Source organism: Urocitellus parryii, chromosome 7 (assembly GCF_045843805.1).
Source record: "Urocitellus parryii isolate mUroPar1 chromosome 7, mUroPar1.hap1, whole genome shotgun sequence".
NCBI classification, from domain to species: Eukaryota; Metazoa; Chordata; class Mammalia; order Rodentia; family Sciuridae; genus Urocitellus; species Urocitellus parryii.
Genome location: NC_135537.1, coordinates 161,169,673 through 161,305,424, shown reverse-complemented (window position 1 = coordinate 161,305,424; position 135,752 = coordinate 161,169,673). Strand labels below are relative to the sequence as shown.

At 46.1% G+C, this 135,752-nt stretch overlaps 5 protein-coding genes and 4 non-coding genes across 10 annotated transcripts; 7 read left to right on the top strand and 2 right to left on the bottom strand.

The window, feature by feature from the left end:
* Nucleotides 1-5,360: 5,360 nt before the first annotated feature.
* On the bottom strand, nucleotides 5,361-44,964 carry Lasp1 (LIM and SH3 protein 1). 2 transcript variants are annotated; one of them, XM_026387062.2, is made up of 7 exons: nucleotides 44,681-44,963; nucleotides 37,051-37,145; nucleotides 28,236-28,320; nucleotides 21,570-21,677; nucleotides 11,778-11,931; nucleotides 11,357-11,460; nucleotides 8,177-8,438 (listed from the first exon to the last, which is right to left on the bottom strand). In XM_026387062.2, the coding sequence occupies exons 1-7, from the start codon at nucleotides 44,747-44,749 to the stop codon at nucleotides 8,265-8,267; spliced, it is 789 nt and encodes a 262-aa protein (XP_026242847.1). In that variant the 5' UTR covers nucleotides 44,750-44,963; the 3' UTR covers nucleotides 8,177-8,264. The 2 variants fall into 2 exon arrangements, with proteins under 2 accessions (XP_026242848.2, XP_026242847.1); XM_026387063.2 differs by lacking the exon at nucleotides 11,778-11,931 and having other exon boundaries at nucleotides 5,361-8,438; nucleotides 44,681-44,964.
* Nucleotides 44,965-45,596: 632 nt separating this feature from the next.
* Nucleotides 45,597-45,668, top strand: Trnac-gca (transfer RNA cysteine (anticodon GCA)). Its single transcript has one exon. It is a non-coding gene; the product is annotated as a tRNA-Cys (tRNA).
* A 1,686-nt stretch (nucleotides 45,669-47,354) lies between these two features.
* Trnac-gca (transfer RNA cysteine (anticodon GCA)) lies at nucleotides 47,355-47,426 on the bottom strand. The gene has a single exon. It is a non-coding gene; the product is annotated as a tRNA-Cys (tRNA).
* A 7,536-nt stretch (nucleotides 47,427-54,962) lies between these two features.
* On the top strand, nucleotides 54,963-55,034 carry Trnac-gca (transfer RNA cysteine (anticodon GCA)). The gene has a single exon. It is a non-coding gene; the product is annotated as a tRNA-Cys (tRNA).
* A 4,457-nt stretch (nucleotides 55,035-59,491) lies between these two features.
* Nucleotides 59,492-64,215, top strand: Rpl23 (ribosomal protein L23). Its single transcript, XM_026387017.2, has 5 exons — nucleotides 59,492-59,566; nucleotides 60,116-60,199; nucleotides 60,504-60,632; nucleotides 63,836-63,949; nucleotides 64,079-64,215. The coding sequence occupies exons 1-5, from the start codon at nucleotides 59,554-59,556 to the stop codon at nucleotides 64,159-64,161; spliced, it is 423 nt and encodes a 140-aa protein (XP_026242802.1). The 5' UTR covers nucleotides 59,492-59,553; the 3' UTR covers nucleotides 64,162-64,215.
* On the top strand, nucleotides 60,232-60,366 carry LOC113181564 (small nucleolar RNA SNORA21). Its single transcript, XR_003300604.1, has one exon. It is a non-coding gene; the product is annotated as a small nucleolar RNA SNORA21 (small nucleolar RNA).
* Nucleotides 64,216-66,368: 2,153 nt separating the features above from the next.
* Nucleotides 66,369-68,961, top strand: Spmap1 (sperm microtubule associated protein 1). Its single transcript, XM_026386733.1, has 3 exons — nucleotides 66,369-66,575; nucleotides 67,894-67,993; nucleotides 68,804-68,961. The coding sequence occupies exons 1-3, from the start codon at nucleotides 66,369-66,371 to the stop codon at nucleotides 68,959-68,961; spliced, it is 465 nt and encodes a 154-aa protein (XP_026242518.1).
* A 7,578-nt stretch (nucleotides 68,962-76,539) lies between these two features.
* Nucleotides 76,540-100,632, top strand: Cwc25 (CWC25 spliceosome associated protein). Its single transcript, XM_026387032.2, has 10 exons — nucleotides 76,540-76,700; nucleotides 80,985-81,157; nucleotides 89,665-89,901; nucleotides 92,272-92,341; nucleotides 93,176-93,303; nucleotides 93,986-94,049; nucleotides 95,039-95,250; nucleotides 95,556-95,654; nucleotides 98,265-98,426; nucleotides 99,058-100,632. Exons 1-10 carry the CDS (start codon nucleotides 76,683-76,685, stop codon nucleotides 99,170-99,172), a joined length of 1,278 nt encoding a protein of 425 aa, XP_026242817.2. The 5' UTR covers nucleotides 76,540-76,682; the 3' UTR covers nucleotides 99,173-100,632.
* A 948-nt stretch (nucleotides 100,633-101,580) lies between these two features.
* On the top strand, nucleotides 101,581-133,636 carry Pip4k2b (phosphatidylinositol-5-phosphate 4-kinase type 2 beta). The gene is made up of 10 exons (XM_026386744.2): nucleotides 101,581-101,838; nucleotides 113,737-113,834; nucleotides 115,565-115,661; nucleotides 118,303-118,455; nucleotides 119,519-119,665; nucleotides 120,630-120,668; nucleotides 121,189-121,302; nucleotides 128,049-128,307; nucleotides 128,856-128,959; nucleotides 129,603-133,636. The coding sequence occupies exons 1-10, from the start codon at nucleotides 101,680-101,682 to the stop codon at nucleotides 129,681-129,683; spliced, it is 1,251 nt and encodes a 416-aa protein (XP_026242529.1). The 5' UTR covers nucleotides 101,581-101,679; the 3' UTR covers nucleotides 129,684-133,636.
* Nucleotides 133,637-135,752: the final 2,116 nt, after the last annotated feature.

Here is a 135,752-nt window from a genome sequence, read left to right as displayed (position 1 = left end):
AGAACTGCTCTACAGCTGAGCCACAATCCCAGCCCCTAGAACCACACTTCTTGTATTAGTGTATCTATAAATTGCTCATCTTTTTGTTACATACTGCCATATAGAATTTTACTTTTTAATATTTTTTTAAAAAAGCTTAGGCAAATTATTAAATATATGTATAATTGGAGTAAATAAATACTGCCGGGCTGGGGATGTGGCTCAAGCAGTAGCGCGCTCGCCTGTCATGCATGCAGCCCGGGTTCGATCCTCAGCACCACATACAAACAAAGATGTTGTATCCGCCGATAACTAAAAAAATAAATATTAAAATTCTGTCTCTCTCAAAAAATAAAAAATAAAAATAAATACTGCCATTTCCTCTAAAAAATGTGCCTGTTGGTGCAAAAAAAAATTACTTTTCCAATTGAATTGCCATTATAAAATGTCATATTGGGCAAGATGCAATGGCATATGTCTGTAATCCCAGCAATTTGGGATTGAACTTGCAGGAGGATTGCAAGTTCAAGGTCAGCCTGGGCAATTTAGCAAGACTTTAAGCAACTTAGCAAGACCCTGTCTCAAATAAAAAAGACCTTTGGGATGTAGCTCAATGGTAAAGCACCCCTGGGTTCAATACCCAGTACTAAAAAAATGTCATATTAGAGAGAGTGAGTAGAAAGGGATTGCTGATAAATTACTGTTTTTCTATGAAAATTCTGTTCTCAGTAAGGTAGTTTCCAATAACAATACCTCTTAGAAGAATTCTACAATTTTAAAATGGGAAGGCATATTATCAATTCTCTAGTCTAACTCTTTCATCTGACAGAATAAACTAAAGCCCTAGAGTTTAAATGAAATATTGAAGGTCAGATAATTTGTTTGCAAGATAACAATGTTTTCTTCTTGTTCAGAACTTTATTTTGTTTTACTCTGATTATTTATTATTTATTTAAAAAAATTTATAGTACTGAGGATTGAACCCAGAGATACTCTACCACATACTACTTCCCCAGCCCCTTTTTATTTTGAGACGGAGTCTTGCTAAATTGCTGAGGCTGGCCTTGAATTTATAATCCTCATGCCTTAGCCTCCCAAGGCCCTGAGATTATAGGTGTGCGTCACCATACTTGGCATTATTATTTTTTAAGAGGTGGGAGTCTTACTTTGTTGCTCAGGCTGGCCCTGAACTCTTGGGCTCAAGCAATTCTCTTGCCTCAGCCTCCAGAACAGCTGAGATTATTGGAGTCACACACAACTTTGTCCAGGATTTAAAATGCAAGTTTTCCATTTTAATTGTAACATACAGTGTTTCAATTTTATTTCTTTTAAAAACACAGCAATTGAACACAATATTATTACAAAAACTATTAATATTTCTCCTTTATTTTTAAGATAGAAAGGAAAATCAAATGTAGAACAATTATGTTGGACTTTTCAAAGAATAGACACTACAGATTGGGGAACCAATTCTATCTTAATGCCAAAATGAGTAAATGAGCTTACTCAATCCTAATTGAACAGGGAAATATGTTGACAGTTTCCTTTTTTTATTTTCCCTCAAAAAAGGAACATTCAACAATCAAAAACAAAACCACTCACTTTGGGGTAAGAGACTTTTCCTAAATAAGGTAAGTACAGCCATTTTGTTTCAATAATTTATAATCAGGAATAAAGAATAAAAACTTTCTATCCATTTCAATTTTTAATTAAAAAACTAGGGGCTCAGATGGCATGAGATAGGGAAGAAATAATAAATCTTAAAAACTCAAATGACAAATTTCTTCTGGCCAGAGAGTGAAGACAAGGGAAACCACACAACCCCAGATTGTGAAATCTGTAAAAACACTGATTAGACAGGCAACTTGAACTTGCTCTTGAACTTAAAAGGGAACGCCTGTTTGTGGTGAAAGGAAAGAAGGTATTTCAGCTTCATGTGCAGTAGCATTTAGACCTAAGGAAAGGCTACCCAGATGGATTTTTGAGCAGTTTTCCACTTTAATGAGTCTACATTTCAACTTTCTGTATTCTCACCACGCTCTCTCTACAGCTCAAACGCATACAGCATCTGCCAGCCATGCCCATGAATTCCTGATGTCCCAGTGAGTGCCTCTGCCTCTGCCTCTGCCTTTGCCTCACAAAGCCCCTTGTTTGCCAGGGGTTAACCATGTCCGGAAGGCTCTGGAAGAAGTCTGCTGGGCAGCAGGGCTGCTGTTGTTGATAAGAGGCCTCTTGTTGGACTGGAGACAGGAGCTGTGGGAAACCAGAAACAAAAAGGCTCAGATGGGAACAGCAGCAAAGGTCTCAACCACTGGTCAGACCAGGAAAAGGATTTGGAGTTCCTCCCTCCTCCCTGCCAGATTCCACAGCTGGGAAAAATGGACACCCCCCCCACAAACCCCACCCCAAGTAAATCCATTTGTTACCTTATCATCAAGTAAGAACGAGTCATCAATGAATTAATTAATACAATTATGCCAGTATGGTTGTAAACTACTCTGCTGGCACATAGAATCGTTTTACCTTTAATTGCCTGGATAAAACGTACAACTTGGCTGCGCACCTAACTTGAAGAGGAAATTAGGAAAGGATAGTTCCTCCCTGCCATTCACGTCACTCCAGCCCATCCTATTTTAAAATCCTGTGCATTCTGGGTTTATTTTTAATTTCAAAAAACACATTTTAAATTAGGCTCTAAAGAAAGAAGCTTGTGTTTCTTATTCTTTTCAGAGCAGTCCAAGAAATGCTATATCCGTGCATCTGAGAAATAAATAGGAAAACAAGCTCTCTTTTCATTTCATTTTTGAATCAATACCCAAAATAATGACCAGAAGCAAAAATCCACCGGTGCGTCAGCAAGAAGGATGCTCGGCCCTTCAGCTCCATTCTTCCCCTCTGAGCTGTTCTCCCGCAGGCTCTCGGCAGCAAATCCGGCCACTAGAGCAGATAGATAATGTAGGACAGAATGACCAAGCCTATGATGGCAAAGAACATCAGGATGAAAATATCCAGCATTGTGCAGTCCTAGGCCAAAAAGGCCTCTAGGTTCTGTGAAACGTGAGCTGGGAGCGCCAAGGTTGCGATCCGTGCAGAGAAATGGCTCCTCTTCCCTTGTTCCTGTCCCTTCCCCCCTCCTGGGAACCTGAGACTAAGGGATGCTGTGGCTCCATCAGCAGTTTACACCCCCCCCCCACACACACACACACCACAGTCAACCAATCACAAAGCCCGGGGGGGGGGTGTGACCAGGGAACTGCTAGAATTAGACCAGGCAGAACCGAAGAGGCTCACTTTCTTCCCAGGAACCCAGACCCACTTTGTACAGAAATGCTAACTGCATTTAGATACATGGTATCTCTATGGAGTTTACCTGCTGGGGAGCCTGGAGGGGATAGGAACTTTCTCCAGATCACCTGAGAATGGATTCTCCTGCTTCATTTTTTCCTCTCATATTTCTGGCAAATTATCTCAGAAAAATAATGGCTAGCAATGGGTGGTCCACTGATAAGTTCAGAAGGTCACCACAATGTGGATGGGACATGGACAATGGTCTCATGTGAGTCTCAGATGGCATCCCTAGGGATGGAGCTAGCTTCTGAGTCCTACACTGTGGCAGATACTGCACTGCAAGGTGTAATTTCAACCTGCTTCAAGTCTTTTATGCACGGCTGGGAGCTTCCCTGATGTTGAATAGTCTAATAGCAGCAGGAGTGAGACTCACACCAGGCTCACAGACTACAGAGTCCACACTCTCCTCTCCAGACTGGTTGCTACTGGTTTGGGCAGTCCTTGGACCCTGACTGCTCATCCCCATTTGTGGTGCATTTTATTCACATGGCTCCATTTACAGGATGAACACGGGTCTCTCCATCTATCCCTTCACTCCTGTGCCATTGTCACCGCTTTGTTTTCTCTTCAAAGCTCAACATGGTGTTATCCACAGAGAGGACACTGAAAAATTCTCAGGCTTATCCCTACGTAATAAGTGTCTAGAAAAGCAAATTCAAGTCATTTCTTCTGAAGGAAAAAGGATTAATGTATTATTATTGTTGTTGTTATTGTTTATTTTGGTACTGGAGATTGATCTCAGGAGTATTCGACCACTGAACCACATCCCCATCCCTAGTTTGTGTTTTATTTAGAAACAGGGTCTCATTGAGTTGCTCAGCACCTTGCTTTTGCTGAGGCTGGCTTTAAACTCACGATCTTCCTGTCTCAGACAGTTATGACTTTTGTTGCTTTATGCCTTTTTATAACTTGATTTTCTATTAAAGTGTCCCTGGGATATCTCTGAGGCCTACTCTCCAATTTTTCAAAAGTTTGGGGGTTAAGACATTGGTAACCCCCCTCAGGAACTTAGGCTGCTTCCAAAAGGGGGTCTATTCCCATCTGGGGATGGATCTAGAAACTCCTCCTTGGAGGAGTTTGGCCCATTCCCAGGAGGCAGAGCACAGAGCCTCTGTGAGGATGAAAACAGCACTGATGCCCTCCAAAGCCTACAGCCTCCTTCATTCACTCTGAAGGTAAAACCTCCGGGGGAAGAACCAGGGGAGGGGCACTGCAGCTCTGCAGAGGGATCCAGCCAACAAACTAGACTTCCCAACTCATTTCCTCCTACTGGGAACGTATTAGGCAGCTACTTCATTTAGGGATGAGTATCAGTATTGCCTTTAATTGTAGCTCATGGGGCAGGGGCACAGTGTTCACCACCAGAGGCTGTGTGAGACCCAGCATCCCATCAAAGTAGCTACTTCCTTTACAGGCTCTAAGGAAGATCAAAGGAGAACATGCTAAAAATCACCTTCCTATGGCTCTGAGAAGAGGGCCTTGAGATGCTAGGCCACCTTAGTTTTATCCTAAGTCTTGTACCACCATGGGACAACCTCTGTCATTTTACTCTTCAAACCATGCTGAGGTCTCACCACCTCGTAGAACTAGAACTGCTCCAGGGCTCATTTGTTAGTTCAGTATTTGTTGAGCAGCTCCATGCAGGACCCTGGACTGGTACCAGGGATTGAAAGATGAATTTGACCCATTATCTGCCCGGAGGGGCACTGGCTGGTGGGGAGACAGTCATCACTAAGGAAGCTGGACAGTATAAGGAGGAAACCAAGAGCTCAGGCAGTGTCACCACCACCTCGTCAGGTAGAGAGGGATGAGTGGAAAAGCCAGGAGTAGGCTGGGAAGAAGGAAATGCTCCACAGCAGGAAGCAGATGCCAGAGCCTGGGTGCCCAGAGCAAACTGCCCCTTGGCTTCCAGATAGTCCTTCTCTCCCTACGGGCCAGCAGGAATCCCAGAGGGCACAGGGGCCAATGGCCCCAAGCTCATAGGACACACACACCAGCACCTCAGAGCCAAAGACGAAACCAAATCCGCAGGTAAAAATTATACTTTTATTTGAGTCACCAGGAGAAAGTTTCACTTGTGGTTCAAGTCAAATGTTCAGAATCACAACAGGCCAGAAAGATTTGATCCCAAGCACAAGCCCATGAGGGAGGGGACCAAATAGACCCAAAAGACAACAACCCCATATAAAAAGATGAGTGAGTGGTTTCACACACACGCACGCATACACACACATACAAACAGATGAAATGCTTGGACAGGCGAATTTCACAGGGTCACTTGTTTCTTTTTAAATACGGGTTTGTGGGGTGGTGTTTTGTTTTTTTCCAGCTATTAAAAAAAGGCCCAAAAGTGCATGTGTGAAGGGAAAAAGGCAGAAATGAAGCAATAAAGGAGTTTTCCCTGGAGGGATGGGGCGGGGGAGGCAGGAAGCACTGTTGGAAGAATCCACACTTCCCATGGTGGGCTTTTGGGCACGGTAGGATTGGTCCACAAAACTGATGTTCCCAGGTATTATCTTTCCTGGGTTAGACTGGCTACAAGACCTCTGTGAAGGTCAAAGATCAGGGGCTCAGCTCAGCCCTTGGGGTTCTGTGCTCTTCTGAGGGTGGAAGGTTCTGGGAAGGAACATAGGCTCTAGCTACTCTGGGTCCCCTCAGCACCAGTGTGAGAGTGCCTCCTCTCTCTGGGGGTGTGTGAGAAAGCATCCCCTATTTTTAGGACTTCAGATGGGAAGAATAGGAGCTGGCTTGCCTTGTTTTGGAAGTCCAGCTATGTGAAATAGGCTGCTGGCTCCTCTTGAGGGAGGTGGCACCCCCTCCCAACCACAGTCCCTGCAACAGGATGTGTCCCTGACCTCTGGTCCCCAGATCCACATTGTGCTTTGAAATCAAGAGAAAACAGAGTGGATCAGCACCATCCCCAAGGCTATTCCCCAATATTCTTCCTCTGTCCAGCTTGTCCCCAAATCGTCCAAGAGGACACTCCACCTGCCCTTACTTAAATGAGACAGAAAGGAAAAGGAACGGGTCAGGCAGGTGCTCCTTCCAGCTGCTTGTCAACCTCTGATCTGGACTACATGTTCCCAAATCAAATGTGAGCCACTGACAGGACACTCATGCAGACCTGATTGCTTAATAGGCTACCATCCTGGGGTCCTCGCCCTCACCTGCAGGGCTCAAGTGTGCAATGGGGCAAGATGCCACCTGAGGGGCTGGGGGTGTGGCTCAGTGGTAGAGCACTTGCCTAGCATTTAAGAAGCCCTGGGTTCCATCCCAGCCCTGGGGGAAAAAAAAAAGTCAGCTGCAGGGCCTGATCAGACTAAGGTTGACAATGTGGGGAGGGGGAGACACACAGGGAGGTGACAAGAAAACCCAGAGATGAATAAAGCCAGGGGAGAGGTATCCCGGCCCTCACCCAGAGAAGGAACTTTGATGTAGCACCGTCTTGCCCTTCCTCCTCCCAGAGCCTGTGCTTCCAGTTTTGGAGCCCTGGGACCCTCTGTTGCTTCCAGTAGACACAGGGGGAGGCTTGAGGGGAGACTGAGGCACCACAGTGAGTGACCAAGAACCTTCTGGTGCCCTACTCAGCAGTTCCAGGAACAGGGAGAGAAGAGGCCCACACCAAGTCTTCCCCTTTCTCAACCCAGCGGACAACAGGCCCAGCAACAGTCCCCAACTCCACAACCACCCCCACCGTTGCTCTTCACCCTGAAAAGGGGGCATGGAGTCTCCTCATTCAGATAGGAGGAAGGAGGGCTTCCACCCCAGAGAGAACCCAAAGAGCTTCTCTCCACCAGGGTCCTCCCTCTCACTGTCGGTTTAAGGAAAACATCAGGGGCAGAGGGCTCTGCCCCCTTTCTCTCTCTCTCACTCACACATACACACACGCACGCACGCACACACACACATACCTTGCACACAAGCCCAGACAACCAGCAGTCATACACCTGGTTCCTCCTGTCACCCTTACATTTTCCTGTTACAGTCATCTGCACACATGCTCGCTTGGGTCCCAGCAAGCCAAGCTGTGGAGACAGAGCTGGCTTTGCACAGCTCCAGGCCCACTTGGCACAGAGCAGGACAGGGGAGGCTATGGGGGCCCCAGACCTCTACCCACGAGGAGGGAAGAGCATGGCTAACCCAGAGCCCAGGGGAGGTCTCCACGCCCTCAGCACAGCTTCCAGCCTGGGAGGCAAAGGAGTCCCTGGAGAATGGGGGTGGAAGTGGGGTAAAAGGGAATGCCCTGCTCCCCTCCTTCCTGCGGCTGCCCCTAAAGCTAAGAAAGGCAAGAGCTTCACCCAAGCTGTGCTTCCTGGGGGCTCTTGGTCTGCCTGCCCCCCCAGGTGTGGGGGTCACAGTGCAGGGAGTACATGGGGAGGCAGAGGGGAGAGAGGGAGATCCCTTGGTGAGTTAGCAGCCCCCACATTGAGAGAGGGGTAAAGCCCCCATCCTGGTCCCACACACAGCGGAGCCCCACCCCACCCCACCCCAGGGATGTATAGAGTCCTGCCTGGGGGTCCTGGGCATGTGGGGCTCACCTGGCACTGGAATGTTTGGGTGTGTGAGAAGCTGGGCAGGGGGCATCCGAGGGGTCAGAGAGAGGGGAGGCTAAGCCGGGGGCCACAGAGGTCTCTGGTTCCAGCCCGCCCAGCCCGTGGGCCTTGCCCTCCCCCAGAGTGGCCATGCCTATTCCATCCAGAGAGAAACCAGGAAGTCAGACAAGGGGAAACCTGCCAGAGGAAGGAGCCCGCGAAAGTAGCAGAACAAGGCTTCAGTTGGCAAAAAAAAAAAAAAAAAAGCTGGAGGAGGGATGGGAATAAACAAGCCATTGCAGATCTTAAGAAACAGAGACACTGAAGGGTGGATGGGTCACGACCGGGGACGGATGCGATGTCATGGAATGCACTGAAGACTGGGTGGGGAGGGCACCGCGGGGCTCAGATGGCCTCCACGTAGTTGGCCGGCAGCATCCCCGTGTCGCCGGTGCGCTCCACGGTCCCATACATCCAGCCGTCGTCGATCTGCTGCACGTTGACGATGGTGTCCCCATCCTGGAAGGAGACCTCGTCCTCGTCGGCGGCGCTGTAGTCGTACACCGCACGGTACCGCTTCTGGGGGTGGGGGTGCACAGTCAGCGGGGCCCGGCCGGCCGGCGGGCTCTCGCCCGGTTTCTTTCTTTTTTGCTGGGACTAGAACCCAGGGCCTCGCAAATGCCCGGGAGCGCTCCACCCTGAGCTTGCTCCTGACAGCTGTACCTCCAAGTGACTCTCCAGGACTCCTGAGCACACCCAAGAAAGCAGTCACCCAAGAGATGGAGGACCTGGGCTGTGATCTGCCATCATTTTTCTTGTGTCCTACTTTCTGAAAGTTCCCCCCCACCCGCCTTTTTTTAAAAATTTTTTTAGGGGCTGGGGTTGTGGCTCAGCGACAGAGCGCTCATCTCCCACATGCGAGATCCTGGGTTCGATCCTCAGCACCACATAAAAAAAATAAATAAGTAAAATAAAGGTATTGTGTCCAACTACAACTAAAAAATAAATATTAAAAAAAAATTTTTTTTAACGTGGTGCTGAGGATCGAATCCGAGCCCCAGGCCAGTGCTCTAATGCTAAGCCACGACCCCAGCCCGAGTTCCTGTCCTTTATGGATGTACTTGGCACTGACTAAAGGCCAGGCACAGGGCAGGCTGGGGATACATTCACCCACCTCGCCTCCCCCACCAGGGATGCAGGAAGATCTCAAAGGCAAGATGTGGAGATTGTGTTTAAAATTTTGATCAAAAATAAAATAAAATGTGACGATGGCTATTCACTACTATTTGGATTATTATAAGCACCAATGGTTTCCTTTTGACGCCATGACTAGACTGGTTTTACTCCCAAGTTGGGGACAAAAACCTTTCCTTGAGGGAAAAATCTTGAGTGGTCATGAAATGTGTATCACGCTCCACCTTCCAAACCTCAGTCACAACCTGTGTAAACCCCATCATAGATGATCCCTGACGTGACATCTATTGGTGGTAGATGGCCATCTAAATTCCTTGGTTCTCACTGTACCCTGTCCAGGGGCTTCAAAAAACAAAGTTTGAAATCTATAACCCCGCAGGATTAGAGGCCACACCCCTCACAAAGTGAGGTGGACTCTTATCACTAACTCTACCTCTATCTCAGGCCAAAGTTGCTGCCATCTAAGATCATGTCTTGCAACTGCCTCCCAACTTGCCTCTCTGCTTCACCCTCAGTGCTCAACTGCTAACTTCCCATACAGGCGCCACCACGATCTTTTAAGACCATTATGTCAGGCCAGGCCTGGTGGCAGGTGCCTATAGTCCCAGATCCTTGGGAGGCTGAGGCAGGAGGACTGCTTGAGTCCAGGAGTTTGTGGCCAGCAAGACCTTGTCTCAAAAAGTAAAAAAGGGTAGCTGGGGGTGGTGATGCACCTCTATAATCCCAGTGGCTTGGGAGGCTGAGGCAGGAGGATCGCAAGTTCAAAGTCAGCCTCAGCAATTTAGAAGACCCTATCTCAAAATAAAGGACTGGAGATGTGGCTCATAGGTTAAGTTCCCCTGGGTTCAACTCCTAGAACTAAAAGTAAAAAGGACAAGCAAACCCCGTCAGTCTGCACAGACTGCCAGTCACCAAGGCCCTCCTGTGGCCTACGAGTACCTCTAGGTCTGACCTCACCTACCCTCCTCCGTCTCTAGTCGCCTCAGCCCTCCTGATGGCCCTTGAAATGTGGTTGTGAAATGTGTATCAGGCTCCACCTTCCAAACGTCCTTGAACTTGGGAATTTTGCACTTGCTGTTCTCCCTGTGCCATTCACCCCTCCACTTTATTGAGGACTTTGCTCAAATGTCACTTTTTTATTTTTAGTTGTAGATGGACACAGTACCTTTATTTTGTTTATTTAGTTTTTTTATGTGGTGCTGGGGATCAAACCCAGTACCTCATGCATGCTAGGCAAGTGCTCAACCACTGAGCCACAACCCCAGCCCTCAAATGTCACATCTTGACCCTGCTGCTCCCTGTCCCTTACCCAGCTGTCTATCTTCATAGCATATGCCAGACAGTGATCTGGCCTGACATTATTTACCTACTGAGTGATTGCTTTCTTGCTGGAATATAAGCTCCTAGAGGGTGGGAAGGTGGTGGAATCACTCATGTCCTGTATCTGAAGGACTGGTTGGTCATCTGAAACCTTATCCTTCAGATGACCTCTAACCCAATCCCCATGGCAATAACACATCCTTGCGTATGTCCAGGACAAGAGGCTCCTGGAAGTCACTTGTCTCAGGCTATTTTATTTCTCGGCGTATCTGTCTTTCTCACTTATAATCTGCTTTGAATTCCCAGGCACTCAGAGCACGGGGTCACTCAGAGGTGGACCACAGGTGTGCTATGCAGCAGGACTTACAGGTGAGCCTCGTCCTCTCTAAGGACTGGTTAGCGGGGCCTGCCCACCTTTCTACCTGTGCTTATTTGTTTATTCAGCAAAAAGGATGAGCTCTGCTCTGGGCCTGACTCAGAATAAGTGGACCAAAGGACACTCCCTGCCTACATGGGAACACAGAGAACTTACTAAACAGAGAACTCTTAAATTTGGAAAAAGTGCTCTGAAGGAAACCAGTGGGGCATACAATGTCATGGAGACCCACCTGTCATGGGATGGTGTGACAGAGCCCTTAGAGCCCGGGATCAGCTGAGCAGAAGGACATGGAGGGATCAACCCATGAGAAGCAGGGCCCAGGTCTGGAAGGCCCCAAGCAGAAAGGTGCTTTGTGTGCACCCACAGAGCCGGAGCAGGGAAATGGCCAGGACAAGAGGAGTGACTTGGCTGACACACTAGGGCCAGGACCCAGGGCCCCAATCAGTCAGACCTGGCCCCATCCACCGCACTTCCTCTCAGTAAGGCTGAGACCCCTGCTTCCTACACAGGGTCAGGTCAGGAGAAGCCATGGCCTATGTCCAGGAGGCCTTCCCAGGGGCGCCAGTCCCTCTGGGGGTCTGTCCACCTAGTCAGGGCTACTCACCCCGCCCCCGCCTGGGGCGCTGCGCTGTATGGAGACTGGGGCTGCAGGCTCCTTGTAGCCACCGTAGGCTGGGGTGGCCTGCTGCTGCTGGGGCTGCTGGTAGACTGGAAGGTGGGAGAGAGGACTCAGAAAGTGATCTGCGAGACCCAGCCCTTCCCAGGTCCCCTCGTGGGGCCAATGTCACCGCCCCATCCCCAACCCCACTCGCCCCCACCCCTCAGCTGCTCTGCCTGTGGAGGGATTCCCCAGCAGGGTCTGTGTGTCCTCTCAAGCTGGGGGCTGCCCTCCTGATCCCCGGCCCAGCTCAGGCCTGACCCCAGCGCCATGGGTGGGACCTGGGGTTTGTGCCTGTGTGTGCGCAAATGGCTCTCCTTCAGCCCCCTCCTGGCTCTTGGGCCTGGCTGCACAGGCCCCCACCCACCAGGGGCGCTGGTCGGGACGTGGTGAGGTGGCTGCTGCTGCTCCTGAGGCCGCCGGTAGCTGCTGCTGTCCTGGGCGTCCCTGCGCTCTGGCTCCAGGCCCTCACCCCCACTGGGGCCCATGCGGCTCTTCTCAAACTCCTCATGGTACTTTATCTGCAAGGGGCAGAGGCACCAGGTGAGCGCTCCTGCAGCAGGGAGCTAGCCAGGATCCTGCTGCCACAGACCCTGAGAGGAGAGTGGAGCGCAGGCATGAGCCAGTGGTCCCAGTTGTTTGGGAGACTAAAGCAGCAGGATCACCTGAGCCCAGGAGTTCAAGGCCAGCCTGGGCAACATAGTGAGATCCCATCTCAACAAAGATCCTGGGCTGGGAGGCTCCCTGAGGACTCCAGGCAGGCAGAGCACATCTCCATGCATTTGGACACACCTGTAAAATGGGTCACTGGTGTCTAGCTTAGAAGCTGGAGATGTAAGAACAGGGCCGTGGAAGTGACAGCATCAGATGAATGTGAACGGTTATTTGTATGTGCCTGGGGCAGGGACTAGGCCTTCCCTGCTTCCATCCTGGTCAACAATAGCAGCCAACTCTGTTTATTGAGCTCTTACTATGTGCCAGGCACTGTGCTAGGTATTCTGTGTCACAGGCTACTCTTCATCTGATCAACACCTCACAGGAGTCTGTTGATCCCTTCCCGCCAAAAGGCTTCAATAGGAGACTGCTGCTGTTCACGTGGTTTTATTTCACTCCTTTATTTAGTTGTACTGGGGATCAAACCCAGGGCCTCCACACTCTAGGTAATTGCTCAGCCATGATCTCCAGCTTCACACAGACTTTTTTTTTTAAACACAATCCTCTCAAACTATGTGCATTTTATCAATGACACAAAAATAATTTTTCAATATGGAAAGTGCAGTGTAAAACACACCCAAAACACGAACGGCAAAAGCAGGAGATGTAGAAGCAGCAGACCCAGGAGCGCTCGGGTTTTCTGGCCCCTCATGAGACACTCACCCACTCTGGAGACCCCGAGGGGAGAAGCTCGACCAAGGGGAGGTGCCGAGACCCAGACTTTGAGTGCTCTGTGAGAGCTGGGCTGGCCTCAGGGTGGGGAGAAAGTGGGACAGAGAGTGACAGGTCGAACAGCCCACCCCCACTCCCCAGGGGAAACTCAGAAAGCAGGGAAAGCAGGACAGAGGGACAGCCAGAGAGAGGCACAAGCCCTGTCCCAGGGAGTCCTGGGCCCCAAATTCCCTGCAGGCCTTGGGCACCTGACTGGAGGCTGGCCCTCACTTCCTGCTCACCAGGACCCTGTCCTGCCTCTTCCTGTTCCTGGGAATGGTGGGAGTGGGGGAACAGGGCAAAGAGTCAGGCAAAGCCTGTTTCCTGGAGCAGAAGGGAAGGGCCCGAGGTCCTGGGCCCTGAGTGTCCTGTCCAGGCCTGCCCCATGCTGACGCAGTCCAGGGCCCCCTTTGGCCAGGCTTTCTCTGCTGGCTCCTCTCGCCTTTGGCATTAGTTGAGTCTAGGGCAAGAGCTGACACTTGGAAGGGCAGACCCCAGAGCCAGGGCCCGCTGGAGACCCCTGGGCCACTTCTACTGGCTAAAGAAGTGTCACCTACTGCAAGCTGCGCCAGGAATGCGTGCGGGAGGCAGAAAGCAGCTCATTTAGGAGTTTGGGTCAGAACCAGCCCTTCCTTTCCCTGTCCCCTCCCTTCATGGCAAAGGAGGGAGCCACACCCAATCGGCAAAGCAAGCCAAGCCCTGCCCAATGCAGACGCCACCTGTTCCCATCCATACCAACAACCTGCACGTCTGCAAGCTCTTCAGAGTTCACAAAAGCTCTTTGTACATTACCTTCCCTGACCCTGACAATGATCACCCTAAAAAATAAGCTGGACACAGATACTTAAGTTTCCATTTTACAGGAGAGGAAAATGAGGCTCAGAGATACATGACTTCCAGAGATGGTGACACGGGGACAAAATCCTAGGCAGGCAGACTCTTCCCTGGTAACAGGCACAGGAGCAGGGTAACCACATACTGCCTGCCTCTAGTTCCAGCTCCTGTCTATTTAGCAAGATCCTGTTTCAAAATAAAAAAGGCTGAGGACATAGTTCCATGTCACAGCACCCTGGGTTCATCCCCCATTTAAAAAAAAAAAAAGAAAGAAAGAAAAGAAAACAGAATACCCCTTTTCATTTTCAAAAGGGGTGATAATCATAGGGCCACTCTAACTTGGAGGGGACTCCAGGCGTGCAGATCAGGAGAGATAGTGCAGAGGAAGCCTCTTCCTCCACCTCCCTCCACAGCAAATGAGGAACCTGTGTCCTTGCTTTGCTGGCCACCGGATGGGTGTTAAGCGCATCCAAGCACCACAAGGTGAGAGCACATTCCCGAGGCGTGGACCCTCCAGAGTCGTCCAGGGGGCTGGCAGATCGCTGCTCCCAGCTCAGCACATTCCTGATTTTCTTAGAGACCTGACTGAGGGTCGCCAGAGCCCAGGACCACCAGCAGAGCCCCGGGGCAAGCTGTCCTGGGCCCCCCTGGAGGAGGCCAGCTCCAACTGTGCTGGGAGGCCCAAGTGCACATGGTGCTGAGCCCTGGGCCCCTGCTGGCCAGGACTTCAGGGAGACTAGGTAGGGTCCCCTCCAAAGCCCTGCCAGCTGATGTTCCGTTTTCTGAAGCCCCTGCTTCCTGACTGTGGTGGAAAGACCGAGAGCGTGACTCCCTACACGTTCCTCCCCACATGATTCTTCACCACAGCTGAGGAGGGAGCACAGCGGCTCTGAGCGGAATAACCAACTCACCAGCCAAGGTCTCTCTTTAAAAATAACAATGCCTCTCACCAGCTGAGGTCCTGTTTTGTGCCCTTATAGGCACCACTCCCTTCCCTTCCTCAGCCAGACCAAGAAGAATATATCATTATCACCCCCATTTACAGATGGGGAAACCAAGGCTGAAGAGGACGGTGAAGTCAGCCTCCAGCTCGGACTTGAGAGTCTTAGTTCTCAAGCACCACCCCGTTACAGACACAGCATTTTACTTTTAAAACACATAAACCTGGGGTTGGGGATGTGGCTCAAGCGGTAGCGCGCTTGCCTGGCTTGCGTGCGGCCCGGGTTCGATCCTCAGCACCACATACCAAAGATGTTGTGTCCGCCGAGAACTAAAAAATAAATATTAAAAATTCTCTCTCTCTCTCTCTCTTTGAAAGAAAAAAAAAACACATAAACCTGGACTCAACTTCATCAGTAGTCAGGGAAATGCAAGTTCAAATATTGCAAGACACACTCAAAACGACTAAAATGGAAAAGCCTGAGGATATGGGACAGGAAAACTCAACACTGCTTGGGGGAAAAAGGTAACTCAGCACAACCACCTGGAAAATAGCTCAGCATCACATGGAAAGCTGAAGGGACATACACTCTGAGACCTAGCAATCTCACTCCACAGAAGCACCAGAAGAGAGGATGTCCAGTATGATCACCCAATGGAATACTATGCAGCAACAAAAAAGCGATGAACTAGGACTACATGCAAACATGTAGATGAAACTTCAAACCCAGTGTTGTGCAAAAGAACCAAGATATACCCATAGCACACACATACCATACTGTATGTTCAAAATTAGAAAAGCCAGGGCTGGGGATGTGGCTCAAGCGGTAGCGCGCTCGCCTGGCATGTGTGCGACCCGGGTTCGATCCTCAGCACCACATGCCAACAAAGATGTTGTGTCCGCCGAGAACTAAAAAATAAATATTAAAAATTCTTTCTCTCTCTCTCTCTCTCTCCTCTCTCACTCTCTCTTTAAAAAAAAAAAAAATCCTTCTCTGTTAACATACTTAACAGAGAAGCTTGTTTTAAAAAAAAAAAAAAAAATTAGAAAAGCCAGGGCTGGGGTTGTAGCTCAGTGGTAGAGTGCTTGCCTCTCAGGTGTGAGGCACTGGGTTTGATCCTCAGCACCACATAAAAAATAAACAAAATAAAGATATAAAAAAAAAATAGGAAAAGCCAAATAACAGTATGTAAACATATGCATATACTATAGTTATACATCAAAAACTATAGAGAAAAAGAAAGTATATTAAAATCAAATTAACAGGCTGGGGAACTAGCTCAGTTGGTAGAGTGTTTGCCTCATATGCACAAAGCCCTGGGTTCAATCCTCAGCAACACACACACACACAATCAAATTAGCAAGGCATGGTGATGCATGTCTGTAATCCCAGCAGCTCAGGAGGCTGAGGCAGGAGGATCTCAGCAATAGAGAGACACTATGCAATTCAGTGAGACCCTGTCTCTAAATAATAATACAAAATAGTGCTGAAGATGTGACTCAGTGGGCAAATGCCCCTGAGTCCAATCCCTGGTACCCACCCCCCACCAAAAATTCAAATTAGAGGATTACCCAGCAAGCCTGCTCTGAACCATTTGACTCTGGGAATGAAACTTGACTACTGATTAGCCAAACTCTGAAGACTGACACTAACTTACTGAACACAAAATGCTAATTCTTTTTTGGCTAACAGAAATGCAGAGAAATCTGCCTGTAGCCAAGATAACTTCAAAGTTGATGGTTTTATTGTCCTGTCGGACATTGACCAGGTGCAGCTCGAGATACACTCTCCAGCCCCTTGCCATCTGCCACCTGTGTTGTCCACCCAGAATCTCCAGCTAGTTAATATTTAACTAGGCTGAGGCAGATGCTAGCTACACTCTGGTCCTTAACACTCTAAAATTATTTGGGCAGAGGCCTGGAAATGGAATGTTCTGTTTCTTGGTTTGCATCAGAAGAAAGCAGGTGTTTGGGGGCTGGAGTTATAGCTCAGGGGTAGGAGGCCTGCCTAGCAGGCATGAGGCCCTGGGTTCAATTCTCAGCATGTGTGTATGTGTGCGTGCACGTGAACACGCACACATTTACTTACATACACATTTTTTATATGTATTTACTTACATACACAGTAAGTATTGTGTTGCTATGCTGTTATAGTTTTAAAAAAGAGAAACTGAAAGTAACCAAAGTATATACAGAGAATCAATATGCAAGTAAACATGTCAGTGAATAAAAGCAGAGGCTTCCATAAGGGGCTCCAGTAACAAGTTTCTGGGGGTTTTAGGTGCAGTAAGCCCATGGAGCTCAGGCCACTGCAATGCTCAGCCCACACCGACAGCACTGGGCCGGCCTTCTTAGCCCTCTAGATTCCTTTAATGAGGACAGAATTACCGCAGATGCATCACTTACTGGCATCTCTCCTGGTAACAGGGCTGAGGTTACAGCTCAATGGTAGAGCTCTCACTTTGCATGCACAAGGCCCTGGGTTCCATCCCCAGCACCCACCAAAAAAAAAAAAAACAACAAAAACCCTCATACCTTCTTAGCATTAGATAATGGCCAATTTCAGCCAAACTCTGCTCTACTTTCCTTCTTTAGTATAAAAAGCAGACAAGTTGGCCTTTGAAGTATTATTATCAACATTTGTCCTTGTCCTCACAATCAGCTTTCAAGGTAGGGCCAATTATTCCAGCATTAACAGATGAGGAAACTGAGCAACCCGCCCAGTGGTGGAATGGCAAAAGCAGGATTCCAGCCCTTGGGTTCTCCCTCCCCAGTACCTTGCCTTTTTTTTTTTTTTGTGTGTGTGTGTGTGTGTGTGTGTGTGTGTGTGTGTGTGTTTTTGTACCAGGGATTGAACTCAGGGGCACTCAACCACTGAGCCACATCCCCAGCCCTGTTTTGTATATTTTATTTAGAGACAGGGTCTCACTGAGTTGCTTAGCATCTCACCATTGCTGAGGCTAGCTTTGAACTCATGATCCTCCTGTCTCAGCCTCCCTGAGCTGCTGGGATGACAGGCAGGAGCCACCAAGCCTGGCGCCTCTTTGTGGTTCTAAGGACAAATGCACACAGCCAAAGCAATAATTCCCCAGACCAGATGCTTGTTTCCACAATGCTCTGGCTTGGGACTGGGATGTAGCTCAGTGGTGGAGCACGTGCCTAGCAAGAGCAAGGGCCTGGGTTCCATTCCCAGCACTAAAAAAATCAAAACAAAACAAAACCTCATGCTGGTAAAACCCGTAGCTGGAGAACATGACTCTAGTAGGACAAGTCTTCATCTCTTTGCAAGATGGCCTGACCTTCAGAAACAATAAGGTCATCTGAAGCTAATCTGGGAAGGGACAGGTCACAGACAGGAAAGCTATTTTGGAAAAAAAGGTGTGGCTCTGAACACCATCTTTCCCAAAATTCCTCTGGGGGTTGGCACAAGATAGCAGTGGTTCTGAGTGAGGTTTAAATTTCGCTTGAGGTTTTAGGCCAAGTCAGTTCTGGCATCCTCTGATTAGGGGGTGGCGAAGCTTACTTTTATCATTTTAAATGACAGCTCTCAATTTTAGCAGGCCATGTGCGGTGGCGCACACCTGTTATCCCAGCAACTCAGGAGGCTGAGGCTGGAGGATCACAAGTTCAAAGCCAGCCTGAGTAATTTAGTGAGACCCTGACTCTAAACAAAAAATACAAAGGGATGGGATGTGGCTCAGAGGTAAAGCACGTGTGGGTTCAATCCCCAGTACCAAAACATAAAAATGAAACTTCAGAGAGCACCACTATAACCCAAGGAAATGTGTCTAAAAATTGATTCCTGGGATCCAGAGAGGAGGAGGCCGGGCAAGGAGGCCAAGAGTTTGCATTTTCACTAAATGCCCGGATGCTCATAGTTGAGACACACACTTGACAGTCTTTAATTGCATTCACTAAAACCAAGAATCTTCACAGCCTTGTGGTTACACTTCAGAGATTCCAGCTAAAACTGCAAAAGCAACCACCAGGTCAGGTCACCTCCCCCACCTCAGAGCAGAGGACAATGAGCTAATTGCAGCCCGTGGTTGCTGATAAGATGGTTATCTCCTAGTGTGGATGTCTGGGCCACAGTGAGTTTTTGTTACTAGGACACCTCAGACATTAACACCTACAGTAATGGGGGCAGGCCGGCAGGTAGAATAGGCTGGGTGTGGAATATTCTGGAAGCCTTCCAGATAGGGTGGCAGGGACAAATGGGCCTGTTTGTCTCCTCTCCTCCGAAACGCACAGTGAAGCGATGAATGAAAGGTGCTGTGGGGCTAGGATTACAGGCTGGGAGCAGGCAACAGAGGTCTGGGGAGGAAGCTCAGCAGCAGAGTGTTTGCGGAGGCCTTGGTGTGATCCCCAGAACCGTAAATACATAGATAAATAAATACACAAAATTGAACACAGGGCCCCCCACAATGAAAAGCCCCAGGAGACCAGCTCTGTGAACTGTCCAGGTCGTCCCACTACCCAAGGCCATGTCCACCTTCCCCACTTTGCACACTGAGGGCTCTGAGCTCTAAGACACAGAACCTTGTCACCCTTTGGGGGACCTAGGCCAGAAGGGAGGCTCCAGGGAAGGTGCCAGCACTAGCATAGAAAGGGGTACATAATGGCCCACCTGTCCCCAACATGGCCATGTTCAGAGAGAGGCCCCCGGGAAGTACTGGATCATGAATGCTCCACCTCATGGATGGATCAATCCATGGATGGAGTCATAGCTAAATGGACTCCTGGGAGGTGACCCTGCAGGAGGTGGGGCCTAACGGAAGGGAACAGGTCTTTGGGGGCATCCTCTTGGGGACCACATCTTATTCTGGCCCCATTCTTCTCCTCTCTCTGCTTCACCACAAGCCAAGCAGTTCTGCTTCACCACACAGTCCCCACCGTGATGTTCTGGCCCACTACAAGCCCACATCGAGGGGCCAGGATCTCATGGGAAACCGAGAGTCAAAATAAATCCTTCTTCCTTTAAGTTGATTTTCTCAGGTATTTTGTCACAGTACCGGAAAGCTGACCTCAATACAGGGCAACTGTGGGAGCAAAGAAGGATGAGAGCCCTCTAAGCCGTGCCCTCTCTAGCCAAAGGGAAACACCCCATTTCCTCAGAACACCAATTTCAAACTGCAGGTCAATGATTTTGTTGTGAGACTCATTTAGTAAGTCTCCACTCAGCATCTTTACAAAATAAAGGAACAGAAAATATCTGAATGAGCCCTCCACATAGTAAAATACTCATTCATGAAAGTTTTTTTCTCTTTTGTTTTTTTCCTTTGCAGTACTAAGGATCGAACACAGGGTGTTCCATCACTGAGCTGTATCTCCAGCTTTTCTTATTTTGAGACAGAGTCTTGCTAAGTTGCTCAGGCTGGCCCCAAACTTGTGATCCTTCTGCCTTCATGACATGAAGAACTACAAAGTCTTTTCTATGTTGCAGTGCTGGGGACCTAACCCAGGGCTTTGTGTGTGCCAGGCAGGTGTTCTACCACTGCACCCCAACCCTGTTCATGGAAGTTTTGTTTTGTTTTGGTTTTGGTACTAGGGATTCAACCCAGGGGCACCCAACCACTGAGCCACATCCCCAGCCCTTTTTTAAAATTTTTATTTAGAGACAGGGCCTCGGTAAATTGCTGAGGCTGGCTCTGAACTCATGATCCTCCTGCCTCAGCCTCCCAAGCTGCTGGGATTACAGGCGTGCACCACCACGCCAGGCTTCATGGAAGTTTTGATTATGTTTCCTTGCTAAAAAAAAAAAAAAAAAAAAAAAAATGCATGCCTGGTTAGTGGATCCAGATGTAAAATATATTTCTTATCATACGTGGAACTCAAAGTTTGAAAGCCACTGTCTTGGGCGTGGCTGGCTTTGTTAGCTGCTCTGTGCTGGAAATCCGCTTGACCCACGGCTGTAGCCCTCTCCAAGTACTGCCCAGCCAACTTCCAGAAGGAGTGCCCTGCCAAGGAGGCGAGGATGGGGAGGGCTGTGGAGCCCAGAGAGTGGGTGCTGGGTGGGCCATCTGAAACTGGGGCCCTTCCCCAGTCCCTCAGCCCACAGTCACACAGACAACTGGTCGACAGAAGACAACGGCCAGCCTAATCCTTCATTTACAGAACCTTGGAGCCCGGGCTGGCTGGGCACGCCCTTCGGCTTGGGGTACCGCAGGGCCCTGTGCACGGGCTTCTGCTTCTGCAGTTGTGGTTTAGAGCAGCACCCGATTCTCCACAAGCCCCAAATAAGGTCCCCCACGAGCCCAGAGCTGCTGCTGGTCTGTGGCTCTGTCAGGAAGGAAACTGAGGTCTATTCTCTGGCCCCAGGTGCTAGAAGGGCACATGATGTGGGGACCGTAGATCCACTGCCTGCTCTCCACAGCCACCTGTGCTGCAGCCAGGCCCCAGTGACCAGCCCAAGCCCAGGAGGGCCCAGGCTGGGGCTGCGGGACCAGTGGGCGAAGCTGGCTGGGGTTTTTACACAGGAAGGAAGAACAAGCCGAGGTGGGAGGAGGCGAGGGAGGGCGGAAATGACTGCAATGTCAGCACCCAGAGGCAGACAGGAGGAGGCCAGGCCTCCCTGCCCCCACCCCGTTTTTGACCTTTGTGCTAAGACAAAGCCTCAGGTCTTCACCCTGACACCCACCATACCCAGAAAAGAGAAGACAGCTCAGGGTGGGAGAGGATGCGTCCCCCATCATCGTTCCTACAAAAGGGCACCTCTTCGAGGAGGAAACACTGTGTGGGCCCAGTGTGGCAACAGGGGGTCTGGGGCACATAGAGCAAAGGCACCTGGGAAGCCCACCCCTGCCCTGCCCTCTGCGCGGGCAGCCACCAGCCAGACCTGCTGGGGAGGAGCCACACAGGGAGCTGGTCCCATTCATGTCACCAGGCTGGGCGGGAGGGGACAAGGAAGGGCAACAGGCAGTGTGGGCCCGGGGGGGGGGGGGGGGGGGGCGCCAGGCTCACGTTGCTGATCTGGTCCTGGGTCTTCTTGATTCTCTGAAGTTCCGGTGTGTCTGCCACCACGCTGAAGCCTTTGCCCTTGTTCTTCTCAAACTCCTCCTTGTAGCGCACCTGGGGACCAGCGAGACAAAGAGGGACTAGGGTCAGGCAGGGGAGCAGAGAGCGCCCAGCTGGAGGCCCCTGTGAAACAGCACCATCAGGAGATAGAGACGGGGCCCAGAGAAGGATCCCAGCCAGAAACGCCTGGTGCTGAGCAGGCGCCTTGGCTAGCAAGTGACAATAACCCACTAACATTTCCCCAGCACGTTCTGAGAGGGGCACCGTGCTAAGTGCCTCACAGAAACTCTCTCATTTAAGTCCTAACCACATATATACTATTAGCCCCATTTTACAGATAAGGAAACTAAGCCATCAAAAGGCACCTCAGCAGCCATCTGTTCCCCTGCCTGAGGTCATACAGCTTAGCAGCAAAGATCTAGTCACCAGGCCTCACCTGTCTGCCTTCTAACCCTCTCTAGCAGCCCCTCCTACCCGAAGCTATAGAAAGCTTTTCGTTTTTCATATTGGGATTAAACCCAGGGACACTTTACCACTGAGTTACATCCCCAGCTTTTTTTTTTCAATTTTGAAACCGGGTCACACTAAGTTGTTCGGAGCTTAGCTAAACTGCTGAGGTTGGCCTCGAACTTACGATCCTCCTGCTTCAGCCTCCTGAGTCACTGGGCTGACAGGTGTTGCCACTGCGCCCAGCAGAAAGAAGGTTCTCGCATGCGCTCCTAGGACTGCCCGCCCTAACCTAGCCAGGAGGTAGCCCTACCCACCAAGAGCCAGGGGTAGTTTTGAAGTGACTGAGTGAGTGAGGGCCGTGCCAAAGGACAAAGCTGGTGCCTAGAAGGGAGGGTAATGAGACAGCTAGAGGGGAGGCCTCATGGATCAAACTTTCTGGGGAAGAATCCAACCACCCTCTGTTGCCTTCCTTCTGTGAGAATTCTACGGAAAAGTCAAGTACTACAGGAACTCAAGACAGACATTACAAAGGACTCCCAAGCTAGGCATGGTGCTATGTGCCTTTAGTCCCAGTTACTCAGGAGGCTGAGGCAGGAGGATCACTTGAGTCCAGGAGACCAAGACCTACCTGGGTTGTTACCCTGTATCAAAAAAAGAAAAAGAAAAAAACAAGAAAGCAAGCAGAACTTCTCTGAAACTAAAGAAATTGAAATATGAGGAACAGCTTGTCCTCCCTGGGGGCTTTGAAGAGCAAAACTGAGGCTGGGAAATACTTGTGGGACAGGGAATGTTCTCCTTGGCTTCCAGAGACTCCCTGTCCACCTCAGCAGCCATCTGTTCCAGACCCCGCCAGCTGCCTGGATTCCCTCCATGGGGGCCGCACTGTCCTGAGACAGGTCAGCCCAGGACATGAGGCCCAGGACTTTGGGAGTTTCCAGAATGACAAGCCCAAGCAGCTCCCAGGCTTGGAGTCACCGACTGCCATAGCAGTGAGCTGCTACTCGTGACATGTGACCAGTCCCCACCCTCCTCTTCGTAGCCCCAGCAGCCAGAGGTCCTGGTTTGGGGTTCTTCTTCCTCCTTTGTTCTGAGGCAGATCAAAATGAAAGGCATAGCCAGGCACAGTGGCTCCACCTAGGAGGCTGAAGCAGGAGGATCCCAACTTCAAGGCCAGCCTCAGCAATTTAGTGGGGATGTGGCTCAGTGCCCCTGGGCTCAATCCCAGTACCAAGGAAAAAAAAAAGAAAGAAAGGCCAAGGGGTGGGACTCGGTTCCCATCAGACCAGAACTTATTGCAAGGAGCTATGGCCTTCCCACCCAGAACCTGCCCAACATCAGCTCTTCTGGGAGAAACTGGGTCTGCACAGTGGGGGACCCCTGAAGGAGGAGGACATCAGAGAACGGAAGGAACCTGAAGACAGAAAAATGTAGCTCTAGACGGAGAAGCCCTGAATCTAAGGCCTCTGAGCTCATTCCCCGCCTCATGTGTAAAAGAGCCATTAGAGGAATGGGTTAAAACTGGGGTAGGGCCTTCCCATCAGATTGCGCTGGTACTGACAGGCTCAGAATTCCTTCTGCTAAGTGATCTCGGGACAATGACTTAACTTCCCAAGCCTCGGTTTCCACATCTGTATAATGGTGACAATCGTTCCAGTCACCCAGACAGCGGCTCCACCGACCAGTGAGGGCGACTGTGAAAGTGCTTTGTCCACCCTGTCCTTCCTGTTTCCTGCCTTTGCAAGGGTCAGGCCCCTAATCCAGGGGAATAATCACCATGGTGACACTGCAATGACATCAGCTGGTTCCCAGGCTCAGAAACTGCTCCGCTCCTTACTGGGGAAGGATAATTCATGACTCTCCTAACACAGGAGGCCAGGCGGGGGGGGGGGGGGGGGGGGGGGGGGGGGCTGGGGGAGCAGGGCTGAGAAGGAGGGGTCTGGGCTCAGAGCCGCTTTGCTGCAGGTCCCTACACAGGCTGATTCCCTTCTCTAGGCTTCCTGGATGGCTGGTCTCTAAAAGCCTCCCTCTCTGAAGTCTGTGACCATTTTTAAGCACCTTCAGGCCCCAACTAGAGAAACGATGCGGGCAAGATTCTCTTGAGGGGCCTTTTGGTGATGGAGGGAGTGGCAGAGGTGGGGCCAGGAGCATGAGGAGGCCCAGGCTCCCTCCTGGCCCACTCAGGAGGCTTGCCCTGGGTCTGGAGTGACTCACCAGGATGTTAAGAGGTCCCTGGAGGGCAGAAAAGGGACCTGCCCAGGGTCACTGAACCCAGCTGTCATGGGGTCAGAGTGCAACTCAACACTTTGGGCCAGATGACTCCATCCTGGTTGATGACTGCGCCCTGACCTGGAAACTCCCATGGACGAGCTGGGACTGGTGCCCAAGGCTCCTGGTGCCCACACACCAGCACCTATGAAATCCTACCCTTTGGATGTAGGTTCTTAGTTATTCTCCTTGGATCTACCTTACGATCACTCAACCCAGACAACAGCAGTACAAATCAGTGTTTGCTGAATGAAAGATGAATGGATCGAACAGAGGCTTCATCTCTAAATAAACCAGCAACATATTTGGCAAAACAAAAAAACCAAAACTGCTTGATGATCCAAAATAAGAAGATCGTGGCTTTAAAAAGTGGGAACCCTGCCCCAGAGTACAGTGTGGGACTCTCACTGCACACTCCGCCCTCCTTGGTGGCATTCCCCATAACACCATGAAGGTGACAATGACAGGGAAAATGAAGAAACACTCTCTCCTCACCTTTCTCAGACCACAGGGATGCCTCCAGCCCAGCCCCACCCAACACCGCTGCCTCCCTCAGCTCAGGGGGGCGAGCAGTGGATGAGGAAGGTGGGGTCGGGGACCACTGCCAGCTCCACAGGACCACTCAGAGGGTCACTTCTGGACAGTTCTGTGGTTACCTCCCCCGCCGGGGAGACTATAGGTGTCCCAGACACCCAAAGTGCCACTTTCAGGACCAATATAGACAAAAACAAGTTGAAATAGCATGGGCAGCTTCCCAGAGACAGGGCTGAGGCCCAGGGAGGCCGGCCCTGGAAGGGACCCTGGGAAGACACTGGCTGACACCCTGATGGGGTGGGGCAGAGCAGGCAGAGGAGGCTCCCACTTCCCTTCCTGCCAGCCACAGGCAGCTGTAGCCAGCCCTGCCCCCACGGACGGAGGGATGGACTCCACAGGACTGTCACCAACCCCGATCTGGCTGGCTCAGCCCATCCAAGCCTCAGAGCAGCCTCAGAGCGTCAGGCCCAGCCCCTAGCTTCTAGGAAAACGGGTTTCTGTCCCCATTTTACTGGTGAAGGGGAAGAAAACACTTTTAGACCACAGAGTTTGTGGGTGGTGGGAGGAGAAAAGGTCCCTACCTCTCACACTGCCTACCCTACCCCTCAAGACCCCAACAAGCCCTCAGTGCAAAGTCCCAGTTCCCCTGCCTCACACCTGGGGCATAAATGGAGGGGGAGGGGGAGGCTCCGCTCAAGCCTGTTTCCCTCCTGCCCACCTGCCCCACTCCGAGCCTCCCTGAGTACCTCTGTGAGACCACCAGGGGGCCAAAGCTGCTTGGGCAGAGCCCAGGAATCTGCATTCCATAAAGCCCCCTACTACCCTTGTGGGCTGGCAACCTGGGGCTACATGTCACAGCAGTCAGTCCTGCAGAACTGATAAGAACAGAGCATGCCTGGGCCAGACCAGCTTGGCTCAAAATCTGCCTGACACTGGACTCTGGGCAAGTGATATGGCCTCTCTACAGCTCGGGGTCCCCGCCTGGACAATGGGGCGAAGCGCCCCTCCTTTGTCCCATGAAATGAGGTCAAGTGCACAGCCTGGCCCTCAGTGGACACCGAAGGGAAGAGTGACCATTCTCCAGATTTCCCCAGCCTGCTGGGGACTCAGGAGGGGAGCTGCAGGGCAGGCCCCTGGAGCAGAGGGCATGCATGGAGCAGGAGGACTCCAACCCCTGTGCACGGTGCTGGCCTCCCCTGTAAGGTGCAGAACAGCCCTGACCACAGCAAGCCCTGCCCAGCTCCTCACCCCTCCTGGAGGATACCCTGTCCTAGACCTGCCCCTCAGGGATCAACTTCCAGGGGCAAGAAGAGCGGCAACCCAGCCCTGGTGGGACTGAGGCTGAAGAGTTTGAATTTCCCCTCCTGAGAGTGGGGGATGTGTGGAGTGTGTCCCCTTTACCTGTGCCCCTATGCAAAGGCTCCCCCACCCCTGAACCTGCCTCTCCTCCCAGCACTGCTCCCTCTAGGCCCCTGTGATGCCCCTCTGCCTCTGGTCCAAGTGGCTTTCCAAGGGCTGGGGCGTCTGGGTAGGCGTCAGGGCCTGGTGAGGGTCTGGCCCAGGCAGCAGTGTTTCTGCCCCTGGCCCTCCTCAGCTGGCAGGGTACATCAGTCCCTGGCATTTATAGCTCTCCTGCCACAGCTGGGGTGGGATGGCAGATGTGAACTGCTGCTGAGGAACAAACCAGCTGTCCCACTTGTTCCCCTCCACTGTGAGTCTCAAGACTGACCAGGGCTGCACATGGTCAAGGGACTAAACAAGAAGTAAAAAGACCAGAGGCCAAATCCTGGAATTCCACTACTGTGTGTCAACAGGCAAAGCCCTGTGGCACTCAGCCTCCATTCCTATCTGCAACATGGAGGTAACAGTACCCTTCCTAAGACAGGTGAGGTAACTCAAAGCACCTGCTAAGCTACCAAAGCTCTCAGCAGTGTCAGGGACTAAGATGGAGACGGCTCTCACAGAGTGCAGAGAAAACTGGAAAGACCAAACTGTGCTCAAAGCCACAGCCTCTATTTCCTCTTCCACACAGTGAGGTGCCCCTTTGACTGTGCAGGGCTGTTGTGAGCATTAAATGAGCTAATATGCTTTGGGCACTGAGCACTCAAGACTTTAGTGCTAATGCTGTTAGCACCCACTACCTGCTTGAGCTTAGCAAGTCCCTGAATGTCTCAAAGCCTCAGTCTCCTCATCTGTAGGATGGGAAAAACAGCATTCTCCTCGCAGGGTTGCAGGGAGGAACTGGAGAACAGGTAAGGAAAGCCCTATCAGGTGTGGTCCTCCCTGATGGAAGCTAAGGAGGTCACATGAAGATCTGGCAGCAGGCCAAGCACGGTGGGCAAGGGGAACAGTTTCCCAGAGGGGGCGGGCTCCAGGGTGGTGGCAGGAGGCAGAGTGGCCCAGAGTCCAGCCTACGGAACCTCCTGGACAACACCCGCTCCCCAGCTCCTCGGGAGGCTAGGACAGAAGGATCCTAAGTTTGATGCGAGCCTGGATTGTGTCTTAAAATAAAAACTGGACACTAGAAAGAGCAGTGGGGGTGGGTATCTCAGTGGTCAAGTGCTTGTCTAGCATGCACAAGGTCCTGGGTTCAACCCTGGCTACAGTCCACTCCTGAGGAGCCAGCTACCAGCCTCCTCTGTGACCCAGGTGGGACTTCCCTGGGCACTGTGCACACTTGGTAAATCCCCTTACTTCTCCCTCCGTGTATTCTCTCATTTAATCCTTTAATCCTCACTGAAGCCCTGCCCTGCCTACCACAGGCCACCCTTGTTCTAGGCAGGGTCTCAGGACTCCAATTCCCTTGCTTTTAGCTCTGTGTCCCCTGAAGAGGCCGTTCTCCCAGGGCCAGGAAGCGGCTACTTCCCTACAGGAGGGCGGGGCCTCCCCACACAGCTCAGACAAGTTAGGCCTAAGGGGACAAAGGAGGACAGGCCCCTTCACACCTGCCCTCCAAGGGGACAAAGAAGGGATGTGGACGTCACTGCAGGACAGACCATGTAACCTCAGACTAGCACAGGCCTGGAGAGGCCAGTGCCCCTGTCTCCCCCAACCCTTCCTCTGTGGTGGGCACAAATGGAGAGGGGGCAAGGGGAACAGTTTCCCAGAGGGGGCGGGCTCCAGGGGCCCTGAAGCACAGTGGGGGACGCCCACACCTCTCCAGCCACTCAGGTAGGAAGGCGGCTCCCCACCCTCTGATGAAACCAGGAAGCACCAGTAGCTGGCGGCCTGGGGGCAGGGAGTCTCAAGAGCTAGGATTTCAGCACCTTGTCTCTGCTGAGTAACCACAGGGGGAAGGAACCCTTGCCAAACCAGGCTTACCACAACTTTCCCCACCAGCTGCCCCGCAGGCCGGCCCCTCACCTGACTCTGGAGCTCGCTCTGTTGCTTGAGGCGGAGGTTTTCCGGAGTGTCGGCCACCATGGTGAAGGACTGCTTGGGGTAGTGTCTGCAGACAGAAAAAGCAGAGTCGGCATCACTCAGGGAAGGATAGGAACCCGGAATGGAGGCTCCATCTGATTCCTGGGCAGTCCCTGCCCCAGCCCCAGCAGCAGTTCAACAGTGTCCCCTGCCATCACTGAGAGGCTGACTGCACTGAGAAGAAAGGGATCTCCAAAGAGGTGTCCGAAGGGCACTGTTGGGCAACTGAACTGGAGGAGAGGTGAGAAGACCAGGAGGAGGCCAGAAAGGAGGTCACAGCCACCCTGGGTGGCGAGTGCTGTCACTGCCCCCCTTTGACAGACTGGACAGCTCAGTCCAGAGAGGTTACACAATGTGGCCAAGGCTCATAGGAAGTGGTCAGATCCCTCAACGTGCTAAACTCCATTGTCCCATTTCCATACATGGGACAGATCATGGTCCTGGCCCCCAGAAAGAGCTGGTTTGGAGTTGGTGGCAGGAGGCAGGGTGGCCCAGACACCCCCATCCCACAGAGGAGGAAATAGCAAGCTGGCTCCAGACCCTTGCCACTCAGTGACCCCCATGGCCTGCATAAGGTCCTGGGTTATCAATCCTGGGTCCTGCCACTGGCGCACTAGGTGACCTTATTAATCAGTATTAACTTATTAATCACATGGCTAAATGGTCTTTCTCTGCTACTTCACAAGGGGAGGGAAATTGGGGTCTTTTATTCGTTGATTTATTCCAAGCTCCCAGAATCATAGTCGGAGCTCAATAAATGCTTGTGGAATAAACAAGTATCCTACCAGGCGCTAAAGCTCAGCCAGCACCAGAACTTGTTCTCCTGTATCCTCCTGGGTCACTGCAAGGTCCCCCAAGGTCATTGTGGTGAGTGTGTTGTATATGCGCTGGTATGTGAAACGACTGGAGGTCCCAACCATTTCAGAAGCTAGTGAGTGGTTTCTCCAAGCAGGAACACAAGATCTAGCCATTTTTAGCTGTGGATGACCACATTCACCAGAACTGTGACCACCGCAGATTCCCTGACTCACAGGCTGTCCCAAGGTAAGAAAAAGATGGCTTTGCCGGGCAGGGTGGCACACTCCTATAATCCCAGTGACTTGGGAGGCCGAGGCAGGAGAACCTCAAGTTCAAGGCTAGCCCCAACAACTTTGCAATACCCAACAACTTAGTAAGACCTCATCTCAAAATTTAAAAAAAGAAATAAAAAGGTCTAGGAATATAGCTCAGTAGTAAAGTACACCTGGGTTCAATCTCTAGGACCAAAAAATAAAAAGGGGGGGGGGGAAGGAGAGAGATGGATGGCCTCCAAGAATCTCCTCCCAGGCACGTCCTTCCTGAACTAGCCGACATGCCCAAGAGCTAGCTATGAGCTGCCACCCGCCCACGCTCTCACCAAACCTGGCTTGTTCTCCAGCCACTCACACCACCCTGAGCCACCCAAGAGCTACTAAGCACACGACCTCCCTCCCTCTTGTCCACCACCTGTGAAAGGCAGGACTCGGGGTAGAAAACTCAGTGAAGAAAGGAGCAACTAGAAAAGGCACAGCTCTGGGCTCTGGTCCTGCCACTGGTGCACTGGGTGACCATGGCAAGCCCTTTTCCCCCCTAGGCTACTCAGTGTCACAGGCCAAGGTGATACTATCTGTGCTCTGCCCAGGTCCACCCAGCTTGAAGCTCCAGCACAGGGAGGAAGCAGGAGGAGAAAAGCAAACACAGGTGCCTGCAGCTGCCAACAGAGACGGCCTGTGGGCGAACACAGGTCTGAGGCAGGCCCAACCCCCGGCTTGGCCCAGCTCCAGGCAGCCAGGCCACCCACAGCTCAGGAGCCCATTCAGAATTCCTGAGCAGTTCCAAGGCAGGGAGGATCAAGTGGGAGTCTATTCCTAGAGACTAGAGGGAAAGGAACAGAAGGGATGGAAGTAGTATCTCTGGGGGGCCTCAGAGATGACCCTCCCCCCACATGGGGGGTGGGGGACATTCTGAAGGTATCATGGGCTGGGGGCCGTGGTGAGGAGAGCACTTTTGTCTCTGAATAGAGGAGCCAGGAGATGAGGGGGATACCTCTAGGCAGCTCTGGCCCAGATGTGAAGGGTGGATTCTGAGAACAAGTAGCATTAATGGGGGCAGGAAGGAAGCAGGCTGGGGGTCTGTGGGAACCAATCTGAAAACCCTGGGTTTTCCCATTTGCCTGAACATATAGGGTGAAAGCAGAGGGCCAGCTCCAGTGGCACAAAGACAGCCAGACACATGCATCTGGCATGTCCCACACTCTCCCCAATTCTGCAGCTCCGACACCCACTGCGTCCGCCTACCATGCAGTGAACACACAGATGTGCCCTCTGCAGCAATGGTGTTTCCTGGACACCAAGGACACTAATCCACAGTGGCAGCTGCCACCTCCTCTACCCACGCTGCATCCCTCCTCACCCTACACCCCACCAAAAGGTCTCAGGAGCCCCTCTCATATATAGCAAGGGCCTCAGATGGGTTGGTGGGTACCAGAGCTCAGGCCTCAGAGTCGGAATACTAATCCCATCAAAGATGCCTGGGAGGAGGGGGTCCGCCTGGGTTGACTTAATTTGGCAGAGATGGGGAAGGATTTTAATCCTGCATCAGATTACCTAGACTCAAGAGGAGCTCCAGAGCCTTCAACCTCCTGCCCCAGCCCCAGGAGCCCAACCCCAGGCAGAGGAAGGGACAGGCACTGGGAGGGCTGAGTCCGGCCCCCATCGTACCCGGACCTGCCTGGGTCACCCCGCTCCTCCCCGCCCTGGTTAGACAACCCTGCCTTCCGCTTCCCCTGCTCACTGCGCTTCAGGTTCCCATGGCAACCTCATCCTCAGCTCCAGGCAGGAGGGGAGTGGAGAGAGGTCTACAAGCATGGGGGCAGGGGAAGAGACAGACTGCAGGGTGTCCTCAACCCAGGAGAATTCCTGAGGGCTAAACCTGGAGACCGTGTGTACAGGGGATCCTTGCAGATAATTCAGGTGAGGAAGGGGGTGGCCCTGGTTTGTCTCTAGAGGGAGGGCTTAAAAACCACCAGCGCCATGCCCCTCCCCCACAGGACCGGCTCTGACTAGGGCTCAACTGCTTTGACCTCTTTCCATAAACAATTGCTGGGAATGCTACCTTCTCCCTCCCTGGCATCCTCAGGTAGAACTCCACCTCCCACTGCCCTCAGATCCCACTGGGAAGGGAGGTGTGTGGGTACTCGGGCAGTTCAGGTGCCAACGTGGGTTCTAAGACAGAACCGGGCCGCCCATCCCAGCTGGAACCCAGCCCCACAACAGAATGGGCCATGGTGAGGAACGGAGGGGCAGGGTGAGGGGGGCCTTGGCACAGAGCTGAGGCCAGAGCACAGCTGTTCATTGTCCCTTTCTGAGCCAGCCTGGGCAGGTCCCTTTTTTTCTTTTTTTTTCTTTATTGGTATTGGGGATTGAATCCAGGGACACTCAACCACAATCTACCCCCCTATCCTTTGTTATGCTTTGAGACAGGGTCTCACTAAATTGCTCAGGCCCGCCTCATATCGGTGATCCTCCTGCCTCAGCCTCCTGAGTCACTGCGACCACAGACTTAAAGCCACCATGTCCACTTGGGGGGGGCCTCTTCATCATTCCCAGCAGGGCCCTCTGCTGATGCTTCTCCACACTCCTCTTGCTCTCAGCAGCTCTTGAGAAGGCAGCCTGATAGGACAAAAGGCTGAGGAACCCAGGAAGGAACTTGGCATCCATGAGGGCAAAACTGGGAAAAGCCTCTATTGGCAAAGAAGAGCTATGGGCAGCTATGGACTTCAAAGAATCCACAGGCACATGAAGCCGCTTTTCTATATGCTGTGCCTGTGCATTCTCTCCTGAAGCTCACCACCAAGCTTTAGGCTAGAAAAGGTAGTTGTCATATGCCCATTTTATGGATGGAAAAACAGAGATTCACTGTCAAGAACCAGAGACTTGTCCATGCCTCTCCCACGCATTCTCCCAGTCCCACAGCGGCCCAGCCAACTAACGGCAGGTCTGAAGCATCCTCTGTCCCAGAACCCTGAGGACCTGAGTCACCTTCCTGCTCCCAAGGAAGTGAGGGCAGGGAGAGTGCTGAGAAGCTGCAAGATTTACAGGCTTCCAGGGGACAGGAAGGTGGCAGCCTCTCTCACCAGCCCCACCATTAGCCATACTCCAGAGGTAGAACAAGGACAGACCAGAGATCCCAAGAGCCTAGCTCCCTCTTTCTTGTGAAACCTCCCTTCCAGGCTTGGACCCCTTCAAAACCCACAGCTTTGTGTTCAAGGAGGAACAAAGATACATCAACAAAGCAACAAGGAGCTTTTGGTTTTACCAAAAGAAGAAGGAAAAAAAAAAAAAAAAAAACCAGCCCAACATCCTGCCTCTGGTTAGAGCTGCTGATTCCAAAAACCCCTGCTGGGAACACTGCCCACAGACAGGCAGGGAGGGCTCTCACTAACCCAGTTTCTCCCCAGCCCCCCAAGCCGAAGTAGCCCAACTGGTGGGGATAGGAAGCAACAAGGAGTCATTGTTTTGACCAGTGGGAAAAAATGAGCAGTCAAAAAGATCAAGGGTAGACTAGAAGAAGAACTTACCAGCCCTCCGGGATTACAGGCAAAATGAATAAGAAGAAAGCAAAGCCTGCACCTGCCACTGTTGGCTAAACTTAAAGAGAAATGATTGAGGTGAAAAAGACATGGAAATGGTGAAGCTCAGTTTCTTCATCTGTAAAAATGGGGGTGTTGAAAGCAAAGTGACCCCCAAGCTTCCTTAAGGTCTGATATCAGAGTTCAGGGATTTGGGCATAGAGGTGAGGGAGCTGCCTGAGGGCTGTATCTGGCCACCTTGGTTGCCCATTTGGACTCACCTCCTCCACCCCAACACATGCCCCTCCCACGCCAGTGCTGCCTTTGGCTCCCTGAGACACCTGACCCAATTTTCCCAGCAAAGCAGGGAATTCTGGGGAGGCAGGAAAGCCTCAGGCCCCAGGCCTGGGTTTACCCAACACTGCTCACCCCTTAAAAGCTGCTGGGATTAGAGAGAATTTGCTAGAATTTAAACACTGACCTTGCCCTACTCCTGCCCAAGGGCAGCAGCATAGTCCCTGGTTTCCCAGAATCAGGGACATCTCCACCCCCCCAGCTCCTCACAACACAGATAAAATAAACTAAAGGATAAACCCCAGGAGTCTGCAGCCCATGAAGGGACAGGTGCAACTGAGTGCCCCTTGCCCTCCCCGGGCCGTGCACAGCCCTTACTGGACACCCCAAATGCTGGTTCTCCAGACCTAAAGCCCAGCCTCTGCTTTGCAGGTCCCCAAGGAAGAGGGAACAGGCAGTTTTTCTGCATCCACACCCCCCAGCCTGGTTTCAAAATCATTTGCATGGAGACAAAGAAGCAGGTTTGAATGGAGCCAGGGTATTGGAAAATCCAGTTTGCAAAACAAATAATCAAGGGTATAAATATTTCCCTAACCAAAAGAGCAGACTCGCCCCACCCACCTAGAAGACTCAAAAAAGGGTTCGATGAACAGTTCCTGGGCTACCTTGCAAAAGCAGGAGTGTAGCCTCGACCTTGCCACAGAGATGCCAGTGTGGCTGCTGCCCAGATGTGAGAAGCAGATGCAGCCTGCTCACTCAGCGCCCAGTGTGTGTGTGTCTGGGGGTGCCCCAAGCACCCAAGTTACCAGGCACCTGGGTAACTGCACATACATGGGAGCCACGGTACCAGGCAGCTGCCCAAGAGCTCTGGCCTGTGTCCGTGCCCTTGCCTCTCCCCCAAACCAGCCTAACGCAAGGAGGGAAAGAGAAGCAGCCTCTGTGCTGCTTACAGTCACTGTCCAGAACTTCAATCTTGGTCTTGAGAGTCCTCACAGAAGGACAGACAAATGAGACAGCTCGCTTCTGTCTTGATGCCCTGCCCCTGCCCCCACGTGTAGGGGGCGGTCAGGGACAGACCCAATATTGAGACCTCCCTGACAACCACACTCACACCCTCGCTCACTCGGTGGGCCCAGTTACCTGGCAAAATGCCAAGAGACACCACCTGCCCTGTTGGGTCCTACATGGGGCTTAGCCCAGCAGGGCGTGGGGTGCTTCACAGAAGGAAGCTGAGCCAAGCTAAGCTGTGGTCCACAAAGTCCAGCCAGCACAGGAATGGGGAAGCTACCCTCAGAAACCCCAGGATGCAGAAATCTGAATGTCACTGAAGGATGGGGCCAAAGGCAGACAGGTTTAGGGTCCAGCATCCCTGGGTAGGAATTTTAACTATGGAGAAACCTAGGCTCCCGGGTGCAGAGGATGGACTCCCACATAGGGCTTGCTGGCCCAGATGTGGCTGAGGCTGAGGAACAGAGGGAGCATCTGAGTTTTGGGCAAGGTGCTACTTCAGCAGGAGCAAGCACAGCTGGGTTACACATCTGCCACGCCTTTCCTCTCATCCAGGGTCCTTCCCAGCCAACACCTAACTGGTCCAGGGGTCAAAGGTTAATTGCATGCAAAGCTAGGACTGTAAAGGCTAGAAAGGGGAGGGGAGGGGAACAACCCCTCTTTGGCTGGTTGCCAGGAGAGAGAGAGGAGAACTTCTACCATTTAGGGAGGAAGGCTACATCTTCTGCCTCTCCCAACACCCCCAACCCCTGCAGGAACCCCCAAACTCACTTGCTGCTAGCCTCCCCAGAAGACTGGGAGAAAAGTAAACCAGACCTTTGACACTAAGCTAAGAAAATGCAGAGAAAATAAGGTCAAGCTTTTGATTTCTTTCTCCAACTTCCAAAGATCACTGAGTTTTAAGCTGCTGGAATCTAGAAGAGATGTAAAGCATTGGCACCTGCTACTGAACTTCTGCCCAGGAGTGGAGGCCTCGAAGCTGCCCCCAAAAAAGGCTCCTGAGTCCAGCCGGAAGTGAGCCAGCAGCCAAGGAGTTAAGTGCCCTGGCTTTTCTGAACCCCACCCCACTCCCCAAAGGAGGGAGGAAGTGGCAGAGAATCAGGGCTTGTGTGAGCCCTTAAGAATTTGAAGAATGTCCCATTTCCCTTGGGGCTGGGAGGGGATGGTGGGGGTTAGAGGAACAGAAGTCAGAAGAGAGGGGCAGCTGCAGGAGGAGCCAGCATGGAGCTGTGGCCCTTCCTCTGCACCAGGGAAGCTGCCCAAGGCTCCTGCCCTTCAGGGAGAGCTGATGCTTAGATGCCCCTTGGGCTTGACGTTTTTTCAGAAATTGGTTTCCTAGCATCTGGCCCAGGTTGACACAGAGAATCAGGTAAGAAATAAATGTCCAATGAATGTGCAAAACCCCAAAGAGACAGACAGTGGTATTAGGAGGGGACTGGGAATGTGCTAGAAGGGAGACAGTCCCTCCAAGGGATTTAAGCTCCCAATCAACCCTTTTTAGACAAGTCCCAAATTTCCCTTCCTGGGTGAACTTCAGCTGCAAAGAGCCTCCTGACTGAGAATTTAAAACCAGAAGTCTAAAACGCCCATGTATTTAGACATGTAATGAAGTATGTGTGATTTTTTTTTTCCTGCTTAAAAAAATTTAAAAACCAAAACTGGACTAAAATGAGATCTTACATTTATAGAATACTGATCTTTCCACCCACTTGCAGGCAATATGACCTTCTGAAGCTCCCATGTGCCATGAACCTGACACTGAGTTTGCACTTGCTACTTAAGAGGTCACCTTGACAATGGAGGGTTGGGGCACTGTGCAGCTGCTTGAGATGGACCAGGCAGTGTTCCTCCCACGTGAGAGACAACTGCCTCTCAACTTCCACCTCTGCCTCCAGCAGGCAAATTAATTACATTCAGAAAAGCAGTGTCCAAGGGTCTACCAGGCTAGGCTGGGAAGAGATCTGCCTAGGCCAGGCCATACCCTGCTTCTCGTCCCCACTTCTCAGAAACAAACTAGGGCTGGGAGCCAGGGTCAACAGAGTATAAAAGGGACACCAGGGCTGGGGATATAGCTCAGTTGGTAGGGTGCTTGCCTCCAATGCACAAGGCCCTGGGTTCAATCTCCAGCACCATAAAAAAAAAAGGAGGGGGGACACTGATGAAAGGAGCCCCAAAAGCCTATTAAGTGCTCAGATGAGAGAAGAAGTCTGTCAATTACTGGGCAGGTCACTTAATCGCTGGATCCCTTGTTTTAAAAATAAAATTTTTATTTATTAATTTACTTATTTGTTAAAAGATAAGAGCTCACTATGTTGCTCAGGCGACCTCAAACTCCTGGGTTCAAGTAATCTCCTGCCTTATCCACCAAGTGACTGGAAACCCAGGTGCTTGCCACCATGCCCAACTGGATCCCTATCTTGCAGCAGGGTACAATGGGAAAAGCATGTTTGTTTTACTGCCCAGAACTGGGTACGAACTAACCTCTAAGTAGCCTCTAAGGAACCTCTAAGTAGCACACTTGTCATCCTAGCTATTCAGGAGACTGAGGCAGGAGGATTGCCAAGTTCAAGGTTAGCCTCAGCAACTTAGCAAGACCTCGTCTTATAATCTAAAAATAAAGGGCTAGGGGTGTAAATCAGTGGTAGAGCACCCCTGTGTTAAAACCCCAGTACCACCAAAAAAAAAAATAAAATAAAATAAGAGGAGGAACCCTTGCCTCACCATCTGTTGCGAGGATACAATGTGATCACAATGTATCGTGCCAGGTATGAAAGGGCTGGCAATGTCACCTGGTAGTTGTCAGAAGGGAAGGAAGAACCCAAGGGGGAGTGAAGCGCCCACCCAGTCCCTGCCCCCTGCAAGACTCACGCGTTGCAGTAGGGCTTCTTCTCATAACCCTTGTAGTTCTTCATGTTCAGTGTCATCTTGCAGGTCTCGCAATGGAAGCATGCTTTATGCCAGAACTGGGGGGAGACAGAGGGAGGACACCCATCAGATACCAGGACTGTGGGCAGGGGGCTTGGAAGGCAGGGATACTCAGGGACTCTCCATCCCAGGGAATGTCCTAAGCCCACAGCTGTGGAGAACTTGGAATCACCCCTGGTGGGCTGGGGGCATCTCAGGTCACAGGTTCTGGTGGCTGATGACACTCCCTTCTCCACCCCACCCTCTACCAGGCAGCCACTGGAGTTCTGCAGGAGGGCAAGCCTGAAGGTGAGGGTGGCAGCAGCCCCCAGAAGCATCAGAAGGTCAGTTCTACCTCCCAGACCACTCCTCCTGCTCTAGAGCTAGAAAGGCCTCATTGCTTATGCAAAGTGGCACTTGGGTTGCTAAGCAGCAGCTCTGAACAGGAAGGGGCAGCTCCTCTAGCTTCACAAGGCCTGGAGATGGGCCCACCCCCCCCCCCCCACGAGCCCATGCACACAGGCCGAGAGCCCTGATACTCTTAGCTCCCATACACATGTGCACCCCCCCGCCCCCCACAGACACCCTCCCTGTGATGCTCAGCTCTGGTGTATCCCACTTCTGTGGGTCTCCTCCCCATGAGAAGAGCCCCAGGCTCTAGGGAGTACACCCACACCCTGTCTACCCTCCCTCATCCCTCTCCCACCCAGCTGGAGAACAGGTAGGGGAGCACCCAGCAGCTAGTCTCCCACTGAAGCACTCAAGTTTTGGAGGTGAACTCCCCAAAGCAGATATCAAGGCTCCACCTGCAAGCTATATGACCTTGGGCAGCGCCCTGCACCTCAGAGTCATTTCTGTGTCTGTAGAATGCATATAAAAACACCTATCCGGGGCTGGGGATGTGGCTCAAGGGGTAGCGTGCTCGCCTAGCATGCGTGCGGCCCGGGTTCGATCCTCAGCACCACATACAAAGATGTTGTGTCCGCCAAAAACTAAAAAATAAAATAAATAAATGAATAAATATTAAAAAAAAAAAAAAAAAAAAAACACCTATCCATCCTGGTACTGTTAAGGTTTAATGAGAAATTACCTGCAAAACCCTTAGCACAGCATTGAGTCCCCTCAGGACTCAATGTTGGATGCTGGGCACAGCAGGGATGAACCTCTTTGGAGGTTTGGGGACGAAGGCAGGCTACTACTGTGCCCAAACACAGCTCCAATGCATGTGTGTGCAAATGAGCGGAAAAAAAAAACCCAGAGGCCTGGAACTGAGCCACCAGGACTAATTCAGGGTGGCTGATGGAGGAGACCGAGTAGAAAGCAATAAAGGAAGTGACCGCATCCCTGAGAAGTGGTACTATACTGGCAAACCCATGCAAACGAGATGCACCTTAACCCTGGCAGCCCAGGATGTGGCCCCAGGATCAGCACTAACCAGGGCTTCAGCTATTAAGACCCCAGAATCCAGGCTGTCTGGATGACCTGGCTGGCCTGTCCCTGCCCCAATTCCTAGCAGTCAAAGGAGACATTCCTGACCCTCAAAGGAGGAGTCCAGAAGCCAAGGAGGGGCCAGGGGACTTCAAAAGTACCCTGTGCCCAGCCATAGAGCTGACAGAGCTCCCTGGCTGTCCATCAAGGGATTCCCCTGCAAGGCAAGCTTTTCAAAAGATGCTTTTAAGACACCTGGAGGAGGGGACAGAAGAAAGGAAAGCTGAGAAGCTGGGATTCAATCTCCCCTACCATGGCGCACTTAACCAGAGATAATTTCAGGGGGTAACCACCCTCTAATGGGGTACTTTCCCTATCAAGAAGATCCAAAGGAAAAGTCTAATGATGGAATATTAAGCAAATGATAGGAGAACTTCTCTTTGGGAAGAAGGCCAGTTGCATTCTGGAAGTAAAGGGATTACTGGCCTGAGCCCACCCCCAACCCCAACCTAAGCTTATCTCAGAACCCCTCTCCCATGCCAACCTCCCGCTTCCACCAACAGCATCTTCCATTCTCTCCAAAGTGCATACCCCAACACACACAGACCTCCAGAAAACTAAAACTGGGTGGTCTCTGCCTCCATAAGCCCCCAAAGTGAGAGCCCCACTGTCTTTCCCAATAACTGCAAGGCATTGGCAGAGTGCCCCAGCACTGTCACCACCCAGTCTGCTGGCCTCTGCCTGCTCGGCAGCACATGCCCCTGCCTGGGCCCCGGCCTCCCCCACCCCCACAGGGGCCTGCCAGGAAAAACATTCTCTGGAATCCAGACCATGACCCACTTTCACACACACATACACGCAGGAATACACACTGTCCTGAGGCTGGGGACCTCCAAGGCTGTCTCCTGAATGACGCTGGGGAGACAAGGGAAAAGAGACAGACACCCCTACTCTAGCAGATGGCGAAGCCCCCACCCTGAAGCCAAGCCCTGTTGGGAAGCAGGAGAGAGTAGAGCACCAGGCTGGAGGTACAGGACCAATAACCCCCAATCCAGAGTTCCCCCAAATCCCTCCAGGCCATGACGGGGAGGAAGAGGGCTCCTGTACAAGAGACAGCTCATTCCCACCAGCAGTCCTGCCCACCCCATGCCCCTACTCCCACAAAGACCTCTTGCTCTAAGCTAGATAATCAGAGGCTGGGGCAGGCCATCACCTGTCCCCTTATAGAGGGCTTAGAAGCAGTAATGGAAACCAGAATGGACTGCATACCTGCAGGACAGTTACTGAGCTTGGTCTCCATATCTGTAAAGTGGAGCTGAAAATATTCTCCCTGAGGCACCGTGGCAGGGAATGCGGTTTGCCAGGGTCCACTTCACGGGATGCCCAGTACCCTCGCTGCTGCATGTCACTCCTCTCCCTCTTCTTGGAAGAGGGCCATAAGATTCAAGAAAATCCAGCAGCTCCTGCCACTGTGTCCTCTTTGGAGGACAGGAAATGGCCACTCAACTCCTGGGAGCCAGGCCTGGGCTGAGCACGAAAATCCAAAGAGGAAAGAAACCCCATCCTGTCTCAATGGGGGTCAGTGGCCCTATCTGCCTCCTGACTCTGCCCCAGAAGCCCTGTCCCAAAGCAAGACCCCCTTGCTAGCAAAGACTTCAGGGAAGCAATCCCGCCACTCGGGGGAGCAAAGTGCACCTCAAGGCAGCTACTCTCATGCAACCAACTGTGGCAAAGTCCACGGTGTCCCTGTTCACAGAAACCAGGCAGCCCTTGACCAAACTCTGGCACCAAGAAGCCACTCTGCCAGATCCCAGGCCACAGAGGAGGGCCACCTCTGCAACCTCCTCTACAGAAACCCACTCTACTGAAAGGCAAACAGAGACTGGTGGGCACAGAAGCCCTGCAAGGATCCCTCTCAGTTGGGCTACCTGGGCCAGCCCAGTCCTTCCAAGGCTCTGGAAGTGGGTGTGGAGAGCTCCAGGTCACTGTGCCTATACCTGGCACCTTGCCTTTTGAACTCCAGGCTGCCTGGGGTGGAATGACTCAGGGTTGGAGTATGAGATCTTCTCCTCCTTTCCTGTTGCCCAGGGTTATAGTTTTTCCTCTCCACCAGGGGCAGCATCAGCTCTACCCTGTCCAGGTTACCAACCCAGGCTAATGGCTTAAAGGTGTGGATCTTTCCTGAATCTCCACCAATATTATTATTATTCCTTATACCCCAGTTGCACCACCCCCATCCCACAAGATCCCAGATCTGTAGGTGGAAGTGGGGGATTAGGGAGGGCTATGACTCATCTTTGGCACTAATAAGAGTGCGTAAATAAAAAATACTTTTTGCATGGGCTGGGGTTGTGGCTAGGTGGTAGAGTGCTTGCCTAGCATGTATGAGGCACTGTGTTCAATTCTCAGTATGACAGATAAATAAATGAATAAAATAAAGGTCTATCAACATCTAAAAAAATTCTTTTAAATAAATACTTTTTGCAAATACACCAGCAGAAAGAACTTTGGATGTGAATTCCAACTTTGGCTAAAAGCAAAAGGGCAAGCCACATCAACTATCTGAGCCTCTGTTTATAGATTCATTATTCCCAGGAACAATCACTGATGTCTGGCGAGGCAGCTACATATTCTGAGCCCAGAACACTACAGTAAGCAGGAGCTATTATGAATGAATGATTGCAAGGTGATCATGGGGTATTCTAAGCTTTGGCTAGGAAACTGAAACAAGGACTTTTGCCTCTTCGAGGGTAGAGGGAGAGCTCTGATAACCAGCGGCAGGGAGCCCACCCTAAAGGGGGATTCCAGAGGAAGTGGCAGCAAATCAATTCTCTAACCTTCCTAAATGTCTCCACCTGTTTTCAGAAGCCAGGGGAAGTGAGCCAGTCATGGGAGAGGGACATAACAAGATACTTGACAATACAGGTACCCAGATATAAAGTAGGTATACAAAGTAGGTGTTCAATAAATATTTGTTGAATGAATGAGCAAATGAGGTCAACCTGTTTCTCCCCCAGTTCTAATCCCAGAAATCCTCTGGGGAAACAAATCCCGACCTCCTTCCTCAAACACTGTCATCAGCAATACATGTTTATCCAGCATGCAGAGCACCCTGGGTAATGCAGGTTGGGGGCAGGTTGGCCTTCTCCTTGAGCCTTACCCACCTATGCCTTTGGGAGATAAGGCTCAAGGAGAAAAGACTTAACACCAAGGACACAGCTTGTGCTTTAGCCATTTGGTGTGCTACATGTCACCAGAGACTGTAGTGAACCAGGCCAATCTAAGTTGACTGACCATTATTGGGAATGGGAAGCGTTGGGTAGTTGGTTAGTAACAATGCCTGTGGGACTGAACATTTCTTACTCCCAAGTCTCAGCCCAGCATTATCCAGGTGCTTGAAGGAAGCTGGTTCTCCAGGTACATTTTCTTACTGGAGGGGGTAGGGAAGAATAAGCCTGAATATTTCAGGCCTCTGACTCAGTGCAGGAGGAAAGGAGGACAAGGTCTTTCCAGAGCTACTTCCTTTAGGGACAGTTCTCAAAACAGGGAGGAATCACCCCATCCTACTTTCCACAGCAACCCCCTCCAGAACATCCTCTTCCAGCAGGGACTAAAGAACTACTAGGGAGGGTCCCTTGCAGTATCCCTGCCTCCTCCCCTGACACACAGCACTAAAGGACTTTTTATATTTCTGGTACTGGGGATTGAGCTCAGGAGTACTCTAACACTCTAACACTAAGCAATATCCCCAATCATTTTTATTTTTTATTTCGAGGCAGGGTCTTCCTAAGATGTCCAGACTGACCTTGAATTTGCAATCTCCTGCCTTAGTCTCCTGAATACTTGGGATTATAGGCATGTGTCACTGCAAGGGGCACTGATAGTCTTTATAAGGCAAGTGAGTGTAGGGATAGACCGAAAAGGTAGGGAGGGGACTGTTATGGTGGCCAGCACTTGTAATCAGCCTATAATCCTAGCTATTTGCAAGGCTGAGACAGGAGGATCACAAATTCAAGGCCAGCCTTAGCAACTTAAGGAAACCCTGTCTCAAAATACAAAATAAAGGGGTTGGGGTTGTGGCTCAGTGGTAGAGCACTTGCCTTAGCATGTGTGAGGCACTGGGTTAGATTCTCAGCACCACATATAAATAAATAAAGGTCCACCAACAACTAATAAAGTATTTTTTTAAAAAATACAAAATAAAAAGGGCTGAGGATGTAGCTTCTACTTACTGCAGTGTTCTGGGCTCACTGGCAAAGCATCTCTATGTTCAATTCCAGTATCATGTGGGGGGAAAATGCTCCTTCCAGAAACTAGTGAACTGCCCACCTCCAAGGTTACAACATAGTCATACTCACACACCCTATAAGGCCCAGAGCCATTCATTAAGCTGGTGGGAGCAGACCTAGAACCAGGACCAAGTCTTCCAACTTCCAGGCTAGCAATCCTTTCATCCTATATTGCCTCTGAAGGTGAGCACTGTCTCCTCCCAATTCATCACTGTGGACAGGAAGAGGAGCCCAGAAAACTGCAGATGCAGGGGCCAAAATCCTTGCCATCAGGGAGGTCAAAATCCATGTGCAAGGTCAGATAAGTTGTCAAGGGAATGTTTCCCCATCTAGAAGCTCCAGGCTCATGTCCTGCCCTCCAGAGACTGACCCAATCATCCAGCAGATCTGCACTTTCTCTCTTGCCCACAATATCCTCTCCTCCTGCCAGTCAAGCACTGAAGGGGTAAGGAAACAGCAGCAGTCCTCTAAGTCCCTTCCCTACAAGAGCAAGTTCAAATGTGTTTCAGAATCTCTAACCCCACCTCTTCATCCTGACTCAGGGGCCAAAGGTCACTGAGGAATGGCAACCCCAAGGGGGCTGGGAGAGACAAACTATCCAATGAACTAACCTTTCCCAAACAAAACCTGCACCTTTCTTGTATGTAGTTCCCCCCACCCCACTCCTGCCAGTTACGATAGAAAAGAGGAACTATTTAGACTTGGAGCCACCTTGGGATGGTGGGTGCAAAGCGCAAAGAGGAGGGGACCAAAACTGAGACCTTTCTTCCAGACCACGGAGGGGACTCAAGGAAGGGCAGGCTTACCTTAGGATCTTAAGAGCTTAACAAGAGGGCAGGATCCTACCCCAAACTGTGGTGGAAACACCCAGTTCTGCTCTCCACCCCCCTCTAAAAGTATAATGGCAACCAGATGAACGAGTCCAGCTTGGGCGGGGGGGGGGGGAGAGGGGGACGCCTAAGGGCCCCAGGGACAGCGAATTTCCAGAAGGCCACCCTCCCCTCCCCCCCAAACACCTCCCCCTTTTCTCGGCTTCCCCAGAACTCAACCAACCCCACCCTCCATTGGAGAAACCTGCTTTGAAAAGTTAGCTCTTTGTTCTACAAGCCGATCTTCAGACAGAGCACAATTTCAGGAGATCTCTAGGAAGAAGAGTCCCCCACCCACCCTACCCTAGCACCGACCCCGCCCGGTTCGGGCTGCACTGCCCAGCATCAGGAGTTGGCTTGTAATTCGAGGTGGGGGCTGGGAAGATGTGAAGGAGGACTGGCTGGTCCCTTAACCACAGAACCACCAAGGGGGGGCTCCAGGTCGTTCCAAAAAGGGGTTCTCGAGGCAGGGCTCGGGTCCTCACCCGAAGCCCCCTTCCCAGAGGCGACCTTCGCCAGGCGATCGTCCTCGCTGGGGGCCTCCAGGCCAGGAAGCCGGGTGGCCAGAGCAGCAGGTTTCGCCTGCCCCCGGCCGCCGCCCCGCCCCCGCCGCCCCCTCCCCCCCAGCGCCCCGCGCTTCCGCGTACTTGGCGCTCGGCGCGGCGGGGAGAGGGAGCGGCCGTCTGCGCTCACTCTCCTGGCCCTGGGGGGCGGGACTGCACCTCTAACCTTCCCTGCACACACACACCCCGGGCCTGGCTTCCTTGTGTTGTCCCAGCCCCTGGTCACAGAGACCACCCTTCTCCAGCAGTGGCTGCCCGCCTCGTCCTGGATCCCCAGCTCCCAGACCCCAAGGGGTCCGTCCCCACACCCAATGACACCGCCCACCCTCCTTCCCTTCCCCAGGGATCGCGGGGATGAGGCGGCAAGACCCAGCCCCTCTCTCCTCCCCCTCCTCCGATCGTAGCTCGGGGTTGCCTAGACGCGTCTCCGAGTCCCGGAACTCACCTTATCCAGACAGTTCACCTTCTCCGTGGGGTACACGATCTTGCCGCACCGGGCACAGTTGGGGTTCATGGCTCCGGAAAAGACTGGAGCGGGGATGCCCGAGCTCAAGCACGTTCTCTCCCCCGGCGGGCTGGCGGGCTGGCGGGCTGGCGGGAGGCGGCCGCGGCTGCACTATACTGGCGGCGGCGACGGCGGCTGGAGCTGGGGAACTGGCCTCCGCCTCCGCCCTCCTTCCCCTAATAAACACAGCGGGGAGGAGGGGCTGCACCGGGGCGGGGACGCGCCTCGGGCGCGGACAGGGGCGCGCGCGACGAGGCGCGCTCCCCGGGCGACGTGGGGCTGCGCGGGGGCGGGTTCCGGGGCGGGCTGTGGGACCCGGGTGCCAGAGCCCCCGCTCTCCCAGGCAGACGGTGCGCTTTGCCCAGGGCCTTTCCCGCGCTGGAGGCGGTGTCGAGCCAGGCTGGCAGCAAATCTGGAGTGCCCAGGCTCCGAGGGACTGGCGAACCCCTTTCACCCGTCGAGGGCGGGGTGGGAACACTCCTGAACGCCCAAGCAGATTCTCCAGATTCAGGGACTTTCCTTCCTACCAGTGGGTGAACCTGCAGCCTGAACCGGAACCCCGCTTCCCCGCCCCCGCAGTTAGCTCCCTTCCCGCCCACGTCCTTTCCCACATTTGTGGGGCGGAACCTGTCCTTCGCCACTAGACTCGCAGCCTCGGGATCCAGGCTAGATCTTCGTCTCCGCGCTTCTGCGGTGCAGCTTTCCCCAGGGTTCCTTGGATTCAGGCACCTTCTGCTTTCAACTTGGTCCCTTTCCTCCTTAATCCGTTTCTCCTTACTCTTAGTTCGTACCTGCGTAGCAGCTGCAACACTGTTTTAGCACCCAAAAGAGCCACCTCCAACCGCAGGAGCGGCACGGGGGTATAGCTCAGTGGTAGAGCATTTGACTGCAGATCAAGAGGTCCCTGGTTCAAATCCGGGTGCCCCCTTGGTGTGTTTTTCTCCTCTGTGTAATGAGCATAATTCCTTTTTTCATCCTCAATTCACATTTTAACGTTGTATCCTAGGTTATAAGAAAACAAAAACGGGGGCGGGGTGAGTCCCTTCCTCGTTTTCCAACCTTAGCAGAAAGCTTTCTGTTTTGCTTTGTGTCCACCGGAAGGTGGTGGTGTGGGTTGAGTGCACTATCAGATACAAAAGATGCACGTCCCCATACTAGCGACAGAGGTGGGATTTCTGCCGCCACCACCACAGGTCTATCAGGCACTTCAGGACGCTGGGTTCGGGGTACAGGATGACTACCCCAAGTTGTCGTTCGTATCCGATGGGGGTAGGGGTGGGTCAAAGAGGGAAACCCACAGGCACAACCCTTTCCAACTTCAACTTTTTCCTTTTTTCTTCTTTATTTTATACTTTTATTTTTATTGTTTGTTTTGTTCGACTTCATTACCATTGGACATGGACATGTTGTGTTCACCCTTCCCTATTGCTCATGACAGAGAGAGACTGAAGACATTTCAGGAACAGTAAAATAACCAATACATGCCTATCAGTTTACTTTAATGTACAAAAATTAAGTTACCCCGTTGCAAACCATAGAAATGAATGCACGCAGCAAAATTATCCTGAGGACTTCTTTCTGATTCTTAGAACTGGAATGGGATCCAGAGAATTAGCTTTTCCAGTAATTTCCCAGGTGATGCTGGTGATACTGGTTCCCCGAACACACTTTGAGGAACAGTGGACTGATACTACCGGTTATCTAGTTTCAAATTCTAAAGACGTAAACAGATATCTGCTGGCTGTGTGCCCATGTCATTGTGAAGTTGGAGAAAAATGATAAGTTTGAGAGAGAATCAAGGGCGTCCCTTCCACTAGGTTTTACCCCAAAAAAGGAAAAAATAAGGGAGACAAGCTTGCCTGGCATGTTGCTTGAGTCAGGGGGAAACTGTGATATTTTAAACCCGGAATCTGATTGTGTCATCCCTAGGGACCTAGGGAAATACTTGGGCACATTTTTCCCCCAGTTCCCATTACAGCGATCTGCTGGGCTGGACAAGGAGATAAGAGCCATGGTGCAAAACCCAGGCTGCAGAAATAGCTAACCAGCATTTTTCCCCTTTCCCAGACACCAACCCCTGAACATGGCACCTGTAGATTATCAAGCCAAGGCCCTGCCTTTGTGCTAATATAAAGAAGGGAAGTTACTCACTTTTAACCTGTCATCTCTGTACTATGACCCCTTAAACTTGGCCAGAATATAAGCTTTCTGAACCTGGATTCATCCTTAGTCTTTTCAACCAGGTTATGAACTAGGCAAAATAATACTGCTGTGACCCTAACATGCCTTTTTTTTATTTTTTAAAACCCCAAATCAAATTATAATTAACAATAATCAGTGGGTTAGTGAATAATTTCTAAGATGATAATAACTCAGAGCCTTGCCTCTACCTATTGAGGGTGCAGGTGGGCTTTTTATCACATAGTCAGGGTGGAAGACTCAAACCTACTAAAGCTACCTCTGTGTTGCTGCTAGTTCTTGGACGATAGGAACCAGGGGGGGGGAAATTATGCTAGTGGAAGAGTCAAAGGACATTTTTCAGAAGTTTTGGATCCAGAAATACCCTAGTGACTGGTTATCTGAATCACCTGTGAAAAATATTAAAGTACTGGCAAGGGGGCACCCGGATTTGAACCGGGGACCTCTTGATCTGCAGTCAAATGCTCTACCACTGAGCTATACCCCCTCTGCTGGAAAGTGCTGTGAATTCTTTTTACTTGGACTATCAAGTTTTCATGCTGAAAGTCACTTAACTATTCAAAATTAAGACATTTTTGCTAAATGACATTGAATTTACTAATAAGAGAGGCACAAATGAAAAAAAAAACCATGTTTGAAAATATGTAAATGTAGGTTTTTTTCTGGGCTCAGTTCTTTGTTCATAACACCACTCATTTCTTTCCCCTCACAAGTCAGAGAATAACCTCTTGCAAAACTGGAGAGGGAAACTTTTCCCATGGTCTCTCTAAAAGGAATACAAATAATAACTAAAAAGACACCTCCACTGAGGCCTTCTGGGTGTACAAGCTGTTGGTTCCCCCCCTTTTTTTTTTTTTTTTTTTTTGTTAATGGAGCACTCACTGTACAGAACAAACTTTCAACAGAAAGATACGGAGTTTCTTAACTCACTGAGTTTACAATCTACTGGGGACAGACTGGAAATAAATGCACAAGTGAATAAACAAGGAAATAGAGCAGTGATAAAGGAAATTATTGAAATAAAGACCAAAATGTAATTAAGGAGGTACTGGTGGTTATTTCAAGTTGGATAGCCATGGAAGGCTTTTTTCTCCCCTTTTCTTGAGGAGTGAACCCAGTGCCTTAGGCACACATGCTAGGGAAGGACTTTTACCAATAAACTATATTCCTAGCCCCATGGAATCCCTTTTTTTTTTAAATATATATATTTTTAGTTATACATGAATGCAATATCTTTATTTTGTTTATTTATTTTTAGATGGTGCTGAGGATCAAACCTAGTGCCTCACACATGTGAGCACTCTACCACTGAGCCACAAACCCAGCCCCACAGAAGGCCTTTTTGAGCAGATAAATTGGCAGTTCAAACCTGAATGACATGTAGAAAGCAGCCATTTGGCAATCTATGGGGGAAAGGTAGTGAAGGTGGAGGAAATGGCTACTACAACATCCCTGAGGCTTGAGGAAGTTGGACCTCGGGAGAGCAACTCCCGAGAGAGCTCGAGAAATAGCCAGGGGTGAGTGACCCAGGTTTGTAATTCCAGCAACTCAGAAGACTGAGGCAAGAGGATCACAAGATCCTGGGCCAGCCCCAGAAATTTATCAAGATCCTGTCTCAAAATAAGCACATCACGGAGGAACTGAGTGGTAGAGCAAATCTGATCACCTCAACGTCAGAAGCACTGCTGAGGGCCATTGCCAAGTAGGAATGACGCATCAAAATCTCCTTGCCAGCGTACCCCATGCTGCTTAGAGGACATTCGATGGGACATTGCATGTATGCTTTAGTAAGGTGACCTTGCTCAAAGACCAAGGCGGATCTGGGTTTAGAGCTGATCAGGTTTGAGGAAGTTTTCCACTCCTTGAGTTTAAGGCGTTCCCCGTTTAAGATAATAGGGGTTTTAGGGAAGTTGGAGGTTGAAGATTATTGCTGCTGGGATTAGGGTGTTCCTGCTGCTTGTTCCCGTTGAGTTCTCGTGAGATTCAAATGGGATTTGGAAATAGCCTCATGGAGTAGGTGAATTGTGCGGGCAGAACTTGGATTTCGCCAGAACGTGTTTGTAGACGGCAGTGTGAGTTCGGGAATAAAGAATTGCTGTTTGAACCTACAAAACTGTGTGGTAGCTTGTGATTCAGTGCCAAGCCGAGACCTTGGCAAAGCACAAGAGAGAGGAACAAGCTCGGGTCTCACTATCCCCGTTATGGGCACATCCCCAGTGACCCAAAAACATCACAGTAGGTCTCACTACCTCTTGATAGTACCACTCTGGGAAGAAACTGTTAACATATGGGCCTTTGGGGGGACTTTTAAGATCCATATTATAGCAATATCAATTATTTGGAAGCTAATTTTTAAATGTTGTCTTTTTTTCTGTTTTCACTGTTGGAGATCCACCAAACCTCTTGTTTCAGGTCCATGTGACTGTGAGGTTAAGAAACCCAACATCTACAGAGTAGACTGACAGGATGGAGACCCAGAGAAGAGCTGCTGGGGATATACCTCTGTAATAAAGCATCCCTGGGTTCAATTCCTAGTACCAACAACAACAAAGAGAGACAGAGAGACAGAGACAGAAACACCAAGTTTGTGTAAGCCTTGTTGGTCAAATAAGTTTGGATTTTTTATGAAATGACAGTGTAGCTCAGTGGTGGAATGCTTGCTTAGCATGCACTGGAGACCCTGGATTCACTCCTTAGCATTGGGAGAAAAAAAAGAGTAGATCTCATGTTAGGTGTTCTTACCACATTAAAATAGAGATAGTGGGTAGACATTGAGACACCAGTTAGGAATCTATTGCAATAATGCAGGTGAAAGATGGTGACAAGGTCTTAGACTTTGGTGTATGAGTTTCCTGTTGCTGTAACAAATCACCACAATTTATTTGCTTAGCACAGCACAGATTTATTATCTTATAGTTCTGGAGGTCAAAATTTAAAAATTAGGGTTGGGGATATAGTTCAGTGGTACAGCATGTGGCTAGTATGCACAAGTCCCTGGCTTTGATTCCCACTACCACCAAAAAATTATATTCCAAAATCAATTTCACTGGGCTAAAAATCAGAACATTATCATGTCTCCATTACTTCTGGAAGCTCTAATTCCCTTGACACTTCCAGCTTCTAGAGGCTGCTACATTTGTTGGTTCATTGCCCATTCCTCAATGGCATCAACCAGCAGCATGGCATCCTCTCCCCCTGTGCCATCCTTACACCTCTCTGACTGACCTTCTTGCTTCCTCCTTATAAGGACCACTGTAATTATTTTGAGCTCACCTGGATAATCCAGGGTAATCTCCTCATCTCAAGATCTTTGATTTAGGGCTGGGGATGTGGCTCAAGCGGTAGCTTGCTCGCCTGGCATATGTGCGGCCAGGGTTCAGTCCTCAGCACCACAGACAAACAAAGATGTTGTGTCCGCCGAGAACTAAAAAATAAATATTAAAATTCTCTCTCTCTCTTTAAAAAAAAATATTTAAAAAAAATCTTTGATTTAATCACATCTGCAAGTCACACATTCACAAGTGGGTTCATAAGGTATTTGAGATAGGGACATATTTGGAGGGCTGTTATTTATTCTACCATAATTTGGAACAGCAGAGGTGGAAAAATATACAGGCATGCAGATTGCTCCTGGCAAGACAGCCTTATCATTTACTGTAGTTGGATGGCTCATGAAGAATGAGAGAAAGAATCAAGAATGATCGGTATTTTTTTATCTTTTACTATCTAGGGTAGTCATGTGTTTTCCTCAAATTAAAATTTTTTTAAAGGGGGAAAAGTAGCCAGATGAATGAGAAGTTGTGCTCCATTTGTGTGCAATGTGTCAAAATGCATTCTACTGTTATTTATAACCAATTAGAACAAATTTTGAAATTTTTTAAAAAGAGGGAGAAGGATAAATGTAGGGAAAAAAATCAAGAGTTTTTTTTTTTTTTTTTTTTTTAAAGGAGAGGATGTAGCTCAGTGGTAGTGTCATCAGAGGAGGCCTCAGGAATTTCCAAAGAGGGGGAATCTCAACTCAGGACTAGTGGGGTTCTTGACATACATTATAGAACTAATTTTAGTACTCTGTTGTGCTGGGCATGGTGGTACATGCCTGTAATCCCAGTGGCTGGGGAGGCTGAGGCAGGAGGATCGCGAGTTCAAAGGCCAGCCTCAGCAATTTAGCGAAGCCCTAAGCAACTCAGTGAGACCCTGTCTCTAATTAAAAATAAATAAATTTTAAAAAAGGGTTGGGGGTATGGCACAGTGGTTAGGTGCCCCTGAATTCAATCCCCAGTACCAAAGAAAAACAAACAAACAAAAAAGAATGTGTTGGGTCAGTCAGAGATGGACAGAGATTTATTTAGCAAAGCAGAGACACATTCAAGGAAGAATGCAGTCTATCACAAGAGTGAGATACAATTTGGGGGCTGGGATACAATTTGGGGGTTTCTTTTAAAGGAAACTTGATGCCAGGTATGGTGGCTGTAATTTCAGTTGCTCAGGATGCTGAGGCAAGAGTATTACAAGTTTGAGGTCAGCCTGGGACAACTTAGTAAGGACCTAAGTAACTTAGTGAGAACCTGTCTCAAAATAAAAAATAGCCTAGTGATAGAAAATCCTTGGGTTTGGGCTGGGGATGTGGCTCAGCAGTAGAACGCTCACTCACCTAGCACATGTGAGGCCCTGGGTTCCATCCTCAGCACCACATAAAAATAAATAAATGAAGATATTGTATCCAACCAAAAAATAAATATTAAAAAAAGAAAGAAAAAAAAAAAAAAGAGAAAATCCCTAGTTCAAGCCCCAGTACTGCAAATAAATGAAAAAAGAAAACTTGGTTGGGTATGAGAAGGCATGTGGGAATATCAGTCTGGTGGTCTGTTCTCAGGATCTTTAGGCTGATATGGTCTCCATTATCTGCTGTAGATAATGTTGGAAATATTTTTAAATATATTATGTCTGCTTTGCTTGATCTTTTTTATTTTGTGGGCTAATTATCAGTACAGAAAGGTAATTTTCGTGAGTGAATTGATGGGAACTCTAAGATTAACTTATTTCCCAGAAATTTGGGCATGACAGGCCTGGGAGAAGAATGAACTTGAGGAATGACAGGCATGGAAAGGTATGCACAATTTCAAGTCAAAATTGTATTTCCTGCAGGGCATGGTTACGCACAGCCTGTAATCTCAGCAACTCAGAAGGCTGAGGCAGGAGGATCACAAATTCCAGGCTGGCCTCAGCAACTCTGCAAGGCCCTAAGCAATTTAGCAAGAACCTGTCTCAAAATAAAAATATATATATATATTTTTTTTAATTTATTTTTCAGTTTTCGGGGAACACAACATCTTTGTTTGTATGTGGTGCTGAGGATCAAACCCTGGCCGCGCTTGGCAAGCGAGCTACTACCGCTTGAGCCACATCCCCAGCCCTAAAAATACTTTTTTTAAAGGGTTTGGGGATGGGCTGGGGATGTGGCTCAAGCATTCACCTGGCATGCGTGCGGCCTGGGTTTGATCCCCAGCACCACATCCAAACAAAGATGTTGTGTCTGCCAAAAACTAAAAAATAAATATTAAAATTCTCTCTCTCTCTTAAAAAAAAAAAAAAAAAAAAAAGAGTCTCGGGATGTAGCTCAGTGGCCAAGCACCCCTGAGTTAAATACCTAGTACTAAAAAATACAAATAAAAAATAGATAAAATCGCATTTTTTTGTTTTTCCTTTTGCCTCTTTTCTATTCTCCACCCCCCTGCCCCCGCATCTTACCCCAGTAGTATGTGATGTCCTGGATTAAATCACCAGCACCAGAAAAACAGTTTGTTTTTAAAGTTCTTGTACAGAAAGTAATAAAGCACAGCCCCTGATCTTTATAGATTCCACACGCTAGTATCACAGTTACCTTTATTTTCTTGCAGTGCTAGGACTAAGCGGAGGACTCCCACAAAGTGAGGCAAATACACTACCATTGAGCTACACCTTTGGCCAAGGTACCTAGTAGACATTTAAGAGAAGAGGAATATGCATGCAGCTGGAGCTCCAGATAACCAGTGTTTATGGGAAAGATTCAGGTTGGAAGTAAAAATTGGGGGGTTGTCAGTGGATTGATGATACTTGCGGAAAGAGGTAGTTATCTCAGATGTGTTGGAATTGGTTCAAACTAGCATGGGAAAAACCAGTGGCTAAAATTTCAGGAAATTTTAAAAGTTTGATTTCAATTTGGTAACTTGAAATCAGCAGGGGTGTATATGCACCACTGGAATTGGCAAACACTAAGACTCAGGTCCCCCAGAGTCAGTTGGTAGGCATTTATCAGCACACTACTGTTTCCTCCAAAAAGAGGCAAGCTGTTCAGTTGAATGAGAGAGGAGGAGAGAGAAATGTGGGGAGTTTGTGACAGGAGAACGTTCATGAGATGATCATTTAGGAGCGTGAAAAAGTGAACATATTTGAGCAGTGGGTCAGGAATGCTAAGCAGAGTCTGTTTGAGATTGGTGGAGTGACATAAACTTGTGTGCTTTTCTTCTACAAATGTCATCTGCTCCGGTAGGTGCGATATTGATGCAATCCATTGGTTGAATTTAATTAGGTTGTGGGTTGGTAGGGGAGTACAACCTGAGGCTTACAGTGAACCAGTCACAATGCCCAGTACTTTGGGGAATGCAAAAAAGAATGCAAAAAGATGCCTTCCTCAAGAGACACACTGTGTACCCAGCAACTCAGGAGGCTGAGGCAGGAGGATTGCAAGTTCAAAGCCAGTCTCAGCAATGTAGCGAGACCCTGTCTCAAAATAAAAAAATAAAAAGGGCTAAAAGGGCTGAGGAAATATATGGCTCAGTGATTTAGTGCCCCTAGGTTCAATCTCTGGAATAATAATAATAATAATAATAAAAAGAAAAGAAAAGAAATACACCGTTTGGTTGGAGAAATAAAGATACATATGCCAAGCAAACAAGCACTCAAGCCCATCATGGTGGCACATGCCTATAATCTTGGCAATTTTGGAGGCTGAGGCAGGGGGATGAAGGGTTCAAAGTCAGCTTCAGCAATTTATTGATGTCCTAAGTAGCTTAAAGGGCCAGGGATCTGACTCCAAGGTTAAACACTCCTGGATTCAATCCTTTGTACCAAAAGAAAAGAAAATAAAACACCCAAAAGTAAAAAAAAAAAAAAACAAATGCAGAAAGCAGAACTTCTTAGACAAGTAGTTGATAATGAGAGAAATGAGAGTAGCTCAGTGGTAGAGTGCCTGCCTCCCTAGCCTGCTGGAGAAACTAAGTTGTAGACTTTCTTTTGCAGTACTAGGAATTGAAATCAGGAGTGCTGTACCACTGAGTTAAATCCCCAGTCCTCTTTTTATTTTATTTTGAGACAGTGTCTCTTTAAGCTGCTAGAGCTACCCTTGAACTTGAAATCCTCCTGCCTCAGCCTCCTAAGTAGCTTGGGATCACAGGTGTGTACCACCATCAGGCCAAAGTCACAGACTTCTTAAAAACTGAAGTGAGAAAGAAGAAATGGGCAATCACCATTGCAAAGAATTAAGAAATTTCCTATCTTGAATAAAATTTGATGTTTGAAGGAGCCAGCGGAGGGGGATTGATGAAAAATGCTGTAGAGAATGGAGAAAATGGGGACAAGTCTGCCTGGGAGCAGAGAGGGTCTAGGAAGGACAGGGAAACACTCCCTCTTGTGAGCACAGCATTGGGCTGGGTATTCAATACAGTTGAGGCTGCAGGCAGGGAGGAGAGAAATTAGACTTGAAGAATCCTCAGAAGTCGGAGGTAGAAAAAGCAGTAGTGATGGAAGAGAGGCATCCTATCGCATGTACCCATGGGACTTTCAAACCTTCAAGCCTGAATAGGATTCAACTTTCTCCTCTTTGGCTTGGGTAAGGCTTGCCTTTGCAATCTTCTCTTGGTTCTTTGGTATCACCCCAGAAAACCTAACAGAGTGTATCATAGATACTAAAATATCTTAATCACTGGAGGCAACAGCTGGTTAGTAAACACTGCATTTAAGATATAAGCTCTTCCTTTGCAGCAAAGGGGGTATAGCTCAGGGGTAGAGCATTTGACTGCAGATCAAGAGGTCCCTGGTTCAAATCCAGGTGCCCCCTAGTACCTTCACTTTTAAAATTGAAGGCGAGACCAACAATATACTTCATATTCTAGTAGTCAGAAAAACATTGGGACATTAATTACATATGTGATAGCACCTTCCTCTGATTCAGTGGTTTGTGGATTATGCCATGAAGACCCTCAGATGTCTGTGAGATCCTTTCAGTGCAGAAAAAGTGGGTTATTCTCACATTAAGAGTAACATGACTTACCTGTTATACTCTTTAGTCCATGAGAAAACAAAGTAACTTCCCAGAGGCTACATGGTATACATCACAATACATTAGATGTTGAAATAAGGAAAAATAAAAACAACAACAAAAACCCTGTTTTTCATTAAGCCAGATGTTACAGGGATTTTAAAAATAAATAAATAAGACAAAGCCACTCTTGTTACTGTATCATTTGTCTTTGGGAAAATACAATTACTTTTCATTGTTAAAGTGTTTAAAGTGTTATTTAAAAGCAGGACAAGGTGATACACAACTGTAATTCCAGCAATTTAGGAGGCTGAGGCAGGAGATTTGCAAAATCCTTTTCTCTGCACTGAAATCCACTTTTTTCTTCACTAAAAGGGTCTCACAGTCATCCGATGGTCTCTATACGGGAATTCACCAGCCATTGGTTTAGAGGATACTCTTCACAATATTATCACATTGTAGCTAATTTTCTTGCCCCTTCTAGGTAATTTAGCAAGACCTTGTCTCAAAATAAAGTAAGAAGGGCTTGGGATATAGCTCAGTGGTGGAGCACTTGCCTAGCCTTCACTGACTTGGTTTTAATCCCCAGTACTGCAAACAAACAAACAAAAAAACTTTTTCCTGAAAAAAAAAAAAAAAAAAAAAAACTAAGTAGAATAGTTTGGGGGTATGGCTCAGTGGTAGAGTGCTTACTTAGCATGTACAAGGCTCTGAGCCTAACTCATAGATTTAACATCCAATAACAGGGCTGGAGTAGTGGCTCACTGGTAGAGTGCTTGCCTAGCATGTGTGAGGTACTGGGTTCAAACCTCAGCACCACATAAAAATAAACAAACAAAATAAAGGCATTGTGTCCATGTTCAACAATAATGAAAAAAGTAAAAAAAAAAAATGTCTAGTAACAGACACATGTATAAAGAGATTTCTTTTTTTTTTTTTTTTTTTTTTGGTAATGGGTATTGAACCCAGGGGCACTCAACCACTGAGCCACATGCCACATCCCCAGCCCTCTTTGTTTTTTTTATTTTGAGATAGGATCTTGCCAAAATGCTTAGGGCCTTGCTAAATTTCCAAGGCTGACCTCAAACTCGCAATTCTCCTGCCTCAGCCTCCCGAATTGCTGGGATTACAGGCATGTGCCACCACACCTGGCTACAAATAAAAATTTTTTAAAAAGGAAAAAAAAAAAGTTCCTCCATAGTCTTCCTCATCTTGGTTGAGTGTCATCTTCCAAATGCTCAAAACTGAGGTCTTGAAAAGATTTCATTTGGAGAGGAGTGCATCCTGGAGATTTAACCCAGAGGGGCTACATCCCCACCTTTTTTTTTAGTTGTCAATGGACCTTTATTTCACTTATTTATATGTGGTACTAAGAATCAAACCCAGTACCTCACACATACTAGGCAAATACTCTACCACTGAGCCATAACACCAACTCTGTTTTTTTTTTTTCTTTTAATTTTGAGACCTCAAAATTTTTTAAATTTTGCCTCCCCACCTCCTGATCACTCACTCTGCTCTTTTTTCAGGTCTCACTAAGTTTCTTAGGACCTCACTAAATTGCTGAAGCTGGCCTTGATTTCACAATCCTCCTGTGCTGCTGGGAGTGCAGGCGTGCACCATTATGCCCAACTCTTGAAAACATCTTGATTCTTTAACAGTCCATATTTTGTTGCCTCTGCATCCAAAACACATCCACAGTTGGACTACATTACATTGCCTCTACTCATACTACTGTAATCCAAGCCAACATCCTTTCTCTCCGGGGCCATAGCTCCCTTAGAGGTCTCCTATGTTCTGAGGTATAGTTAGATCCTGTCCCTCTTCTGCTTAAAATCAGGCAATAGTTTCCCATTTCACTCAGGAAGTGCCACAATTTGACACTGGTGTACAAAGCGGCACATGATTCGTTTCTAGATTATTTATTTATTTATTTATTTATTTATTTATTTATTTATTTATTTATTTATATTAGAGATTGAATTCAGGGGTGCTTAACCACTGAGTTACATCCCCAGCCCTTTTTTGTATTTTATTTAGAGACAGGGTCTTACTGAGTTGCTTAAAGCCTCACTAAATTGCTGAGGTTGGCTTTGAACTCATGATCCTCCTGCCTTAGGCTACTGAGCCCTGCTCTAGGATTTTTTTTTTCAAAAATGCTTTATTATTTTTTATTTATTTCATTACTACTGACCTTTTCTTCTACTATTCTTCTGTCACTCACCTCCCCAGTCACACCAGGCTTCCCCATTGGTTCTCATAAGATTCTCATAAGATTCACTCCTGCCTTCTGGCTTTTCATTGGCCTTTGGTTCTGTCTGAACCTCCCTTCAGATAGGTAACTCTCCTCACCTTCAAGTCTGCTCTAATGTCAACTTCAATGAAACCTGCCCTGACCTATATTTGATTTTTGTACTTTGCCTCCCTACCTCCTGATCACTCAGTCTGCTCTTTTTTCATAATACTTGTCTCCATCTAAGACATATTACATACAGAAATTTTAAAATGATTATTTATTGGGCTAGAGTTAGGGTTTTGCGTCTAATATCTATTTGACTAGGGTTAGGATTTTCTGCCTCCACCCCCACCCTGTCAGAATGAAATCTCCGTAAAGGCAAGAATGTTGGTCTAGAGAACATTGAATTTTTTAGAATTCCACATGAATCATGTGAAATAGGTCTTGACTTCCTCATTTCTAGATAAATCATTGCATTTAAGATTTTTAAAAAGCCCTTCAATAGTCAATAGATGAATTGATAAAAAAGAAAACATGGCATATATACACAATGGAATATTACTCATCAATAAAAGAGAATAAAATCATGGCATTTGCAGGTAAATGGATGGAGTTAAAGAAGATAATGCTAAGAGAAGTTAGCCAATCTCTTTTTTTTTTTTTTTAAGAGAGAGTGAGAATTTTTTAATATTTATTTTTTAGTTTTCGGCAGACATAACATCTTTGTTGGTATGTGGTGCTGAGGATCGAACCCGGGCCGCACGCATGCCAGGCAGCGCGCTACCGCTTGAGCCACAGCCACAGCCCCAGCCCCATGTTAGCCAATCTCAAAAAGCCAAACGCTGAATGTTTTCTTTGCTATAAGGATGCTGATTCATAGGGCACAGGGAGAGGGAGCATGGGAGGAATAGAGGAACTCTAAATAGGACAGAGGGGTGGGAGGGAAAGCGAGAGGGCATGGGGTTAGAAATGATGGTGGAATGTGATGATCATTATTATCCAATGTACATATATGAAGACACAAATTGGTGTGAATATACTTTGTGTACAACCAGATATATGAAAAATTGTCCTCTATATGTGTAATAAGAAGTGTAATGCATCCCGCTGTCATATATAAATTTTAAAAAGCAAGAAAAAAGAAAAAAAGATTAAAAAAAAAGGAAGAAGAAAAATTTTGGTCTACTATGTTCCCTAATGTAATCTGATGTATGCCCTGGCCTGAATCTGGCATAAATTAAGTGTTCAATAAACATCTGAATGAATGAATGTATCCATGGAAGAAAACAAAGTCAAAGAAAACTGGAGGTTGAAGTTGTGAAAAGATATAGTTAATAAAGCAATACATGTAAAAATAGTATGATACCAAATACACTGAGACCCAATGATCTGTAGTGTGTTAGTAGCACATCTCAATTGTACTACATCCCAGTGAAACCTTTTGGAGCTTGCTCTTGCCCCACCCTCAGCCCTCTCCGTTCCTGGGTTATCCCTACATGACACAAACTGCTTTAATTTCTTCTTCTTCTTCTTTTTTGGGGTTACCGGGGATTGAACCCAGGGGTGCTTAACCACTGAGCCACATCGCCAGCCCTTTTTAATATTTTATTTAGAGATAGGGTCTCGCTGAGTTGCTTTAAGGCCTAGGTTAAATTGCTGAGGCTGACTTTTGAACTTGGCGATCCTCCAGCTTCAGCCTCCCGGAGCTGCTGGGATTACATGAGTGCACCACCGCGCCCAGCGCTTTAATTACTTTTGAATCCTTACTGTCTAGAAAAGTTCTCGGTATACACTAAGTGCTCAAAAGCTGAGTAAGCTAACAAATCTACGTGGCCGTGTCCCCAGCTACTTTCGAACTCCTAGACCGGATATCGGATTTCACTGGCTCCAGCACACCTCAACCTCACCACTGTCCATTTGTCAGCTAAAGTTGCGGAACTGATTACGTAATCAGACAGCGCCAGAGGGAAGAAGCTGGTTTAACTAGCCCTCACTTCCCACGGCGGGGATGGGCGGGGCTTCGAGTTCATATCCCAGTGTCCTTTGTGTCTACTTCCTTTCGGTCCTTTTCCGGCGTCCAAGATGTCGAAGCGAGGTGAGTTTTGGACTTTAAGACATCCTATTCCATCCGTCTCGAGGTGGCTGCTGGCCTTCCCGGGAGCGGCGGACTTGGACAGCGAGGGCACTTTGCTCTCTTCCCGGCCAGGGAGAAAGAGGCGGTGCGCCGCGAGAGCGCTGGAAGGGTCCTCTAAGTGGCCGGAGGCGGGGGGAGCTGGATCGTTCAGCTGGCAGGATCCGGACATGATTCTAAACCGAACCCGGTGGACTCGCTCCGTGAACTGAGCTGAAGTAGTGGGGTGACAGTTGACTCGGGTTAGACCCGGGCTTAGGCGACTTGTGCAGTTCCCCGCCTTGCCGGAGGAACGGCGTATTGAGAAAGGTGGAGTGAGGATTGGGTCGTCCAGGCCCCTTGGTCTCGACCTAAAGATGGTAATGGTGAGGAATCGGGCATGTTCCGTGAGAACCAGGTAGCACGTGGGGAGGGCGTAAGTGGAAGGAATCCCAGGTGAGAAAAAGCGTCAAGGGAACTCCGAAACACGTCTAGACGGGGACCACTTTGTCCTGTTTCCCTTTTTATCCATAGGACGTGGTGGATCCTCCGGTGCGAAATTCCGGATTTCCTTGGGTCTTCCGGTAGGAGCCGTGATCAATTGTGCTGACAACACAGGTGAGGCCTTTGGCTGCGTCCCCGCTACACTCCCCCCTTTAAAAGCACTCACTGGGCCTTTTGATAATGACCCATTGAGCCGTCAAGAAGGGGCAGAATAAAACACCGCTTTTGGGTGAAGTGGCAGCGTGTTGTGTTGTTTTGCTTCAATCGGTGGTGTGACAAGGTATTCTCCGTTCCACTTTGGGGACTGACTGTTTTGGGAGCGTGCAGGGAAAATCTTTGGAAATACTTGAATTTTATATGGGTGGTTGTGCCCTATGGGCCCTCAAAAATTTGGCTTTTTGTTTATATCCTTTTGTAGGAGCCAAAAATTTGTATATCATCTCTGTAAAGGGAATCAAGGGACGGCTCAACAGACTTCCTGCTGCTGGCGTGGGTGACATGGTGATGGCCACAGTCAAGAAGGGCAAACCAGAGCTCAGAAAGAAGGGTGAGTAGATGTGGAGACTTACCTCTTTGTGGATAGTTGAGGTTATTTACTTAACTGGAAAGTGGAACATTATTTTTATATTTTATATTCCGAAGGCCTCTAAATGCGTACTTTCCTTTCAGATACAGTTCTCATTACTTTCCTACTTAAGATGTTTTTTTATTTTTTTTTTAGTTGTAGACAAACACAATAAATATCTTTATTATGTCGTGCTGAGGCTTGAACCCAGGGCCTCACACATGCTAGGCGAGCACTCTACCACTGAGCCACAACCCCAGCCCCTAATGGGAATAATGGGACTAACATTTTTCCAGGTGGTTGTGAGTTGCTGAGCATCTGTTACTATTACCAGCACTAGGTGAAAACGAAATTTCAGCTATGCTTTACAGCCTGCTGCTTGAGTTGATTACGTGATCATGGCCTGCTCTCCAAAATCTTTCCGCAAGGTGTAGGAATTAAAAGGACAGACCTCAGAGCGCTTTCCACTTGTGCTGTCTTGCTGTAGAACTTCTGATGGTCAGTGCACTTTCTTTCAGTTGTGAACTTTCTTTCTGTGTCACCTTAAGTCTGTCTGTATTCTGGATATCTTGCTCTTCCGGAGAAGTCCTAGCCATCCCTTGGTATCTGGTACAAATGTGCTGTGGTGGGTAATGGTAACATTTTATAGTTATTTCTTGTGCACCTGCATCCATTCCACCATAACCTCCAGTAGATCTGGGGGAGGATACTGGGGATTGAACCCAGGGGCTCTTTACCACTGAGTTATATTCCCTGGCCCTTTTTATTTTGAGTCAGGCTCTCACTGAGTTGCTGAGGCTGACCTTGAAGTTGGCAATCCTTGTGCCTTGGCCTACAAAGTTGCCTGGATTACAGGTGTGCACTGCCATGCCCAGCTAGATTTTGTGTGTTTGTGTGTTGCTGAGGATTGAACCCAGGACCTTATACATGCAAGGCAAGCACTTTACCAACTGAGCTATATCCCCCATTTTTTTTTTTTTTTTAAGAACTGTGAATACCGCTTGGGCATGGTAGCACTCAGGTTGTGATTAAGTGTTGATTAATTTTGGGGGACAAAGATGCATCTGCTAGGGCATTTTACTCTCCTCAGAACACTTCCTGGGTCTGACTGGTGGCCTGGGGAGCTGTCAGAGAAGAGCAGAGCATACAGCCCTTACTGGTTGGGTGAGAAGGCATCTATTCCTATTACTAGGTGAACACAAAATTTCAGCTATGCTCTAAAGCTTGCTGCTTGAGTTGATTCCTTGATCATGGCCTGCAGTAGGATATAATGTTGGTCTCAAATCAGTGAGGGGACAAACCAGAGATGAGCACATAATGGTTTTTAACAATAATTGTGAATTTATAATTCTGTCAATGTTTTCTTTGATTATACACAATAGGTACAAAAATATAGAAATGGAGGGCTGGACTGGAAATCCAACTTCTTCAGTTTCTGGTCTTATTAAATGGTTTATAAGCAAAAGAGGCTCTTTTTTTTTTTTTTTAAGAGAGAGTGAGAGAGGAGAGAGAGAATTTTTAATATTTATTTTTTAGTTCTCGGCGGACACAACATCTTTGTTGGTATGTGGTGCTGAGGATTGAACCTGGGTCGCACGCATGCCAGGCGAGCGTGCTACCGCTTGAGCCACATCCCCAGCCCTCAAAAGAGGCTCTTAATAAATAAATATTAATTTATCTTTGTCTGGTATTTGGCCTCAAAATACAGAATCTGTGTCTCATTTTCAGTGTTTGTTTCTGATTGATTGTGGTACTAGAGATTGAATTCAGAGCCTAATGCCTGCTAGGCAAGTGCTGTACCACTGATCTTCATCTCTAGTCCTAATTGTTCCTATTTAAAAAAAGAACTCTGGAATATTAAGTAATTTTAGGGACTGAACCCAGGACCTGATATATGCTAGGCCTTAGTGTGTGTAGGTAGGTTTTGTTTTTGTACTGGGGATTGAATCCGTGGTGCTTAACCACTGTGTAACATACCCCTTTTCTCTTTTTTTCTTTTTTTTTTTTATCATTCTTTTTGAGATCGTTTCCCTACATTGTTGAGGCCTAGAACTTGAGAGTCTCCTGAGTCACAGTTTATAGGCATGTGGCAGCCTAAGTGCTGGGGATAGAGCTCAATGGTAGTGCACTTCCCTGGCATGTAGGCCCTGGGTTACATCCCTAGTACTGGGGGAAAAAAACCACAGAAACATACATATATATAAAATCTCCCATATATCACCTACAGTTGAATAGATAGAAGTCATAGGGTAGAGTTTAGTCAGGATTCTGGATATACTTAGTATGTTTAAGGAGTGTGAGAACATGCACCCTGGCAGTTGTAGGTTTTCTTTGGGATTATTGGGACTTAAATGAGTTTATATTTGTAAAAGCTGACACATGGTTAAGTATATCTTTATTGCTGGGCACATTAGTAAATGACTAATACCAGCAATTCAGGGGGGCTGAAAATAAGCCAGGCAGGGTGATACATGCCTGTAATCCCAATAACTCACAAATCTAAGACAGGAGGATGGCGAAATTGAGGCCCTGTCTCAAATGAAAAGAATTGGAGGGGCTGGGGATGTGGCTCAAGCGGTAGCGCGCTCGCCTGGTATGCTTGCGACCCGGGTTCGATCCTCAGCACCACATACCAACAAAGATGTTGTGTCCGCCGAGAACTGAAAAATAAATATTAAAAATTCTCTCTCTCCTCTCTCACTCTCTCTTTAAAAAAAAAGAATTGGGGATGTAGCTGAGTAGTCAAGTACTCCTGGGTTCTGTCCTTGAGTTCTTGGAAGCAATTTTTAGATCAAGGTATATATACATTTAAATTTATTTTGGGGAGACACACACACTGGAGTAGAATATTGTTTGATAAGGGTCCAATTGCTTGGACTTAGACTATATGTGTGTTGTCCCTGATACTTTTGATTGGGATCTAAATAGTAAACACAGGTTAGGTGAAGTATAGATAGTGCTTAACAAGTTTGTTACTATTTGTCCCCCAAAAGAGTACAAATTTAATGTTTCAAGAAAATGCTGGCAGTTTAAAAGGGTGATTGTGTATGTACTGTCTCTTGCCCTTGCTTTTAGGAATTGGAAAGCTGATGATGGGTGATACCTTCTGCCTTGAGACATACATGGCTTCTGTGCTGGCACTGGGATTTGACAGGTTAATGACTGCTGTTCTTTCTCTCCCTTAGTGCATCCAGCAGTGGTAATTCGACAACGAAAGTCATACCGGAGAAAAGACGGTGTATTTCTTTATTTTGAAGATAATGCAGGGGTCATAGTAAACAATAAAGGCGAGATGAAAGGTAGGAAAACACTCCATGACATTCCGTAGATACCTGAGGGTGGGATGCTGGGGGATTTAACACTGGTCTAGGCATACAGGCTAGGGACCCTCTGTCTCACCTGTTTTGTCTTTTTTTTTTCCAATGCAGGTTCTGCCATCACGGGACCAGTTGCAAAGGAGTGTGCAGACTTGTGGCCCAGGATTGCTTCCAATGCGGGCAGCATTGCGTGATTCTCCAGTGTGTTTGTAAAAATAATAATACCCATTAAACAGTGCTTTCTCCCACTGCTTGCTTGCCTGTTTATTTCTTTGCTTTTCTTGTCACCTTGTAAAAAGAAATTGTTAAGTTCAAACTCCTGGCATGTGTGAAGATACAGTCCTTGTTCTCTGTGTCCTTGTTGAACTTCTGGCACTTTTCCAGTTGCTTTATTTCCTATTTTGTTTTTGAACCCAGGGACACGACTATCACTGAGCTACATATCCAGCTCTTTTCAGTTTCTACTTTGAGACCAGATACCACGTTGCCTAGGCTGTCCTTGAACTTGCTATCTTCTTGCTTCCCAAGTCATTTTAGATTATAGGCTGTTGGCATCACACTTGGCTTAATGTCTTTATGGACTACTTGATTGTAGTTCTCCCATGTATGGTTTTATTCAGTTTTTGAGATGCTGGGGGTTCAAACCCAAGGCTTTAGCACACTAGGAGCCTGATTTACTTCTTAGCTTCAGTACTCCTGACCCACCATATATTCTGCCACCACTAGGGATTGAACCCTGTGATGTTTGTTCTGCAGAGCTAATTACCTGTCCTTGAGCCAGTCTGGTACATTCCTGTAATCCCAGTGGTTATGTAGGCTAAGGCAAGAGGATATCAAATTTAAAGCCAGTCTCAGCAATTTAGTGAAGCCTAAAGCAACTTAGCAAGAGGACCCTCTCAAGAGTGGGGATGGTGGCTTTAATTTTTTGAGGCAGGATCTCCCTAAGTTCCTAAGGCTGGCTTTGAGTTTCACAATCCTCCTGCCTCAGCCTCCTGTGTTTCTGGATTGCAGGCAACACCTTGCCTGTACCACTCTTTCAAAGTGACCTTTTTCTAATGTGAAAAGGGTACAGTGACGCATGCCTGTAATCCCAGCAGTTCAAGAGGCTAAGGTAGTAGGATTGTAGGTTCAATGCTAGCCTCAGAAATGTAGCAGAGCCTTAAGCAATTACTAAGACCATGTCTTGACAATTTAAAAAAGGCTGGGAATGTGGCTCTGGTTAAGCTCCCTGGGTTCAACCCTTGGTACCAGAAACAAAACCCAGTAAATCCATTCTTGTCTGTTTCATCCACCAAATGAGGTTAGTTAGCACCCTATGGGGCTGGTGTAAGGAGCAAAGAAGTTTGTAGAAGATGCTTTGATGCATGAGGGTTGGTTTGATTGGGGGGGAATTGGGGTTATTAAAAAAAAGTATTATCACCTGTAGTCATAACAACCAAATTTTTTTTATATCCTATAAGGTGAAAAAATATGTCAATGTGTCCATATTGTTTTTTCTTTTTGTACTCGGGATTGAACCCAGAGGGGTGCTTTACTACTGAGCTATACCCCCAAGCCTTTTATTTTTTGAGACTCTTCACTAAGTTTCTCAGGGCCTCACTGAATTGCTGAGACTGGCTCAGAACTTGAGATCTCTTGCCTCAGCCTCTGAAATCAATCCTTGGGATTACAGGTATGAACCACAGGCCTATTGCCATTTTAAGAGAATGAATAAGAATAATTGGGGCGGATTGGGTGGCCCATGCCTATAATCAGCAATTCTGAAGGATGAGGCAGGAGGATTGCAAATTTGAGGCCTCCCTTTGCTATTTGGCAAGACCTTGTCTCAAAACAACTGGGGATAGAGCCTAGCCGGAAAAGCAACTCTATTCAATTCTCCCTACCAAAAAAAGTAATTGGGGTGCCAAGTGGATTAGCCAGAGGTCAGGAAACAGGAATTGTGGTCTGGCTATGGATTTGGAAAAGCTTTCTAAGCTTCAATTTGTTCCTCTGTAAAAATGAGAGTTGTAAGTAGATGGATAGCTTTCTGAACACTTCTGGTCTGTTATGGGTACAAGCTTTGCAAGAGACCTCAGCTGGGGAAATAGTATGTTAATAAAGTTTGGGAGTAGAGAACCTACTTACACTTAAAGCTTAGGGAGTTAGTACTTTTAAACCTCCCAAATCCAAGCAATATTCTCCCCACGTCGGTGTCCATCTCCTCTCGAATAATCCATCCTAGGGCTATGCAAGCAACTCTCCCCACTGCTCAAGGACCTACACTGTCAACGCAGGGTGAGGGGGACAATAGGGTTTGTGTCGCAGGGGTAGTCCTTGACACCACGTAACAATGCGCAGGGCAACCCCCATCAAGGGTCCTCATCTCCACCAGAAAGACCCTCAAGAATCCACGGAGGTTGGCATGGCTCACTTTTGCGAGTGTCCTCTGCGATTGGAGAAGGGCTTTATTTTGGATGGGGTAGCCGTGAGCACCGTGGCCCGTGCCTATGGCTACACTAGGCCCAAACTCTGGTCGGCTATTCCGCCCTACAATGCACAGCAGGACTACCACACCCGCCGGTACTTTCAGAGCCACGTGGTTCCGCCCATTTTGCGGAAAACTCAACAGGTACTTCTTGGAGGAGCCCTTGATTTCAGCTCACGGGGCGCACTGACTTTCCAGATTAGCACCTCGGCAAATCAGGGAGTCTTACTGCAGCGCGCTCAGCCCAGAGGCGGCCTCCGCTTCCACCCCTGGGCCTGTGCTAGCTAAGTAGTCCGAGAAGTGGACGAGGGGAAGGCAGGTACTGAGTTGCGAGCTCGCTGAGCTCACAGGACCTTCTCCTACCCCTGAGCCGCAGGATGGTCTCATTTCAGGTGTCTGACTAGGGGCTAGGCCTTTCAAGTCTTCCTCTCCTCAGTGAGTCCATTTCACTATAAAGGCCCATCTCTTAGAGTGACCTCAGGTTGCAAATCCTCCCAAACCGCAAAAAACCCTTGTGACCTGTGAGCAAGACAAAGGGAACAGTCTTGACTGGTGGGCGAGGAGGCTGTAGTCCTGGGGTCACAGTTGCAGGGATGGGACTCACTCTCCTGACCTTTGCGCAGAAGGAGAGGAACACCTCACCCCCACCCCGTGCATTCTGAGGACTTGGTGCCTCCCCAAGTCTACTGAATCAGCAGTGATTTCCAGGGACAAAAGATTCTTAGGCAGGGGGCTGATAGTTCCATTTTTTTTCCCCAACACTGTAATTTTGAGGTGGGTGGGGCGGGGCTCCTCACTCACTATGTTGCCTGCTGAGCATGTTTAATGTGTAAGGTATTCTTTAATCATCAAAACCACCATTTGTATGCCGGGTGTGATGACACACACCTGTAATCCTAGTGGCTCTGGAGGCTGAAGCTGGAGAAGGATCACAAGTTCAAAACAGCTTCAGCAACTGAGAGAGGTCCTAAGTAACTTAGTGAAATCCTGTCTCAAAGACTGAAAGGACTGGGGATGTACCTCAGTGGTAAATTGCCCCTGGCTTAAATCCCCAATACCCCCAAATAAGCTAAAAACCCCCACCATTTGTGGTTGGCATTATTTTTATTTAAAAGATAATATGTATCAAGTCTTTGTTATGCCAGGCTATTTACTTTAACTAAATAACTTAAATTTCATAGCAGCCCTCCTTTTAGTGATAAGAAAACTAAGGGTCCTAATGAAAAAGCTGCATAATTGACCCAGGGTCACAGCTTGCTAGTGGCCAAGCTAGAGTTGGAATCCAGTGTATGGCAGCACACACTGAGCCCTGCAAGCTGTTGCACGGCTTATTAACTATATTTAATCTATCTCCAGTTACCTCCGGCTCTAACCTCTTCCCCAACAAGTCCCAGGGAGTTTGCACTGTGTACTTCTAGACATGGTTTCTGACAGTCTTCTATATTTTCTTCCTCATTTTCAGGATCATGGCGGTACAGGAAGGGATGGCTGGATAGTAGATTATTTCCACATTTTCGGGCAAGGACAGAGATATCTCAACAGAAGAAACTGGGCAGGGGCAGGCAAGTGCCATCTCGCTGTCCAGTCTCACATGATCCCACTAAGGAAGAATAGTATGCATCTCACAATTTAGAGAAAGAAATCAGGCTGCAGGGAACCCCAGGAACTGCATCCTCCCAGGTTTTCTTCTCCTATGTGAGCACTTCCTCTATACCAGGTGCTTTTTTCCCTCATACTATCCCCAGGTTACTGCTGGGGAAACAGGTATGTTGCATGAAAATGATTTGCTGAGAAGGGCTGAGCTGGATTTGAACTTCCTGTCTGTCCACCCAAATGCCCAAGTCCCCCAGATAACTCCCTGAGCAGACTGTGTCTCATTGTCCAGGCTTAATTTAGCAGCAATGGGAAGACCTAAGAGATTTTTCTGGCAGTGTGCATCCTACCTCCACCCCTACTCCACCATCCTTTGGCCTCATGCTGCTCACGTGATCCTTTGCAACATTTGGCTAAATTGACCTCATTCATTTTTCTCCATATGGGTCAGAGGCAAGGATTAAAAATTCTCGAATCTCTGGGGAGCAAGGCAAGTTCAGCTAAGCTGAGAAGTTTCTGGCACTTCCTGTCCCAATACATATAGTCATGATCTCTTCCTGTCAGTATTCCTGATGTAGGGCTTGATTTCTAGAAAGCTGCTGTCACCTGGACTTCACTAGTCCTTGTCTTTTCAATCAAGAGGATCAGGACCCTTGAGAAGTGAGCATTTAGCTCCAGGCATGGGGAGTGTAGTGACTATGGGCACCCCTTTCAGCCTGTGGGAATGGGGAAAATGAGAGGGTGTTGCATGCTGGCTCAGCCTCTATCTCTGCCCGAAGGGCATTCCATCCAACAGGTGACCGGGCATGACCACTACAATGTCGATTTGAAGCCAACCACGGGGTTCAACGGTAGGTTTGGCTACCGCCGTAACACCCCATCCCTCCGTCATCACACATCCGTGTTTGGGGAGATCACTCAATTCCCTCTCTTCTGACAACATTGCTTCCTTATTACAGCCATTGGCCTGAATTTCTAAGAAAGGTGTTTATATGAATTCTCAATGATATTTTATATTAAAATTTATTTGTGTCTCCAAGTGTGTAGTTTCTCCCCTATTGTCAGGGACAAGTGAGCTTTTCTACCCTCAGTTTCTCTACCTCTGGAGAGAAGAGGAGCCAGGGCTTCTCAGGTCTACACCCTAGCACTCCATGCCAGTGAGGGGCCTCAGTTCTCATTTGTTTGCATGATCCGAAGGAACTACATTAGGTTTGTTTTGGAATAACCCAGGTGTCCTGCACATGCTAGATCAGTACTCTGCTACTGAGCTACCCACCCCCATCCTGGGAACTTCACTCTTAACCTTCAATGAAACACTTCCCCGGTATCAGTAGCACTCTGAAGTCAGAAACTGGGTACTATTTCTATGAAAAACAGAGTTGGCAATGAGTCTAAAGGGATTGGTCTTTGGTTGCCCTGAGAAGGATTTTCTGATATGTCAAATCATTACATTCCAGAAAACTGAGATTTTGCCAGGCATGGTGGTATATGCTAGTAATTCTAGCAACTTGGGGGGCTGAGGAAAGAGAATTGAAAATTCAGCAGCTTAGTAAAGCCCTAAACAACTTAGCCAGACCCTATCTCAAAGAATAAAAAGGGCTGGGGATATAGCTCAGAGGTTAGTGCCCCTGGGTTCAATCCCCAGTTACCAAAACAAAACAAAACAAAAGCAAAACAAAGCCAGATCTCCTTTCTACTCTCAATTCATCTAAAGGCAGGGCAAACAAGGGGAGAATACAGAGCTTTTTATTTATTTAGTACTGGGGATTGGACTCAGGTGCGTTTACCACTAAGCTACACCCCCCAGTCCTGTTTATTTTTATTTCGAGATGGGGTCTCACTGTTTGTTTGAGGCTGACCTACAAACTTGAGATCCTCCTGCCTCAGCCTCCTGCTCAGCTTCTCGAATCACTGGGATTACAAGTGTGGGCCACAGGGCCTGGCTGTAGTTCTTGGTTGATTTTTAACCCAAGGATTCTGACAGAGAGTATCCAGAATGCTTTGCTTATGCTCTGTCACTTTCCTTTTCAGCTAGTTTGTAGGATGTCAGTTTTAAAGGTCTCCACCCAGTTTACTGGCATTCAGAAGTCAAAGCAGATGATGGATTCTAAGAAGGTGAGGCTTCAGAACACAAAGCTTGCCAGAGTTCTAGCATGGTGGAACCCAATTGTACTGAGTCACCATAAGTGGATAAGGAAAGAGAATTATGGGGGCTGGGGATGTGGCTCAAGCCATACCGCACTCTCCTGGCATGCACGGGACACTGGGTTTGATCCTCAGCACCACATACAAATAAAATAAAGATGTTGTGTCCACTGAAAAAAACTAAAAAAAAAAAAAAAATTATGGTAGGGTGTGGGGATATAGCTGAGGGGTAGAGCACTTGAGTGGAGATGAAGAGGTCCCTGATTCAAGTCCGGGTGCCTCTTCCTTCTCTAGTATTTTATATCTATAAGTGAGACTAAGAGCCAATTCTTGTCCTGAGATATTTGTTTTTTCCATTTTCCAAGGGACTGCTAAGAGGAAGTCCTCAGAAACTCCCACCTTGGGCTTCAATTAAGACAAAGACTCCTAAATCTCAGATTAGGGCTGACACTGCATGCAGGGGTGAATGCCTATAATCCTGACAGCTGTGGAGGCTGGAAGCAGGAAGAGTGAGTTCAAAGCCAGACTCAGCAGTTTAGTGAGCCCCTCTCACAAAACATAAAAAAGCTGGGGATGTGGCTCAGTTGTTGAGCACCCCTGGGTTCAATCCCAGGGCTGACAGCTGTGAACACAATTTGTCAATATGAGTGACAGATAAAAGGCAAAGATGTACGAGTAACATATTTTTGAAAGCTTAGTGCATGCAAAGCTGCTGCAAATTAAAAGATGAAAGAAGGTTCCTGTTCTCAGGGAGCCTTCAGTCTGGCAGAAGCTGACTCATTCATATCAGTCAGAGGATGAGTACTTGTTTATTGCTATATAAAAAAATATAAAATTGTTCTATTTTCCCTTCTTTGGGACTAGGGATTGAACCCAAGGGATGCTTGACCACTGAGCTACATCTCCAATTCCTTTTATTTTTTATTTAAAGACAAGGTATCTGTAATTTGTCCAGGCTGGTCTCGAACTTGTGATCTTCCTGTCTTAGCCTCCCAAGTAGCTGGGGTCACAAGTGTGTGCCACTGCTTCTGGTTTATGCTAGAAAATTCAAAGAAAAAAATATATGGGAGGTAAAAAGTTTTGAGTCCTTGCATGTCTGAAAATACTCTATGTTGCCTTTGAGCACATAAGAGACAGTTTATCTTAGAACTGATTTATCATTGAAAAATGTTTAAGGGGGGCTGGGGATGTGGCTCAAGCGGTAGCGTGCTCGCCTGGCATGCATGCGGCCCAGGTTCGATCCTCAGCACCACATACAAACAAAGATGTTGTATCTGCCGAAAACTAAAAAAACAAATAATAAATATTAAAAAAAATATTTAAGGACTTTACGAATTTCCATTGTCTTCTGGTTTCTGTTAATTAGACTTAATGTCATTCATATTCCCATGTGTGATCCATTTCTGTCTTAGGATTTTTGTTCTTTTTTTTTTTTTTTGATATTTTTTCAGTTGTTGGCAGACCTTTATTTATTTATATGCGGTGCTGAGAATTGAACCCAGGGCTTCATACACGCCAGGCAAGCACTCTACCACTGAGCCACAACCCCACCCTGCAGGATTTTTGTTCCTGATGTTCTGAAAATTTTCAGAAATGTTCATGGTGATCCGTTCCAATATACACATTAAAATTCTATTTTGAAAAGTTTTGGACTGAAGGTATAGCTCAGTGGTAATGTGCTTGTCTAGCATGCATGAGGCCTTGAGTTTAATCCCTAGTACCCTTTATGCAGAAAAGAAGTTTTCTTGTGTCTTTGATAATTATTTTTCCATTATTTGCTCATTTGGGGACTCACATTTTCTCTCCTGTTCACTTGTGTTTTTGCTGTACTTTATGTTTCCTTACTGTCAACTTTCAACTTTTTCTTTTTTAAAAAATTTCTAAAAGAGATTTGTTTATATTATAGACCTAAGAGGTTTTTCTCACTTTTATTTACTTATATGTGGTGCGGAGGCTCGAGCCTAGGGCCCCACTTTAAGCCTAGGGCCCCACGTGAGCTAGGCGAGCGCTCTACCACTGAGCCCCTCTCCCAACTTTTTCATTGGTTCTTTTAGTTCTCTCATGTGTTGCAATTGCTCTTTTGCCTACCTGCCTTTCTTTCTTGTACTGGGAATTTAAGCCAGGGGTGTTCTATCACTGAGCTACACCCCCAACCCTTTTTTTATATTTATTTTGAGACAGGGTTCACTAAAATGCTGAGGCTGGCCTTGAATTTGGAATCCACCTACTGAGTAACTGGGATTATAGGCATATACACTACCATGTCCCAGTTGTTCCTGTTCTCACATTCTGTTTCATTCATTATATTCTTTAACTCTTTAAAAAAAAAGAGAATTTCAATATTTATTTTTCAGTTTTCGGCAGACACAACATCTTTCTTTGTATGTGGTGCTGAGGATCAAACTCGGGCCGCAAGCATGCCAGGCGAGCGCGCTACGGCTTGAGCCACATCCCCAGCCCTTCTTTAACTCTTATTTAATTAAAATTATGATTGCTGCTGGACGTGGTGGTGCAAGTCTGTAATCCCTGTGACTAGAGAGGTTGAAGCAGGAGAATCGCCACGTTCAATATGAGTTTAGCAATTTAGTGAGGCCCGAAGCAACTTAGTGAGATCCTTTCTCAAAAAATAAAAAAGGCTGGAGATGTAGCTATTGGTAAAGCCCCTCTGGGTTCAACCCAGTAGCAAATAAATGAACAAACAAATGGCTAGGATCCGTAGCTCATTGGTAGAGCTCTAGTCTAGTTTGTGGGAGACCCTGGCTTCAATCTCCAGTATAAACAAACAAACAAACAAACTGCACTTCATGGTTAATTCTCCTGCCTCAGCCTCCTGAGTCACTGGGATTACAGGTGTGAGACACTGTGCCCAGTCAGGGAGTTGTTTTAATTTCCCTTCCCTTCCCTCCCTCAGCTATGGAGAAGTCACTTCCTTACAATATTCAGAAAGCCAGAACAGACAGATCATCAGTGAATCAAGGACTGGCGGGGCGGGCCAGTCAATGTTTTGAAGCATTTCACTATAGGGCAGCTAGTCCCTGCACTAATTTGATGTTTCCCCCAGCAATCCCCCACTCTATTTCTAATAGACTTCTTAAATCCAATTGACATCAATTTTGGGGCTTTGTAGAAATTGGATTTGTGGGGTGAGGATAAAGATCAGTGGTAGAGTGCTTGCCTAACATGTGCAAGGCCCTGGGTTTCATCCCTATCACCACAAATGTTGAATTTCTGAAATGTCTTTATGTCCCTTCCTTTGCCACTTAATAAACATTGCTTTCATGGATGGGTCACAGGTACATTCCTGGGGATACTGCAGCTTCACATCTTGTATGTCAGTTTGCCCCAAGTGTTGGGGATAGGTACTTAAGGAATTTGCAAGTTGACTATAGCTATCAAACAGGCCATGAAAAACTCTGAACCTGGAAGTGAAAAAATTGTTTTTGTTTTTCAAGTCTCTCTCATTCCTGAATAACTTAAGGAAAAGATTTTATTTGGTGCCAGTTCCTTAACATTTTAGAATCTCCCCTTTCTCAATCAAAGGAGCTTATGTAAATATCTAGCTAGTGTTTAATAATATTATATTTACTTTTACATTCTTTTTATGGTAAGTGATGTGACTTTTTTTTTTTTTTTTTTTTTTTTGCTGGGGGGTACCAGGGATTGAACTCAGGGGCATTTGACCATTGAGCCACATCCCCAGTCCATTTTTTTGTATTTTATTTAGAGACAAGGTCTCACTGAGTTGTTTAGTGCCTCACTTTTTGCTGAGGCTGGCTTTGAACTCATGATCCTCCTTTCTCAGACTCCTGAGCCACTGGGATTATAGGCATGTGCCACCATGCCTGGCATGATGCCAATTTTAATACAGCCTTATTGATCTAATTCATGTATCATGTAATTGATCCATCAAAAGTATAGATTTCAAGCCTCCGGGTATAGCTCAATGTAGAGCATTTGCCTAGCAAGGCCTTGGGTTCAATCTCCAGTCCCACAAACAAAAGTGTAGAAATCAGTGTTTTAAAAAGTATATTCTGGGGCTGGGGTTGTGGCTCAGTGGTAGAGCACTTGCTTAGCATGTGTGGGGCCCTGGGTTCAATCCTCAGCACCACATATAAATAAATAAAATAAAGGTAAAAAAAAATATATTCAAAGTTGCACAACCATCTAAAACAATTTTAGAACATTTTAATCACCCCCAAACCAAACTCCATACCCATTAGCAGTAACTCCCCATTTCCTTCCAATGGACTCATCCGTAGGCAACCAGTGTTCTTCATTGATTTGCCTATTCTGTTTATATTCAGTCATTTCATATACATGGAATCATAAAACATGTCATCTTTTGTGGTTGGCTTTTTTCACTTACCATGCTGCTTATTTAATATTATTATTTTTTGTGGTACTGGGGATTGCCACTGAGCTACATCCACAGCCCTCTTTATTCTTTATTTTGAGACTGATCTCACAAAGTTTCTGAGATTGGCTTTGAACTTGTGATCCTCCTGCCACATCTTCCTTAGTCACTGGGATTACAGGCGTGCTCCACCTCACCTTGCTCCAAACTGATTTTAAGGCTCATCCATATTGTAGCATGTGGCAGGACTTTATTCCTTTTTATGGACAAATAAGAATCCATTGTGTAGATACATTACATTTTATTTATTCATTTATCAGCTGCTGCACATTTTTTGGCCATCATGAATAATACTGCTGTGAAATTAATGTACAAATTTTGTTACATATGTGCTAAATAAGTATAAAACAACTACAATATCTAATAAATGAATTTCACAATGTTGTAAAACACAAGATTAATCTAAAAATTGAGTCTTATATGCCAGCAGGAAACAATTTATAAACTAAAAAATATTCCATTTAAAATGGCATCATAAAAATAAAATATTTAGGAAAAACTTAATGAAGTTGTGCAAAACTTCTAAAGTTACAAAAAAATGAAGAACATCTAAATAAATGGGATAATGTGTCATCTTCAAATTGTGAAGACTTATTAATGACAGAGAAGCCAACTCTCAAATTCATAGATTCAGCACAAAACCATGAAAATCTTAGCAGGCTTTTAAATTGGCAAGCTAACATTTACATGGAAATACAAGACAGACTATTCAAAATAATCTTAACAGAAAGGGACAAAATAGGACTTAATACTACCTGCTCTCCTTACTTTCTATAAAGCTAAACTAATAGGTGGGGAGAAAAAAGTCTTCAAAGAACTGAGCTGGAGCTGGAGGTGTGGTTCAGCGCTAGAGCACCCTGGGTTCAATCCCCAGCACCAAAAAGGAACGAAAAAGTCACGCGGGAATAACTGTGTTTGCATATGGGAAAAGTGAATCTCACCATACACAAAAGTTAATTTGAGAAAGATTATAAACCATGAAGCTATTAAGAAGAAAACAACAGATTATCTTTCGGAAGCTGGAAGCTGGAACCGCCCCAGCTGTTTTTTTTTTTTTTTTTTGGAAGGCTTTTTCTTCCCATTGAATTGTTTTGGTGGCTTTTTGAAAATCAAATGGTCACCTAAGTGTAGATCTGTTTCTAGGCCCTCTATTCTCCTCCACTGATCTACCTGTCAATCCTTATGCCAGCACTATTTGTCTTGATTAGTATAGCTTTACAGAAAATATGGAAGGCAGTCAGTAAGTCCATAGAAGAGAAACAAAAAGCAATAGGCATAAAGGAAAATATTGATAAATTATACTTCACCCAAATTTCAAATATCTGCTTATTAAAAGACACCGTTAAGAAATTAATAAGCAAGCCACAGATTAGAAACTATTTGCAAAATATGTATCTGACGAAGGTGTTTACAGAGTATGTAAACACCTCTTATAATTCAAAAGTAAAAACCCAATTAAGGAAATGGGGAAGCTGGCCGACTTTTTAAAGGTTTGGCTCACGGAAGCTGATAGAATTTGATGGTTTCTGTCGATCTCCGTAAGATAAACCTGGAGTGAAGTTGGCCGGGAGTGAAGGTTTGAAGAGCGCGGGATCGACAGTCAGTCGACAGACTGGGGTGTGGGGCTGGGTGCGGGGGAGGTACCTAGGCTGTTCCACACAGAGGTCCAGCCTGGGGGATGCAGACTGGACCAGCCAGGACCCTGGCACGCTACCATGGCCACAAGCAGTACCGGAGGCCGGCCGCAAGCTGTAACTGCACTCAGAAGCGGTATCGGGACCTCAGGCTAAGTGCCGAGCCGAGGTAGCCAAAAGGAGACCACAGAGCATATGACCATGAATCCTGAAACTTTGAGAAAACGGCACGATAGGACACCGTCACGTAGCGCGACAGCTAGGATTAAACGTCAAGACTCTGCGACGTCGACGCGGCAATATGACGCCACTCCCGGAAGTGTCCTCGACCGGGCGATGAAAGTGGCTGCCAGTGCCGGTCAGGGCCAGGTTCGGAGAGGTAGTCCCTGAACTCTTCCCCTACGTTTCTTCTTGATCTTCCCTGAATCTTCCACATCCGCGTAGCGAGAAGACGTCTCTGTCATCATGGGAGGCGGAGACCTGGTGAGTGGAGGGAGCCCGGAGCCCGACTGGCGCTGGGGACGGAAATTGGCAGGGAGTGGGGTGGGGGCGGAGAGGGTAACTGTGGCGACGAAGCCTCGCAGTGGGGGAGGAGGGGGCGGTAACCCTGGAGAGGGGAGGCATCTTTAGGACCTTGGAGTGAAGAGTTCGAGGTGCGTCGCGAATGGGGCTGGTGATGTTTGTGTGCTCGTTGATGGGGGCTCTCTGGGCTGGAAATTCTGGGTAGACTGGGAAGAGGGAGAGATGTTTAGGAAAGAAGGCAGATATTGAGGAATGGCACACAGATTTGTTTGTATATCTTGTCTTGGGACATATCTTCTCTTCTTACCTAGGCGTTCAGAAGCCTGCCCTGGGCTGTAGTGTGAGTAATTTGTGCCTGGTTCTCCCTGTTCCTTAGCCAGGCCTTTTGAAGGAGAGCCATTTGAAGCCTGAAGGAATCTTCATGTCCACCTTTCTTTCATGTCTCTGTCATTGCTCATTCTGATCTGTAGTTACAGAGCTTTGGTTGGATTCATAGCACTTATGTAAGTTAAGTGGCAGTTTCTCCTAAGTTGTGTCGTTGATTTGCAAGGGACTGAGGCCTTAAATAGGGCAAAGGTATCCAGAAGGGCACAGTGCAAGATTAGGAAAGTATCAACTTCCTGAAAGTGTAGCTAATTGAATCAGCAAATAGGTCAGCTTAGACACCTGTTCAGTAGCCCTAGTATTTTTCAAATGTTCTCAGTTAGACTGAGTTCCAGGACTCCATCAAGCTTCCTGTGAAAATTTTAGTGTATTCTTCAGGTAACTGAAGAAAACTCTAAGCCAGTGTTTCTTAATCTCAGAGCTCTTGACAGTTTGGGCTAGATAATTCTTTGTAGATGGGGGAGCAGAGGGGACTTGGATTGCCCTGTGAATTGTAGGATGTTTAATAGCATCTCTGACCTCTAGCTGCTAGATGCCAAAAGCACCGTCTTTCCTTCATGTGACAACTAGAAATGTTTCCAGACAATTCCACCCATCCTTTGAGGGTGGGGCGCACATATGGTTGAAGCAGGGAGGAAAGGGATAACTAGTAGTGTAAGTGGGGGAGATGAGGAAGGAAGGAAGGATGGATGGATGGACTGAACAAAGGAAAGACTGAAGAAAGGAAGGAATGACCTGACACAGGGGAAAGGCACTTAAGGAAGGAAAGAGAAAAGCAAAAAATAAGGGAGCTCTCATTGATTGCACATTTTCTACCTGCCAGGTATTTTGTGTACATTTTACCTTTGTAACTGGTCTTCAGTCTTGGCCCTCTGTGGTCCACATTTCACATGATAGCGGGTAATGCCTCTTTCCTGCATATAACTAAGTGTTTCCTGCCATTAACAGGATAAACTCTAATCTCTTCACATGGCTTGTAAAGCCCTTAATCTTCTGTTTTTTTTTTTTTTAAGAACTGGAGATTGAACCCCAGGGGCATTTTACCACCAAGCCATATACCTAGCCCTTTTTATTTTTTATTTTGAGACAGGATCTCACTAAGTTGCTTAGGGCCTCTTTGAGTTGCTGAGGCTGACCTTGAACTTTGACAATTCTCCTTCCTCAGCCTCCAGAGTTGCTGGGATTATAGGTGTATACCACTGCACCTATTGATCTGCTTCTTAGTTGACTTCATCTTGTACCCCTTCTCCATCAGTTTGCATTCCACCTCTAGCTACACTGAATTATTTGTGCTGTGTTCTTTCTCACCACTGGGGCTGTAGTTGCTGAGTGCTGTTTCCTCTGTTTGAAAACCTGCCCTCCTGTCAGGCACAATGGCACATGCCTATAATCCCAGTGGTTAGGGAAGCTGAGGCAGGAGAATCACAAGTTCAAAGCCAGCCTCAGCAATTTAGTGAGGCTCTAAGCAAATTAGTGAGACCCTGTCTCAGAATATAAACTAAGAGGGGCCGGGGATATTGCTCAGTGGTTAAACATCCCTGGGTTCAATCACCAGTACCAAAAAAACCAAAAAAACAAAACAAAACAACAAAAAAAATCTGCCCTCCTATTGCCTACTTCCCACTCCATCAGGCTAATTTAGAATTGTCCTTAGATGTTACATCCTTGGAGAAACTTCTGATGGGCAGTGCTAGCTAGGGGAATAGCTGATGGAGAGAAGAAAGAGAAGTAACATTCTTTGAGGATAAAGGATTTTAGTTTTTTTTTTTTCTTTTTTGTGGTGCTGGGGATTGAACCCAGGGCCTTATGCATGCAAGGCAAGCACTCTACCAACTGAGCCATATCCCTGACTCCTCTTTGAGGGTAAAGGAGAAGATCAGAACCAAGGGGAGTTTCCTGGGAAGGAACATTGAAGGAAGTCCTAGGTAGGTTATAAAGTAAGTTTAGGGATTTGGGTTGTAAAAGAACTGAAGAAAAGGAATGTTGTATTCCTAAGAAGGAATGCTTAATGCCAGTGAGTTCTGTTGCCTTTCTAAATACATACCATCCTTCCTCCCTCCCTGCCCCATTCCTCCTGTCTTGCCATCACCAACTCCCATTTTAGGGATGGCCAGTGAAAGTACAAGATTAAAACTGTTTGAAGGGAACTCAGGAGGGGCCAGGTCCATCCTGCACAACTTTATGTACTGTTAGAAATATTGGGGTGTTACAAGAAATCTGATATGTGCTCAAAAGCTACTGGGCAGCCGGGAGTGGTGGCTCACATCAGTAATCCCAGCAGCTTAGGAGGCTGAGGCAGGAGGATGGTGAGTTCAAAGCCAGCTTCAGCAACTTCCAGGTGTTAAGCAACTCAGTGAGACCATGTCTCTAAATATAATGCAAAATAGACCTGGGCATGTGGCTTAGTGGTCAAGTGCCCCTGAATTCAATCCCTGGTACTCCCCACCCCCCAAAAAAATGCTGCTGGGCAAAGCAAACTTTACTTCTTCAGAAGGGTATGCTACCAGAAAGAATCTGGCAAACAAGCACATTGGGTAGGAAGTCTGCCCAGATTTTTTTTTTTTTTTTTAAAGAGAGAGTGAGAGAGGGGAGAGAGAGAGAATTTTTAATATTTATTTTTTAGTTCTCGGCGGACACAACATCTTTGTTGGTATGTGGTGCTGAGGATCGAACCCGGGCCGCACGCATGCCAGGCGATTGCGCTACCGCTTGAGCCACATCCCCAGCCCCAGAAGTCTGCCCAGATTTTTATCCCTAATGCAGCACTGCCCCTTACTCTGATAATAGGAGTTCGGGGTTACAGTCTGTGTGATTGACTGATTTAAAATTGGGAAGTGCAAGGGGAAGGGATATAGTTATGTTTGGATTACCTACTCAACTACCTACAGGCATTATGATTGGAAGACTGAGGACAAAGGGAGATATATTGGGGGGGGGCTCTAAATGGCTACATTGCAACCTCATAGTTTTGTGACTTAAAAAGAGCTCCACCTAACTACACACTATGAAATTTAAGTTTTAAATTACAGCAAACACATTTTTGTTAACTCAGACTATAGGTTTAACTTTTTTTTTTTTTTTGATACTGAGGATTGAACCCAGGGGCACTCAACCACTGAGTCACATCCCCAGCCCTAATTTTTTTTTTTTTTAAAGAGAGAGAGAGAGAGAGAGAGAATTTTTTTTTAATATTTATTTATTTTTTTTTAGTTCTCGGCGGACACAACATCTTTGTTGGTATGTGGTGCTCAGGATCGAACCTGGGCCGCACGCATGCCAGGCGAGCGCACTACCGCTTGAGCCACATCCCCAGCCCCTAATTTTTTTTTTTTGTTTTTGTATTTTATTTAGACACAGGGTCTCACTGAGTTGCTAAATACCTCACTTTTGCTGAGGCTGGCTTTGAACTCAGGATCCTCCTGCCTCAGCCTCTCAATCCACTAGGGTTATATAGGTTTAACTTTGACAGAAAAGAGAACATTAATCTTTTTTTTTTTTAAAGAATTTTTTAATATTTATTTTTTAGTATTTGGCGGACACAACATCTTTGTCTGTATGTGGTGCTGAGGATCGAACCCGGGCCGCACGCATGCCAGGCGAGCGCGCTACCGCTTTAGCCACATCCCCAGCCCATGAGAACATTAATCTTACAGTACTTAAACACCCTCTCCATGTGAGAAATTATTGGATGTATATCTTGTCATTGCAAAATATATCTTCTCCCCCACTGTTTTTTTTTTGGGCGGGGGGTGTTGGGGATGGAACCCAGGACCTCATGTATGTAGGCAAGTACTCTACTATTCTACCATTGAGCTATAACCCCCAGCTGAATTATTTTCTCCCTACTTCCATTCACCACAGAATTTGAAGAAAAGCTGGCACCCACAGACCCTTCGCAATGTGGAGAAAGTGTGGAAGGCCGAGCAGAAGCATGAGGCAGAGCGGAAGAAGATTGAGGAACTGCAGCGGGAACTGCGAGAGGAGAGGGCCCGGGAAGAGATGCAGCGCTATGCCGAGGATGTTGGGGCTGTCAAGTAAGTGAGGAGTTGGGTGTCCTGATGTACAGAAAATTGCAGGACTGACTGCAGATGCCTAATCCAGATGTTGCATGATGGCTTAATGATTAAGTGCATGGGTTTTGGAGTGGGACTGACCTGGATTCTAAGGTTGGCTGTGCCTTGCTGTGAAACTGGGAGCCTTGGTTACTTTAGTAGAACCAGTTCTTAAGGCTTATTGAAGATCAAATGAGATTACATATTTAGGACTTAGTGTAGGCCACATTCCTGGTAGACTGTTGACAAATAAGCATGGCTGAGGATGGTTGTCTTTTCCTTGTTTCTTTTTTTTTTTTTAAAGACAGAGAATTTTTTTTTTAATATTTATTTTTTAGTTTTTCGGTGGACACAGCATCTTTGTTTGTACATGGTGCTGAAGATTGAACCAGGGCCGCACGCATGCCAGGCAAGCGTGCTACCGCTTGAGCCACATCCCCAGCCCTCCTTGTTTCTTGATATGTGTCCACATCTCAGTCCTGCCTTTGTGTGCGAGTTCTTTTTATTGGGGCAATGAGGTCCCATGGGAGGAGGTAGATGGTGTGTCTGTCAACCAAACCTGTGTGGTTGTGGACAGTCCTACTGGATCAGTCAGTCAGTTTCTTATATAGTACATGCTAGGAATAACAGATATCATAAAAGGAAATGGGAGTAAATTTATGTTTTGAGACAGTAAAAATCATAAAACCTGCTATTCATTCCTAAATCAGGATGACATTAAAAATATCGATAGAATAAAGTGAGTAATCTGTACTGACATTCCCCTTGTTCATGTCTTCATGGACAAAGTTTTCAGGGTAGTCGGTGGCTCACTTCTGTTATTGGATATGTGGGCTTTTCCTTAATAATCATGATAGGTTTGTGACATTGATGATTGTATGCATATGGTACCAGGTGCAGTGGTGCATACCAGGGGCTTGGGTGGCTGAGACAGGAGGATTACAAATTCAGGGCCAGCCTTAGCAATTTAGTGAGGCCGTAAGCAACTTAGTGAGATCCTGTCTTGAAATAAAATTAAAAAAGGCTGAGATGTGGCTCAGTGGTAAAGTGGCTCTGGGTTCAATCCCCAATACTAAAAACAATAACAGTAACAAAAAACAAAATAACATTGATTATAAGTTTCATATGCATATGAAACTTAGTTTCAGGGGCTGGGGATGTGGCTCAAGCGGTAGCGCGCTTGCCTGGCATGCGTGCGGCCCGGGTTCGATCCTCAGCACCACATACCAACAAAGATGTTGTGTCCGCCGAGAACTAAAAATAATAAATATTAAAAAATTCTCTCTCTCTCTCCCTCTCTCCTCTCTCACTCTATCTTTAAAAAAAAAAAAAAAAAACTTAGTTTCAGTTTATGGAAATGCTGTGATGGAACTGTAGCAGGAAAATAGATTGGGGAAAAGGCTGTTCTGATTTTTTTTTTTGGTTGGTTTTATTTTATTTGGAATTGAACCCAGAGGCACCATTGTGCTCATCTTGCCCAGCTCCTGATATTTTTTGATCCCCACCCTTGTGTCCTTCAACATTATAAAAACAAAGGTCAGCATGTGGGTCCCTTCCCTCTTTTTTTGGTCTTTAATGAAGATATATTTAGATAATCTTCTTATCCATTTGGCTTATTTGTATAGTTTTTACACAGTTTCATGCTTTTAATGTAGCCAGTAAAACATCTTTTCTATTTAACGATTCACTTCTATGGTTCAGGTAATCTTTTTCATGTATGAAATGCATCTCAGAATGAAGAAAACCTTTTTTTTTTTTAAAGAGAGAGTGAGAGAGAGAGAGGGGGACAGAGAGAGAGAGAGAGAGAGAGAGAGAGAGAGAGAGAGAGAGAGAATTTTAATATTTATTTATTTTTTCTTAGTTCTCGGCGGACACAACATCTTTGTATGTGGTGCTGAGGATCGAACCCGGGCCTCACGCATGCTAGGCGAGCGCGCTACCACTTGAGCCACATCCCCAGCCCCTGAAGAAAACCTTTAATACTTAATGTGGATCTCAAAATTCCTCTCTAAAATAGAATGTTTCTTTAATATTTACTGATAATATTGGAAAATTACATTTCCTAAACAATGGTCTATACTGGTGTTTCTCAACCCTTGCACTTTAGAATGGGCTTGGAAGATTAAATAAAGATGGGATGAGGGGCTGGGGTTGTGGCTCATTGGTAGAGCACTTGCCTTGCAAGTGTGAGGCACTGGGTTCAATCCTTAGCACCACATAAAATAAAAAAAATAAAGATATTGTATCCCTCTACACACACACACACACACACACACATACATATATATACATATATATATATATAAGAATGATAGGTTTGTGACATTGGGGATGTGTAGCTCAGTGGTAAAGTGCCCCTGGATTTAATCCCCAGTATCAAAAGTAAATAAATAAATAAATAAATAAATAAATAGTCCCCTATTGTTGTACAGCTTTGATTGAGAATTGGATCTGTGTCCTTAATAATAGCAACAACAGCAGAAACTTTGTTTTCACATGCTTTGCCCCCCAAATCTTTCCTTATTTAAAAACTCATAATAACAATTTGACAACAGTTACTGACTACATTTTAGAGATGAGGATATAAGTTATCCAGCTGATTTCTGGTAGAACCAGATGCCAAGCTCTGTGCCCCTGGATTCCAACTCTACATGTTCTCTTCCTAGGGCCTGAGTAAGGCTGATATGAATTGAGTCCTTTTGAGATTAGGTGGAGCCAGGCAGTTACTACTACTTTATATAAGTATCTGCCTTCATTTTTCATATCCTTTCTTCTATATTTGGCCCAGTTGCCTTTCCCCTAGAAGCTCTTGAATTTTATCTGCAGTCTCCTCTTCTTCTCTTTTTTTTTGAGTACTGGGAATTGAACCCAGGGGCGTTTAACCACTGAGCTACATCCCCAGCCCTTTTTTATGTTTTATTTAGAGACAGGGTCTCACTGAGTTGCTTAGGGCCTCACTAAGTAGCTGAGGTTGGCCTTGAACTTGCAATCCTCCTGCCTCAGCCTCCCAAGCCAGGTATGCGCCACTGCACCTAGCTCCTCTTACCTTTCTTTCTTTCTTTTTTTAATATCTTTTTTTTTAGTTGTAGATGGGCAATGCCTTTATTTATTTATTTTTATGTGGTGCTGAGGCTCGAACCCAGTGCCTCACACATGCTAGGCGAGTGCTCTACCACTGAGCCACAGTCCCAGCCTTCCTCTTACCTCCCCCCTCTTACCTTTCTTTTCTTTCTTTCTTTTTTTTTTTTTTGAGAGAGAGAGAGAGAGAGAAGAATTTTTTTTAATATGTATTTTTTAGTTTTCGGTGAACACAACATCTTTGTATGTGGTGCTGAGGATTGAACCCGGGCTGCACGCATGCCAGGCGAGCTCGCTACCGCTTGAGCCACATCTCCAGCCCCCCTCTTACCTTTCTTAATTTCCCTTCTCCTTTCTTCCCTTACATAGCTCCTTGCTCTCACCCTGTACTGCCCATGCTCCCTGATTCCCTCTATCTGAGCTCTTTTGTTCCTCTAGTACCAATATTTGCTTCATGCTGATGACCCTTAAACTTATCCCACACAGACTCTGTGTCATTGTATATTCAGCTGCCTAACAGGTAATTCTACTTTTTGACCCAGAAGTTCAAGAGTCATCTCAACACATACTTAGCTCTCATCAGCCCCATTTGGTGATTTGTAGACCTATGGGCCTTACCAGTAGCCAGTGAATCTACTTCATCCTTCTGGCCTTTTCATCTTTCTGACACATAGGAGATATTTTTACAGATTAATAAATGAGTCTTTATTCCCAACTCCTCCTCCTGTTAGTGTCAGGTACACACAGGCAAACTTCTGATCATCTTTGACATGTATTTTAACTGCTCCCTCATCCCCTCCACTGGCTATGGTGGTTTGTGGTTGTCCTGGCTTCTCAGGGGGCTGAGAGGAGGAGGATTCCTTGAGCCCAGGAGTTTAGGGTCAACCTTGGCAACATATCAGGACACTGTTTCTTGAGGACATTTAAAAAAAATTTTTTTTTTTTTTTTGATACCAGGGATTGAGCCCATAGGTGCTTTACCACTGAGCCACATACCCTGCCCTTTTTATTTTTATTTCGAGACAAGGACTAATTTGCCTAGAACCTTGCTCAATTGCCTTGAACATGGCAATCCTTTTTCCTCAGCCTCCCAAGTTGCTGTGATTACAGGTGAGTGCCACCACACCTGGCTTTCTTTCTTTTTTTTTTTTTTTAAGTATTTTTTTAGTTGTCAATGGACCTTTATTTTATTATTTGTATGTGGTGCTAAGTATCAAACACAGGGCCTCACATATTTTTTAAGTATTTTTTTTAGTTGTCAATGGACCTTTATTTTATTATTTGTATGTGGTGCTAAGTATCAAACACAGGGCCTCACATATGGAAGGCAAGCGCTCCACCACTGAGACACAACCCCAGCCCCCTGGCTTGCTTTCTTTCTTGAGCCTAGGGGTGCTTTACCACTGAGCTATATTCCCAGCTCTTTTTATTTATTTATTAATTTATTTAGTTGTAGTTGGACACAATACCTTTATTTTATTTATTTATTTTTATGTGGTGCTGAGGATCAAACCCTGCACTTTGCATGTGCTAGGCGAGCGCTCTAGCACTGAGCCACAACCCCAGCCCATTTATGTTTTATTTTAAGGCGGGGGCTTCTTTTTTTTTTTTTTTAATTTTTAAATATTTATTTATTTTTTTAGTTATCGGCAGACACAACATCTTTGTTGGTATGTGGTGCTGAGGATCGAACCTGGGCCGCACGCATGCCAGACGAGTGCGCTAACGCTTCAGCCACATCCCCAGCCCTAAGGCGGGGGCTTCTAAGTTGCTGAGGGCCTTGCTAAGTTGGCTGAGGCTGGTCTTGAACTTGGGATCTCCTGTCTTAACCTCCTGAGTTGGGATTACAGGCATGTACCACCCTGCCGGGTTTCACTATGTCCTTAATTTCTGTCAAAAAGTACTTCCTAGCTCAAGGTTCATTGACTATGAAATTGTCAGACGTTGAATCCATGATTGTTGGGCATCTGTCTAGGAGACATAGCCATAGTCCCAGCCATTTAGGAGTTTAAAACTTGATGGGAGAGAGAAACACATAAATAACACAAAGAACAACCAGCATTTATTGATACTTACTTTGTGCCATGACTCTGCTGAGTGACTTAAAAATCCATTAACTGGGCAAGGGATGTAGTTCAGTGGTAGAGTACTTGGCTAGCATACACAATGCCCTGGGTTCAATTCTCAGTACCATAAAAACAACAACAACAAAAAAATCTAAAAATCCATTGACTTGACTTAATTCCCAGCAACCCTGTGAGGTAGATAGTATTATATCCCCATTTGATAGGTGAGGACACCAAGGCTCAGAGGACTTAATTGGCTATAGAGCCAGGATTCAGGTCCATGTTGCTTGACTCTAGAACTTATCCTCTTTTTATTTATTTATTTTTTCTGAGACAGGGTCTCACTACATTGCCCAGTGGTTTTGAACTCCAGGACTTAAGCCATCCTCCTACTTTGGCCTTCCTAGTAGGTGGGATTATAGAACTTGTACTCATAATTGTCATGCTATATTCCCTATCAGGAAATGAGCCTCTGAGAATATTCTAGTTATCATTGACCTTCCTGCTCAGACCTCCTTATGGTGTGATATGGTCTGCCCTATACAATCAGTTCTTTTCCTCTCAGACCCAGGAGTTTTCTATTGTTTGGATTATAGAATACACAAAACTAGGCAGGGGCTTGGAGTTGTGGCTCAGCGTTAGAGAGCTCGCCTCTCACATGCGATGCTCTGGGTTTGATCCTCAGCACCACATAAAAATAAATAAATAAAATAAAGGTTATTGTGTTCAACTACAGCTAAAAATAAATAAATATTAAAAAAAAACTTGAGTATGTAACAGATGTGATTCTGCTATCTGTATTTGGGGTAGAAATGGGAGTTCAAAACCCAATGGAGGGCTGGGGATGTGGCTCAAGCGGTAGCGCGCTCACCTGGCATGCGTGCGGCCCGGGTTCGATCCTCAGCACCACATACCAACAAAGATGTTGTGTCCGCCGAGAACTTATAAATAAATATTAAAAAAAATTCTCTCTCTCTCTCTCTCTCTCTCTCTCTCTCTCTCTCTCTCTCTCCTCTCTCACTCTCTCTTTAAAAAAAAAAAAAAAAACCCAATGGAGTCAAATGTATGAAAGATGATTTATCAAGAGCTCTGTAATGTTTGGAACAATCAATAAAAAAAAAAAAAAAAAAAAAAAAACTACACAAGAAAATTCCCAAGGAAATGATGTTCATATTTCATTGTTATTAGCCTTTTGGCCCTTTATCTTCTAAGCATTTATGGTATTTTCTTGTAATTTTATTAAACATTTATTTTGATCACAACTGCAATAAAAATATAAATAAATAAATGTATTATCTTCAGATACCTCCCACTTCCCATGCTGTTTTAAATTTAAAAAATTGTTTAATGTTTCTTTATAGATTACTTGATCATAGTTGTCCCGCCTATAATTTTATTTATTTATTATTTTTTTGAGGTGCTGGGGATCAAACCCAGGGCTTTGCATATGTTAAGTGCTCTGCCCCTGAGCTACTGGTGCCCCTAGCTCAAAAGTATGTTTCCCTGCTTCAGTACTGGGTATTGGATCCAGTGGTGCTTTAATATTACTACTTCCTAACTGCCCCTGTCTTCCCCAGACAAGGTCTTGCTAAATTGCCCAGGTTGACCTCAGATTTACAGTCCTCCTGCTTCAGCCTCCCTAGTATCTGGGATTACAGGTGTGTTACCTCACCCAGTGCCATATACAATTTAAAAACAGACTATAACTTGTTCTAAAATTCTTCTTGAATTGGTGTCTGGTCCATTTTTTTTTTTTTAATATTTATTTTTTTAGTTCTCGGTGGACACAACATCTTTGTTGGTATGTGGTACTGAGGATCGATCCCGGGCCGCACGCATGCCAGGCGAGCGCACTACCGCTTGAGCCACATCCCCAGCCCTGTCTGGTCCATTTTGTACTGCCAGTTTGGCTCTTGTAAGACACCACTTGTGATGAAATTCCAGGGATCTTCTTTCCCTCCACTTGGAACATGACTTCCCAAACTGTAAAGCTCCCTCCTTTCCAGGAGCCCTGATATATCCAGGGCCTTGTATATGCAGGGCAAGCACTCTACCAACTGAGCTGTATCCCTAGCCCTCTGGAGCCCTGGTTTTAATAGTTGTCAGCCTCCTTCCTGGTCTCTGATTTATTTACATGAGAGATTTAGGAAACCCTTTGTTTACATGAAAGACACCATTACCTGTGGTATTCCTTTTAAAGTCCCACTATAGTCTTCCGTTATCCACCAGGGTGCAGCTCTCCCTTGTGCTCCTAACTCCAGTGGTGTGAGCAATGCCAGGCAAACCGCATGGAACCTGACCCATGACCACAATCATTTCTTAATTATAGACTATAATGTTTCTCCAACCAGTGCTTTTATTTTTTTACTAATTTTTTTTGTAGTTGTAGATGGAGAGCATGCCTTTACTTTATTTATTTATTTTTATGTGGTGCTGAGGATTGAACCTAGTGCCTCACGTATGCTAGGCAAGCGCTCTACCACTGAACCGCACCCCTAGCCCCATCAAACCAATGCTTTTAATAGGAAAAAATTTTTCTAAAGTGTTGTGTTGGTTTATTCTTATTAAAAATGTCTGTGGGAGTGGCAGGGAAAGAGTGGCAGAGCACGTGCCTAGTATGGGCAAGGCCCTGGGTTTGATCCTTGGCACTGAAAAAAAAAGTCCAAACATGCAAGTAAGAAGATATCCTCCCAGTTATTATGCAACCTCAAAGCAAACAAATACACAAATTAAAGTCATATTCAAAGCACTTTGAACATTTTGAGTTTAATGCTACAAATAATACTGTTTGGATGAAATGAATTGGCTGTGAGCTGGTGTTGGCTGCTTCTATATACCTTTACTATTTGTGATATGAGGGTCCATTTTCTCACCATGTTTCTCCCTAGAATCACAGGGAAATATTTGCTTGACATGATACTATGACATCATTTGTGCCCTGTGCCATGCTCTACCTTTGGCTTAAAAACATCATTTATGTATTAGGTTATTTTTGATCTTATTATCTCCTCAAACATGTAGTGTTATTACTGGTTCTAATGTGTCAGGCACCAAAACAAAATAAATACGAGTGATTATGTGATCACTGACATTATTTTTGGTGATAAGACAATGATGTAGAATGAGCCTATTAATTGTTTTAGATTATCTTTTGAAATTATGCTTTAAGTATATGAAAATGATTTCTCCACTTAATTGCAAGCTCCACAAGGGCAGGCACCATTTCACCATGCTTGCCATGTGGTAAGCACCTATAGATTGAGTCCTGCTCTCATTGGGTTTTCTGTGCAGGTTTGCCGGAATCTACATTTCCTTTGAATTGTATATATTGTTTTCTTCAACCAGGAAAAAAGAAGAAAAGTTGGACTGGATGTACCAGGGTCCTGGTGGGATGGTGAATCGTGATGAGTACCTGCTGGGGCGCCCCATTGACAAATATGTTTTTGAGAAGATGGAGGAGAAGGAGGGGGGATGTTCTTCTGAGACAGGACTCCTTCCTGGCTCTATTTTTGCTCCGTCTGGTGCCAATTCCCTGCTTGACATGGCCAGCAAGATCCGGGAGGACCCACTCTTCATCATCAGGTGCTGCTGAGGGTCTGGGAAGGGGGTTTGTTACAGGATGCTTGGAGACCCTGCAAAGGCAGTGGGTTGCTGGCTTTGCAGTTGGTTTTCCCTTGACTTTTATCTGTCAAGTAAAAGGATTTGTCTCCATTTGCGCTTCCTGAATGTTGGGAAGGAGGCTCCATTAACATTGTCAGTTCTTGGCTGTACGGGAAGGTATTGGCAAATGTACCAAACCAGACCAGATTTATTCATTTGTCCCTTAAACAAAAATAGGAGGTTGAAGCAAGGTGACAAAGATTGGCAACTTCTTGGAAAACTGGGGATCTGTGTGAAGTTGGCTAAGTGGGTGAACAGGCCTTCTTATCTTCCACTTCTTTTTTGCGAGGTGGGCAGCAGCACCCTTTAAAAAGAAACTTCAGATGGGTGCGGCCTGGGTTTGATCCTCAGTACCACATACAAACGAAGATGTTGTGTCTGCCGAAAACTAAAATGTAATATTTTTAAAAATATTAAAAAAAAAACACATTACAGATCAGGGCTGAGAATACAGCTTAGTCAGTAGAGTGCTTATTTAAAAAAAAAAAAAAAAAAGAAAAAGAAACTTCAGAATTTTGAAACCCCAATGTGTGACAGATAAAAGTAGAGCTACTTTTTGGGTGTTAAATGAGACCATACTATACATATTTATTTTGGTTTAGTTTGCATTATTTTCTTTTCAAGTGTGTAAGATTAAACATTGAAAAATATTTATTTTTATTTAAAAGTTTTTCTTTTGCAAATTTTCTTTAAAGTTATTTATCTATTAAAGATATTGTATGTGTTACAAATGTTTTGTCCCATATTGTTAGCTTCCTAATTTATTATAGTAAAATATAGGTAATAATTTACCTTTTTAGCCACTTTTTTAAAAAATATTTATTTTTTAGGTGTAGATGGATACAACACAATGCCTTTATTTTTATGTGGTGCTGAGGATCGAACCCAGGTCCCACCCGTGCAAGGCGAGCGCTCTACCGCTGAGTCACAATCCCAGCCCCTGTTTTGTTTGTTTTTATTGGTGTATTTATATTATCATTTTTAATGTCTCTGTTGAATGGTTATGCCATGACTTATCTTATTAATATTCTATCATTGAATCCCTAACTTGTTTCCAAATTTTCATTGTTGTAAAATGAAAACTTCATAGCGACCTTCCCTGATTTTTCCTTATAGTAACAAATTCTTTCTCTCTCTCTTTTTTTGTACCAGGGATTGAACCCAGGGACGCTTAACCACTGAGCGACGTACCCAGTGCTTTTTTTGTATTTTATTTAGAGATAGGGTCTCATTGAGTTGCTTAGAATCTTGCTAAGTTACTGAAGCTAGCTTTAAACTTGCAGTCCTCCTGCTTCAGCCTCCTGAGCCACTGGGAGTACAGGTGTGCATCACTGGGTCCAGCTAGCAGCAAATTCTTGAATTTGAAAATACAATTCTAGAATTTCTGAAATGAAAGAGTATGAGCTGACCAGGCATGGTGGTGCACACCTGTATTCCCAGCTACTAGGGATGCCAAAGCAAGAGGATCACAAGTTTGAGGCTATCCTAGGCAATTTAGTGAGATCTGTCTGAAAATAATAAGAAGGGTTAGAGATATAGCTCAGTGGTAGAGCATTGGGTTCAATACTCAGTACTACCAAAAAAAAAAAAAAAGTTTGTGTTGATTGTGATAAGTGTTGTCAAATAATTCTTCAGGAAGGTTGATCAGTTTACCCTCCTATTGAGAGTATATGAGAGTAAAATTTCTTAAAAGAAGAATCAGGGTGGGCATGGTGGCACACGCCTGTATCCCAGTGGCTTGGGAGTCAGAGACAGGAGGATTGTGAGTTCAAAGCCAGCCTCAGCAACAGCAAGGCGCTAAGCAACTCTGTGAGATCCTGTCTCTAAATAAAAGTACAAAATAGGGCTGGGATATGGCTGGCTCAGAGGTTGAGTGCCCCTGAGTTCAAGCCCCAGTACCTCCTCTACCAAAAAAAAGAGGAATCAGTGCATTGACTTTATTTTCCAGGTGATTATTATGATAAAAGATGGAGGTAGTTTTTGAAATGTTGCAACCAATCAATATATAAGGTGACACCCATTTTCTTGACCAGGTGGGAAGCCTTGAGTATGATGCCCAATGAGAAAAAAATTTTAACTCACTGTCTTGCATGGCAGTGTCCCATAGTAGACTTTCCCCACAATATACAGTCTCTTATGCAGATTTGGGGGAGATTTTTGGCTTCCATGCCATCCTGTAGATTTCAACAAAGCATTTCTTACAATGGTGGTTATATAGAATTTGGAGAGGAGAATGATTTAATCTTCCTTCTAAGAGAAATATTAATGATTTTTATAATGTCTTCCATTTAGGAAGAAAGAGGAGGAGAAAAAAAGAGAGGTATTGAACAATCCTGTGAAAATGAAGAAAATCAAAGAATTGGTAAGTCATGCATCAAATAAGCACAAAGTAGCCTTTAGGTACTTTTTTGTTTTGTTTTGGTATGGGGGATTGAACCACTGAACTACATCCCAACCCTTTTTTAAAATTTTATTTGAGACAGGGTCTTGCTAAGTGGCTGAGGCTGGCTTTGAACTTGTGATCCTCCTGCCTCAGCCTCCCAAGTTGTTGGTATTATGGGAATGTACCACCACATCCAGCTGTCTTTCAGCTACTTAATATAAGATCTTCCCTCTGTTTCTTCCTACCAGGGAAAACAGAATGATGTTTAAGACTTTTCTTTTAGACACCATCTCTTGGTGATATTTATGCAATCTTAATAAATTTAAGTAAGCTCAATTTCCTTTTTTGTCTTCTGGTTGGAAAAAGCACCCCTGTACTCACATATTTTCAGGAAAAGAGGGGTGTAGGCCATGCCTATGGAATCAGGTATGTAGTATGCACAGGGGATTGGAGTGTCCTCTGTTATGGCTCACCATTCACATAATGTATGGTTACTCTTTGAGCAGCTGGTAATTTTTGCAGTCTCTGATTACTTCCAAAGGAGTTAGAGTTTCTTTGAGTGGAAAGAATGGAAACTCCTAGGTAATGGTTCTGGGGATGTTTAAAACACAGATTCCTAGCACACTCACCAGAGGTTCTGTTTGGGAATCTAGGGTGCATTGTGTACAACCAGGTTTGTTGACATGGAGCTCCTGAGAATGCCCTGGACCCCTGTAGAGGCATGGCATCAGTTTGTACATGAACCAGTCCCCTCAGAAGGGACTGACAAAGGTTTCAATAACCTTGAAAGTTTATGTTCTGGACACTTTTTAGTTGCAAATGAGTTTGGAAAAAAAGGAGAAGAAGAAAAAGAAGGAGAAGAAAAAGAAGCACAAGAAACACAAACACAGAAGCTCGAGTAGTGATCGCTCCAGCATGGACGACGAGCCCAGCCGGGGGAGGTGAGCGAGTCAGGCATCCTCCAGCACTGACTCACTTGCCCATTCATTCTTTCATTCCACAACAGGAACTGGAAACTGCCCCGCACTGGGGTTTCAGTGGTGAACACTTGGACGTAGACTTTGTGCCAGTTTGTTTCCTAGCATTAGAATTCCCTGGAGATGCTATATGTGGGTGGGTTTCCTGGTGTGCTACTGGAGAGACACCCCTAAGAGAACTGATCACAGATCTTAGGTCGACTTCCTGGCATGACTGTTTCATCTTAGCTGAGTTCTCAGGACTGCCATGGGATTCACATAGGGTTTTTTTTTTTTTTTTTTTTTTAATGGATGAATGGGCCTATGACTGCCCCTTCTGTGTCTTTCCATCTTCCCTGTGGGAATAGTCAGCTCTGCTCCTGCTGACTCACCATGAGTCTCTGGAATAGAAACATGAGGTGAGAGGAGAATGTGTTTAGGCATTGGGGCTGAGAAGCTCGGCCCACGGCTTTTCACAGGGAAAGCTTAACTGTGCTGATGCATCTTCCAGCAAAGATAGTCCAAATAGAGAAACATACTGCCAAGTAATAGCTGGGAAGTGGGGAAGGTCACACTGGAACCAGGACGCATGTTTCAGCATGAGAGATTTGAAGTGGACCTGTATGCATTTTCTTTTTCAATGAATGTGTGTTTTTTAATCTCTTAGATCTCAAAAGAAGATGGCAAATTCCTTTCCTGTTTTGTCTAAAGTCCCTGGATATGGCTTACAGGTAGGGATGTGGGCTTCTCAAAGGGAGTGACGGTGGGACTGTGACATGTGCCACCTTGACAACTGCAGATAGCAGGGAAATTGGACAGTGGAGGCTGGGGTTGCTGGGGAACAGGCCCACTTCTTATCCCTGAGCTTCTTACATGCCTGAGCATTCTCTAAGCAAACAGAATCACTTTAGATATTCTGCCTATCTCTCTGCAGTCAACATGAAATATATGCATTTTAAGTGTAGAGGTTAATGGCTTTTTACCTGTGGACATCCCTTCGTGTTTTTAACTTTTGATGCTGCCCTCCCTGCTGTCTCTTACTCTTCCTTAGGCTCTAGTGAAGACCTAAGCCAATTTAAGTGGTGGGGTGGGTACTTTCTCTTAGGAGGTTTTTTTTTGGTGGGGGGTAGCAGGTGGTGGCGGTCCTGGGGATTGAACCTAGGGATGCTCTACCACTGAACTACATCCCCAGCCCTTTTTATTTTGAGACCAGGGCATGCTAAGTTGCCGAGGCTGACCTCAAACTTACAATCTTTCTGCTTCAGCCTCTTGAGTTGCCAGGATTACAGGCATGTGCCACCATACCTGGCTGTTTTAGGGGATCCTGAGATAACTGTTCAAATATTTTATGCTTTTTTGTAATTATTGTGAATTCCTTACAAAATTGATTATTTCATTTTTAATTTTTTTTGGTCCTGGGGATTAAACCAAGGGGGTGTTTAGGCGTTTAACCACTAAGTGACATCCGCAGCCCTTATATTTTATTTTGAGACAGGGTCTCACTAAATTGCTCAGAGCCTTGCTAAATTGCCTAGGTTAGCTTTGCACTTGCGATCCTCCTGCTTCAGCCTCTTAAGTTGCTGGGATTTCAGGCATGCGCCTCCGCGCCCAGCTGATTTTATTCTTTTCCTTGTTTTATTGCATTGCCTTTTGAACTACTGGATTTTCCTATGAATAGCTTTTTTTCATGCCCCCCCTTTTCCTTCTCTTAATGATACAGGTCAGGGACTCTGACCGTAACCAGGGACAACAGGGTACTCTGATGGCTGGGCAGAAGGGAGCGTATGGAATGAAGAACCGTTCCCGGTCTAGAAGCTCCTCGAACTCACCCCTTAGAAACACCGGCAGGAAGAGCAATAGGGAAGCAGGGTCCCGGGACAAGAGGTCTCGATCCCTAGGCAGAAGGTCACGGTCCCCAAGGCCCAGCAAACTGTGAGTGTGGAAATTCATTGTGGTATAAACTGTGACTGCAGGGGCCTGGTCACAGTGGTATTTTCTTTTGGTGATGTCCACCCATCAGCTTTCCTAAATGTCTTTGCTTTATTACTTCCTTCATATTATTTTTTAAACTTTAATGTAAGCTTTCAGTCCCTACAACCACATATTTATAGGAATATATTACACTGGTACAATATCCTCTCTCTCATCTTTCTTATGGACTAGTTTTAAGATGGCTAGCTCTTTTTTTCATTATTTGAAGAATAATCTCTGGAAAATAATCTCTGTGTCCATTACAGGCACAACTCTAAGGCAAACAGGAGAGAGAGGGACCAGACTAAGACCCCATCACCTAAAAAGGAGGTCTATCAGAGGCGGCATGCTTCTGGATATACCAGGTAAGTTATGAGGGCAGTAGATTAACTCCATATTCTGCAGGCCCTAACCTAGGAGTGGCCCACAGCAGGGCAAGTGGGTAATCTATATGACCTGTTTGCCACACCAACTCTTATTTATCTGGTCAGCTTTTAATATCTTCCCCCACTCTCTCATACCTTGTTAGACACATTGAAAGGACAAAGTCAATAGTGTTGATCTAATAAAAACTTTAAGTGAGAGTCTTTCATCATATATTGGTCTGGCAGTACTCACAGAGGTTTTCACCTAGAAGTCTATTTTTTAGTTGTCAATGGATCTTTTCTTTCTTTCTTTCTCTCTTTCTTTCTTCTCTTTCTCTTTCTTCTCTTTCTTCTCTTTCTTTGCGACTCTGAGGATTGAACCCAGGGACTCACGCATGCCAGGCAAACACTGTACCGTTGAGCCACAACTCCAGCCCTCACCTAGAAGCCTTTTTAAATATTTTGGCTTTTTTACTTTTCTTCCTTTTTTTTTTTTTAATAACATGTTTATTTTATTTATTTTTTATGTGGTGCTGAAGATTGAACCTACAGCCTCGCGTGTGCTAGATGTGCACTCTACTGCTGAGCCACAACCCCAGCCCGGCTTTTTTACTTTTCATACTGGGGATTAAACCCAGGGTATTTTACCACTGAGTATCTTCCCAGTCTTTTTTTTTTTTTGGTACTAGGGATTGAACTCAGGGGCACTCAAACACTGAGCCACATCCCCAGCCCTATTTTGTATTTTATTTAGAGACAGGGTCTAACTGAGTTGTTTAGCACCTCACTTTTGCTGAGTCTGGCTTTGAACTTGCGAGTGGAATTACAGGCGTGCACCAATGTGCCTGGCTTTTTGAGACAGGATCTTGTTAAGTTGCCAAGGCTGGCCTTGAGCTTGCAAGAGGTCTTTATGTTATTTGATTGTTCCTTGTTTCTCTTTTTTACTTTGAAGTGCTGGGCATATAACCCAGAACCTTGTGCATGCTAGACAAGAGCTCTTCCATCCACCTCTGATTGTCTCATTTTAAAAACCTCCTAGCCTCACTAAATGCTGTAATATATTTTATCTGAGTGAGATTTTATTTTATTTTTTTTTGCAGTATTGAATTGAACTCAGGGCCTCACTCAGGCTAGGCAAGTGCTCTACCATGAGCTATATCCCCAGCTCGAGTGAGATTTTAATTATTTGATTTTTTGGGGTATTAGGGATTGAACTTGGGGACATTCAAACATGGAGCGACATCCCCTGCCCTATTTTGTATTTTTTAAATTTAGAAACAGAGTCTCACCTAGTTGCTTAGCATCTCACTTTTGCTGAGGCTGCCTTTGAACTCTCAATCTTCCTGCCTCAGCTTCTCAAGCTGCTGGGATTAGAGGCATGTGCCACCACACCTGGCTTTGAGTGAGATTTTTAAAAGTTTTGTTTTTGCTTTGTCTTTTCCTAATTTCCCTTTTCTGTTTGTTTTGGTTTCTGTCATTCATTTTTTTGAGGCTTTCCTGAACTGTCTGGTGATATTTCACTTTGCATTCATATTTAAGAGTGAGGTATAAAAAAATTGAAACACTGTACCTACAGGGGTTTGTCTATTGGTAGGTGATTGGGTAGAGTTGAACTGTTTTTTCATCTGGGACTCTCAGCTGTCAGTAACTTTGATTCTTTTGTTAGGGACTGGTAAATTTCTCCAGAAAAAAAAAAAAAATCCTCTAGTTGCCTGATCCTGGCTGTTGGCATTCTGAAAGAGGCACAGATCCCATCAGGGACTGGGAGTCTCAGTGTGGAGCATGTGGGCGTCACTTCATCCTCTTTGCAGTATGGTGGCCTTGCCAACTTTCTGTGCTGTGCCTGATACTTCTGAATCTTTTTTCTCCTGTATGGTTCAGTTTCTCCAGAGGGTAAACCACAGGGTCTCCTATAGATGTTTGGCAGAGTAATCTCCAGCTTCAAGTTTTGCTTGGGAATCCAGGGATATCTCAGTTGCCTCTGGCAAGCCTTTTTTGCAGGGGGTTGGGGGTACCAGGGAGTGAACCCAGGGGTGCTTTACTACTGAGCTATATCCCCAACCATTTTTATTTATTTATTTATTTTGAGACAGGATCTCTCTAGGTTGTTTATAGCCTCGCTAAATTGCTGAGGCTGGCTTTGAACTTTCAATCTTCCTGCTTCAGTCTCCCAAGCTGCTGAGATTATAGGTGTGCGCCACCATGCCCAACTGCCAAGATTGTGAGATTCTAAAAGTGTTTAAAATTTGGGTGAAAATACCTGACCAAGATGTTAAGAGGAGCCAATGGTTGCCTGTAATCTCAGTGACTTGGGACAATCCTAAATTCAAGGCCAGACTTGGCAACTTAGACCCAGTCAAAAAATAATAAAGGGCTAAAGTTGTAGCTCAGTGGTAGAGCACCTTTGAGTTCAATCCCCAGTACCTCTGCACCACACTATGTTAGTAGGAGGGAAACTCATGCTGGACATGGCACTGCTCTGGCCATTTCCTTGGAGAAAGCCATGGGCTGGAGAGCTTGGGTCCTGCTGACCTTTATCTCCCTGTGCTGCTTCTGGGATTTTTGCTAGGAGTGAGGTAGAATTGATGGGATGGTTTTTGTGTTCAACAGAAAACTCTCAGCAGAGGAACTGGAACGAAAACGGCAGGAGATGATGGAAAATGCTAAGTGGAGGGAAGAGGAGAGGATGAACATCCTCAAAAGGCACGCTAGGGAGGACGAACGGGAACGGAGGCTGGAGAAGCTAGACTCCCGGGATGGGAAGTTCATCCAGTGAGTACATTTCTTCCCGCCTGGGGCTCCATGGGATTGTTCTCAAGGAGAGATTCTAACAGTGGGGTTCAGTGTGTTCCAGGTGTCACTGTGTCTGCAGGGAGAATATGGAGCTCAGCTTTAGGACCACCTTTTTTACCACTCGTAGCTTCTGGCCAGATAGTGGGAGGTTTTGATTTGGAAGAGGGAGAAGTGAATTAGTATTTTCTCTAAATCTCTGAAATTCTTTGGCATTTCTTATTTATTTTAGTTGTTGAAGGACCTTTTATTTTATTCATTTATTTATATGTGGTGCTGAGAATCAAACCCAGTGCCTCACACATGCTAGGCAAGTGCTCTACTGCTGAGCCATGACCCTGGCCCTGCATTTCTTTTAAATAAGAATTAATGGCTCAGAAAGTCTTTTTTCCCAATGAGACTTTGACTTATTTTCAAAAGCAGATGAATTTTCTCTTATGGACATTTAAAAAATTTGGTTCCAGATGGATTAACTTGAAAATTTTCTATGTGGGCTTAAAAGAGCTTGTTTCTACAGTTGCTTTAAGACTAGCAACCTGTTTCTTCTAATTCTGCCAGACCTGACCAATTGACAAATGTTTTTAATTTCCATTCCCCTGTCTTCTCTTCCTAGCCGCATGAAGCTAGAGAGTGCATCTACTTCCTCCCTGGAGGATCGGGTGAAACGGAATATCCACTCTCTACAGAGAACCTCAGTGGCTCTGGAGAAGAACTTTATGAAAAGATGAAAACCATTCTTTTTCTTATTGGTTTTCCTGAATTTTTCAGGGAGGCTGCTAACCCCTTAAAAATTCTCTTTATAAGAGTTCAGTGACTTCTTCCACAGATTTCAAACCACCACTGTTCAAAGTGACCCTCGTCCATCAATTCCTGAAATACTTTGCTTCCTTTGTGAATCAGTGTGACCTGATTATGAGATCCTAAGTAGCTTTTGCAGTATGCAGAGTGGGTTTTGACTCTGTTTTAATGGGCAGGCACTGAGCCATACCATTGGGAATATTCATCTTACTCTGGAAGGCAGCCTGCTGGGTTTGTGATGCTCATGACACCTCTTTCCTCACACTTGTGTGAATAGACCTATTTCACTGCCTCAGGATAGATCATACCATTCTGATCTCTCTCCAGAGCCACTTGGATAGATTGTGCTAACTGGGATACATGAATTTATTTGATCTAGTAAATAATATAACAGAATGATGTCAGATTAGGGAACAGCCAAGAGAGTGACAAAGGACCTGGAAGAGAATACAAAAAGCTCTAAGTGAACTGTTAACTATTTGGTTTGTAAAAGTATAATGTGTATATGTACAAATGTATATTTTTTTACATGCTTTAAAAAAAAAGTTTAGCTTTGTGAGAGTATCTTGTTTGCTAAGTGATTTTATTATGTAATATAGTACAGCCACATTGAACCTTGTGAGTGGTGCAGTAAGGTAGGTCAGCTTATTTTTCTCTGAATAGGGCACATTTAGGAGAAGCCTGGGTTTATCGATAGAATCTAGGCTATCTATCTGATCTCCCTGCTCTGAGTCTCCCCTGTGTGAGCAGTGCAGCAGTATAGGCGAGTTTTTAGGAGTCCGGACCACATTGCTATTATGTTCCCTGCTCCTAAAAGAAAATAAAATGGAAGCTGTTTATTACATGGCTTCTTTTTTTATCATGTACAATGCTAGATTTTCAGGGGTTGTTTCCTACTATTTTGTAGCTATTAAAAAAAAAAAAAAGTTCCCCCAAACAAAAACAAACTCAAGTGGCCACTTCCCTGTTTTAACTGCTTTTCCCTTTATTCCTTCACCAGAAGCCCTCATTTGACAGGGATTTCCTAGACAATTTTTTGTTAAACTTTTTTTGTTTTTATTTGTAAGTGAACATGATATCTTTATTTCATTTTTATGTGATAGATCGAACCCAGTGCCTCACAAGTGCTAGCAAATCGTTCTCTACCACTGAGCTACAACCCGCAGTCCCTCCTAGGCACTTCTGAGTCACAAGTTAGCTGAGCTATTTCTTTGTTCTTCTAACTTCTAATTCTGGTTAAAATGTATTTGGATTTTTATTTTTGAGTACTTATGATGCCAGACACTAATGCTTTAAAAAAGTTTTGCCCAGAGAGAATTTAACATACTTTTCTTATTCATTAATCACCTCATTCTACTGCCCTATGCTACAGTTAATTATGGTTTTTATTACTTGGTAATAAAGGTTACATTTATTTTTGTAACTGTCAAGAGTAGCCACGTGGATCACCGAGTTTTCTTACTCCTGTCATAGAAAGAATGTTGACCCGTGGTTTGTGTCGAATATATAGAGATCCTTGTCTTATGTAACAGAACGTGGGCCGTTTACTTAGATTTCACGAACTAAGCCAGAAAATAAGACGATTATTACGGTATGTGTCTGAAGGTGCCCACAGGTTCTTAACTTGACCCTTGGGGCGCAGGAGAACTGGAGGCAGGTGGGTGGGCGCGGGGCCCATTCATAAACCCAGGGTTCCCAGCTGCCCCTCTCATTGGCCCTGGGGGAAAGGGGCGTGCCCCACGGGTGGAGTGCGCCCTGGGCCTTGGGGAGTGGGAAAATCCACGCTTGGGTGGAGCGAGGGGGCGTTCCTTGGTTTTCCAGGCTGGACTTCCTTTTCCCCTTGCTGTGTTCCTCCTCGCTCCCCCGGGGTGGGGATGGTACGTCCCACCCTCCTCGCATTCCCGCCCCTCCTCCTTTCCCGAAGCAGTGGCTTCGCCGCCATCTTGGCACCTCAGGTTGAGGGAACGAGCCAAGCCCGGGCTTTTGAAGGGGGGGGTTAGGACAGGGAGTTCCTCCCGCGGTACACAGTGAGACCTGCCCATCCCTCCTCCTCTCCCTGCTCCGGCCCGGGGTTCTGAGGCTTGCGGAGGCCGGCGGGATTCCTGTCAGGCCCGGGGAGGAGGGGCGGCCGCTGCCTCCCCGGGACGGGCGGTACCACCCGGGTGGGGAGGAGAGGGCCTGGTGACGACCGGGCGGTGGCACCGCCTGGGGGCGGGGTGCGGGAGCGGCCAGCTCCCTGGGGCGGGGCGGGGCGGACGGGGAGGGCGGGGCGTGGGGCGGACGGAACCAACGGGGTGGGGTGGGGAGGTAACGGGACGGGCGCGACCATGGCGCGGTGAGGCAGCGGGGGTGGGGATCGGTCCGGGGGAGGCCTGGGGCCGCTGGCTTGTGCGCTGTCTTCGCCGCCCCCCCTTTCGCCGCCGCCGCCGCCCCGGGCATGTCGTCCAACTGCACTAGCACCACGGCGGTGGCGGTGGCGCCGCTCAGCGCCAGCAAGACCAAGACCAAGAAGAAGCATTTCGTGTGCCAGAAAGTGAAGCTATTCCGGGCCAGCGAGCCGATCCTCAGCGTCTTGATGTGGGGGGTGAACCACACGGTAACCAGCTCCCCCGCTTGTCCCCTTGCCCCTGGCCCTCGCCCCGCGGGCCCTGAGGGTGACACCTGCAGCCCCTGGCCAAGCCACTTGCACGCACCACCGCCCACCCTTGCTTGCCGTCCGGCCGCGGTGCACTCCCCGAACGCCACGCGAGGCCTGGTGTCTCCGCGGTGTGCGGTCGCGGTCTTCCCTCCAGCCCCTCTGGCTTCCTGCGTCCGTGTGCTCGTTTCGGGCTATCCCTGGAGCTCAGAGGGAAGGCCTGGCTGCAGCGGAATCCCTTTGGTCCCCTCTGACTCGCTTCTCATCTCGTCCTGTTAGTTACATGTGTATTCCTCCTTGCCCCTCGTAGCTGGCTGCCGGATCATTGTCCCGTTGACAGGGCAAGTGGCACTGGCCTGCGTGAATATTCTTCTGTGTATAGTCGCTTGGTTGGGGTGGCTGCTCAAAGTTTCCCATCCTCCAGGCCCTACTATGGAAATCTCCCTGGATTTGTTTTTTTCTTGAACGAGATGTATCGACTGGAGAAGCACAGGTTCTTTGGAGTACAGACACGGTACTAGGGTCCTTCTGGAAGAGGGAGGAGAGTAAATGTAACAGTCTTGAGAGTAGTAGAGGCCTGATTATAAGGACTGTTCATAATTTAAATAATGTGTCTTCCCTATTCTGTGGTGTTCATTTCAAAGACTGACTTTTCTACTTTATGGTTCTCAAGGATGTACTAATGGTGACTGTTGTCCATCAGCTTTGGATCTTGGGGTGTTTTGAGATTGTCCATCAGCTCTGCCAGGAAGTTGGATCTGGATACAGAATTTGAGCTGGGTGACTTTTTTAGAGCTGTTTGTTTAGGGTCTGTCTTCTCTTCTAGACACTTGCTCTTTGCCTTCTGACCATTTCTTTGTGAGTTCCTACACTGGAAATGAGTAGGGGAAGTAAAAAGACCTGAAACACCACCTTTGCCAGCTATAAGTTTGGAATGAGGAAAATGAAGCTTTGGGTTTTCTGTGGACTTCAATTCTTTAGATTCCCTGGTTTTTCTGAACTCTTGAAATTAGACCGAATGATGACCAGGGATCCAAGACTTTGCTTTGCTTTGGTAGAGGAGCTAGATGTGGCTTTGGCTGGAGGTTGATGAACCATAGCCTGAGCCATGGTTTTGTGTGATACATCTGATATAGAAAAGCACATGTTATATGTGAGGTCTTAGTTGGTCATGGGTAGATTGCCTTTCATTGTCATTACTGGGATTAGTGAGGGTCCTGGCAGGGTAGTGAGTACACTGGTTTAATGTTCAGACCTCTAGGAGCTGCTTTGGGCCAACAATCCAGCAGAATTTGCTCCTCCTGCTACCTGCTGCCACCAGGGTCATCTGGCAACATTTTGTGGGAAACTGGGTCATCAAAATGTGAACCCTGTGTCCCTTTCTGGAAGTCATTCCTTGATTTTATTCTCTATCCTGCATCTCATTAGAAAGCGTTATGTCTCTGTAGAGAACTGGGAGAAGCCTAAGTTTGAAATAGCTGGAAGGAACTTGGGTCCTGTGTGAAAGAGTAGCTTGCCTGTGATTACAGCAAGAGATGGAGTTCATTGTCCAGCACCACAGGGCTTTATTTTCTTTGCCTCCTGTTCCTTTTCCTCACATCCCAGGATAGATGGGAGCTATAGTCTTGCTAGAAAATCTGAATATGTGCTCTGGGGTGTGTGCTTGTGCATGCCGTTTCCTGAGGGTGGTGCTTTGTCTGCTACTAGATAGGCAGCAAGTCTGCCCAGGCAATGAGATGAAAGCCTTTGAATGGCAGATGGACACGGTATTCACCTTCTTCTTTGCCAACTTTAAAACAGTTTGATGCTGGATGTAATGGCACATGCTTGTGATCCCAGCAATTCAGAAGGCTGAGACAGGAGGATAGCAAGTTGGAGGCCAGCCTGGGCAACTAAGCGAGACCGTATCTCAAAAATTAAAAAATAAAGGGTTGGAAGTGTAACTCAATGATAAAAGTGCAGTTAAGAAAGTTTGAGGAGCTAGCTGGAAAGGCATTGACTTTTAAGCAAGAGCCATGCATCTAAATATGAATGGGTATACCTGGGTGGGATGGATATAGAGCACCACTATCCTGGACAGGTAAGCTTTAGAGGTGAGTTAGTCTCTTGTTTTATTGTTTCATTCTAATCTACAAGAAGGTGTAGTAATTTAGAGTCCCCATCTGGGAAGTGGAGACACATGCCCAGAAGAATATAAAATCTTGCAATTCTCTTGGGGATCAGGGCCACTTGGTTTTGGTGGATCAAGCCTTTCTTGGAGGTTCCCTTCCTTCAGAAGCCTGATGTCACAACTTTTTTCCATCTGAGTTTTCAGATATCCTCTCTTCTTTGATTCCTTACCATTTAAGCATCTAAGTATACTGGTCTATGGTAAATCAAATATTAAGGATGGATGTCATTTCTTCTGCTTTTTTTTTTTTTTTTTTGGTGCTGGGGATTTAACCCAGAGATACTTCTACTGAACCACAGCCCCAGCCCTTTTTATTTTGAGACAGGGTCTTGTCAAGTTGCTTAAGTCTTCACTATATTTCTGAGTCTATCTTTAAATTTGCGATCCTCCTACCTCAGCCTCCTGAGTTGCTAGGATTATAGGTGTGTGGCACTGTACCTGACTGGTTATGTCTTTATTTAAAGCAAAAGCCAGTTATCCTCTCATGAGACAGTAGGTTTAATTCTAGGTAGAAAAAGAAAGGTCTTTGAACTCAGTGTTTCTTTTATTGTTTTTAATATTTATTTTTTAGTTTTTGGTGGACACAGCATCTTTATTTTATGTGGTGCTGAGGATCGAACCCAGCGCCCTGCGCATACCATGCAAGCGCGTTACCGCTTGAGCCACATCCCCAGCCCTGAACTCAGTGTTTTTAAAGGAGCTCTTCTCATGGACAAGAGATGCAGCCCCTGGACTTTGTGTAGGAAGAGTGTAGTGAGAACAAGGTGAAAATTCAGAAGACTTTGGACCTGTTGGGGGAGAACTAGTAAAGAGAGAAACCCAGTTTTAGTGGATGAAATAATGGTTCAGAGGGTCTGGAATTAGGGAAGAAATATCTGGGAAGAAGTATGGAGACCAGGAAGGCTGATGTGATCTAATGCTTTTGGGCTTTTTAGGAACCAGATATGGGTGCAACTTTACCAATATGATCAGAGGAGTAGGAGCAGTTGATGGTACCCATTTGAGAAACTGCAAGATTTTTCTCTAGAGCAGCTACACCAGTGTATATTTCTACCAATAGTATATGAGGGTTCTAATTCCTTCACATCCTTGTCAACACTTGTTATTGTCTTTTTTTAGTATAGGCATTTTGGTGAGTGTGAAACTATCTCATTGTTATTTTAATTTGCATTTCCCTGATAACAATGATGTTAAGCATCTTGTGTGCTTCTATTAATCCTTTGCCCATTTAAAAAATTTTTTTTGTATAAATTCTTAAATTGGGTTGTCACATTTTATTGAGTTGTGAGAGTATGTATTCTAGATATAAATCCTTTATCAGATGAATGATTTACAAATTTTTCTCCCATTCACTCTGGGTTTTTTAATTTTCTTCATGGTATCCTTTGAAGCTTATGTTTTAACTTTGATAAAGTCTAGTTTATATATTTTTCTTTTGTTGTATCATGTCTTCGGCTTTGTCTAACCAAAGTTGTAAAGACTACTCCTGTATTTCCTTCTAAAAGTTTTATAGTTTTAGCTCTTTTTAAAAAAAAAAAAATTACCGTGATCAAAACACTTAACATGAAACCTACCCTCTTAACAGTTTTTAAGGGTATAATATATTATTGTTTATCATAGGTACAATGTTGTACAACAGATCTCTAGAGTTTATTCATCTTGCTTGATTGAAACTTTTTTTTTTTTTTGTGGTGCTGAGGATTGACTCTAGGGACATGTGCATGTGAGGCAAGTACTCTCCCAACTGAGCTATATCCCCTATGCCCATTAATTACCCAATTCTCCTTCCTCCCAACCCCTAGCAATCACCATTCCACTCTGTTTTTATGAATTTGATGATTTTAAATAACTTATTAAGGGAAATTATACAGTGTTTGTCTTTCTGAGACTATTTTCATTTAGTATAACGTCCTCAAAATTATCCATGTTGTTGCATATTGCAGAATTCCCCTTTTCAAGGCTAAATAGTATTCCATTTTATGTATTTCCCACATTTTCTTATTCATCTACCCATGAATTTAGGTCATTCCTCATCCTGGTTCTTATGAATAGTGCTGTTTGTGTGTGTGTGTGTGTGTGTGTGTGTGTGTGTGTGTACACATACACTAGGAGTTTTTGGTGGTTTTGTCTTTTTTTTGGTGGGTTTTTTTGGTTTAGTTTGGCCTTTAGTTCTGGGAATTTACCATTGAACTACATCTCCAGCCCCCCTTTTTATTTTTATTTTTGGGGGGGTACTGGGGATTGAACTCAGGGGTACTCGACCACTGAGCCACATCCCCAATCCTATTTTGTATTTTATTTAGAGACAGGTTCTCACTGAGTTGCTTAGTGCCTCGCAGTTGCTGAGGCTGGCTTTGAACTCATGATCCTCCTGCCTCAGCCTCCTGAGCAGCAGGGATTACAGAAATATGCCATGAGCTGGGTCTTTATTTTTTATTTTAAGACAGGGTCTCACTAAGTTGCATAGGACCTTGCTAAGTTGCCCCAGCTGATCTTGAATTTGCCATCCTTTTGTCTCAGCCTCCCAAGCCATTTGGCTGGCTAGTTTTAGCTTTTAAATCTAGATCGTAATGCATTTGGTGTTCATTTTTATTATTGTGTATGGAACAGAGTCATTCTTATATCTGCTCAATTTTTCTCCTACATCCCATAACCATTCTGTCCACACTTTTTCTCTGCTTAATGCAGACCCAGAACCTTCTTTCCTTACTTTTTTCTCTTTTCCTGCTGCTTTAGAGATCTTCAGTAAATATTCTTGCTCTGGTCAGGCCTTTGGGTAAATTTGCCCTTCAGCAGGTGTTCCCTTCTTGCAGAGAATAGGGGGACTCGAACAGGAGAAGAAAAACCAAGATGTAAAAAGGAATAAACCCAGGGGTGGAGTTATTGGCTCCCTGAGCTTTCTGTTCTTTTTCTTTTCTTCCCTGGAGTTCCAGATCTTGCTTGGACTTCCTTGGTCCTAGGAGTGTTTTAGCTAGCACATTGTTTTCTATGGTGGCAGGTAACAGATAAGCCATTGGTGGCCAGCCTATTGCTGAACTGCTGTCAAAGCCCTGGGACATGTCAGGAAGCCAGTGTGGCTAACCCATCCCTCCTAGGTAACAATTCCTATGAAGGTCATACCCAGGGAAGTGGGTGCTTCTGGAGTCAGAAATTCACTGGATTAGAAGTTGTGACTGGATTTTTTTTTTTTTTTTGTACCAGGGATTAAACCCAGAGGTGCTTTACCACTGAGCTACGTCCTCAGTTCTTTTTATTTTTTTTTATTTTTTATTTTTATTTTTTAAAGAGAGAGTGAGAGAGGAGAGAGAGAGAATTTTTAATATTTATTTTTTAGTTCTCGGCGGACACAACATCTTTGTTGGTATGTGGTGTTGAGGATCGAACCCGGGCCGCACGCATGCCAGGCGAGCGCGCTACCACTGAGCCACATCCCCAGCCCCAAGTTCTTTTTATTTTGAAACAAGGTCTCGCTAGGTTGCTGAGTCTGGCTTTGAACTTGTGATCTTCCTGCCTCAGTCTCCCCAACATGCCTAGCTGGTGACTGAATTTTTATCTCCAGTAGGATCAGCACAGAGTGAATGCTCTGTTTCTAAGTTCTTTCTTTTTTCTTTTTTTTTTAATTATTTTTTGTAGTTGTAGATGGACAGAATACCTTTATTTTATTTGTTTATTTTTATGTGGTGCTGAGGATTGAACCCAGTGCCTCATGCAAGCTACAGCCCCAGCCCTCTCAAGTTCTTTCTTATTCAGTTTGTTTAGCTTTCTCATTATTTATGCTGAGAGTTTATGGACTTGATATGTGGATAATCCAAAAACTACTTATGTGACATGACATACAACAGACTTACCTTCCTAATGTGTTGTACTGAGCCTGATACTTGGATGAGTTTGCATTCCATAATGTACCCCTGCTGCTGCTGAAGGTGAACAAGATTGGCCTAGGAATGTGCAGAAATAGTAAAGCAAAGCCACATCCTCCTAACATGTTGCATTAGGCAGGACCTTCTATGCTTCAAAACTTGTAGTTGCTCCCTTTTTTTCTTCTCTCCCTGGCATTTGAAACTTCACAGTTTCTGGGACTGGGGTTGTGGCTCAGTGGTAGAGCACTTGCTTAGCACGTGCGGGGGCCCTGGGTTTGATCCTCAGCACCACATATAAATCAATAAAATAAAAATATTGTATCCAACTACAACTAAAAAATAAATATAAAAAAAAAAAAAAGAAAGAAAGAAACCTCACAGTCTGGTCATAGCTTCAGTAGCTGATGTTAACCTTCTTTCCTGTCCTCCAGACTATGAGCCTCTGGCATAGACACTCTAGCCTTGCTGTCTCTGTTCTCCATTTATCCTAGTGCTAGCCATTCTTCAGTCCCCACCTCCGTCCTCCTCTTCTGTCCATCCATTCTTCTACTTAATAACTACTATGTACTAGTCATTTTCTATGGACATAAACATGCATAAGATAGAGTCTTGCTGGACACAGCAGCTCAGGCCCATAATCCCAGTGGCTCAGGAGTCTGAGTCAGGAGGATTGCAAGTTCAAAGCCAGCCTCTGACTTAGCCCCTAAGCAACTTACTTAGCAAGACCCTGTCTCTAAGATATATTTAAAAAGGGCTTGGGAATGTGGTTCAGTTTTTAAGTGCCCCTTCAATCCCTGGTACCCCTCCCCCCCAAAAAAAAGTCTCTTCTAGGGACTCACAGCCTAGTAGAGAAAACAAACATATAAAACAAAATTATTACCTAAGTGATTGTGATATTTAGGAACGTAAAGAAAGCACAGAGGAATGAGTAATTAATTCAACCTGGGGGAGATAGGGAACCTCTCAGACAGGAACTGTCATTGAGCTAGATCTTAGCTGATTCTGTTGACTTTTATCCTTTCTATTCTTAGGTCTGCAGTCTATCATCTGAACAATTATATTAAATAAATGGTCTGTAAATGGTCTTACTGCTTCTTTGCCTTTTGCAGTTCTTACTTGGTTTTCATTCCTTTCTGTGTTGCCCAACTTGCGAATCCCCAGACATAACTTGAGAGGGCTTCCCATTGCTGCATAATCAAGTCTAAATCTATCACGCAGTAGGCAAGCCTAAGTTCAAATCTAGGCTCTGCCGGTTATTAGTGGTATGCTTTGGAGCAGTCATATTTTTCTTTTCTTTTTGCTAGCTTCATTTTTATTTCCTATAAAGTGGGCATAATGCTTTTTCCTTGAGACAAGGAATGGAAAACACAGCCTTACGCAAGGTGGCCATCTGTAAGCAGGATTGCACAGCATGGTATTAAGAGCCCAGACAGACAGACCTGGCATCAGACAGACCTGGGATCAAATCCTGTTTCTTCACATAGTGTTTGTGTGTTTGATCTTCTCTTGAAACATCAGATTAATAATATGTGGCTACTAGTGTTAGAAATCATAGCACAGAATAGAGAAAAAATATATATATAAATTTTTTTTGTGGTGCAGGAGATTGAACCCAGGGTGTTGTGCATGTGAGGCAAGCACACTACCAACTGAGCTGTATCTCCAGCCCTAGAATATATATTGTGTATATGTGATTTATAATGATAGAAAGAACCAACCTCTCATAGGCATTTGACCAATGGAAACAGCTATCATTTATTAATATTTGTAATGTGCTAGATGGTTCACATATTTTCCGGTTATCCCCCTGCTCTTCTTACTACCTCTGACCTGTGTTGCTGCCCTCTGTTTACCCAAATGCCCCTGCATAATGTACTCACCGGTCTTAAAATGGCAGTATATTTCATAACTCTAAGGCTTGGTTTTCACTGTTCCCATGGCCTAGGATTCCTTTCCTGTCTTTTTTTTTTTTTTTTGGGGGGGGGGGGAACTATGGTATTAGGCCTTTCTCAAATTTATTTCTCCATAGTTTCCTTTAGCAATCAGTTCCCTCATTCCTACTCCTGGGCAGAAGCAATCCTTTCTCTTTTTCTTTTATTTTACTTCTCTGTCTTTTCCTTGCATTGCTGGGGATCAAACCCAGGGCTCTCACATGTTGCAGTTAAATAGCTACACCCCTACTCCAGAATCAATCATTTCTTAATCTATTTTTTCCATCTCCTAAGCAATTATAGCACACGTCAGATTGTATTAGTTACTGTTGTCTGTCTTCACAGCCAAACAGAGGACATCTTTTGTTTTTTGTCTCTCCAGTTTCTGAGACAGTGCTTGGATGTCATAAATTGAGTAGAAGTTTGACATCGTCTAAGCCAGATCAGAAAAGGTGTTGAATGCCAGGTTAAAACTTTACACTGAAAAACAAAACAAAACAAAACAAAACTTTACACTGAGGTTGATGAGGAGCCATGGAAGATTTTTAAGCAGGCGTATAACATGATCTTGTAGATTTTTCCAGTTTTGAGTGCTCTTGGCAATACCGGGAAAGACCTAGGTACCTGTTTGTAGCCTGATGTGTGAGGGCCAGGGGGTCTGATCCTCTGATCATATTAACCTTATCCTCCTCTGTGTCCCGTGTTCTTCTTAAGATTGTTTACTGCTTTGACTCATTTCCTTGATTAGAGCATAAGCCTCATAGTTCTTTAATGTACATAACCCTTTCTCCTTGGCACCCCTCCTCACACACACACATCATCCACAGAATGAAGCATATAGTAGCTTTTTCAATAACTCCTGTTCATATGAAATTGAATTGAACTCTGAGGATATAAAATTTAACACAACTAAGAAATGAAAAGTGAAAAATATACAGTGATTTGGGAGGCAGGAGCAACTTAGGGAGGCTTTAAACAGTTTAGCCAGACCCTTTCTCAAATAAAAAATAATAATAATTTTCAAAAAGGTCTGGGGATGTAGTTTAGTGGTTTAGTGTCCCTGGTTTTAATCCCTGGTACAAGAATAAAAGTATAACTAATCCCTAGAGTGAATAATCTACATGTGGCCCATTGGAAAAAAAAGGGGTGAGTCTATATAGTTGAGGTTCATGGGTTGTCCACCAATATATTATTTGAATTTAAAAATTCCTATTATTAGACTTATAATCAAGAGTAAAAATGAGGGGCTGGGGCCGTAGCTCAGTGGTAGAGTGCCTGCCTTGCATGTGTGAGGCCCTGGGTTCGATCCTCAGCACTACATAAAAATAAATAAAAATATTTAAAAAAAAAAAAGAGTAAAAATGAGCTGGGTATAGTGGCACATGATTGTAATCCCAGCAACTCCCAAGGCTGAGGCAAAAGGATTACAAGTTCATGGCCAGCCTGGGTAACTCAGCAAGACCCTGGCTCAAAATAATAAGTAAAAAGAGCTGAGGCTGGGCTGGAGATGTGGCTCTAGCGGTGGCGCGCTCGCCTGGCATGCGTGCGGCCCGGGTTCGATCCTCAGCACCACATACAAACAAAGATGTTGTGTCCGCCGAGAACTGAAAAATAAATATTAAAAATTCTCTCTCTCTATCTCTCTCCTCTCTCACTCTCTCTTTAAAAAAAAAAAAAAAAAGAGCTGAGGCTATAGCTCAATGGTGAAGTGCCTCTGGGTTCAATCTCCAGTACTGCCCCCCCCCAAAAAAAAAAGAAAAAAATTTTACACAGAGAAATAATGAATAGAGAGATAATAAATAATTAATAGGTCCTGTGAGACTAATTCATCCTGGCTAAGGAACAGTTGACCTCTCTCAAGTAAGTGTTTTAGTCGTTTCTGGTTCTCCTAGTATCAATCCCTGACTTTGGTACTAAATTTGGATCTTGGACTGACCAGAATCAATTTGTAGCAGATTCTGTAATGTTTTGGTGTGAAGCCATACTGTGAGCCAGTGGAACAAGCTAGAAAAGGTGAATTGCTTAAGAACCTGGAATCTCTTTTTCTCTTTTTCCCCTTTAACTCTCAGAGTCAGGCTTGATATACCAGGAAAAAGGAAGTGGTACCACCATCATGAATTGTTTCTGTTGGCAGAAAAATAAGGAAGTGGAATGGTTTTCTCTGTAGGCACAGATTTGACAGTCAAGCTCTGTCATGATCACCTCGGGAATGAGCTGGCATGGTTGTTTTATTTGACTGTTGGGAGGGCTTAATGATAAAGGTCATTACAGATTGGGATGTTGGAAAATTTTTTTAATATTTATTTTTTAGTTGTAGTTGGAAATAACACCTTTATTTTATTTACTTTTATGCGGTGCTGAGGATCGAACCCAGGGCCTTGCACATGCCAGGCCAGTGCTCTACTGCTGAGCCACAGCCACAGCCCACATAGATCTTTTCTATCACCTTATACTTCTCATGTCCTTTTACACTTGACAACCTCCAACCTACCCAGACAGCCTCTTAGGTGATTTTTTCCCTATAGATTCCTGTTCTGGAGTTTCATGTAAATGGGATCACACTCATTGTCTGGGTCAGTCAAATTTGCCAGCAGTTTGTTGTCTCCACCACACCCTCAACTTATATTTCTATCCACTGTCCCTTCTTTGTATACATATACTCCTCCACCTTCCTCAATTTCTCGATGAATGAACTGGCTTTTTTTAAACCAACTCTGAGAAGATATGGTTCCCCAGACTGCATTAACTTGAACTTTCTATATCCTCTGATATTTCTAAATAAAAAAAAGTTTGAAACATAAAAAGGGCAGCAAATTAAATGCCATTTTCCTCATTTATGCTCCTGGAGGAGTCCTAATGACTGTAGGTTATTCCCTCCCTGCCACATCATTGAGATAATAGGATTTGCAAGAAAGGTATCTGGGAGACACAAGGCTGTGCCCCCCAACCCCCAATCCATTAAGTCAGGACTAAGATTTCCTCTATAAATTCTGAATGCATTAATGGCAACTGGGTTGAGAGTCAAATGTCAAATACTCTTTAGTGATGGAAGAGGACATCTGTGGCTAATCAGACCACTAATAGGCTAAATGGGATGGGGAAGAGCAGGATCTGCCCACTCAGCTCTGTACCAATGGGAAGCCAACTCTCTGAAGGGGGATGAAAGACACTGAGAAGGTTTGTATACAGTAGGGGCAAGGGATCCATCTCCCCCAGTTCAGCATAAGCAAGCCATTACATAGGGAACTGGCCCTGCTTTTTGCTAGAGGGCCAGAGTGAACCAGTGGTGAGATGTCTACCTCTTTTGTTCCCTTTAAGTTTAACCCTTTACTTTGGAGATACAAAGTTACACACCTATACAAACCCACCCATGTTTTTTCCTGCTTTGAATAGCCCACAATTTGCATGGGGATGTTCAAAGGCTTTAATTAATATGCACCTAGATTGGAGGACATTTATTCATTGATCCATGTATTGCATTTGACAAATACTGAGTAACTGCCATGTTTTAATTTGTGGTGCCAAGGACTGCATAGCCCCCAAAGATCAATAACAGTATTGCTTAGCTGAAATCTAACAGGCCCATGAAGTTTATTAATTACATTAACTACAATATGTAATGTCTGTGAGATGGCCAAAGGAAGCATATATACAATGCTTCAGGAATTCCAAGTAGGGAAAGAATATTTATTTATGGTCTGGAGTACTGTGGAAAGCTTCATGAAGGAGGTACCTTTTGAGCTGTACCTTATTAGAGGGAGAATTCCAACAGGTGGACATAAGGTTGGGAACTTGAGAAGGGCAGAAATAAAGACAAGGAAGGAATCTGTAGACGGATGGTGGCATTCCACATGATAGCATATTATCTCAAGGACCTCCCTCTTCTTTTGCTTTACAGATCAATGAGCTGAGCAATGTCCCTGTCCCTGTCATGCTAATGCCAGATGACTTCAAAGCCTACAGCAAGATCAAGGTGGATAATCATCTCTTCAATAAGTAAGTTGCTTACTGAGTGGGCTCAAGTTTTATGAGCATTTTTTTCCTTCAAACCTCTGTGGCCTCATGCATGGTGGGCCACGCCAGCACCTGGCAGAGTATAATAGTGCATCTGTCTCAGAGTTGATAAGCTGGCTAGGAAAATTCATTTGTAATGACATTTTCTCTCCATGGCATTCTCTGGTCAATGCATTTCTTTATCTGCCACCTCCAGTGTCTCTTGGGATGTGTGGCTAGGTCCTGGGTGATTCATGGAGGGCTAGCTCTGGAGAGATGAGCGATTTGGGAGCTGGGGTATCTAGTATGTGGCTTCAGTAATGGCCCTATCTTGATCTTAGTCTGAGGCAGGAACCATCCAGGCATTTTCCTGGCCTGCAGTGAGCCAAGAGCTTTTCTCCCTGACTGGTGTGTAAACAGGCTAAGCATAGTGCTCAAGGGCACTACCCAAAGTAACTCTTCCTATTTTTGTCCCTTGTAGCTTCTTGGAATATCACCAGTGTCTGAAGGTTGTCTCAGACACTGTTGGAGACCCTTCAGTAGCCATCTCACCTGGTACCGTTGGGAGCCTGCTCTAAGCCCTATTGAGGCCTTGTTTTTTCATCCTACTGTTTCCCCAGGGACCCTTTGCTATTTACTATGTTCCTTTCTTTGTGTCCATCCTGGTTCTACTCTCCTTTGTCCTAAAGCCTTTACCACATTACCAGGTAGGCTGTCACCCCACTATTCCCAGACTGTTAGCTCAGAGGAAAAGCTTGATTTCAGAATATCCCTTAGTGGCCTCTCTCTCTTTGCCATCGTTAATAATAACATCTTGTTCTAGAAGCCATCTGTCTTCATAGCTGCCACCTGCTAAGTGGCTACCTAAGGAAGGAGAAGCAGGTCTCCACTCAGGTAGAAAAAGAGGTGATTCTGATCCAGAAGCCCAGGGCTCCAGAGGTGTCAGTGTACCACCAGCCATTTCAGGATCCAATCCTCTGATCAGTCTAAGGAGTGGAAAGGGTATAGATTGGTGCCAGAAGTCAGAAAAATGGCTTTAAAAGATGGGATCCCAGTTAACTGAGTGGGGATCTCATCATACCTCACTTTTTCCTACATCCCAGTAGAAGCCCAGGGCAGGATGTCTTGAATACCCATTCAGGATGTTTCAGTAGGAACATCCCCAGAGGAGAGAGGCCTTTGGTGAGAGGGGTCTTTCCCTATAGACTAATATTGCCTCACAGCAGAAGTTCACATGCTGTGACCTGCGGTAGCACTTACAGTACCTGTGAGGTACGCCCTACACACAGTCTCACTTCACAGGGCTAGTTTTTTTTTCTCCTTTAAATTTTATTGAAGGACACATACAGAAAAGTACACAAGCCATAAGTATATGACTATATTAATATTTACAAAGTGAATAGAGACGTAACTTTTTTTGTTGTTTTGAGACAGGGTTTTGCAAAGTTTGCTTCAAACTATTCATCCTCCTGCCTCAGCTTCCCAAGTAGCTGGGGTTATAGGTGTGTACCATTGGGCCTGGCTTAGGTGTAAAAATTTCAAGTTTATACATGCTTAGAATCACCAGCAGTGTTTATTAAAAATGCAGATTTCCAGACTTACCTCCAGAGTTCCTAGGACCTAGAAATCAGCATTTAAGTATGAAAGATTGTTCAGGTTGGGGCAGTCTGTGGGCCACAATTTGAGGAGTTCTGATGTCAGAATGAAGCTGAGTGATGCTCTACTTTCCCTAGGGAGAACCTCCCCAGCCGCTTTAAGTTTAAGGAGTACTGCCCGATGGTGTTCCGAAATCTCCGTGAGAGGTTTGGGATTGATGATCAGGATTACCAGGTATGGGCTGTCTAGTAAAACCTGGAAGGTTTGGGAATGGAGTGGGGTCAGGAAGCCACAGGACAAATAGAGGAAAAAGCATCAGCCGTCCTTGTGTCCCCCCTGTCACATCTTATTCTAGTTCATGCAGTCTTTCCCAGGACTGCTGGGCTTTAGATGTGCTTCTGAGGATGCCTCAGCTCACATTCCTGTCCCTGGGAGGGTGAATAGTGGGAGGGAGAGGGATGTGTGGAAGCTGCTTCATTTCAGTCTGACATTCCCAGTCTAGGCTGAAGAACCCTCTCCTCGTAGTTTGACTTAAGAGAGAATTGTTGCCAGCGAGAGATGAGGCCTCTTAAAGCAGATAAGACAGATTAGAAAAGGAAGACTTCAAGGGTAGTGTAACCTCTTCCCAGGTATGAGTGTCACCTCTTAAACTTGTCCCCTATCCTGGTGGTGGGAGTGGGGTAGGCATATCAGGGCAACTGACCCTTTCAGGGGGTGATACTGTCTTAGAAGCCTGTTGAGAGGAATCAGTCCCCAAATCAGAACATGATAGTCTGACTCAGAGTCCATTCAGTCTGGCTTCAGTCCCTTCTATACCTTGCCCTTCTCTTTGGACCTTCTTCCCCTAGCAGATAGCCTAGAGGTAAAGGTGGGAGAATTTTTCACTTCACCTTATAGTTTTCAAAACATGGCTGACTTTCAATCATTTGTGGTGGAAAAAGGGGAGTGTACAAGCACAGTAAAACCTAAAACAGATGCCTACTCAATCCCAGTAAGCCACTCAATCCCAGTAAGCCTTTCACAGAGTTCACAGGAGCAGAGTGGGCCTCAGGCACAAATGTCCCTCCCTGCCTTCACTCTGGGGGCCTGCTATAGACACAATATCCTGACTAGGAGGCTGGGGGTATGTGAAAGGAGGAGGAGATCTCAGGGCTTTGAGCACCCAGGAATGTCCACATCTAAGAAGTACTGTGAGGTCCCCCCATCCGCCTCTGCTAGGATCAGACCCTGAACTAAATCATGACCTGTCTGGAGCCTGAGGTTTTCTAAAAACTTCTTGCCATTGTTGGAACCCCAAATTGCTGGGATACCTTCTTTCTCCTTTGGTTCCTTCCTCGTCCCTGGACTATCTCACCACATTATCCCATGTCTGCATTTTGCCTCTAAAAGCCTGATGGGCACATGACTGCTCAAGACTGAAATGAGGGCAGCAGGGCTGACATTCTGGGCAGGGCCTCTGCTCATGGGCTACCAGTGATTTAGTGGGAAGAAGCTGCCTGGACCTAAGGCAGGCGGAGCTGCACCTCCACCTGGGCTCACAGCTGCAAGTCTAATTGGCAGAGGCACAGGCATGGAGAGAGGTCACTCATTCATGCAGCCTGTTCAGCATTTCTGGGTTGGGGATGTCCTATTTCTGGGGAGCTCCTTTAATTTAGCACCTTTTCCAAGGAACATAGAGAGCCCATCAACCCTTCAGACTTAGTTTCCTCCATGAAGATGGCGCTTATCCCCCCATGTTTTTTTAATGTTTTTTATAGTAGATGGACACGATACCTTTATTTTATTTTTATGTGGTGCTGAGGATCAAACCCACACGTCTCACACATGCTAGGCAAGTGCTCTACCAACTGAGCTAAAATCCCAGCCCCCCATATGGTTTTTTGAGGAGTCATTGGGTGACAGTAGAAATTAGAGTCCTCAGTAAGAGATGGGGCAGGGATCTGGAAAGGAGGTACTTCTATGAGTGGATCTCCATGTTCTTGGGAACAACTGGGGTCTCCCCTCAGCCTTGTCTCCCAGGGGTCTACTGTGTGAACACATGGCTTTTGGTCAACTCACATTGTCCCCCATCTCTCCTGCTCTCTGATCCTAGTGGGGACTTGAGATTGAGTAGGGGCAGAGCCAGAAAGTCTCCCAGAACTTCCTTCTAGTCATTCACAGAAGAGCAGGAAGCTGAGATGAGGGGGCAGGTTGATGACCAGAAGTTGAGGATCAGCCTCCCATTTTGGGAAGGGTTTTTGAGCCTCAGGGTTAATACAGGGAAAAGAGGTGACTGTGTCCATTGTGTCCTTATGCTAGGCCCCCGTTGCGTTTTTCCTAAGCTTGGTCTTTGTCACTCAAGAGATTGGAGAAATCCACTTGATCTGCCTCCTAGTATTTCAGTTGAGGAAACTCAGGGTGAAGTATGGCTCACCTAAGGTAATATGGTTTATAGGGTCAGGATTAGAATCAGCCCCCTCAAATCTGAGGCTGTTTTAGTTTGTAGGTTAGCTCTCTAGGATCAAGATGAAATGACACTTCATAGTCAGTCCTCTTCCTATTCTAGTCTAAGATCGGGGCAGATTGTAAGGGTCAATTTATCATTGTAGAGGAAGATTTTAGGAAGGGTTATGAATACCTCAAGAACAAATAGGTGGATAAGGTCCCATCTGGGAACCCTCTGTTGTAGTGTTTTTGACATTTGAACAATCCAGCCCATCAGAGAAGATTCAGAATCAAAGTCAGAGTCCTAGGACTATAGTGTAGCTTGCCTAGCACGTGAAAGGCTCTGGGTTCATCTCCAGTACTGCAGAAAGAAAGAAGAAGAAGAAGAAGAAGAAGAAAAGAATCTTTATGCCTTTTTCCAAAACCAGCTGCTTTTGTCTTGGACTCTCAGAACTCAGTGACACGCAGTGCCCCCATCAACAGTGACAGCCAGGGCCGGTGTGGTACACGTTTCCTTACCACCTATGACCGACGCTTTGTCATCAAGACTGTGTCAAGTGAGGATGTGGCTGAGATGCACAACATCTTAAAGAAATACCACCAGGTATGGTGAGTCCCAAGCCTGGGCAGTGGAGAATGGGTTAGAAGAAGGAGAGGGGACTCCTGGTGGGCTTCTCAGGAACCCTGGCCATGTCCTCTCTAGTAGTGGAAAATGCTTCCTGATAACCAAGCAGTAGCTTCTCCCTGTTTCTGTGAGGTGAAATGCCTATTTTATTTTTTGTGGTGCTGGGAATTGAACTCAGGGCTTCATGCATGCCAGGCAAAGGCTTTAACAAACACTGAGCCACAGCCCATGAAAGGGAGCCACAAAGGCATGTTGCTGACTCAGTCTCGGTTAAACAGCCTTTTGTTGTCTGAGTTGGAGAGTTTTCATCCTGTGGCATCTGCCTTGCTTCTTCTGAAAGAGGTGGGGCAGCAGGGTTGATTCCTTCCCATTCCATCTTTCCACTCCTCTGGAACCTGCCCAGGGAGAAAGCAGGGAGTACTGTGGTGCCATGTGGGTGCCTGTCCTAAGCCTGCCTGGGCCTTCTCTCTGTGACACCAGAGGAGTGGTGAAGGGAACTCTGGTCTTTGGGGGGTTTCAGCAATGAGAGCTTTGGGTGGGACCACTCTGTTCTCCCAGACGCTGGGTCCCATCCCTACCTCTGCAGCTCCTCTCTGCCCTTTGGCCTTCCTACATTAGGCTGACAGAGGAGAGCAAGGCCTGGATCCATGATTGTCCTACTGTGGAATCCTATTGCAAACAAAATCTTAGGTGGCGGGCTGGGGATATAGCAAAGTTGGTAGAGAGAGTGCTTGCCTTGCGTGCAAAAGGCCCTGGCTTCCATCCCCAGCACCACAAAAAAAAATCTTAGGTTGTCTCCTGGAGGGACTCTGCACTGCCTGCTCAACTAACCCTACTCTGCCATGCCAGGTGGATGAGGGGTGGCTGTCGCTTGTTGTAAGTCTGAGCAACCCCTATTATTTCACAGAACTCACTTGAAAAAACCACTAGTCTAGAAGTAGAATCCAGGGAGCTGGGGAACATGTTAGCCTGGTAGAGCCCCATTCATGCTCGGCACCTTCGTGTTCCTTAACCTTCCCTGTCTTCCTGCTTCCCATTCTAGTTCATAGTGGAGTGTCATGGTAACACCCTTCTGCCACAGTTCCTGGGCATGTACCGCCTGACCGTGGACGGCGTGGAAACCTACATGGTGGTCACGAGGAATGTGTTTAGCCATCGTCTCACTGTACACCGCAAGTATGACCTCAAGGTAAAGGGCTCTGTGTTTCCCAGCAGTGTGGCCACCTTATGTCTGAGGCTGTGAGAGACCATTGCTCTGACTTCTGCCTGGTTGGGAAAGCTAGAGCACATGCATTGGCATGACAAGTGACTCAGGAGTTGATGTGCCTGCTTCTTACAGACCATTCTTACTTGAAGTCCAGAATGCAGTGACAAATGTACCATATGTACATAACAATAGATACTGTTCAACTCCTGTCTGTGAGTTGTGCACACCCAGGGTAGCAGTGCAGGGACAGGCCATGCTGATGCTCATACTCTGACATCTGTCCAGGCCCTGTGGAGTGACAGTGCAAGTACATTTCTAAGCTTTGAGAAGGATGCACTTGGGGCTGTGAACCAGGGTGCTCCACTGTTCTTGAACCAGGCTTCCTGACTTCTGTCACCTCATACTGCTGTCCCCTCCCTCTGCTGCAGCCACACTGATTTTCTTTGCATCCCTGCAGTGCCTATGCTCCTTCCCATCCCAGGATTCTACATATACTGGCTGAATAGGTTCCCTCTCAGCAGCCCTGCCCTTCCCCCACCTTAGGGCTGCCTCCTTAGCTTCAATTCACATGCTGCTGCTTCCAGCAAGTAGGCCCTGGCCACTGCTCCTCCCCATTCCAGGAGCATCCCCTGCATTACATGCTCTCATAGTGTCAGAGTGTCTCCTCCCCATACCACTTAGCACCATTATAATGAATTGATGAATTGTGTACTCACTGTTTAATGTCCATGTCCCCTGTTAGACTGAAAGTTCTGTAACTGTAGTCAGAGCTCTGTAAGTGGGCTATGCTGAGTGAGTGGACAAGTTGCTGCCTCCTGGCCCCTCTAGGGTACTAACCAGCCTATTTCCATTCACCTGCCAGCTCTCCCCAAACTCTAGTGCATGTTTGTCTGCTCAAAGGAGTTTGCCTCTGCTGAACTTCTCCTGATGGCTCTTATCCTTTCAGGGTTCTACTGTTGCCAGAGAAGCAAGTGACAAAGAGAAGGTATGCTGGCGCTGAGCAAGTGTGGAAGGGTTGCTTGGAATCAGAAACACCTTCTGTTGGCCATCTTGTCCTTCCCCCTCCACAGCCCCTAGCCTGGTTCCCAGACATGCAGCTGTCACCAGTACATTTCTGTTACTAAGCACCTGCTTGACCTTGGTATAGGCCTCAGTCTCCAGCCTTTTACTTCTGCTCTCTCTGGGTTCTTTATGGTCTTGCCGGGATGGAGACGGTTTACATGTTATAGTTCAGCAAGAGTCATTCTGAGCTCTGGCATAGTCCAGGTTCAGCATGAAAGGATCCTTTGGTCAGTCCTCATTGTCTGACATATGGCACATATTTGCCATTCCTGCCTATCCAAAGCCTGGGCCTGTAGGCTCCTGTGCTGCTAATGAGCAAACTCTGCATCTTGTGTTAAAAAGAAACCCCTTCCCTTTTCACACACTGCTCTCAGCAGAACAGCTCGTTCTCCCTGGGGCAAGTGAGTGAGCCCACCTAACTTAATGCTGCTGTTGCTCTCCAGGCCAAGGACTTGCCAACATTCAAAGATAATGACTTCCTCAATGAAGGACAGAAGCTGCATGTGGGGGAAGAGAGTAAAAAGAACTTCCTGGAGAAACTGAAGCGGGATGTTGAGGTACTTCCTAAAAGCCTTGTCTTCACCATGACTAGACAGGGTCCCTCATTTACTCAGAATAGGAGCCTGTTCAGCCCTCAGAAAAATAGAATTTACCCCTTTCCAGGAGCACAGACAAAAGAAAGGTGGTGATGTGAGCGGTGTAGGCAAATGTTTGCACCTAACGGTTGTGCCTGTGGACAATTATTGGAAACCCACCATTTGTGCTGTGAAATGTTGGGAATGCTTTTCCCTGTCTCTCTCTGTCCCCATCTTCAAACTCACCTTCTGGTGGTGTCTTCATAGTAGAAAGGGCATCTAGCATTACAACAGTGGAAACCAGCTGTTAAGATACACCACCATCAGGGTTGTGGCTCAGCAGTAGAGCACTCGCCTAGCACACATGAGGCACTGGGTTTGATCCTCATCGCCACATGAAAAAAAAATGAAAATAAAAATCTATTTCATAAACAACTGAAAAAAAAATGATCCATCAACCAGATCCAAGAGTAGTGTAGTGGTGCACACCTATAATCCCAGTGACTCAGGAGGCTGAGGCAGCAAGAGGATCACAAGTTCAAGGGCAACCTTGGCAATTAAGTGAGACTCTATTTGTTGTTATAGCTCAGTACTAGAGCATCTCTGGGTTCAGTCCCCCTAGTCCTACCCCCCGCTCCCCAACACACACACACACACAAAGAGGCTCTCTCTGGTTCTGATTCCTTACCTCCCCAGCTACTCCTAATTGTAATAGGACTTCCAGTGGAGCCACGTGCTCAAAACTGATTCTGTTGTCTGGACCACAATAACACATAGTGCCTCCTCTGTGGATTTTTTTGTTTTGTTGTTGTTGTTTTTTGTGGAGCTGGGGATCATGCTAAGCAAGTGCTTTACCACTGAGCTATATTCCCGTCTTTTGGAGGATGCTTGGTGTAATAAAGTCTTCCAGATAATTTCCCTTTTATTGCTTTTTTTTTCTTTTTTTTTAAGAGAGAGAGAGAGAATTTTTTATTATTTATTCATTAGTTTTCGGTGGACACAATATCTTTATTTGTATGTGGTGCTGAGGATCGAACCCAGGCCGCACGCATACCAGGCGAGCGTAATACCGCTTGAGCCACATCTCTAGCCCTTATTGCTTTATTTTGAGATAGGGTCTCACTAAGTTTGTTGCTATAAACTTTATTTTATTTTGTTTTATTTTTTTGTACTGGGAATTGAACTCAGGGGAGCTTAACCACTGGGCCACCTCCTCAGTCCCTTTTTAATTTTATTTAGAGACAGGGTCTCGCTAAGTTGCTGAGGCTAGCCTTGAACTTGCGATTCTCCTGCCTTAGCCTCTTGAGCTGATGGGATTACGGGTGTGTGCCACTGCACCTGGCTGGTTGTTATAAATTTTGTAAAAGTTAAAGGTGCATACTTGTCATCCTAGTGATATGGGAGACTTGGGCAGAAGGATCATAAGTTCAAGGCCAAACTCAGCATGTAGTGATAATCTGCCTTACAATTAAAAACAACAACAACAAAAATGTCTGAAGATGTCACTTAGTGGTAGAACACCCCTGAATTCAATCCCCAGAACCCACCAAAACAAAACAAAAACAAACAAACCAACCTTTTTTTATTGTCATAAAACACTCATAGGGGCTGGGGTTGTGGCTCAGTGGTAGACTGTAGTATGCATGAGGCACTGGATTTAATCCTCAGCACCACATAAATATAAAATAAAGATATTGTGTCAACCTAAAACTAAAAAATAAATATTTTAAAAAAAAAACAACACTTATAGATAGTCCCTTGCTTATGGTGGTTTTCGTATTGGTGCAAAAGAGAAATGCACTCAGGAGAAACCATGTTTTGATTTTTGGCCTTTGCTCTTTTCCTGGGCTAGCAGTGTGCAATAGGTTACTCTCTTGTTTTGCTGGGCAGCAGTAGTGAGCTCAGATTCCCACACAGTCATGCAGTATGAGCATAAACAGCTGATAGTTTGTAGTGTATTATATAGTATTTAATAAATTACATGAGCTCTTCTGACACTTAATATAACCTTTGTATTAAATGATTAAGTCACACTTAATTGCTGATGTAAGTGTTCTGGGCCTGTTTGAGGTAGGTGAGGCTAAGATATAATGTCTAGTAGGTTAGCTGTATTAAATGCACTTTTGACTTAGATATTTTTAACCTGTGATGGGTTTCCTGGAATATTATTCCATTGTAATTAAGGAGCATCTGTATAATAATACTCATCATCTTAATTGTTTTTAAGTGTATAGCTTATTGACATCAAGCATACTGACGTTGCTCTGCAAACATTTCCACCATTTCATCTTCCCCAGCTGAAACTGTATCCCCATTAAACACTGACTCCCAATTCTCTCCTTCCTCAAGCCACTGGGAAACAGCATTCTCCTTTCTGTCTCTATGAAATTGATTACTTAAGAACTTCATATAAGTAGAATCATACAATATTTGTCCTTTCGTGACTGCCTTATTTCATTTAGCATAATGTCTTCAAGGTTCATCCATGTTGTAGCATGTATCTGAACTTCTTTTTTTTTTTAAGGCTAAATAATATTCAACTGTGTTATATACCACATTTTGTTTATCCATTCATCTGTTGGTGGACACTTGGTGTATTAGGGTCTTCCAGAGAAGCAATCAGTGAGATTTATAAAAAAGATCTCTTTATAAAAAGAGATTTATTATGAGGAATAGGCCCATGTGAAGATGGCAGCTGACAAGATTTATAGTTGGCAAGCTGATTATAGCCAGGAGATGGGTGCGAATGGTGGTTGGCTCTGTCATTCTTATGTGGTGTTCCCTTTTCTTTCTCTCCACTTTTACCTTGAGTTCAAAAGCCATGAGGAAGTCAGGCAGGGGTTCCTCTTGCTCATGGGAAGAGTCTGTCAGCCTTTTTATTCTATTCAGACCTTTACCTGATTGGATGAAGTGTGAAAGTCTACACTGGATAGAGCAATCTGCTTTATGCAGTTTACTGATCCAAATGTTAATGTTATCCAGAAACATGCTCACAGACTTTCCAAAATTAATGCTTTGACCAAATGTCCAGTCCAGGATACTGGGTACACAAGTTGACACAAAACTGCCCATCATGCTGGGCATGTTGGCACATGCCTGTAATTCTAGTGGCTTGGTAGGCTGAGACTGGAAGATCTTAAATTCAAGACCAGCCTCAGTAGTTTATTGAGAACTTGTCTCAATATTTAAAAAGGGCTGGCGAGGGGCTGGGGATGTGGCTCAAGCGGTAGCGCACTCACCTGGCATGCGTGCGGCCCGGGTTCGATCCTCAGCACCACATACAAACAAAGACGTTGTGTCCGCCAAGAACTAAATAAATAAATATTAAAAATTCTCTCTCTAAAAACAAAAAAAAAAAAAAAAGGGCTGGCGATATAGCTCAGTAAATTGCCCCTGAGTTGAATCTCCAGTACCTATCCCCCAAAAGAAAACTGGCCATCATACTTAGGTTGGTTCAACCTTGTAGCTATTGTGAATAATGCTACTGTGAATATGTGTGTAATAACCTTTTTGCTAGGAAGCTTTTCCTTACCCTCATATGTTTGTTCCTTCATTCTGTCTTTTATGCTCTGATAACTCAGTTTGTTCTGAGTCTTTTTTCCTCTTTCCTGGTTCTAATATGAATTTAAGGCAGTTTACTCAGCTAATTTGTTTTCAGTGCATGTTGCTCTGTGATTATTCTTTGGTGGTTGGGGGTGGTGTTCATGGATTCTGTCCTTCTTGGAACCCTTGTTCCTCCTTTCCCTAGTCTTGAGAAGACCTTGTCCAGGGGTGCTGTGGTCATGCCACCTATTGATCTTCTACTAAGGAGATTCTGCTGATCTCCCAGTCTTGGGGCTTCTTGTGCTTTGGGTTGTGTTCCAGACTGTGCTTGGAGTCATTCTAGTTCTCTGAAGGTGCTCCTCCTAGACCCCTAGCACAGTGGTTGGTCCGACAGTTTCCTGGTGCTGCAGGCTGTTTGTAACCATGGCACAGTACCTGGCACATGTCTGATGGTGACTAGACTCTCATTCTTGGCTGATTTGGAATGCCGGCTGGCCAGTTCCATCCGGTGTTATTCCCACAAACTTTGTTATTCTCAAGCTATGAAATCCTAAACGAAGAACTGAAGACACCATCCTGCTCACAGCACTCATCATGCACATGAGGAAACTGAGATGTGGCAAGGGGAGGCCTATGGTACCAGGGGCGGGTCCAGGATTCTCCCCAAGCTCCACACAGCCGGGCCTGCCTGCAGGAAATGGGTGAGAATGGTGGTTGGCTCTGTCATTCTTATGTGGTGTTCCTTTTTCTTTCTCTCCATTTTTACCTTGACTGGTAAAGAAGCCAAATTATATAGTTTTTCAAACTTTGCCTATTACCCCCAGTTAGAAGTACCTTTTTTTGTAGCCAACAAAGTACACACACATACAACTGGAGCACCAGCTGCTCTTTTTTTTCCTCTTTCTGTATTTTTTTATTGGTTCTTTATAGTTGTGCATAATGATGGAATTTGTTGTTATATATTCATATGTGGACACACTGTAACAACATAATTTGGCCAGTGTCACTTTCTAGCACTTCCCTGCTCCCTCCCTTCCTTCTACTCCCTGGTCCCTTTCCTCTAACTGATCTCCCTTTGATTTTCATGAGATTCCCACCCCCATCTCCACCCCCACCCCCGCATTTCCTTTTCCTCTCTAACTTCCATGAGAGAAAACACACAATCCTTGACTTTTGAGGAGTTTGGTTTATTTGGCTTAACATATGGTCTCTGGTTCTATCTATTTTCCTGCAAATAACATAAATTTCATTTTTCTTTACAACTGAATAAAACTCCATTGTGTATATACATTTTCTTTATCCATTCACCGATTAATGGACAAATACACTGGTTCCAGAGTTTGGCTATTGAGAATTGAGTTGCTCTAAACATGGGTACGTATCGATCACTACAGTATGAAGACTTTGATCCCTTAGGATACATTCCAAGGAGTGGTATAGCCAAGACGTATGGTGGTCCCATGCCTAGTCTTGAGGAACCTCCTTACTTTTCCGTAGTGGTTGTACTAATTTATGATACCACCAACAGTGGAAAAGTATTCCTTTTTCTCCACATCATCTCTAGCATTTATTATTGTTTGTATTCTTATGACTGTCACTCTAACTGGTGTGAAATGAAATCTACTGTAGTTTTGATTTGCATTTCTCTAATTCCTAATGATGTTAAATATTTTTTCATATATTTGTTGACATATGTATTTCCTCTTTTGAAAGTATTTGTTTAATTTATTTTTCCTTTTATTAGTTAGGTTATTTGGGTTTTGGTGTTAAATTTTTCACTTTTTTATATGTTCTAGATATTACTCCTCTGACATAAGAATAGCTAGCAAAATTTTTCTTCAATTTTCTCTACTTCTTTTCTCTCTTTACAGTCCTAATTATTTGCTGTGCAGAAGCTTTTTAATTTGATGCCATCCCATTTGTTAACTTGTTAACTATTGGTGTTATTTCCTGATCTTTGTGGTCCCACTGTCTCTCTATTTTTTTTTGTACCGGGGATTGAACCTAGAAGCCCTTAACCTCTGAGCCACATCCCCAGCCCTTTATTATATTCTATTTAGAGACAAGGTCTCACTGAGTTGCTTAGGGCCTCACTAAGCTGCTGAGGCTGGCTTTGAACTCATGATCCTCCTGCCCCAGCCTTCTGAGCTGCTGGGATTACAGGCATGTGTCACTGTGCCCCACACTATCTACTCTTATTTCATGTTATGCAGGCTGATACACACACACACACACACACACACACACACACACACATTTAGTTGTAGATGGTTACAATACCTTTGTTTTGTTTATTTATTTTATGTGGTGCCGAGGATCGAACCCTGTGCCTCACACCAAGTGTACTACTACTGACCCACAACTGCAGTTGCATGCTGATATTTTTTATTCTGTTTTGTCTTATTTAATAATTTTTGGTGGGATACTGGGGATTGAACCCAGGGGCACTCGACCACTGAGCCACATCCCCAGCCCTATTTTGTATTTTATTTAGAGACAGGGTCTCACTGCCTTGCTTTTGCTGAGGCTGGCTTTGAACTCATAATCCTCCTGCCTCAGCCTCCCAAGCCACTGGGATTACAGGTGTGTGCCACTGCACCCGGCTTATTTCATAATTTTTTTTAAAAAATATTTTCTTAGTTGTCAATGGACCTTTATTTTATTTATTATTATGTGGTGCTGAGAATCGAACCCAGTGCCTCATACATGCTAGGCAAGCACTCTACCACTGAGCCCCAACCCCAGCCCCTTATTTTATAATTTTTAAAAAGTCCTAGTTCCAGCCCACTACATTGGGTTCATAATGGGTTGAGACTCGTAGTGAGAGCTGCACTTGAGAGACTCTGCTGTGTTTCATCTGCCTCTCTAGCCTCTTTCATAGTGTAACACACTGTTATTTTTTTCAACTCATGGCCTCAGTGGGTCCCAAACCATCTGGACTACTGCTTTATTCTGCAGCCTTAGTGCCTTTCCTCAAGGAAGTCCTCTAGCCCCTGCTGTCAGTTTCCACACCTCTTTGCCCCTGTGGGGTAGCCATCCCTGTTAAACATGAGCTCACCAGGGCAGAGTCAGTATCTGTTTCATAACTGTGTGTAGAATTGAGTTGAAAGAAACCCTTTTTCCCCCTTTCCAGATGCCATTGGGATGGCCTGTGTAACACCTTCCATCTTTCTGTCCCTCCCTAGTTCCTGGCCCAGCTGAAGATCATGGACTACAGCCTGCTGGTAGGCATCCATGATGTGGACCGGGCTGAGCAGGAGGAGATGGAGGTGGAGGAGCGAGCAGAGGACGAGGAATGTGAGAACGACGGGGTGGGCAGCAACCTGCTCTGCTCCTATGGCACACCTCCGGATAGCCCTGGCAACCTCCTCAGCTTTCCCCGGTTCTTTGGTCCTGGGGAGTTCGACCCCTCTGTTGATGTCTATGCCATGAAAAGCCACGAAAGTAAGTAGGAGCCTATGCTGGCCTGCCCACTTTCCCCTCTAGGGCAAGACGTCTGGGCACTGGTGGTGGATATCCACCCTTCACCTCATTACCTTGAGGCCGACTTTGGCCTCTTTCTGCTTGAAGACTTCTTTAGCCGTCACCCACAGGAATTTGGGTCTTGGGGTTCTATTTGTCAGGCCTGCCTTCCCCTCTGCACTGGTCCTCAGTGACCAAGGCATGCCCTGCTCTGGCCATAGGATGGACAGACCTTAAGCATACTGAGTAGAGCCAGGACATGAGACATGTGAACTGCTTCCTGAGGTGGCCTGCCCAGTCTGGGGGGCTGGTATTCATCTCTGATGCTAAGTAAGAGGTCCCTATGGGGTGGCTGTGAGGATCAAATAAGATTAGAATGTGAAAGCTTCTGAGAAGGACCCATTGGTCTCTTCGTCAAAGTGATAGGGATAATGTGAACCTCAATTGAAGGATCATGGGTGTGCCCTAGAGGCTCTTGGCTCTTCTCCCTACCACTTCTTCCTCCTCTCCTGCTTCTACTCACGTTTCAGGTGCCCCCAAAAAGGAGGTCTATTTCATGGCCATCATTGACATCCTCACCCCATATGATGCTAAGAAGAAAGCTGCACACGCTGCCAAAACAGTGAAGCATGGGGTGAGCGCTCTCTTTCTTCCTCCAGGGCCAGCCCAGTGGGATACATCTGTACTCACCCTTGGACCCCCAGGAGGAGACCTTGGGCCTTCTGCTCTAGAAAGTGCTCTTCCACCCCATTCCTTCCCAGCACAGAGCTCCCTTGCCTTGTGTCCCCTGCCCATCCATACCCCACCCCCACCTGCCAGTCTGGGTAATAAACACAACTTGTTTTTTCTCCAGTTCTCTGGCCCTCTGGGCCCTGAGCCCGCCAGCTTCTTTCCCTGGGGGCTGCTGGGCATGTTGTGCGTCTTGTTGAATGGCCAGGAATAGCTTTGTTTACATGCCCACACTGCTCCCCATTGGCCTGTTTCCCCACAGCTTGAAACTACTGTTCTCCACACAGGGCCCCCCACAGAGAACCAGGCCTTCTCTGCCACCTCCCCAGTGCCTTTTTTCTACTTCACTGCAGACCTGAGTGTGTAAATTAGAGGAGTGGAGCCAGGGACGTGACACTTTGAACTGCTTCCTGAGGTGGCCTGCCCAGTCTGGGGGGTGGTATTCATCTCTGATGCTAGTAAGAGGTCTGAAGACCTGGCTCCTCCCAAATGCAGCCTCCTGGTTAAGGGCAAGGAACTGACCTGAATGGGCCTCTTGTGTGTTACAGGCAGGGGCCGAGATCTCGACTGTGAACCCTGAGCAGTACTCCAAACGCTTCAACGAGTTCATGTCCAACATCCTGACGTAGTTTTCTTCTGCCTTCAGCCAGAGCCAGAGAGCTGGATATGGGATCGGGGATTGGAGAGGGAGAGGATATATTGGGGCTAGATGGGAGGGTAGGGAACAGAGTGGGGGGCCTGGAAGGCTTTAGTATTGAGACTGTAGCCTGTGACACTGAGAGCAGATTTAGCTAGGGAAGAGGGGGATGTGCTGTGTATGCACATGCTCACAGGATATAACCTCACCTTCTGCTTACCCTTGATTTTTTTTCCCCATTTGACCCAGGTTACAAAGGTGTTCCCTTTGGTATCTTGTGACTTGGTGGGTTTATTTGGGCTTTGTTTCTGAAATTTCATTGCTCACCTTGGCCACCTTCCCATCCCTGCCCGGCTCTCAGTTTCCTTCAATTAAAGAGGCACCTGGTAGGCCCAGCACAGAGGTCTGCTCCGAGCAGGGTGCACTGACACCAGCAAGGAGAAGAGGTCAGACACCTCGCCCTGCTGCATTTGATCTTACTTGGATTAACTTTTTAATTTTATAGAGTATTGTGCATAATTTCTTCTACCTTTCTACCTTGGATCCAAGTGAAATGTTACGTTTTTACTCCTCCGTTCTATCCTTCAGTGCTGTCTTCCCAAAGGAGCACTGCAGGCCAATGCCTGACATCTTGGATCAGAGTTGGAGACCTCCAAGGGGAACAGGTCCATCCTCATGGGATGGTAATGGGTGAGGGAGCTGCTGGGCTCTTGGACAGCTGGTTCTCAGAGAACCCTGTGGTCATCATCCAAGTCCCAGGCTCTCTTGGTCCCTGGAGTTGAGATATTCTGTCAAGCCTGCTTCATTGGCTCAAGAGGACCTAGAAAGCACCTTTGGATATAACAGAACTCTCGTGTTTAAATGGGAACTTCCTTTGGGAAGACCCCCAAAACTGATGTATGTCAAATAAGGTCTTGTGAGCCTCATCTGTTCCTTCCTACTGACCTCCAGGCACTCTCACCTGTGGTTGGCTTGTCACCGAGGACAGAGCTCCGAGAACCTGGGTGCTCTTTGCAGAGACACCTCTTTAAGCCTCAGGCCCACCATGTAGATGTCTGGCTCTCTGTACTCATGGTTTTTCACCTGGACGGTTATAGCAAGCAAGGTACCCACAACAAGGAGTATGGCATCCGAAACTGAGGTTGCTTCTGAGTCACTTGAGGATGTGACTCAGGAAATCCAACTTGAAAACCTGAGTGGGGTTTGACCCAGCCCCAGCATTGGGGCTGTTTTTCTTTTATTGCCTCTCTCTAAACCTGTGGCCCACAAGACTCTAGAAGAAGTGGCATCCTGCAGCTTCCTTCAGGATTTCCATGCAGTCTCACAGCCTGCCTCCCAGGCCCTCAGAAGTGAGCCACACCTGTTTTGTTACCATCAGCAGCTGGTCCGCCAGGAGGGAAAATGGCTCCATTGTTCCATGTTGGGGGTGGTACATTCCTATATCATCCCACCCCCTCACCAATAATTGGGAACTTGGGATGAAAGATGGTAAAATTTGTAGATAACCCCAAAGATGTGAAGTTGGTTTGTGAATCATTTTAAATGAATAGGTGGTTTCCTGTGGCTTCCTCCAAAATGGCCAAGCTCAGCTTCTGGAGCAGAAACCAATGCTGTGTGTGTCTTGCCCACAGCATTCAGGTCAGGAAGGAATGGAGGCAGCATTCTTGGGCCTCATTGGGGCCGCCCCCTTCTGGAAGGGCAGAGCTAGCTCTGAACAATTAGAGCAGGGCCATGAAGTGACTCGGGAAACACTTGGAACCACGTGGCTCTGGGAGAAAACAATTTTGACTTAGGAAAGGGATTATGTAGGAATAATGTTTGGACTTGATTTCCCCACCTCATAATCAAGAGTGAAATTTTGGATCTGTTCCCAGTTAGGCCCAGCATCTCCACAGCTTGGAAAGCTGTCTTCCAGCAGCCTCCATAGCCTCGGGCCCCGCCAGCTTTTCTGCATTGGGTCTGCTGATCATGTTGCCATAATGTGTATCAAAAAATGTCACACAATCTTATCAGTTAAAGCAACTACCAGGTATCTAACTTGTTTAACATTGAGTTTTTGTGGGTTTTTTAAAAAAATTATATATATATATACATACATATATATATATATATATATTGTTTACATTTTGAGAGGTAGCATTCTGTTTCAAATGCTTTTTGTTTTCCTGACAGTATTGTTGATTGGGTCGAAACATTTGAGCTGTGGTTTGGTGGATTTTAGATTTTTTTTTTTTTTAAAGGTCATTCTCTGTGCTATCTTCAAAACCTTGGGTTTGGCCCTCTACTTCCTTTGGCATTCAGATGTTTAAAACCTATTTATCATGGTTTATACAAGTTTTCTTTCTCTTTTTTTGTAATGATAAAGATGTTGTTTGGCTTGCAGTCTGAAAATGAATTGATCCCGGCGTTCACCTGCTCCCTCTTCCTTCCCAAGTCCTGCCATTCCCTTTGTGGGCGGTAGGAGGCGTCTCAGGGGAAGGGACTATTCCCAACCTACCTCCCCCAGGCCATGCAGAGAAGCTGAACAGTCTTATGGAACCCCAGAATAATTTAGGGACTCCTGGAAACAAAGGTATAGGAATAAGGACTAGGCTGAATGGTGAGGCCTGGGTGAGATAAGGGCAGGGTTCCTTTCCATTCCCTCATTCTCCCCTTTACTGGGTAACATCTACTCAACTTCTCTGTCTCTGTCCCTGTCCCTCTTCTGAAATGTCACAGCCGAGCAATCATCTCCCAGTCATCACCAACAACAGCATGGTGGGGGGTACTTGGAAAGATGTGAGGGGTGCTTAGAAAACCACACTGGCAGACCCCTAGACGAAAGCCTGGCCTTGTGTCCTTGTTCATTAACCACGGGGTCTTTCCTCCAGGACACTTGCCTTCTCTGAGGCTGGTGGGGTTGCAGGGCATCCGGGAAGCCAGCAGTTCTAGGAGCAGAGTTCCAGAAGCAGTGCTCCGTCCTCATCTAGCTCAGGGGTCACTGGTCTGTGGCTTACCCATGAGTGGCCCCTGTGGCTGTTCTCAGTGGCACTCAAGTTTCCACTACAGGCAGCTTTTCCTCCTTCCCCCACTCCCTCCTTCACAACTTTCCCTGTGCTCTAGGCCTGAGCAGCTCTTGGTAATGCTCAGGGTGTGAGACAGAGACTTGAGACTCCTGCCCCAGAGATGTTCCCCCTTCACAGTCTGCCCGGCCAATTCTGGGGCTTTCTTCATAGCCAGTCCCACCCCCTATTATCTTTTTTACCAAATCAAGTCTGGAGAGAAAAACATTAGCACTCTCTAGCATTTGAATGTTGAGGGCTAGAAGGACAGTGTGTTAACCCTCAGAGCTCTGGCCTTAGACCTGTGGTCCCCTCACGTCTAGAGACCTCACTTAATGGCAGAAATGCAGGAAGCGGGGTCCTCAAAGGGAAGCACATTCAAACAGCTACCCCCAAATCGACCTGCCGTCTGCAAGGGGCAGTGATATGACACTAGGCCTCCTTTGATAAATGCCACTTATGAAGAGTAGCCCTTATGGAGAAGGGAAAGGAGACTCAGCTGTTCCTTAGCAGGTTATGCTGAGATCCCAGGAAAGAGGCTGGGGAAGACATTTTTAGAACACTTGGACTTACAGCTATTTTGTGACGAGGTAGGGGCGGCAGGCCTGGGGAAGGCCCTGTGCTGCTCAGCACACCACAACATCAGGTCAGATCATTGTAAACAAAAAATACGAAGTTTGGAGTCCACCTTTTAGGGAAGCAGGATAACCTACCACCCCACCATGGGTGAGACTTTTCAGCTTCCCACTGCAAGTTCATTTTTTTAAATAGGAATTTTCCACCCCCTGTGCTTGTCTAATGTCCACTCGAAACAGTTCGAGACCCCGTTACTGTTTTAAAATGCATGCATGTTAAGATGAATCTCCAACCCAAGGAAAAAATAAAACTCAAAAAGCTTTGTGTACATCTGGTACGTGTGAGTCCTTTGGGAATGTCTTCCGCCACATATACTCCCCCCCTCCCCCCCCCCCAATTAAAAGTTTTGGTCCCAGTTTTAGGGGCTGCTTGGGCAAAATCAGTGTATGGCTTGAGTCTGAAGAAAGAATGTGGTCAGTGACATTCCATTTATAGATACAACTAATAAGCAATGTTAATTAAGCAGGGTCTGGTGGTGCACACCTGTAATCCCAACAACTCTGGAGGCAGAGGCAAGAGGATTGCAAATTTGAGGCCAATCTTTGCAACTTAGTGAGGCCTAAGCAGTGTAGCAAGACTCTCTCAAAAAATGAAAGGATTGGGGATGTAGCTCAGTGGTAAAGTGCCTCTATATTCAATACCTAGTACCAAAACAAAACAACAAAAAAGGCAATGTTAAGGGCACAGCACCAGGGCTGGGGCTGTAGCTCAGTGGCAGAGCGCTTGCCTAGCACGTGTGAGGTACTGGGTTCCATCCTCAGCACCACATAAATAAAGATATTGTGTCATCTACAAAAAAAAAGCACAGCGCCAGTGCAGGCTGCCTGCCCACTGTCATTGCCACGCACCAAACTGGAGGACTGAATCACTGCCCCCCCTCTCACTTTTCCAGCTGGGGAGGAGGGCTACTGGCTAGCAGCCCTGTTCTACTGGCTGGCTGTGCGGCTGACTGAATGAACATGGAACCTCTGTACCTCAGGTTCTCCTCCTGGATACTTTTTAGCTTAAAATCTAGTGGTTCTCAAAGTGTGGACCAATAGTATCAGTACCTGAAAGTAGCACCTGAAAGTCAACTGTAAATTCTCAGGTCTCATCCCAGATCTTATGAATCAGAAACAAAGAAAGAAAAGAAAAAGCCAGGTGTGGTGGTGTGCACCTACAGTCCCAGCGCTCGACACTTGCTCAGGAGTTCGGACCAGCATGGGATGTAGCTCGGAGGTAGAGCGCTAGTGGGCAGGCACAAGACCCTGGGTCTGCTTCCCAGCACTACAAAAAGAAAAAAGGAACTTGTTTCCCTCTCCTCCTCCCCGTAATAACAGATCAGCTTTAATTTCAGCACCTGAATTGTTTAAAAAATCCACAGAAAATTATCTATATGCCAGGCATGGTGGCGCACACCTGCAATCCCAGCGGCTCAGGAGGCTGAGGCAGGAGGATCGTGAGTTCAAAGCCAGCCTCAGCAAAAGCAAAGTGCTAAACAACTCAGTGAGACCGTGTCTCTAAATAAAATACAAAATGGGGCTGGGGATTGGCTCAGTGGTCGAGTGTCCCTGAGTTTAATCCCCAGTATCAAAAAATAATAATAATCAGAAAACTTCCACAATTATAGTAGTAGTTACTTACAAATTTTACAATTAATACTTGATATTAACAATATTTAGCAGGAGATATTGAGCGTGATTTTTCAGAGTCTCATCCAGTTGTATTCTATTGGAAAGGTTTCTTAAGTAGGGATAAAAGTGGCCAAAGATAGATACTACCAGTATCAGACCAGCAAGTAAAAGTTCTCCAGTTTCTATCCCCCCCACCGTTTTTTGGCATTTAAAAGTGAACAGTGAGAAATACTATATATTTACATGTACACAATGTATACTGTGAAAGCATATTTGTGTACAAACATAAAAATACTTGTTAACTAGTTTGATAAGTAATATATAAAAGTATGTAGCAGAAACATTCATCATCTCTGACTGTGAAAGATCAATTTTATGTTTTAGATTACACCAAACAAAGCTTTAGTTTTTTTTCACATTCCTTAACCAGAAATACTTGTAAAGGAAGGAAGATTCCACCCTTAGCATGGCTGTGAAAGGAGTTAAATTAAGAAAACAAATATACATTGACATGCCTAAGTACAGAATGAGTTCAAATATTTGGCCACATAGAATACTATCATCTTCAAGAACAGTAGTAATAGCTGGGTGCTGTGGCGCACACCTATGATCCCAGTGGCTCCAGAGGCTGAGACAGGAGGATTGTGAGTTCAAAGCCAGCCTCAGCAAAAGCAAGTTGTTAAACAACTCAGTGAGACCCTGTCTCTAAATAAAATACAAAATGGGGCTGGGGATGTGTGGCCCAGTGGTCAAGTTCAAAGCCAGCCTTAG

Bases quoted from the DNA above. Each gene is read 5' to 3' on its own strand.
- Lasp1 (XM_026387062.2), bottom strand. From the start codon at position 44,749: ATGAACCCCAACTGTGCCCGGTGCGGCAAGATCGTGTACCCCACGGAG. The intron at 37,146-44,680 runs GTGAGTTCCGGG...GTCTCCCCCCAG, and splicing joins AGGTGAACTGTCTGGATAAG to TTCTGGCATAAAGCATGCTT. The intron at 8,439-11,356 runs GTGAGTAGCCCT...CCCCACCCCCAG, and splicing joins GCGCCCCAGGCGGGGGCGGG to AAGCGGTACCGTGCGGTGTA.
- Rpl23 (XM_026387017.2), top strand. The intron at 60,200-60,503 runs GTGAGGCCTTTG...ATCCTTTTGTAG, and splicing joins CAATTGTGCTGACAACACAG to GAGCCAAAAATTTGTATATC. The intron at 60,633-63,835 runs GTGAGTAGATGT...TCTCTCCCTTAG, and splicing joins ACCAGAGCTCAGAAAGAAGG to TGCATCCAGCAGTGGTAATT.
- Spmap1 (XM_026386733.1), top strand. From the start codon at position 66,369: ATGGCTCACTTTTGCGAGTGTCCTCTGCGATTGGAGAAGGGCTTTATT. The intron at 66,576-67,893 runs GTACTTCTTGGA...CCTCATTTTCAG, and splicing joins TTTTGCGGAAAACTCAACAG to GATCATGGCGGTACAGGAAG. The intron at 67,994-68,803 runs GCAAGTGCCATC...CTCTGCCCGAAG, and splicing joins AAGAAACTGGGCAGGGGCAG to GGCATTCCATCCAACAGGTG.
- Cwc25 (XM_026387032.2), top strand. The intron at 93,304-93,985 runs GTGAGCGAGTCA...TTAATCTCTTAG, and splicing joins GACGAGCCCAGCCGGGGGAG to ATCTCAAAAGAAGATGGCAA. The intron at 95,251-95,555 runs GTGAGTGTGGAA...TGTCCATTACAG, and splicing joins TCCCCAAGGCCCAGCAAACT to GCACAACTCTAAGGCAAACA.
- Pip4k2b (XM_026386744.2), top strand. From the start codon at position 101,680: ATGTCGTCCAACTGCACTAGCACCACGGCGGTGGCGGTGGCGCCGCTC. The intron at 115,662-118,302 runs GTATGGGCTGTC...TTGGACTCTCAG, and splicing joins TTGATGATCAGGATTACCAG to AACTCAGTGACACGCAGTGC. The intron at 119,666-120,629 runs GTAAAGGGCTCT...TTATCCTTTCAG, and splicing joins ACCGCAAGTATGACCTCAAG to GGTTCTACTGTTGCCAGAGA.